The 144,179-nt window shown below is 44.3% G+C and overlaps 2 protein-coding genes, 1 long non-coding RNA gene and 1 pseudogene across 3 annotated transcripts; all 4 read right to left on the bottom strand.

The window, feature by feature from the left end:
- Positions 1-6,420: 6,420 nt before the first annotated feature.
- LOC125533677 (uncharacterized) lies at positions 6,421-9,455 on the bottom strand. The gene is made up of 3 exons (XR_015615174.1): positions 9,113-9,455; positions 8,765-9,019; positions 6,421-8,614 (listed from the first exon to the last, which is right to left on the bottom strand). It is a non-coding gene; the product is annotated as an uncharacterized LOC125533677 (long non-coding RNA).
- A 3,035-nt stretch (positions 9,456-12,490) lies between these two features.
- On the bottom strand, positions 12,491-91,230 carry LOC125537347 (triphosphate tunnel metalloenzyme 3-like; annotated as a pseudogene).
- Positions 91,231-91,662: 432 nt separating this feature from the next.
- Positions 91,663-94,186, bottom strand: LOC125533678 (E3 ubiquitin-protein ligase WAV3). Its single transcript, XM_048697048.2, has 2 exons — positions 93,988-94,186; positions 91,663-93,870 (listed from the first exon to the last, which is right to left on the bottom strand). The coding sequence occupies exons 1-2, from the start codon at positions 94,003-94,005 to the stop codon at positions 91,927-91,929; spliced, it is 1,962 nt and encodes a 653-aa protein (XP_048553005.2). The 5' UTR covers positions 94,006-94,186; the 3' UTR covers positions 91,663-91,926.
- Positions 94,187-96,451: 2,265 nt separating this feature from the next.
- Positions 96,452-96,946, bottom strand: LOC147986050 (uncharacterized; the record flags this gene model as incomplete). The annotated part of the gene is made up of 1 exon (XM_087541850.1): positions 96,452-96,946. A coding segment is annotated over one exon (495 nt), but the record flags the coding sequence as incomplete, so codon positions are not given.
- Positions 96,947-144,179: the final 47,233 nt, after the last annotated feature.

The following is a 144,179-nucleotide window of genomic DNA, read 5'->3' on the forward strand; positions in this document are numbered from 1 at the left end:
CTCAAGTGGGAGTTCGACGAGGACTCATGCCGTTACTATGTGTCTTTCCCTGATGATCAGTAGTGGTGCCCAGTTGGGGCGATCGGGACCGTGTCGCATGTTGGGTTGATCTTTTATTTTGGCGCCGTAGTCGGGCCATGAGTGTTTGAATGTTGTAATGCTATTTATGTACTTTGATTGACATGGCGAGTGTAAGCCAACTATGTACCTTCCCCTTTTATTATCTATTTACATGGGATGTTGTGAAGATTTCCTTACTTGCGACATTGCTTTCAATGCGGTTATGCCTCTAAGTCGTGCTTCAACACGTAGGAGATATAGCCGCATCGAGGGCGTGACAGATGTGAGGAGACAAAAACTTAGGAGGAGATATGCTGAATTATTGGAGAAGCAGGTTGCCGAAGATGATGTTCGCTTGATAATATATAAGACCCTTTGCTCTTAGAAAAACGACGATGTTGAAGTATTCAACTACTCAAAAATGGTGAACAAGCAAAAATAATTTAGCGAAAGCCATGGTGCGTGATACGTCTCCAACGTATCTATAATTTTTGATTGCTCCATGCTATATTATCTACTGTTTTGGACATTATTGGGCTTTAATTTCTACTTTTATATTATTTTTGGGACTAACCTATTAACCGGAGGCCCAACCCAGAATTGCTGTTTTTTGCCTATTTTAAGGTTTCGAAGAAAAGGAATATCAAACGGAGTCCATGAAAAAAAATAAAAAATGAGAGAAAAAGAGAAAAGGGGCAATGCTACTATCCTTTTACCACACTTGTGCTTCAAAGTAGCACCATGATACTCAATATAGAGAGTCTTCTATGTTATCACTTTCATATACTAGTGGGAATTTTTCATTATAGAACTTGGCTTGTATATTCCAATGATGGGCTTCCTCAAAATGCCCTAGGTCTTCATGAGCAAGCAAGTTGGATGCACACCCACTTAGTTTCGTTTTGAGCTTTCATATACTTATAGCTCTAGTGCATCCGTTGCATGGCAATCCCTACTCACTCACATTGATATCTATTGATGGGCATCTTCATAGCCCGTTTATACGCCTAGTGGATGTGAGACTATCTTCTCCCTTTTTGTCTTCTCCACAACCACCATTCTATTCCACCTATAAGTGCTATGTCCATGGCTCACGCTCATGTATTGCGTGAAGATTAAAAAAGTTAGAGAACACCAAAAGTATGAAACAATTGCTTGGCTTGTCATCGGGGTTGTGCATGATTTAAATATTTGTGTGGTGAAGATGGAGCATAGCCAGACTATATGATTTTGTAGGGATAACTTTCTTTGGCCATGCTATTTTGAGAAGACATAATTGCTTTGTTAGTATGCTTGAAGTATTATTATTTTTATGTCAATATTAAACTTTTGTCTTGAATCTTTCGGATCTGAATATTCATACCACAATTAAGAAGAATTACATTAAAATTATGCCATGTAGCACTCGGCATCAAAAATTCTGTTTTTATCATTTACCTACTCGAGGACGAGCAGGAATTAAGCTTGGCGATGCTTGATACGACTCCAACGTATCTATAATTTTTGATTGCTCCATGCTATATTACCTACTGTTTTGGACATTATTGGGCTTTATTTTCTACTTTTATATTATTTTTGGGACTAACCTATTAACCGGAGGCCCAACCCAGAATTGCTGTTTTTTTTGCCTATTTTAGGGTTTCGAAGAAAAGGAATATCAAACGAAGTCCAAACAGAATGAAACCTTCAGGAACGTGATTTTCTCAATGAACAAGACCCGGGAGACTTGGACCCTACGTCAAGAAAGAAAAGAGGAGGCCACGAGGTAGGGGGCGCGCCTACACCCCAGACGCGCCCTCCACCCTCGTGGGCCCCCTGTTGCTCCACCGACGTACTCCTTCCTCCTATATATACCTACGTACCCCCAAACGATCAGATACTGAGCCAAAACCCTAATTTCACCGCCGTAACTTTCTGTATCCACAAGATCCCATCTTGGGGCCTGTAACGAAGCTCCGCCGGAGGGGGCATCGATCACAGAGGGCTTCTACATCAACACCATAGCCCCTCTGATGAAGTGTGAGTAGTTTACCTCAGACCTACGGGTCCATAGTTAGTAGCTAGATGGCTTCTTCTCTCTTTTTGGATCTCAATACAATGTTCTCCCCCTCTCTTATGGAGAACTATTCGATGTAATCTTCTTTTTGCGGTGTGTTTGTTGAGATCGATGAATTGTGGGTTTATGATCAAGTCTATCTATGAATAATATTTGAATCTTCTCTGAATTCTTTTATGTATGATTGGTTATCTTTGCAAGTCTCTTCGAATTATCAGTTTGGTTTTGCCTACTAGATTGATCTTTCTTGCAATGGGAGAAGTGCTTAGCTTTGGGTTCAATCTTGCGGTGTCCTTTCCCAGTGACAGTAGGGGCAGCAAGGCACGTATTATATTATTGCCATCGAGGATAACAAGATGGGGTTTTCTTCATATTGCATGAGTCTATCCCTCTACATCATGTCATCTTGCTTAAGGCGTTACTCTGTTTTTAACTTAATACTCTAGATGCATGCTGGATAGCGGTCGATGAGTGGAGTAATAGTAGTAGATGCAGGCAGGAGTTGGTCTACTTGTCTCGGATGTGATGCCTATATACATGATCATACCTAGATATTCTCATAACTATGCTCAATTATGTCAATTCAATTGCTCAATAGTAATTTGGTCACCCACCGTAGAATACTTATGCTCTCGAGAGAAGCCACTCGTGAAACCTATGGCCCCCGGGTCTATCTTCATCATATTAATCTCCTACTACTTAGTTATTTCCTTTGCTATTTCCTTTGCCTTTATTTTACTTTGCATCTTTATCATAAAAATACCAAAAATATTATCTTATCATATCTATCAGATCTCACTCTCGTAAGTGGCCTTATAGGGATTGACAACCCCTATTTGCGTTGGTTGCAAGGATTTATTTGTTTTATGCAGGTACGAGGGACTCGCGTGTAGCCTCCTACTGGATTGATACCTTGATTCTCAAAAACTGAGGAAATACTTACGCTACTTTGGGGAATACCAACGCAGTGCTCAAGAGGTAGCAAGAAGGATTTTTGGCGCCGTTGCCGGGGAGGTCTACGCAATAGTCAACATACCAAGTACCCATCACATACCCTTATCTCCCGCATTACATTATTTGCCATTTGCCTCTCGTTTTCCTCTCCCTCCACTTCACCCTTGCCGTTTTATTCACCCTCTCTCTCTCTATCCTCCCTCTCTTTCTCTATTTGCCTCTTTCTGCTCGCTTGCTTTTTGTTTGCTTGTGTGTTAGTTTGCTTGCTTGTCACGATGGCTCAGATAATACTAAATTGTGTGACTTCACCAATACCAACAACAATGATTTTATTAGCACTCCGATTGCTCCTCTTACCGATGCTGAATCTTGTGAAATTAATACTGCTTTGCTGAATCTTGTCATGAAAGATCTATTCTCCGGCCTTCCTAGTGAAGATGCCGCTACCCATCTAAATAGCTTCGTTGATTTGTGTGACATGCAAAAGAAGAAAGATGTGGATAATGATATTGTTAAATTAAAGCTATTTCTTTTTTCACTTAGGGATCGTGCTGAAGCTTGGTTTTAGTCTTTGCCTAAAAATAGTATTGATTCATGGAATAAGTGCAAAGATGCTTTTATCTCTAAGTATTTTCCTCCCGCTAAGATCATCTCTCTTAGAAACGATATTATGAATTTTAAGCAACTTGATCATGAACATGTTGCACAAGCTTGGGAGAGAATGAAATTAATGATACGTAATTGCCCTACTCATGGTTTAAATTTGTGGATGATTATACAAATTTTTTATGCCGGATTGAATTTTGCTTCTAGAAATCTTTTAGATTCGGCCGCGGGAGGCACTTTTATGGAAATCACTTTAGGAGAAGGTACTAAAATCCTAGATAATATTATGGTTAATTATTCTCAATGGCATACTGAAAGATCTACTAATAAAAAGGTGCATGCGATAGAATAAATTAATGTTTTGAGTGGAAAGATGGATGAACTTATGAAATTATTTGCTAATAAGAGTGTTTCTTCTGATCCTAATGATATGCCCTTGTCTATTTTGATTGAGAATAATAATGAATCTATGGATGTGAATTTTGTTGGTAGGAACAATTTTGGTAACAACGCGTATAGAGGAAATTTCAACCCTAGGCCTTATCCTAGTAATTCCTCTAATAATTATGGTAATTCCTACAACAATTCTTATGGAAATTATAATAAGATGCCCTATGATTTTGAATCTAATATTAAATAATTTATTACTTCGCAAAAGAATTTTAATGCTATGATTGAAGAAAAATTGCTTACGATTGATGATTTGGCTAGGAACGTTGATAGAATTTTTCTTGATGTCGATTATTTGAAACTTAGATCTATTCCACCTAAGCATGATATCAAATGTGTCTCTCAAAGCCATGAGAATTTCCATTAATGAGTGCAAATAAAGAACCGCTAGGGTGCGTGCTAAGAAAGATGCCTTTATAAGAGCGTGTTCTTCTAGTTCCTATAAAAATAAAGATGAAGATCTAAAAGTTATTGATGTGTCCCCTATTAAATCTTTGTTTTGCAATATGAACTTGATAATGATGGGACTGAATATGATCCACCTTTACCTAGAAGGCGTTCCAAGAATTCGGAATTTGTTGATCTTGATGCTAAAATTGATAAAAGTGGGATTGAAGAAATTAAAACCCTAGATGTTGCTAAACCCACTATTATGGATTTCAAGGAATTTAACTATGAAAATTGCTTTTTGATTGATTGTATTTTCTTGTTGCAATCCGTGATAAATTCTCCTCACGCTTATAGTCAAAATAAAGCGTTTACTAAACATATTGTTGATGCCTTGATGCAATCTTATGAAGAAAAACTTGAATTGGAAGTTTCTATCTCTAGAAAACTTTATGATGAGTGGGAACCAACTATTAAAATTAAAATTAAAGATCATGAATGCTTTGGGTGCTAGTGCTTCCACGATTCCAAAGACTTTGTGTGATTTGTTAGGTTTTCGTGATTTTGATGATTGCTCTTTAAACTTGCACCTTGCGGATTCAACTATTAAGAAACCTATGGGAAGAATTAATGATGTTCTTATTTTTGCAAATAGGAATTATGTGCCCGTAGATTTTATTGTTCTTGATATATATTGCAATCCTTCATGTCCTATTATTCTTGGTAGACCTTTCCTTAAAACGATTGGTGCAATTATTGATATGAAGGAAGGAAATATTAGATTCCAATTTCCATTAAGGAAAGGCATGAAACACTTTCCTAGAAATAAAATTAAATTACCTTATGAATCTATTATGAGAGCCACTTATGGATTGCCTACCAAAGATGGCAATACCTAGATCTACTAGTAGAATGCCCGTGCGTTGCTACGGGCTATGATGCATATAAATGAATTGAACACATGATTAGGGTCGTCTCCAAGTCCGATGCTCATTTCTCCTTCGTACACCCGACAATGTTCGGATGTGAAATGGTTGCCTAGAGGGCTTCTCAAAATTCAACCGTTTAGACAGGCCATGCTATCCCAAATTCAGATCATGTGTGAGAGAAATATGATTGTCCGTCATGCTATGTTCAACACACTGGACCAACACAAATACATCATTTTATTTTGCTTCCATAAAAAATACAAATTTCAATGGTTGAAACTAGTGTTCCATGAGGTAGTTTTTTGTCTTTTTTGCACACGAAAAAAATCCTTCATAACTTTTGGCGCACACATAGAATGTGAAGCTGTACATGTGCAACAATTTTTAGATTTTTTTTAAAAACTTAAAAAGGTGTCTTTCGAAGTGGGTGCAGATGTACTTGGGTTCATTCATGTATTTCCCCGTCCACAGCTATCAGCATACAACCCATTTTGACCGTTCCCAGGAAAAAAATAGATAAGGTACCAGCCACACACAAAATCAGGCCACCAACGATGCTGTAAGGACCAGGCCACCTGAAGTCTCCCACAAACTACAGTTCTTTCCAGGCGCGGCGGAGCGCGCCACCATGTCTAGTTGTAATTAAACGTCCACAGTTGCATCTAATCAAGCTATAAAAAGGAAGACACCATCTATCATATATCGTGAGCGCATCACATATAACACAAGTATGCATAGTCAAGGCATCCAAGAAATGTGTTTCATTTTGAGACCAACATAATTGATCTCTGTGTACTAATCAATATTTAAAAAATAGCTAGAAATTATTTAGTCTAGCGGATAACTGGAAGTCCAGTCTACCAGGAAGCTAATCACAAAAACATGATAAAAATCAAAACCATAGTCTTTCTATTCCTTGAAATTGATCATCCTATACAGGAAGATATAGTTCATATACCATTAGTAAATAATCTAGGCATATAGGTACAGAAGAGCCACAAGACTGATCCGAGTTTCAGCTTAACATCAACCAATTGCTTAGAGTCCAAAATAGAGTCGCAAAATTGCATCAAGAATAGGATCTGACACTTGCATTGTCGTGTTTTCCCACTGTATATCTGACACACACACTACATGCACTCTGCAGATATGTATCCAACCGGCTATACTCTACGCTGACTTCTTGGCCATGTTAGGTAAAGAAGCTCCGTAAGTGTCATTTTGTAGCAAGATTGCAGCCACTCCTGCCTCCTCCTATATGTAGTACTTGAAACCTTCACATGAAGACTGTCATTAAGAAAATAGCTGTATCAAAGTGAATCTTGTGAAGATATTCAATTCAGCTCTAGTGTTCAATGTTCTGATCAAACCAAGCAATAATAATTCAGTTATATGATCAAGCCCTCAACCGGAACCCGCGACATGCCCCGACGCTCGGTCCCCGTCGCGCACTGTTGTGGACATCCCCGAGTTGCCCCCAAGCCGACGCACGATCTGGCTCCAGCGACCAGGCACGCCCATCGATCGGGATCTTGGCCAGCGCCAGCGGGTCCCTTCAACACCGCCGCCCTCCGGAAATTTCTCACTCAAGAGAAATGGAAACTTCTCACTCAAGAGAAAATTTCTTTTGAAACTAAATAATATAGACTAAATTACTAACAGGATCAATGTTCTGACCATGACATAGTTACAGTGCCCTCCATAGAGAAAAAGAACCTGAATCAGAGATCGGTATAAGTTATAGCTCTTTCACCGTCGTTGAAGAAAAATATAACTGTTGCACCATGCTAGGCACTAAGATAAACCCCAAACATATTGTATATTTATTTGGAAGAAACATCAACAATATAAGAAAATCTAGGGATCAAATGGTAAACTGTTTTAGGATCTTGCACAAGAAATCAGTAAAACTTGCAAAGTGCAATTGCAGATCCTGTCCTACTATTCTTAAAATTCAGAGATGTCAGAAACTGAAGCCGCTTCTGTTTAGGCTAAAACAGAGTGTCGTGATGTTTGTTTTGGGCGAATTTCTTTTGGCAAACTCAGTGACGCTGTAAAAAACCATAAACCAAAGCAAATGCATGCTGTGTGTTCACTTCACCTTTTATGTAGGATCTGCTGAACTGATGAGTTCAATAATTGTATTTGGAATATGATATCATATATAGTAACTAATTGCTTGCTACCAATACAAGAAACCTCACATGAAGCATATGACAAGGTTTATCAAACAAGCAAGTAGGATTAACCTCCAGAAAATTACATCAAGATGGAAGCTTTCTATTTAATAGACAGGTAGTTGATGGGATGTTACCTACAAGACCTTGGTCTTTTCTCCTCCGAGATGAGCTGTGCCGCCATGACGGACAGTCCTTCCAGTTCCACACGCTTGGACGGCCAGTGCCATCCAACAGTAGGTGGCGTAGTGGAGGCATGGGTGATCTGCACACGCACACACATCTGCTAGGTCAAGCGCTAAGGGAGGTGGAGCTGACCGACAAAGAACTCGCCAGAGACGCTTAAATCTGCAGTTCACCAAAAGATTTCTACCTAATATCTTGCTCCCAAATACAAAGAAATTGTTTTTTGAAAATAAGAGTTATATTAGCACGGGCACCAAGAGGAATGATATTGTATCATCTTCAGGGCATGCCTCATGGAAAGCAATTTCTACATCAGACAGGAACAGACGCATTGGACGACATCACTTTGATATGGAATAATGAAGAACAAACATGAGGCAGTTAAACAATTTAACAAGAACTTGTGGAAATTTGGCAAGCAAGACTTGAAATGTACATGATAAAATGAAAACTCAGTAAAGATTTATCCATGACCAGCAATACATATACTTTACACCATTGATGTTCACAACCATGAGATCAATAAAAATATCAAAGTCCATGAATACAAAATCGGTCCACTTTGGTGCATCATCTAAGCAATTCATGGTGATAGACGTCTCACAATTGCCCAAACTGCAATATAATCTTGAACACCCATGGTCCACAATATAAATGTCTGTGCGAGAGGTGCTTCCTCTGGATCATGGAAGATGGTCCAGTCATCTGGCCAAAGAGATACCACCGTTTTGGCCATCAATTTCTTCAAACATCTTTAGTCATATTCAGATATCCCAACGTGTATCTGAAGACAAATGCAGCTGACACAACTGCAGGTAAATGGTTTCAGATACACGTTGGGTCAGCTGCATTTTGCATCAATTATATATCATATGACATATGAAGATGACAACCATATGATCTACAACAAGGATAGCTACCAAAATCGAACAGAGGCAATGGAGGGGGATTTCTATTACCAAGGGCCTGTTTGTATGATGGCCACAAGAGCCCTACCAAAACAGTGGCGTGCCAATTTTTTGGCCATCGAATTTGCCGCCAAGTTCTCGCCACCACGCGTGCGCCAGAATCACTACATGTTGCAGCAGGTGACCAAAATATTGGTTGGGATTCTAAAATTTGGCTGCAATCCAAACGCCAGCCCACCCCATCGGTCAACGCCAAATAATTGGCAGGGCAGCCGTAGGCACTGAACCAAAAAAGCTCCAAATTTCCTGATTAAATATGCACCAACTTACGTGAATCATTGTACAATTAGTATGAACTCGCACCCAAAATAGAAAATCTTTAAACATGAGCAGTTGAACCTTGAAGATGAAGAACATTGGGATTGGAGTTGAACCCGTCCATGGCAACGAGGAGCTGCGCAGCCGGTGGGAGTAGGCGATGCGGCAGAGGTCAGCTAGGTGGGAGAGGAGGAGGAAGACCGACGTGGAGAGGCATCAGGGAGCTTGCAGCAGGGACGTGGCGAGGGAGGCGGCCGGTGGTGCGTTGACGGTGTTGGAGATGGGCCAAGGACAGCGACGGCTGGAGGCGGCGAGGTGGCAGCTGCGCACGAGAGCACATGGGTGTCCGGCGAGGAGCCGAGCGGTGGGTGTGGCTGGTGGTGGCGCTAACCCTAGCGCGCCGCTAGTTCGTGGTAGGGATGGGAGCAGGCAAGTGACGTGCATTGCTGTGACGACATGGGCTTTCGGTCATGGGCTTGTTAGGTTGGGCCCATGTGGGGCTTGGTGGAGTGGGGATCGACGGGGGTGGGGAAGTCGATCGATGGGAGGATGAACAAACGACTTACGAACTCGTCTATTAGGAGTAAACTAGCTAAGTGTCCGTGCGTTGCCACGGAAGAGAAAATCCATGTGACATGAGAGTCAAAGGCCATTTTTATGGGATGATATCTCATGGTCATGATTTAGTAGGTACATACATCTCGTCATTGTCTTTCTTTCACATTCCATGTCCGAGCTACCACGCGACACTCGACTTCCTTCTCCCACTATGCATGCTTTTATCTCCTATTTCTCCTACCTCTACCTTGCACGACAGTACCAAGTTTCTTGTCCAACTATCATAATCTTCTCCGGTAGGGCACCCCCTTAGATTATTACTGACTTGTACATGTTGCAAATAAGATCAACGAAAATGGATACTAAATTTCTGATGAGAAATGAGAATTCAGGGCAATATCTTCCCAAGAAAATAATAATTCCAAGACAATCTTTTTATACCTTCTGTCAACATTGGGACACACATTCCACACAATAAGCATGCAATGATGTTGATACTTGATTAATTGTCAATATATGTCTACAGTAAAGATAACTTTACTCAAAACATGTTTTTCTAAGAAGGAAGGATAATTCATATTAGAAAAATAAAATAAAGGTTTGGGTTCATCCCACCAATGTTTCTCTTGTGCAACTCATCTCCGCACCTGCTCACGAGATTGGCCTGTCTCAAGCACACCACTCCCACACACCCTCACAAAAGCGGCACAACCAATCTCTGAGTGCCACTGACACACATGCATGGAGCGCTCACTCCAAGCCTGACTATACACATTCCCACAGTAGCCGAATTCAAAGAGAATCAGCGAGGCATCATCCACTGCTTTCTCAGGGTCCTATTCATCATGAAATCATAGACCAAGATATTCCTCCCATCCATTTTTTAGGGAAAGGATTTTTCTCGATGTTCCTCTCATCTTCATGGTAGTAATAACCTAAAAACACCACCAGTCAACTCCGAAGAACATGCAACATTGTGAGAGTCAAAGTCATGGTCAGTCAACTCCGTCAAGAATTTCAAATTATGTGCTATCCAATACGTACTTGTTGCCGATGGAACGACCACATGGATAGCTCCTACAATCTTCATGCAGGTTGCACAAAATTACGCCATAGGAGGTTTCAAACCTTCAATGGGCCACCCTTGGCCATCCAGCCGGTGGTTTTCCATCCTTCCTTACGCCTGACGTCTTGTGGAACCAGGCGCATCCCAGATCCACCGCCTTCCATTCAGGTCGCCACACAGAGGGGAAAAATAGAGTAGGCGGTGGCGCGGAGGAGGAGGCGGTGGTTTTCTATGTCACTGGTGTTTGTGTAGTTGTGCGTTGGAACTTCACAACGTGGGGAGGACGAGGAAATGGGAGAGCAGATTGTCGATGGTGGCATGGGAAAAAGAACGCGGTCTGGGGAGGGGGTCGGTGGCTAGAACTTTGGAAAGGAAGGAAACCTGATTGTGTTTCCCTTTATTTTGTATATGGAAGTTATCGTATGGTTCATGTATGGCAACATGTCCTATAAAAGAGAACCAAGGATTGATTGATGATTGTGTTTTATTTCATATGGAAACCGATCTGTCGGGGCTACATGTAAGTGCATTGTGACTAAGGAAGGATCAATAGATTGAATTAGATTAGAAAAAAACCAGCAGGAGGGTGGAGTTATTAATTAAGAAAAAAGTCAGTAGTGGGAGGTGGGATGAAATAAAACCGGACGAAAAAAAGTCAGTAGTGGGAGGTGGTAGTCTCCGCCGGTCAATTTTCGTCCCACCTCCACTGGTTTTTTTTCATCCTAAAAAAATCTATGAAATTTCGTAGGTTAACCAGGGACAACTCCCACCTCCCAGGTTTTTTTTCGTCCCACCTTCCATGATATTTTTTTGTACCTCGCCCCACCTCACACTGAGCCGCCAGGAACCGCAAAAACCGCCTACCTTAGCCAAATCAACAAATCTCTCTCATTAATGCAATTTTCTTTAGGAAACAAATAATAGATTCTTTCCTACCTTAGCCAAATCAACAGATCTCTTTCATTAATGCAATTTGCTTTAGCAAACAAATAATAGATTCTTTCCTACCTTAGCCAAATCAACGGATCTCTCCCATTAATGCAATTTGTTTTAGGAAACAAATAATAGATTCTTTCCTACCTTAGCCAAATCAACGGATCTCTCTCATTAATGCAATTTTCTTTAGGAAACAAATAATAGATTCTTTCCTACCTTAGCCAAATCAACGGATCTCTTTCATTAATGCAATTTGCTTTAGCAAACAAATAATAGATTCTTTCCTACCTTAGCCAAATCAACGGATCTCTCCCATTAATGCAATTTGCTTTAGGAAACAAATAATAGATTCTTTCCTACCTTAGCCAAATCAACGGATCTCTCTCATTAATGCAATTTTTCTTTAGGAAACAAAGAATAGATTCTTTCCTACCTTAGCCAAATCAACGGATCTCTTCCATTAATGCAATTTTCTTTAGCAAACAAATAATAGATTCTTTCCTACCTTAGCCAAATCAACGGATCTCTCCCCGGTTCGCTGGGCGCGTTTCGGTGGGTGGGCGTGGGGGTGGGGGTAATTTGATGGAAAAAACCGATTGAAAATAAACCGGTTGAAAATAAACCGGTTGAAAGTGGGGGGGACTATTCAACCAAGTCGTCCATTAGGAGTAGAGATAGATCGCATGGCTGTGTTGTAAATGAACAGGAACCGGTGCGCTCAACATCTGTAAAACCAGGCCTGGTCGTGAGAGCTTAACGATAATACATCAAATCTACCCGGTACCAATATGTAAGATGACATCAATATTAATCAAAAAAAATTCACGGCTACGTGTTCCAGACTGAAAATTAAGACAACCCAATAATGCACAAGGAACCAGAGGAGGAGACATGGAGCATCTACCAGTGGGGCCCAACAAATCTAACCAGGTCTCTTCACGCACCTCTCTAGGGTCTTCGGCAGCGACAAGCTTGAACTGCCGCCACTTCCATCTTCGTCGCGCCCCCTGCCTGCTCTGCAGTCTCACCATCCAGCTCGTAGTTGGTTCCGAGATCGAATTGCGTCTCGTCGAGCTCGAGCACGAGCCCCTCGCCATGGTCAAGCTTAGCAGCCTCATACACGTCGCGGGGTGTTCTGGAACCTGCCAAGCATACGAACGACGCGGCGTACCCACCGACGCCATACTCGTCGGAGGTGAGTCGGGCGATGGGGGAATCGACCCCGCCAAGATGGGCGGGGTCGTTGACGTAGGCGAGGGCGAGGGCCGGCTCGAGGGGCTCCTCAACCTCCTCGGCATGGCTGACGCAGGCGTGGATGCGCCGGCGGCGCTTGAGCGCGAGGACGTCACGAAAGCGGGTGCAATCATCGAGGCCGTAGAGGCGAACGCGCAGGGCGTCGGTGGCGGCAGCGAGGGGTGCGCGGGGGCATCAAAGAAGAGGGTGCGTTGGGCGTCGTTGCAGAGCAGGCGGTGCGTGGCGGATGAGTCCCAGCCCACGGTCGAGGCTGGGCCTATATTTTTGTGCGTGCAGGAGAGGACGCGAGAAAATCGATCGTGATGGTAGAAAACGGCAGGTGGGATTGGTGGAGCGAGGTGGTCATAGGAAAAAGTTAATTATGCGATGTAGATTATGATTGTGATTGATTTCGGAGTAATTATTTATGCGATGGAGATTATTAATGCGATTGATTCTGGAGTAAATGGTATGCGATGGAGATTACCATCCTTATGTATAGGAACATTCCCCCACCCTTCCTTTTGAATTTATTCTGTTACCAAATCTCTTGGCAGGTTTGAGATTAACTGCCGACCGTGATATGATTTATTCCCGTATGACTTTTATTGCATTACCAAAAATTGATAACCGGCTTAAACCAGTGGGAGGGGAGATTTGTAGATAGATAAAAAACCAGTAGTACGGAGTGGTGGGAGGTGGGACGAAATAAAACCGGACGAAAATAAAACTGGAGTACCAGGCTACCAACTGCTCCATTAGGAGTAGAGATTCTTGCTAGGGGTGTTAAACGATAGCGCTTGTTGGAAGGCAACTTAATTTTATTTCTATTCCTTACTTTTTGCTCCTGTTTAATAATAAATAATTTATCTAGCCTCTGTTTTGGTTGTGTTTTTTGTGTTTAATTAGTGTTTGTGCCAAGTAGAACCATTGGCAAGACTTGGGGAAAGTCTTGTTGAACTTGCTGTAAAAAACAGAAACTTTAGCGCTCACGAGAACTGCTGTCATTTTTATTTGGAAAGTGCTATTTAGTTAATTCTTTTTTCAGATGATTAATAGATAAATTCCTCACGTCCAGAAATTTATTTTAGAATTTTTGCGGTTCCAGATCTTGAGCTAGCTACAGATTACTACAGACTGTTCTGTTTTTGACAGATTCTGTTTTTCGTGTATTGTTTGCTTATTTTGACGAATCTATGGATAGTAAAATAGTTTATAAACCATAGAGAAGTTGGAATACAGTAGTTATAACACCAATATAAATAAAGAATGAGTTAATTACAGTACCTTGAAGTGGTCTTTTATTTTCTTTCGCTAACGGAGCTCACGAGATTTTCTACTTTAAGTTTTGTGTTGTGAAGTTTTCAAGTTTTGGGTAAAGATTTGATGGATTATGGAACAAGGAGTGGCAAGAGCCTAAGCTTGGGGATGCCCATGGCACCCCCCAGATAATCTAAGGACACCTAAAAGCCAAAGCTTGGGGATGCCCCGGAAGGCATCCCCTCTTTCGTCTACTTCTATCGGTAACTTTACTTGGAGCTATATTTTTATTCGCCACATGATATGTGTTTTGCTTGGAGCGTCTTGTATTATTTGAGTCTTTGCTTTTAGTTTACCACACCTTTTGAGAGAGCCATACATGATTTGGAATTTGTTAGAATACTCTATGTGCTTTGCTTATATCTTTTGAGTTATGTAGTTTTGCTCTAGTACTTCACTTATATCTTTTAGAGCACGGTGGTGGATTTGTTTTATAGAAACTATTGATCTCTCATGCTTCACTTAGATTATTTTGAGAGTCTTAATAGCATGGTAATTTGCTTAAAATCCTAATATGCTTGGTATATAAGATTAGTAATAAAACTTTCTTATGAGTGTGTTGAATACTATGAGAAGTTTGATGCTTGATAATTGTTTTGAGATATGAAAATGGTGATATTAAAGTTGTGCTAGTTGAGTAGTTGTGAATTTGAAGAATAATTGTGTTAAAGTTTGTGATTCCCGTAGCATGCACGTGTGGTGAACCGTTATGTGATGAAGTCGGAGCATGATTTATTTTTTTGATTGTCTTCCTTATGAGTGGCGGTCGGGGACGAGCGATGGTCTTTTCCTACCAATCTACCCCCCTAGGAGCATGCGTGTAATACTTTGCTTTGATAACTTGTAGATTTTTGCAATAAGTATATGAGTTCTTTATAACTAATGTTGAGTCCATGAATTATACGCACTCTCACCCTTCCACCTTTGCTGGTCTCTCTAATACCGCACACCTGATGTCTACTACACAACCTTCTTCTTGTAGACATTGTTGGGCCTCCAAGTGCAGAGGTTTGTAGGACAGTAGCAAATTTCCCTCAAATGGATGACCTAAGGTTTATCAATCCGTAGGATGCGTAGGATTAAGATGGTCTCTCTCAAGCAACCCTGCAACCAAATAGCAAAGAGTCTCTTGTGTCCCCAACACACCCAATACAATGGTAAATTGTATAGGTGCACTAGTTCGGCGAAGAGATGATGATACAGGTGGTATATGGATAGTAGATAATAATTTTTGTAATCTGAAAATATAAAAACAGCAAGGTAACTAATGGAAAAAGTGAGCATAAACGGTATTGCAATGATAGGAAACAAGGCCTAGGGTTCATACTTTCACTAGTGCAAATCCTCTCAACAATAATATCATAATTGGATCACATAACTATCCCTCAACATGCAACAAAGAGTCACTCCAAAACCACCAATAGCGGAGAACGAACGAAGAGATTATGGTAGGGTACGAAACCACCTCAAAGTTATTCTTTCCAATCAATCCGTTGGGCTATTTCTATAAGTGTCACAAACAACCCTAGAGTTCGTACTAGAATAACACCTTAAGACACAAATCAACCAAAACCCTAATGTCACCTAGATACTCCAATATCACCTCAAGTATCCGTGGGTATGATTATACGATATGCATCACACAATCTCAGATTCATCTATTCAACCAACACATAGAACCTCAAAGAGTGCCCCAAAGTTTCTACCGGAGAATCACGACGAAAACGTGTGCCAACCCCTATGCATAGGTTCATGGGCGGAACCCGCAAGTTGATCACCAAAACATACATCAAGTGAATCACATGATATCCCATTGTCACCACAGATACGCACGGCAAGACATACATCAATTGTTCTCAAATCTTTAAAGACTCAATCCGATAAGATTACTTCAAGGGTAAAACTCAATCCATTACAAGAGAGTAGAGGGGGGAGAAAACATCATAGGATCCAAATATAACACCTCAAGAACACGAGAGAGAGAGAGAGATCAAACACATAGCTACTGGTACATACCCTCAGCCCCGAGGGAGAACTACTCTCTCCTCATCATGGAGAGCACCGGGATGATCAAGATGGCCACCGGAGAGGGATTGCCCCCTCCGGCAGGGTGCCGGAACGGGTCTAGATTGGCTTTCGGTGGCTACGGAGGCTTCTGGCGACGGAACTCCCGATCTATTGTGCTCCCCGATAGTTTTAGAGTACGTGGGTATATATGGGTGAAAGAGATACGTTAGGGGAGCCATGAGGGGCCCACGAGGGTGGAGGGCATGCCCAGGGGGGTGGGCGCGCCCTCCTACCTCGTGGCCTCCTCGAAGCTTCCCTTACGTGCACTTCAAGTCTTCTGGGCTTTCTTCCTTCCAAAAATGGGTTCCGCGAAGTTTCAGGTCAATTGGACTCCGTTTGGTTTTCCTTTTCTTCGAAACCCTAAAACAAGGTAAAAACAGCAAGTGGCACTGGGCTCTGGGTTAATAGGTTAGTCCCAAAAATGATATAAAAGTGTATAATAAAGCCCATAAACATCCAAAACAGTTGATAATATAGCATGGAGCAATAAAAAATTATAGATGCATTGGAGACGTATCAGCATCCCCAAGTTTAATTCCTGCTCGTCCTCGAGTAGGTAAATGATAAAAATAGAATTTTTGATGCAGAGTGCTACTTGGCATAATTTCAATATAATTCTTCTTAATTTTGGCATGAATATTCAGATCCGAAAGATTCAAGATAAGAGTTTAATATTGACATAAAAATAATAATACTTCAAGCATACTAACCTAGTAATCATGTCTTCTCAAAATAACATGGCCAAAGAAAGCTATCCCTACAAAATCATATAGTCTGGCTATGCTCTATCTTCACCACACAAAATATTTAAATCATGGACAACCCCGATGACAAGCCAAGCAATTGTTTCATACTTTTGACGTTCTCAAACTTTTTCAATCTTCACGCAATACATGAGCGTGAGCCATGGACATAGCACTATAGGTGGAATAGAATGGTGATTGTGGAGAAGACAAAAAGGAGAAGATAGTCTCACATCAACTAGGCGTATCAAAGGGCTATGGAGATGCCCATCAATAGATATCAATGTGAGTGAGTAGGGATTTCCATGCAACGGATGCACTAGAGCTATAAGTATATGAAAGCTCAAAAAGAAACTAAGTGGGTGTGCATCCAACTTGCTTGCTCATGAAGACCTAGGGCATTTTGAGGAAGCCCGTCATTGGAATATACAAGCCAAGTTCTATAATGAAAAATTCCCACTAGCATATGAAAGTGATAACACGAGAGACTCTCTACTATGAAGATCATGGTGCTACTTTGAAGCACAAGTGTGGTAAAAGGATAGTAACATTGTCCCTTCTCTCTTTTTCTCTCATTTTTTTATTTGGGCCTTTTCTCCCTTTTTTATGGCCTCTTTTCTTTCTCTCCCTTTTTTTATTTGGGCTTCTTTGGCCTCTTTTATTTATTTTTCGTCCGGAGTCTCATCCCGACCTGTGGGGGAATCATAGTCTCCATCATACTTTCCTCACTGGGACAATGCTCTAATAATGATGATCATCACACTTTTATTTTTCTTACAACTCAACAATTAGAACTCGATACTTAGAACAAAATATGACTCTATGTGAATGCCTCCGGCGATGTACCGGGATATGCAATGATGCTTGAGTGACAAGTATGAAAGAATTATGAACGGTGGCTTTGCCACAAATACTATGTCAACCACATGATCATGCTAAGCAATATGACAATGATGGAGTGTGTCATAAACGGAACGGTGGAAAGTTGCATGGCAATATATCTCGGAATGGCTATGGAGATGCCATAATAGGTAGGTATGGTGGCTGTTTTGAGGAAGGTATATGGTAGGTGTAAGATACCGACGAAAGGTGCGTGGTATTAGAGAAGCTAGCAAAGGTGGAAGGGTGAGAGTGCGTATAATCCATGGACTCAACATTAGTCATAAAGAACTCATATACTTATTGCAAAAACCTACAAGTTATCAAAGCAAAGTATTACGCGCATGCTCCTAGGGGATAGATTGGTAGGAAAAGACCATCGCTCGTCCCCGACCGCCACTCATAAGGAAGACAATCAATAAATAAATCATGCTCCGACTTCATCATATAACGGTTCACCATACGTGCATGCTACAGGAATCACAACCTTCAACACAAGTATTTCTCAGATTCGTAACCACTCAACTAGCATGACTCTAATATCACCATCTCCATATCTCAAAACAATTATCAAGTATCAAACTTCTCATAGTATTCAACACACTCATAAGAGAATTTTATTATTCTTGAATACCTAGCATATTATTATTTTAAGAAAATTACCATGCTATTTAAGACTCTCAAAATAATCTAAGTGAAGCATGATAGTTCATCTATTTCTTCAAAATAAAACTACCATCATGCTCTAAAAGATATAAGTGAAGCACTAGAGCAAATGACAAACTACTCCGAAAAATTTAAGTGAAGATCAATGAGTAGTCGAATAATTATGCAACTATGTGAAGACTCTCTAACATTTAATAATTTCAGATCTTGGTATTTTATTCAAACAAGCAAGCAAAACTAAAATAAAATAAAATGACTCTCCAAGCAAAACACATATCATGTGGCGAATAAAAATATAGCTCCAAGTAAAGTTACCGATGAACGAAGACGAAAGAGGGGATGCCTTCCGGGGCATCCTCAAGTTTAGGATCTTGGTTGTCATTGAATATTCCCTTGGGATGACTTGGGCATCCCCAAGCTTAGGCTCTTGCCACTCCTTATTCCATAGTCCATCGAATCCTTACCCAAAACTTCACACCACAAAACTTAACAGAAAACTCGTAAGCTCCGTTAGTATAAGAAATTAAATCACCACTTCAAGGTACTGTAATGAACTCCTTATTTATTTATATTTGTGTTAAACCTACTGTATTCTAACTTCTCTATGGTTTATAAACTATTTTACTAGCCATAGATTCATCAAAATAAGTAAACAACACATGAAAAACAGAATCTGTCAAAAACAGAACAGTCTGTAGTAATCTAAATCATACGTATACTTCTGGAACTCATAAAATTCTCAAATAAATTTCGGGACCTGAGTAATTTATCTATTAATCACATGCAAAAAGAATTAACTGAATAGCACTATCCAAATAAAAATGGCAGCAATTCTCGTGAGCGCTAAAGTTTCTGTTTTTTACAGCATGATCAACAAGACTTCTCCCAAGTCTTCCCCATAGTTCTACTTGGCACAAACACTAATTAAAATTATAAAACCACATCTAAACAGAGGATATATGAATTATTTATTACTAAACAGGAATAAAAAGCAAGGAACAAAAATAAAATTAGGTTGCCACCCAACAAGCGCTATCGTTTAACGCCCCTAGCTAGGCATGATGATTTCAATGATGCTCACATAAAAGATAAGAATTGAAATATAAAGAGAGCATTATGAAGAATATGACTAGCACATTTAAGTCTAACCCACTTCCTATGCATAGGGATTTTGTGAGCAAACAATTTATGGTAACAAGAATCAACTTGCATAGGAAGGTAAAACAAGCATAACTTCAAGATTTTAAGCACATAGAGGGGAAACTTGATATTATTGCAATTCCTACAAGCATATATTCCTCCCTCATAATAATTTTCAGTAGAATCATGAATGAATTCAACAATATAACCAGAACTTAAAGCATTCTTTTCATGATCTACAAGCATAGAAAATTTATTACTCTCCACATAAGCAAAATTCTTCTCATTCGGAATAGTGGGAGTATCATAGGAAACTCGAATACTATAAATTGTTTCCACATTAAAATAGTAATGTTCAGAGAAGGGATAATCATAATCATGACAAGTTTTATAAATATAATCACTATGTTTATAGCATAAGTATCATCAGAATAATCATCATAAGTAGGAGGCATGCTATCATCATTATAAACTTGCATATCAAAACTTGGTAGACTAAAAATATCATCTTCATTAATAATAGCTTCCCCAAGCTTGGGACAAACATTAATTGCAGCAAATATATTCTCAAAAACATCATCTTCATCAAACATAGCATCCCCAAGCTTGGGACTTTTCATATCATAAGCATAATCACTCTCATCATTAATAGTATGGATAGCACCAATAGTATAGCAATTATCATATTCTTCGAAGCAAGTGCCAAAAAGATTTTCAAGATCATAAGAAGTATCATTATCTTCCACAATTATATTTTAATTATGCACAATAGTAATAAGAGAAGCATTATTTGGGAGAGATATCTTCTTACCTCTCTTCCTTTTTCTTTTCTTTTTCTTCACCACATCATGTGTGGGTTCGATCCTCTTTTTGGAGCTCCTTATTAATGAGATTGGTTGAATAGGAGGCTCCTCCTCGTTACCTGATTCATCATAAGAAATAATAGGAGGGTATTGGGAAGCCTCTTCCCTTTCATTATTATTCTCTTCATCTTCTATTTGTTTTTTTTTCTTTATGTAGTTGGCAATATAAGGATTTTCAATACAATTCACCGTACAATACATATAAATTTCCTCTAGATCAAAATGAAGAACTCTATCAAGGGCAAATTTTGGAATATCCTTAGTTATACGTTTCATTTCTTCATAACCCAAAAGCAAACTAAGTTCATTATGATGTGCAAGGGAAATCAAGTCATCACAATTTTTGGACACGATACGATCATGAAACAATTTGCATTGGGTATTGAAATGATCATGTTCATTGCAAAGCTCACAAGTATGGCCAATATAATTTAAATTTTCAGCACATTCATCTAGCCTTTCTTGAAACAATTTAGTTTCTAAGTACTTATGCCTCTTGCAATATCTATCTTCCCTATTTGGTGTGTTCGTACAAACCCAATGTACTCCACAAAAATTGACATGTTTATAGGAGACATCATAACTAGTGCAATCATCATTAGTATCATGGATATTCAAAGAATTCGTACTAATAACATTGCAATCATGCTCATCATTCAAAGATTTAGTGCCAAACATTTTATAGATTTCTTCTTCTAGCACTTGAGCACAATTATCCTTTCCATCATACTTATGAAAGATATTAAAAAGGTGAAGCGTATGAGACAAACTCAATTCCATTTTTATAGTTTTCTTTTATAAACTAAACTAGTGATAAAACAAGAAACTAAAAGACTCGATTGCAAGATCTAAATATATACCTTAAAGCACTCACCTCCCCGGCAACGGCGCCAGAAAAGAGCTTGATGTCTACTACACAACCTTCTTCTTTTAGACGTTGTTGGGCCTCCAAGTGCAGAGGTTTGTAGGATAGTAGCAAATTTCCCTCAAGTGGATGACCTAAGGTTTATCAATCCGTAGGAGGCGTAGGATTAAGATGGTCTCTCTCAAGCAACCCTGCAACCAAATAGCAAAGAGTCTCTTGTGTCCCCAACACACCCAATACTATGGTAAATTGTATAGGTGCACTAGTTCGGCGAAGAGATGGTGATACAAGTGGTATATGGATAGTAGATAATAGTTTTTGTAATCTGAAAATATAAAAACAGCAAGGTAACTAATGGTAAAAGTGAGCATAAATGGTATTGCAATGATAGGAAACAAGGCCTAGGGTTCATACTTTCACTAGTGCAAGTCCGTGATGTCTACTACACAACCTTCTTCTTGTAGACGTTGTTGGTCCTCCAAGTGCAGAGGTTTGTAGGACAGTAGCAAATTTCCCTCAAGTGGATGACCTAAGGTTTATCAATCCGTAGGAGGCGTAGGATGAAGATGGTCTCTCTCAAGCAACCCTGCAACCAAATAACAAAGAGTCTCTTGTGTCCCCAACACACCCAATACAATGGTAAATTGTATAGGTGCACTAGTTCGGCGAAGAGATGTTGATACAAGTGGTATATGGATAGTAGATAAAGGTATTTGTAATATGGAATTATAAAAACAACAAGGTAACTAATGATAAAAGTGAGCGTAAACGGTATTGCAATGCATTGAAACAAGGCCTAGGGTTCATACTTTCACTAGTGCAAGTCCTCTCAACAATAATAACATAATTGGATCACATAACTATCCCTCAACATGCAACAAAGAGTCACTCCAAAGTCACTAATATAGGAGAACGAACGAAGAGATTATGGTAGGGTACGAAACCACCTCAAAGTTATTCTTTCCAATCAATCCGTTGGGCTATTCCTATAAGTGTCACAAACAGCCCTAGAGTTCATACTAGAATAACACCTTAAGACTCAAATCAACCAAAACCCTAATGTCACCTAGATACTCCAATGTCACCTCAAGTATCCGTGGGCATGATTATACAATATGCATCACACAATCTCAGATTCATCTATTCAACCAACACATAGAACCTCAAAGAGTGCCCCAAAGTTTCCACCGGAGAATCACGACGAAAACGTGTGCCAACCCCTATGCATAGGTTCATGGGCGGAACCCGCAAGTTGATCACCAAAACATACATCAAGTGAATCACGTGGTATCCCATTGTCACCACAGATACACATGGCAAGACATACATCAAGTGTTCTCAAATCTTTAAAGACTCAATCCGAATAAGATTACTTCAAAGGGGAAACTCAATTCATTACAAGAGTGTAGAGGGGGGGGGAATAAACATCATAGGATCCAAATATAATAGCAAAGCTCACGATACATCAAGATCGTATCATCTCAAGAACACGAGAGAGAGAGAGATCAAACACATAGCTACTGGTACATACCCTCAGCCCCGAGGGATAACTACTCCCTCATCGTCATGGAGAGCACCGGGATGATGAAGATGGCCACCGGAGAGAGATTGCCCCCTCCGGCAGGGTGCCGGAACGGGTCTAGATTGGTTTTTGGTGGCTACGGAGGCTTTTGGCGGCGGAACTCCCAATCTATTGTGCTCCCGGATGTTTTTAGGGTATATGGAGATATATAGGCGGAAGAAGTACGTCAGGGGGGCCATGAGGGGCCCACGAGGGTGGAGGGTGCGCCCAAGGGGGGTGGGCACGCCCCTTGCCTCGTGGCCTCCTCGCAGGTCCCCCGACGTGCACTCCAAGTCTTCTGGGCTTCTTTCCTTCCAAAAATGAGTTCCGTGAAGTTTCAGGTCAATTGGACTCCGTTTGATTTTCCTTTTCTTCGAAACCCTAAAACAGGATAAAAACAAAAACTGGCACTGGGCTCTGGGTTAATAGGTTAGTCCCAAAAATGATATAAAAGTGTATAACAAAGCCCATAAACATTCAAAACAGTAGATAATATAGCATGGAGCAATCAAAAATTATAGATACGTTGGAGACGTATCAACATCCCCAAGCTTAATTCCTGATCGTCCTTGATGACCCACAAGTATAGGGGATCTATCGTAGTCCTTTTGATAAGTAAGAGTGTCGAACCCAACGAGGAGCAGAAGGAAATGATAAGCGGTTTTTAGCATGGTATTCTCTGCAAGTACTGAAATAAGTGGTAACAGATAGTTTTGTGATAGGATAAATTGTGACGAGCAACAAGTAACAAAAGTAAATAAAGTGCAGCAAGGTGGCCCAATCCTTTCTGTAGCAAAGGACAAGCCGGAACAAACTCTTATATAAGGAAAAGCGCTCCCGAGGACACATGGGAATATCGTCAAGCTAATTTTCATCACGTTCATATGATTCGCGTTCGATACTTTGATAATTTGATATGTGGGTGGACCTGTGCTTGGGTGCTGTTCTTACTTGAACAAGCATCCCACTTATGATTAACCTCTATTGCAAGCATCCGCAACTACAACAAAACTATTAAGGTAAACCTAACCGTAGCATGAAACATGTGGATCCAAATCAGCCCCTTACGAAGCAACACATAAACTAGGGTTTAAGCTTCTGTCACTCTAGCAACCCATCATCTACTTATTACTTCCCAATGCCTTCCTCTAGGCCCAAATAATGGTGAAGTGTTATGTAGTCGACGTTCACATAACACCACTAGAGGCTAGACAACATACATCTTATCAAAATATCAAACGAATACCAAATTCACATGACTACTAATAGCAAGACTTCTCCCTTGTCCTTACGAACAAACGTAATTACTCACAAAGCATATTCATGTTCATAATCAGAGGGGTAATAATATGCATATAGGATCTGAACATATGATCTTCCACAAAATAAACCAACTAGCATCAACTACAAGGAGTAATCAACACTACTAGCAACCTATTAGCACCAATCCCGGACTTTGAGACAAGAATTGGATATAAGAGATGAACTAGGGTTTGGAGATGAGATGGTGCTGGTGAAGATGTTGATGGAGATTGCCCTCTCCCGATGAGAGGAGCGTTGGTGATGACGATGGTGATGATTTCCCCCTCCCGGAGGGAAGTATCCCTGGCAGAACAGCTCTGCCGGAGCTCTAGATTGGTTCCGCCAAGGTTCCGCCTCGTGGCGGCGGAGTCTCTCCCGAAAAGTTCCTTCTCATTTTTTTCTCATCGAAAGACTTCATATAGGAGAAGATTGTAACACCCTCAATGCGACTATATCTCCCAGGTGTCGAGGCACGACTTAGAGGCATAATCGCATTGAAGGCATATGTCGCAAGTCAGGCAATCATCACAAACATCCCATGTAATATAGATAATGAAAAGGGATAACATAGTTGGCTTACACTCGCCACGTCAATCAAGGTATATAAATAACATTACATCATCCAAACACTCATGGCCCGACTACGGCGCCAAAATAAAAGATAACCCAACATGCGACACGGTCCCGATCACCCCCAACTAGCCACCACTACTGACCATCAGGAAAAGAAACATAGTATCGCTGAGAGTCCTCGTTGAACTCCCACTTGAGCTCAAGCGCGTCACCTGGAGCGGAATCATTTGGACCTGCATCTGGTGTAATAGTAATCTGTGAGCCACAGGGACTCAACAATCTCGCACCCTCGCGATCAAGACTATTTAAGCTTAATAGGTAAGGTAAGGTAAAAATATATGTGGAGCTACAGCAAGCGACTAGCATATATGGTGGCTATCCTATTCACAAAAGAGAGCGAGAAGAGGAGGCAAAGCGCGAGCGAGAAACTAGAGGACAACCTGCGCAAACATTACTCCAACATCGTGTCCACTTCCCGGACTCCGCCGAGAAGAGGCCATCACGGTAACACACTCGGTTGATTCATTTTAATTTAAGTTAAGGTTCAAGTTATCTACAACCGGACATTAACAAATTCCCATCTGCCCATAACCGCGGGCACGGCTTTCAAAAGTTCAAATCCCTACAGGGGAGTCCCAACTTAGCCCATGACAAGCTCTCACGGTCAACGAAGGAATAGACCTCCTCCCGAGACGTTCCGATCAGACTCGGTACCTCGGTTCTTCAAGACAACTCCGACAATGGTAAAACAAGTCCAGCAACACCACCCGCTGTGCCGACAAATCCCGATAGGAGCTGCACATATCTCGTTCTCAGGGCACACCGGATAAGCTAAGCGTACGGGAGCCAACGTAACCCAAGTTGCCAAGGGGCGGCCCCGCACGGTGCTCTAGGTTGGACCAACACTCAGAGGAGCACTGGCCCGGGGGGGGGGGGGGGTGTTAAAATAAGATGACCCTTGAGTCCGCGAAACCCAAGGGAAAAGGCTAGGTGGCAAATGGTAAAACCAAGGTTGGTCATTGCTGGAGGAGTTTTATTCAAGGTGGACTGTCAAGGGGTTCCCATTATAACCCAACCACGTAAGGAACGCAAAATCCGGGAACATAACACCGATATGGCGGAAACTAGGGCGGCAAGAGTGGAACAAAACACTAGGCGAGAGGCCGAGCCTTCCACCCTTTACCAAGTATATAGATGCATTAAGATAACATGGCAATATAATGATATCCCAACAAGTAAATAAATGTTCCAACAAGGAACAGCCTCCAAACTTCACCTGCAACTAGCAACGCTATAAGAGGGGCTGAGCAAAGCGGTAACATAGCCAATCAACGGTTTGCTAGGACATGGTGGGTTAGAGGTTTGACATGGCAATTTGGGAGGCTTGAAAGCAAATGGTAGGCATCGTAGCATTGGCATAGCAAAAGTGCGAGCAAACTAGCATAGCAAAGATAGTAGTGATTTCGAGGGTATGATCATCTTGCCTGCAAAGCTGTCAGAGTTGACTGGATCCTCGAAAGCAAACTCAACGGTCTCCTCGTTAGCGAACTCGTCTCCCGGCTCTACCCAAACAAGACAAACAAGCAACAAGGATACAATCAACCACGTGCAAGGATCAACCAATATGATGCAATGATGATATGCTATGCGGGATGCGATGCGGGATGCATATGCAAGATTTGACAAGGAAAGCATGAACCTGGCCTCAACTTGGGAATCCAAGTGTGCCACTGGAAATATGAGACGAAATCGATATAAAGAACGCTGGAATCGGAGTTACGGTTTGGAAATGGCAAGCGATTCAAATATGACACCGGTCTGCGATTTACAGCAAGTAGCCATCTAAATGCAATGAGATGAACATGCTACAGCACCCAAACACGACAACAAAATACATGGCAGGGATGCATACAAGATGCTTAACAAAAGTCTAGCACTGAGCTACGGCCAAATCATCCATTAACAGGTTCAAACAAGCATGGCAAAAATGCATATGGTAAACAGATCTCAGACTTAGTGAAATTAACACTTGTCTGGAATTTCAGACCAAGTAGCACTCTTCGGAGCAACAAAACAACATGCTACAGGACCTGAACATGGCAAAGTAAAACATGGCATGGAGCTACTCAAATATCTTAACAAAAGTCCCTTAGTGACCTTGAGCCAAAAGGGATCAGAAAATCTACTAACAAGCACGTGAACATAGCAAAAGCATAATCAGTTTTTAGACTTAGTGAAAACTGGCACATGCTGAAACATAACTCAAGTAGGCATGTTTACGAGCTCGATGCACTCACTACGGAACAAGTCATGATAAGCTAAGCATACATCTATCAAGAACACACAAAATGCAAGCTAGACATGGCAAGAACAATAGCATAGCATGCACGGATCAACTACAACATCATCGGCAAAATTGCAAACAAGTTGACAATCTGCCCAGATTCACAAAGTAGCAAAAGTAGAGCTCGATTGACTCAATCTAGGGTGCTCCATAATTGCAAACAAAGACATGGATGGATAGAGCACTACAAAATTAATAAAACACCCTTACTGATCATCCTCAAAAGAGGCACGGATCACTAGGAAACAACATGAACATATGACAACATGAGATAAACAGCTCAAGGACTTAGTGGAAATGCTAAGTCCCTGAAAACAGAATTACCAAGTGCACCACTTTGCAAGCTTGCACTAGGCACCACACACATCATAAAAATACATGGGTTGCACCTCTGGAAAGATGACAAAACCCTTAACAGCATCAGGGCATATCATGCACACAATAATCATGGCAAAAATGACAAAAAGCTAAATGGAGCAGCAGGTCTGACAAATATCTCAAGTAGCCTCCTTCTAACAGCATATCGGGCATCAAGATGAACTCAAATGAAAATGATGCAATGGAATGAAATGATGTACTCTCTGAGATGAACATTTTGATATGCTATATGCATGAATCGGAGCTACGGATGCAAAGTTACGAGGCTATGAACAGGAGCACTTGGATCTGCAAATCCGAGGACTTAGTGGGAAAAAATCAACCTAGGGTTACTGTTCACGGCCAGATCTGAATCGGTGAAAAACACTGTAGCAGCGGCACGGAAGTCGAGGATGGCCGGACTTGGCGGGCTCGCCGGCCGAAGGAGGCCGATGGGGATCGCCGGCGTGCTCTCGCCGGAGCACGAGACGGCGGGTGCGGCGTCGGGGTGGCAAGGGCGGCGCGACCGCGGGCGATGGCGGCGGCCGGTCGGCGACCGAGGCGGAGGCGGCGGTGTGCGGCGATGGCGGGCGGCGGCGTGGTGCCGGCGCGGTGGCGGCGGGATCCGGCGAGCGGCGCGGGAGGAAGGAGGAGGTCGGGCGGCGGCGGAGAAGACCCGGGCCCCGGGGGCTCTCCTCGGGCCCGGCGGGCCGCGGGCGGCGGTGGAGGCGATCTGCCACGTGGCAGGCGGCGGTTGGCGGAGGCGGAGTGTCCGGTGCGGTGCGGACAATGTCCGGCCGCGTGGAGGCGATTTTTAGGGTTTCGGGGAAGAGGAAGATCCGGATTCGGAGGGGTTCTTTAAATAGGCATAGAGGGAGCTAGGAGAGTCCAAATGAGGTGCGGTTTTCGGCCACGCGATCGTGATCGAACGCTCTAGATGATGGAGCAGAGTTAGGTGGGTTTTTGGCCAAATTGGAGGGGTGTTGGGCTGCAACACGCACGAGGCCTTTTCGGTTCCTCGGTTAACCGTTGGAGTATCAAACGAAGTCCAAATGATACGAAACTTGATAGGCGGTCTACCGGTAGTAAACCAAGGCAGCTTGGAAAGTCTCGGTCCAATCTGGAAATGTTTAATCCCCACACACGAAAGAAAGCTAGAAATGACCACCAGAGGAGAACGAAGCGCCGAAATGCAAAACGGACAACGGGGAAAATGCTCGAATGCATAAGATGAACACGTATGCAAATGCAATGCACATGATGACATGATATGAGATGCATGACAATGATAACAACACACGGAGACAAAAACCCGAACCCGAGAAAATAAAATAACTTAACGCCGGAAACAACAAGAGTTGGAGTACAAATTGGGAAAGTTACATCCGGGGTGTTACAAAGATGGACGTCGGAGAGCCACCAGGGGGCCCACGAGGTAGGGGGGCGCGCCCCCCACCCTCGTGAGCAGGGTGTGGGCCCTCTGGCCTTCATCTTTGGCGAGGATTTTTCTTTATTTATTTTAAGATGTTCCGTGGAGTTTCAGGACTTTTGGAGTTGCGCAGAATAGGTCTCTAATATTTGCTCCTTTTCCAGCCCAGAATTCCAGTTGCCGGCATTCTCCCTCCTTATGTAAACCTTGTAAAATAAGAGAGAATAGCCATACTTATTGTGACATAAAGTGAAATAATAGTCCATAATGCAATAAATATCGATATAAAAGCTTGATGCAAAATGGACGTATCAACTCCCCCAAGCTTAGACCTCGCTTGTCCTTAAGCCAAAAGCCGATAACAATAAATATGCCCTCATGTTTAGAGGTAGAGGCGTCGATAAAAAATAAAATACGGACATGAAGGCATCATGATTATTCTCATAACAGCAACATATATAGCTTTTGTCATATGATTACTTATGTTCAAGTGATGATCTATTCACAATGCAAAAGTATAAATCATAAACCTTATTGGGCTCCGACAAACTATAATCTCAGTCATTGAAGCAATTGCAATTTATCATAACATCGAAAAGAGTCTATGTCAGAGCTAAAAAGCAAGTCCACATACTCAACTATCATTTAGTCCTCCATAATTGCTAACACTCACGCAATACTTGTGGTTACGGAGTTTAATCGGACAGAGAGAAAGATAGGGGCTTATAGTTTTGCCCCACAACCTTTTACCTCAAGGGTAATGTCAACAATAATGGTTCATGCTCCCCTACATCCAATTAGATATATATATATATATATCATGTTCTTTCCAACATGCTGAGCTTGCCAAAGGATAAAATGAAAAAGAAAAGGTGAAGATCACCATGACTCTTGCATAAGGTAGAAGATAATAATAAAGGATAGGCCCTTCGCAGAGGGAAGCAGAGGTTGCCATGCACTTTTATGGTTGGATGCATAAAATCTCAATGCGAAAGAACGTCACTTTATATTGCCCCTTGTGATATGAAACTTTATTATGCAGTCCTTCGCTTTTATTACTTCCACATCACAAGATCGTATAAAGCTTATTTCTCCCACACCAATCAATCATACATATTTAGAGCAATTTTTATTGCTTTGCACCGATGACAACTTACTTGAAGGATCTTACTCAATCCATAGGTAGATATGGTGGACTCTCATGGCAAAACTGGTTTAAGGGTATTTGGAAGCACAAGTAGTATTTCTACTTGGTGCTGAGAATTTGGCTAGCATGAGGGGGAAAGGCAAGCTCAACAAGTTAGAGGATCCATGACAACATACTTTATCTTAGATATAAGAAAGACATAACTCATTACGTTGTCTTCCTTGTCCAACATCAACCCTTTAGCATGTCATATTTTAATGAGTGCTCCCAATCATAAAAGATGTCAATGATAATATATCTATATGTGAAAACCTCTCTTTACTGATTACTTCCTATTAATTGCAACAATGACCAAAGCTATGTCTACCAACTCCCAACAACTTTTAATCATCACACTCTTTCTATGTGAAGTCATTACTCTCAATAAGATCAATATGAACTCTTTGTTTCTTTTTATTCTTTTTCTCTTTTCTTTTATTCACCCAAGATCATGGCAAAATAATCAAGCCCTTGACTCAACACTAATCTTTATTATATATAGCTCACGGACTTGATTACAAAGAGAGATCATAAAGCAAACTCAAAACTAGATCATGCCATAAACTTTATTCTACTAGATCAAGATACTACTAATAGGATCGAACTAAGAAAAACGGTAAAGATAGGAGTTGTGATTGTGATACGATACCGGGGCACCTCCCCCAAGCTTGGCAGTTGCCAAGGGGAGTGCCCATACCCATGTGATTATGTCTCCTTCTTTGTTGTCGGTGTAATATTCTTGACGATGATTCCCCTCAGGATGCGATTCTCCTCCTCGAGCTTATTGACTTGCTGTTTGAGGTCCATTATTTCCTTATGAAGCTTTCCTGTGACAGCTAAAGCTCCTTGCACCCAAGGGTGTTGCATAGCTGCGGGAGAACAAGTGACACTCCTCTTCATATTTTCATAAGAAATAAATCTAACATTAGAAGGGATAACCGAGTTTGGAATAGCTGAGCTCTGTAGTTCCCCCATCGTGAACCCAGCTCGGAGGCGAGAGGTGACTTCTTGATCCTCCATGGCATCTACTCTCATCAAGTCAGCCTCCATCTCTTCCTCCGTTCCTGGCCCAAAGTGGTCAGCGTCGCTATTTGCCCTTGGTTCCGGTGCCGGATTAGATACCCGGCTCTCCCCGATTGACTCTTGAGAAGACATCTTGCTCTAATCTGCAGCAGCAACAGCTCGAAAACAAAAACAAAGGAGATTTGCGTGATACGGGAGTCAAAACCTTCGGGAGAATATATAATGAATTTTTACCGACTAAAATACGTATCATGCAAGAAAACGAAGTCCGGAAGGCACACGAGGTGCTCACGAGGTAGGGGCACGCCCAGAGGGGTAGGGCGCGCCCACCACCCTCGTGGGGCCCTCGTGTCCTTCCCGGACTGCTACTTATTTTTCTATTTTTCTAAATATTCCAAAACGAAGAAATATTGCCTTAAAAATTGTTTCAGAGTCAGTTTACTTACCGTACCACATACCTATTCCTTTTCAGAGTCTAAAACGTTCCGGAAAGTGTCCCTTATGTATTCCTCCGGGGTTACGGTTTCAATAATATTGGTTTCAACATTTATGGGATTACCTGAGATATAATGTTTAATTCTTTGACTGTTTACCACCTTCGGATTTGTGCCTTCAAAGTTGTTGATCTTTATGGCCCCGGAACGATAGACCTCTTCGATAACATAGGGGCCTTCCCATTTAGAGAGAAGTTTTCCTGCAAAAAATCTTAAACGAGAGTTGTATAGCAATACATAATCACCTACATTAAACTCACGCTTTTCTATCCTTTTGTCATGTCATCTTTTAACTTTTTCTTTAAACAACTTGGCATTTTCATAAGCTTGGGTTCTCCATTCATCAAGTGAGCTAATATCAAATAACCTCTTCTCACCGGCAAGTTTAAAATCATAGTTAAGCTCTTTAATAGCCCAATATGCCTTATGTTCTAGTTCGAGAGGTAAGTGACATGCTTTTCCATAAACCATTTTATACGGAGACATACCCATAGGATTTTTGTATGCAGTTCTATAAGTCCATAATGCATCATCAAGTTTCTTGGACCAATTCTTTCTAGACCTATTAACAGTCTTTTGCAAAATTAATTTGAGCTCTCTATTGCTCTACTCTACTTGACCACTAGACCGTGGGTGATAAGGAGATGCAATTCTATGATTAACATCATATTTAGCAAGCATTTTGCGGAAAGCACCATGAATAAAGTGTGAACCACCATCAGTCATTAAATATCTAGGTACTCCAAACCTCGGGAAAATAACTTCCTTAAGCATTTTAATAGAAGTGTTATGGTTAGCACTACTAGTTGGAATAGCTTCTACCCACTTAGTAACGTAATCAACAACAACTAAAATATGTGTGTATCCATTAGAGGCAGGAAAAGGTCCCATATAATCAAAGCCCCAAACATCAAACTGTTCAATAACAAGAGAATAATTCATAGGCATTTCTTGACGTCTACTAATATTACCAATTCTTTGTCATTCATCACAAGACAAGACAAACTTACGGGCATCCTTGAAGAGAGTAGGCCAATAAAAACTAGATTGCAATACCTTATGTGCAGCTCTGTCTCCAACGTGGTGTCCTCCATAAGCCTCGGAATGACACTTGCGTAGGATCTGTTCCTGTTCATGCTCAGGTACACAACGTCTAATAATACCATCTACTCCTTCTTTATAAAGATGTGGGTCATCCCAAAAGTAATGTCTTAAATCATAGAAAAACTTTTTCTTTTGCTGGTATGTGAAGCTAGGTGGTATAAACTTAGCAACAATATAATTAGCATAATTAGCATACCATGGAGTACTACGAGAAGTACTTATAACATTTAATTTTTCATCAGGAAAGCTATCATTAATAGGTAGTGGGTCATCAAGAACATTCTCTAACCTAGACAAGTTGTCTGCAACAGGGTTCTCAGCTCCCTTTCTATCAACAATATGCAAATCAAATTCTTGTAGCAAGAGAACCCATCTAATAAGTCTAGGTTTAGCATCTTTCTTTTCCATAAGGTATTTAATAGCAGCATGATCAGTGTGAATAGTTACTTTAGAATCAACAATATAAGATCTGAACTTATCACAAGCAAATACAACTGCTAAAAGCTCTTTTTCAGTAGTATCATAATTTCTTTGAGCATTGTCTAGAGTCTTACTAGCATAATGAATAACATTTAATTTCTTATCAACTCTTTGCCCTAGAACAGCACCTACAGCATAATCACTAGCATCACACATAATTTCAAAGGGTAAATTCCAATCAGGTGGCTGAATAACAGGTGCAGAGACTAATGCTTTCTTAAGTATTTCAAATGCTTCTACACAATCATCATCAAAGACGAATGGTATATCTTTTTGCAATAAATTAGTCAGAGGCCAGGAAATTTTTGAGAAGTCCTTAATGAACCTCCTGTAAAATCCAGCGTGACCAAGGAAACTTCTTATACCTTTGATGTCCTTGGGACATGGCATCTTTTCAATAGCATCGAACTTGGCTTTATCAACTTCAATACCTCTTTCAGAAACTCTATGCCCCAAGACAATACCTTCATTAACCATAAAGTGGCACTTTTCCCAATTCAAGACAAGATTAGTTTCTTCACATCTCTGCAAAACTCGATCAAGATTTCTCAAGCAATCATCAAAAGAGGAACCATAGACGGAAAAATCGTCCATGAAAACCTCACAAATCTTTTCACAAAAGTCAGAGAATATAGCCATCATGCATCTTTGAAAGGTACTAGGTGCATTACATAAACCAAAAGGCATATGTCTATAAGCAAAAGTACCAAAAGGGCATGTAAAAGTAGTCTTTGATTGATCTCTAGCTGACACAGGTATTTGAGAGAAACCAGAGTAACCATCTAGAAAGCAATAGTGTGTATGTTTGCATAATCTTTCTAGCATTTGATCAATAAAAGGTAAGGGGGTAATGATCTTTCTTAGTAGCTTTATTTAATTTGCGGAAATCAATTACCATCCTATAACCTGTGATAATTCTTTGTGGAATCAATTCATCTTTATCATTAGGAACAATAGTAATACCTCCCTTCTTAGGGACACAATGGACAGGACTTACCCACTCACTATCAGCAACGGGATAGATTATACCTGCCTCTAGAAGCTTTAGTATTTCTTTTCTTACCACTTCTTTCATTTTAGGATTCAAACGTCGTTGAGGATCACGAACTGGTTTGGCATCTGCTTCCAAATTTATTTTATGTTGACATAGAGTGGGACTAATGCCCTTAAGATCATCGAGAGTATATCCAATAGCAGCATGATGCTTCTTCAGAGTTTTCAATAATCTTTCTTCTTCATGCTCTGAAAGGTTAGCACTAATAATAACAGGATATATCTTCTTTTCATCAAGATAAGCATATTTAAAATTATCAGGCAACAGTTTAAGCTCAAACACGGGATCACCCTTGGGTGGAGGAGGATCCCCTAAAATTTCAACAGGCAAATTGTGATGCAGAATAGGTTCCTGTTTAAAGAATACTTCATCTATTTCCCTTCTTTCATTCATGAACATATCATTTTCATGGTCTAGCAAATAGTGTTCTAAAGGATCACTAGGAGGTACCGCAATAGAAGCAAGACCAATAATTTCATCCTTACTAGGTAATTCTTCCTCACGATGTTGTTTACTAAATTTAGAGAAATTAAACTCATGAACCATATCATCCAAGCCAATAGTAACAATATTCTTTTTGCAATCTATCCTAGCATTAACAGTGTTCAAGAAGGGTCTACCAAATATAATGGGACAAAAGCTATCCTGCGGAGAAGTAAGAACAAGAAAATCAGCAGGATATCTAGTTTTCCCATACAAGACTTCAACATCTCTAACAATTCCCATCGCTGAAATAGTATCTCTATTGGGGAGTTTAATTGTGACATCAATATCTTCTAACTCAGCAGGTGCAATTTCATGCTTGATTTCTTTATACAAGTCATAAGGTATAACACTAGCACTAGCACCCATATCACATAAGCCATGCTAACAATGATCTCCTATTTTAACAAAAATAGCAGGCACGCCTACCATAGGTCTATGTTTATCTTTATCACAAGGCTTAGCAATTCTAGCAGTTTCACCTTCGAACTGAATAACATGCCCATCAATATTATCAGACAAGAGATCTTTAACAATAGCAATATTAGGTTCTACTTTAACTTGCTCAGGAGGTGTATAAGTTCTAATATTGCTTTTACGAACAACAGTTGAAGCTTTAGCATGATCCTTTATTCTAACAGGGAAAGGTGGTTTCTCAACATAAGAAGTAGGAACAATAGGATCATTATAAGTGACAGTCTTTTCTTCAACTTTAATAGGTGCAGCTACTTTTACTTCTATGGGAGGATGTTATTTAAACCACTTCTCCTTAGGGAGATCAGCATAAGTAGCAAAAGATTCACAGAAAGAAGCTACTATCTCAGAGTCAAGTCCATATTTAGTGCTAAACTTACGGAAAATATCGGTGTCCATAAAAGATTTAACACAATCAAACTTAGGTGTCATACCTGACTCCTTACCTTTGTCGAGGTCCCAATCTTCAGAGTTGCGTTTAATTCTATCCAATAAATTCCATCTGAATTCAATAGTCTTCATCATAAAAGAGCCAACACAAGAAGTATCGAGCATGGTGCGATTGTTTTCAGAAAGCCGAGCATAAAAACTTTGCATAATTATTTCTCTCGAGAGCTCATGATTGGGGCATGAATATAACATTGATTTAAGCCTCCCCCAAGCTTGAGCGATGCTTTCTCCTTCGCGAGGCCAGAAATTATATATATAATTGCGATCACGATGAACAAGATGCATAGGGTAATACTTTTGATGAGATTCCAACTTCAATCTTTTATAGTCCCATGATTTCATATCATCACATAGCCTATACCATATCAATGTGTCTCCCTTCAAAGATAAAGGGAAAACCTTCTTCTTAGCAACATCATCGGGTATACCTGCAAGCTTAAATAATCCACAAACTTCATCCACATATATTAAGTGCTCATCAGGATGCTTTGTTCCATCTCCTGTAAAAGGGTTAGCTAGTAGTTTTTCCATCATACCCGAAGGAAATTCAAAAGGAGTTTCATTTTCAATAGGTTCAGTAGGTTGAGGAGTAACTCTTTGCTCTACTAGACGGGGTGAAGATACCCCGAACAAGCCCCTCAGAGAATTACTTTCCATAGTAGCAAGTGACAGTAAATTTCAGCACACTATATAAATTTTTCCGTACCAAATTCCACCTACCAAAGGCGCTACACTCCCCGGCAACGGCGCCAGAAAAGAGTCTTGATGACCCACAAGTATAGGGGATCTATCGTAGTCCTTTCGATAAGTAAGAGTGTCGAACCCAACGAGGAGCAGAAGGAAATGATAAGCGGTTTTCAGCAAGGTATTCTCTGCAAGTACTGAAATAAGTGGTAACAGATAGTTTTGTGATAGGATAAATTGTAACGAGCAACAAGTAACAAAAGTAAATAAAGTGCAGCAAGGTGGCCCGATCCTTTTTGTAGCAAAGGACAAGCCGGAACAAACTCTTATATAAGGAAAAGCACTCCCGAGGACACATGGGAATATCGTCAAGCTAGTTTTCATCACGTTCATATGATTCACGTTCGATACTTTGATAATTCGATATGTGGGTGGACCTGTGCTTGGGTGCTGTTCTTACTTGAACAAGCATCCCACTTATGATTAACCTCTATTGCAAGCATCTGCAACTACGACAAAAGTATTAAGGTAAACCTAACCATAGCATGAAACATGTGGATCCAAATCAGCCCCTTACAAAGCAACGCATAAACTAGGGTTTAAGCTTCTGTCACTCTAGCAACCCATCATCTACTTATTACTTCCCAATTCCTTCCTCTAGGCCCAAATAATGGTGAAGTGTTATGTAGTCGACATTCACATAACACCACTAGAGGCTAGACAACATACATCTTATCAAAATATCAAACGAATACCAAATTCACATGACTACTAATAGCAAGACTTCTCCCTTGTCCTCAGGAACAAACGTAATTACTCGCAAAGCATATTCATGTTCATAATCAGAGGGGTAATAATATGCACATAGGATCTGAACATATGATCTTCCACCAAATAAACCAACTAGCATCAACTACAAGGAGTAATCAACACTACTAGCAACCTACTAGCACCAATCCCAGACTTTGAGACAAGAATTGGATACAAGAGGTGAACTAGGGTTTGGAGATGAGATGGTGCTAATGAAGATGTTGATGGAGATTGCCCTCTCCCGATGAGAGGAGCGTTGGTGATGACGATGGTGATGATTTCCCCCTCCCGGAGGGAAGTATCCCCGGCAGAACAGCTCTGCCGGAGCTCTAGATTGGTTCCGCCAAGGTTCCGCCTCGTGGCGGCGGAGTCTCGCCCGAAAAGTTCCTTCTCATTTTTTTCTCATCAAAAGGCTTCATATAGGAGAAGATGGACGTCGGAGAGCCACCAGGGGGCCCATGAGGTAGGGGGGCGCGCCCTAGGGGGGCGCCCCCACCCTCGTGAGCAGGGTGTGGGCCCCCTGGCCTTCATCTTTGGCGAGAATTTTTCTTTATTTATTTTAAGATGTTACATGGAGTTTCAGGACTTTTGGAGTTGCGCAGAATAGGTCTCTAATATTTGCTCCTTTTCCAGCCCAGAATTCCAGCTGCCGGCATTCTCCCTCCTTATGTAAACCTTGTAAAATAAGAGAGAATAGCCATAAGTATTGTGACATAAAGTGAAATAACAGTCCATACTGCAATAAATATCAATATAAAAGCATGATGCAAAATGGACGTATCAGTCCTCGAGTAGGTAAATGATAAAAACGGAATTTTTGATGCGGAGTGCTACTTGGCATAATTTCAATGTAATTCTTCTTAATTGTGGCATGAATATTCAGATCTGAAAGATTGAAGATAAAAGTTCATATTGACATAAAAATGATAATACTTCAAGCATACTAACTAAGCAATTATGTCCTCTCGAAATAACATGGCCAAAGAAAGTTCATCCCTACAAAATCATATAGTTTAGTCATGCTCCATTTTCGTCACACAAGAATGCTCTCATCATGCACAACCCCGTTGAAAAGCCCAGCAATTGTTTCATACTTTAGTAATCTCAAACCTATAAACTTTCACGCAATATATGAGCGCGAGCCATGGACATAGCACTATGGGTGGAATAGAATAATCAGGGGGTTATGTGGAGAAGACAAAAAGGAGAAAGTCTCACATCAACGAGGCTAATCAATGGGCTATGGAGATGCCCACCGACTGATGTTAGTGCAAGGAGTAGGGATTGCCATGCAACGGATGCACTAGAGCTATAAATGTATGAAATCTCAACAAAAGAAACTAGTGGGTGTGCATCCAACTTGCTTGCTCATGAAGACCTAGGGCACTTGAGGAGGCCCATTGTTGGAATATACAAGCCAAGTTCTATAATGAAAAATTCCCACTAGTATATGCAAGTGATAACACGAGAGACTCTCTACTATGAAGATCATGGTGCTACTTTGAAGCACAAGTATGGTAAAAGGATAGTAACATTGTCCCTTCTCTCTTTTTCTCTCATTTTTGGGCCTTTTCTCTTTTTTATGGCCTTTCTCTCCATTTTTGGGGCCTTCTCTTTTTTATGGCCTTTTTTTATATTCCTCACTTGGGACAATGCTCAAATAATGATGATCATCACACTTCTATTTATTTACAACTCAATGATTACAACTCGATACTAGAACAAAGATGACTCTATATGAATGCCTCTGGCGGTGTACCGGGATATGCAATGATCCAAGAGTGACATGTATGAAAGAATTATGAACGGTGGCTTTGCCACAAATACTATGTCAACTACATGATCATGCTAAGCAATATGACAATGATGAATGTCTCATGATGAATGGAATGGTGGAAAGTTGCATGGCAATATATCTCGGAATGGCTATGGAAATGCCATAATAGGTAGGTATGGTGGCTGTTTTCAGGAAGATATAAGGAGGTTTATGTGTGAAAGAGCGTATCATATCATGGGGTTTGGATGCACCGGCGAAGTTTGCACCAACTCTCAATGTGAGAAAGGGCAATGCATGGTACCGAAGAGGCTAGCAATGATGGAAAGGTGAGAGTGCGTATAATCCATGGACTCAACATCAGTCATAAAGAACTCACATACTTATTGCAAAAATCTACAAGTCATCAAAAACCTTGGTACTACGCGCATGCTCCTAGGGGGATAGATTGGTAGGAAAAGACCATCGCTCGTCCCCGACCGCCACTCATAAGGAGGACAATCAAATAACACCTCATGTTTCAAATTTGTTGCATAACGTTTACCATACGTGCATGCTACGGGACTTGCAAACCTCAACACAAGTATTTCTCAATTTCACAACTACTCAACTAGCACGACTTTGATATTATTACCTCCATATCTCAAAACAATCATCAATCATCAAACTTCTCTTAGTATTCAATACTCTATATGAAAGTTTTTACTAATCTTGTATACCTAGCATATTAGGATTTTAAGCAAATTACCATGATATTTAAGACTCTCAAAATAATCTAAGTGAAGCATGCGAGTTCATCTATTTCTATAAAATAAAACCACCACCGTGCTCTAAAAGGATATAAGTGAAGCACTAGAGCAAATGACAAACTACTCCGAAAGATATAAGTGAAGATCAATGAGTAGTCGAATAATTATGCAACTATGTGAAGACTCTCTAACATTTAATAATTTCAGATCTTTGTACTTTATTCAAACAGCAAGCAAAACTAAATAAAATAAAATGACGCTCCAAGCAAAACACATATCATGTGGCGAATAAAAATATAGCTCCAAGTAAAGTTACCGATGAATGAAGACGAAAGAGGGGATGCCTTCCGGGGCATCCCCAAGCTTAGGATTTTGGTTGTCCTTGAATATTACCTTGGGTTGCCTTGGGCACCCCAAAGCTTAGGCTCTTGCCACTCCTTATTCCATAGTCCATCGAATCTTTACCCAAAACTTGAAAACTTCACAACAGAAAACTCGCAAGCTCTGTTAGTATAAGAAAATAAATCACCACTTCAAGGTACTGTAATGAACTCATTCTTTATTTATATTGGTGTTAAACCTACTGTATTCCACTTCTATATGGTTTATAAACTATTTTACTAGCCATAGATCCATCAAAATAAGCAAACAACACACGAAAAACATAATCTGTCAAAAACAGAACAGTCTATAGTAATCTGAATCAAATGTATACTTCTGGAACTCATAAAATTCTCAAATAAATTGCTGGACCTGAGTAATTTATCTATTAATAATCTGAAAAAATAATTAACTAAATAGAACTCTCCAAATAAAAATGGCAGCAATTCTCGTGAGCGCTAAAGTTTCTGTTTTTGACAGCATGATCAACAAGACTTTCCCCAAGTCTTCCCAACGGTTCTACTTGGCACGAACACTAACTAACATAAAAACTCAATCATAATAGAGGCTAGATAAATTATTTATTTATTACTAAAAATTAGCAAAAATCAAGGAACAAAAATAAAGTTGGGTTGCCTCCCAACAAGCGCTATCGTTTAACGCCCCTAGCTAGGCATGATGATTTCAATGATGCTCACATAAAGGATAGGAACTGAAACATAAAGAGAGCACCATGAAGAATATGACTAGCACATTTAAGTCTAACCCATTTCCTATGCATAGGGATTTTTTGAGCAAACAACTTATGGGAGCAAGAATCAACTTGCATAGGAAGGTAAAACAAGCATAGCTTCAAAACTTTAAGCACATAGAGAGGAAACTTGATATTATTGCAATTCCTACAAGCATATATTCCTCCATCATAATAATTTTCAGTAGAATAATGAATGAATTCAACAATATAACCAACACCTAAAGCATTCTTTTCATGATCTACAAGCATAGAAATTTTATTACTCTCCACATAAGCAAAATTCTTCTTATTCGGAATAATGGGAATATCATAAGAGACTCGAATACTATAATTTGTTTCCATATTAAAAGAGTGATGTTTAGAGAAAGGGTACTCATAATCATGACAAGTTTTATAAATATAATCACTACTTTTTGTAGCATAAGTATCATCACAATAATCATCATAAGTAGCAACTTTGTTCTCATCATAACAACTTTGCATATCAAAACTTGGAAGACTAAAAATATCATCATTAATAAACATAGCATCCCCAAGCTTGGGACAAACATTAATTGCAGCAAATATATTCTCAAAAACATCATTTTCATCAAACATAGCTTCCCCAATCTTGGGCCTTTTGATATCATAAGCATAATCACTCTCATGATTAATAGTATGGATAGCGCCAATAGTATAGCAAACATTATTATAATATTCTTCCAAGCAAATGCCAAAAAGATTTTCAAGATCATAAGAAGTATCATTATCTTCCCAATCATAATCATCACAACAAGCAATAGGCATAACGAGATCATCATCAAGTGTATCATCTTCATTTTCATGAGGCACAACAATAATAGGAGCAACCTTATTTGGGAGACATACCTTTTTACCTCTCTTACTTTTTCTTTTCTTCTTATTCACCTCATGTGTGGGTTCAATCCTCTTTTTGGAGCTCCTTATTAATGAGATTGGTTGAATAGAAGGCTCCTCCTCGTTACCTGATTCATCATAAGAAATAATAGGAGGATGTTGGGAAGTCTCTTCCCTTTCGTTAGTATTCTCTTCATCCTCTATTTATTTTCTTTTCTTTATGTAATTGGCAATATAAGGATTTTCAATGCAATTCACCGCACAATACATATAAATTTTCTCTAGATCAAAATGAAGAACTTTATCCAGGGCAAATTTTGGAATATCCTTAGTTATATGTTTAATTTATTCATAACCCAAGAGCAAACTAAGTTCATTATGATGTGCAAGGGAAATCAAGTCATCACAATTTTTGGACACGATACGATTATGAAACAATTTGCATTGGGTACTAAAATGATCACGTTCATTGCAAAGTTCACAAGTAGGGCTAAGAAAAATTAAATTTTCAGCACATTCATCTAGCTCTTCTTGCAACAATTTAGTTTCTAAGTACTTATGCCTTTTGCAATATCTATCTTCCCTATTTGGTGTGTACTTACAAACCCAATGCACTCCACAAAAATTAACATGTTTATCGGAGGCATTTTTATCATAACTAGTGCAATCATCATTAGTACTATGGATATTCAAGGAGTTCATACTAACAACATTGCAATCATGCTCATCATTCAAATATTTAGTGCCAAACATTTTATAGATTTCTTCTTCTAGCACTTGAGCACAATTATCCTTTCCATCATACTCACGAAAGGTATTAAAAAGGTGAAGCGTATGAGACAAACTCAATTCCATTTTTTATAGTTTTCTTTTATAAACTAAACTAGTGCTAAAACAAGAAACAAAAAGATTCGATTGCAAGATCTAAAGATATACCTTCAAGCACTCACCTCCCCGGCAACGGCGCCAGAAAAGAGCTTGATGTCTACTACACAACCTTCTTCTTGTAGACGTTGTTGGGCCTCCAAGTGCAGAGGTTTGTAGGACAGTAGCAAATTTCCCTCAAGTGGATGACCTAGGGTTTATCAATCCGTAGGAGGCGTAGGATGAAGATGGTCTCTCTCAAGCAACCCTGCAAACCAAATAACAAAGAGTCTCTTGTGTCCCCAACACACCCAATACAATGGTAAATTGTATAGGTGCACTAGTTCGGCGAAGAGATGGTGATACAAGTGGTATATGGATAGTAGATAAAGGTATTTGTAATCTGGAATTATAAAAACAGCAAGGTAACTAATGATAAAGTGAGCGTAAACGGTATTGCAATGCGTTGAAATAAGGCCTAGGGTTCATACTTTCACTAGTGCAAGTCCTCTCAACAATAATAACATAATTGGATCACATAACTATCCCTCAACATGCAACAAAGAGTCACTCCAAAGTCACTAATAGCGGAGAACGAACGAAGGGATTACGGTAGGGTACGAAACCACCTCAAAGTTATTCTTTCCAATCAATCCGTTGGGCTATTCCTATAAGTGTCACAAACAGCCCTAGAGTTCGTACTAGAATAACACCTTAAGACACAAATCAACCAAAACCCTAATGTCACCTAGATACTCCAATGTCACCTCAAGTATACGTTGGCATGATTATACGATATGCATCACACAATCTCAGATTCATCTATTCAACCAACACATAGGACCTCAAAGAGTGCCCCAAAGTTTCTACCGGAGAATCACGTCGAAAACGTGTGCCAACCCCTATGCATAGGTTCATGGGCGGAACCCGCAAGTTGATCACCAAAACATACATCAAGTGAATCACGTGGTATCCCATTGTCACCACAAATACGCACGGTAAGACATACATCATGTGTTCTCAAATCTTTAAAGACTCAATCCGATAAGATTACTTCAAAGGGGAAACTCAATTCATTACAAGAGAGTAGAGGGGGGAAGAAACATCATAGGATCCAAATATAATAGCGAAGCTCACGATACATCAAGATCGTATCATCTCAAGAACACGAGAGAGAGAGAGAGAGAGATCAAACACATAGCTACTGGTACATACCCTCAGCCCCGAGGGAGAACTACTCCCTCCTCGTCATGGAGAGCACCAGGATGATGAAGATGGCCACCGAAGAGAGATTGCCCCTCCGGCAGGGTGCCGGAACGGGTCTAGATTTGTTTTTGGTGGCTACGGAGGCTTCAGGCGGCGAAACTCCCAATATATTGTGCTCCCGGATGTTTTTAGGGTATATGGAGATATATAGGCGGAAGAAGTACGTCAGGGGGGCCACGAGGGGCCCACGAGGGTGGAGGGCGCGCCCGGGGGGTGGGGGGGGGGTGGGCGCACCCCCCTGCCTCGTGGCCTCCTCGCAGGTCCCCCGACGTGCACTCCAAGTCTTCTGGGCTTCTTTCCTTCCAAAAATGAGTTCCATGAAGTTTCAGGTCAATTGGACTCCGTTTGATTTTCCTTTTCTTCGAAACCCTAAAACAGGGTAAAAACAGAAATTGGCACTGGGCTCTGGGTTAATAGGTTAGTCCCAAAAATGATATAAAAGTGTATAATAAAGCCCATAAACATTCAAAACAGTAGATAATATAGCATGGAGCAATCAAAAATTATAGATACGTTGGAGACGTATCAGTCCTCTCAACAATAATATCATAATTGGATCACTTAACTATCCCTCAACATGCAATAAAGAGTCACTCCAAAGTCACTAATAGCGGAGAACGAACGAAGAGATTATGGTAGGGTACGAAACCACCTCAAAGTTATTCTTTCCAATCAATCCGTTGGGCTATTCCTATAAGTGTCACAAACAACCCTAGAGTTTGTACTAGAATAACACCTTAAGACACAAATCAACCAAAACCCTAATGTCACCTAGATACTCCAATGTCACCTCAAGTATCCGTGGGTATGATTATACGATATGCATCACACAATCTCAGATTCATCTATTCAACCAACACATAGAACCTCAAAGAGTGCCCCAAAGTTTCTATCGAAGAATCACGACGAAAACATGTGCCAACCCCTATGCATAGGTTCATGGGCGGAACCCGCAAGTTGATCACCAAAACATACATCAAGTGAATCACGTGATATCCCATTGTCACCACAGATACGCACGGCAAGACATACATCAAGTGTTCTCAAATCTTTAAAGACTCAATCCGATAAGATTACTTCAAGGGGAAAACTCAATCCATTACAAGAGTGTAGAGGGGGGATAAAACATCATAGGATCCAAATATAATAGCAAAGCTCGCGATACATCAAGATCGTAACACCTCAAGAACACGAGAGAGAGAGAGAGAGAGATCAAACACATAGCTACTGGTACATACCCTCAGACCCGAGGGAGAACTACTCCCTCCTCGTCATGGAGAGCACCGGGATGATGAAGATGGCCACCGGAGACGGATTGCCCCCTCTGGCAGGGTGCCAGAACGGGTCTAGATTGGCTTTCGGTGGCTACGGAGGCTTCTAGCGGCGGAACTCCTGATCTATTGTGTGCCCCGATAGTTTTAGGGTACGTGGGTATATATGGGTGAAAGAGATACGTCATGGGAGCCACAAGGGACCCACGAGGGTGGAGGGCGCGCCCCCCTACCTCGTGGCCTCCTTGAAGCTTCCCTTACGTGCACTTCAAGTCTTCTGGGCTTCTTTCCTTCCAAAAATGGGTTCTGTGAAATTTCAGGTCAATTGGACTCCGTTTGGTTTTCCTTTTCTTCGAAACCTTAAAACAAGGTAAAAACAGAAACTAGCACTTGGCTCTGGGTTAATAGGTTAGTCCCAAAAATGATATAAAAGTGTATAATAAAGCCCATAAACATCCAAAACAGTAGATAATATAGCATGGAGCAATCAAAAATTATAGATACGTTGGAGACGTATCAGCACCTTTCATCGGTATCATACACCCACCATATACCTTCCTCAAAACAGCCACCATACCTACCTACTATGCCATTTCCATAGCCACTCCGAGATATATTGCCATGCAACTTTCCACTGTTCCGTTTATTATGACACACTCCATCATTGTCATATTGCTTAGCATGATCATGTAGTCGACATCGTATTTGTGGCAAAGCTACCGTTCATAATTCTTTCATACATGTCACTCATGAGTCATTGCATATCCCGGTACACCGCCGGAGGCATTCATATAGTCATATTATGTTCTAAGTATCGAGCTGTAATTGTTGAGTTGTAAGAAAATAAAAGTGTGTGATCATCATTATTAGAGCATTGTCCCAGTGAGGAAAGGATGATGGAGACTATGATTCCCCCACAAGTCGGGATGAGACTCCGGACGAAAAACAGAAAAAAAAACAAGGCCATAAAAAAAGAAGAAGAGAAAAGGCCCAAATAAAAAAAATAAAAAAAGAGAGAAAAAGAGAGAAGGGGCAATGCTACTATCCTTTTACCACACTTGTGCTTCAAAGTAGCACCATGATATTCATGATAGAGAGTCTCCTATGTTATCACTTTCATATACTAGTGGGAATTTTTCATTATATAACTTGGCTTGTATATTCCAATGATGGGCTTCCTCAAAATGCCCTAGGTCTTCATGAGCAAGCAAGTTGGATGCACACCCACTTAGTTTCTTTTTGAGCTTTCATATACTTATAGCTCTAGTGCATCAGTTGCATGGCAATCCCTACTCACTCACATTGATATCTATTGATGGGCATCTCCATAGCCCGTTGATACGCCTAGTTGATGTGAGACTATCTTCTCCCTTTTTGTCTTCTCCACAACCACCATCCTATTCCACCTATAAGTGCTATGTCCATGGCTCATGCTCATGTATTGCGTGAAGATTGAAAAATTTAGAGAACACCAAAAGTATGAAATAATTGCTTGGCTTGTCATCGGGGTTGTGCATGATTTAAATATTTGTGTGGTGAAGATGGAGCATAGCCACACTATATGATTTTGTAGGGATAACTTTCTTTGGCCATGCTATTTTGAGAAGACATAATTGCTTTGTTAGTATGCTTGAAGTATTATTATTTTTATGTCAATATTAAACTTTTGTCTTGAATCTTTCGGATCTGAATATTCATACCACAATTAAGAAGAATTACATTAAAATTATGCCAAGTAGCACTCGGCATCAAAAATTCTGTTTTTATCATTTACCTACTCGAGGACGAGCAGGAATTAAGCTTGGGGATGCTTGATACGTCTCCAACGTATCTATAATTTTTGATTGCTCCATGCTATATTATCTACTGTTTTGGAAATTATTGGGCTTTATTTTCTACTTTTATATTATTTTTGGGACTAACCTATTAACCGGAGGCCCAGCCTAGAATTGCTGTTTTTTTTGCCTATTTTAGGGTTTCGAAGAAAAGGAATATCAAACGGAGTCCAAACGGAATGAAACCTTCGGGAACGTGATTTTCTCAATGAAAAAGACCCGGGAGACTTGGACCCTATGTCAAGAAAGAAAAGAGGAGGCCACGAGGTAGGGGGCGCGCCCTCCACCCTCATGGGCCCCCTGTTGCTCCACTGACGTACTCCTTCCTCCTATATATATATATACCTACGTACCCCAAACGATCAGATACGGAGCCAAAACCCTAATTCCACCGCCGTAACTTTCTGTATCCATGAGATCCCATCTTGGGGCCTGTAACGGAGCTCCGCCGGAGGGGGCATCAATCACGGAGGGCTTCTACATCAACACCATAGCCCCTCCGATGAAGTGTGAGTAGTTTACCTCAGACCTACGGGTCCATAGTTAGTAGCTAGATGGCTTCTTCTCTCTTTTTGGATCTCAATACAATGTTCTCCCCCTCTCTTATGGAGGACTATTCGATGTAATCTTCTTTTTGCGGTGTGTTTGTTGAGACCGAGGAATTGTGGGTTTATGATCAAGTCTATCTATGAATAATATTTGAATCTTCTCTGAATTCTTTTATGTATGATTGGTTATCTTTGCAAGTCTCTTCGAATTATCAGTTTGGTTTGGCCTACTAGATTGATCTTTCTTGCAATGGGAGAAGTGCTTAGCTTTGGGTTCAATCTTGCGGTGTCCTTTCCCAGTGACAGTAGGGGCAACAAGGCACGTATTGTATTGATGCCATCGAGGATAACAAGATGGGATTTTCTTCATATTGCATGAGTCTATCCCTCTACATCATGTCATCTTGCTTAAGGCATTACTCTGTTTTTAACTTAATACTCTAGATGCATGCTGGATAGCGGTCGATGAGTGGAGTAATAGTAGTAGATGCAGGCAGGAGCCGGTCTACTTGTCTCGGACGTGATGCCTATATACATGATCATACCTAGATATTCTCATAACTATGCTCAATTCTGTCAATTGCTCAACAGTAATTTGTTCACCCACCATAGAATACTTATGCTCTCGAGAGAAGCCACTAGTGAAACCTATGGCCCTGGGTCTATGTTCATCATATTAATCTCCTACTACTTAGTTATTTCCTTTGCTATTTACTTTGCCTTTATTTTACTTTGCATCTTTCTCATAAAAATACCAAAAATATTATCTTATCATATCTATCAGATCTCATTCTCGTAAGTGGCCTTATAGGGATTGACAACCCCTATTTGCGTTGGTTGCGAGGATTTATTTGTTTTGTGCAGGTACGAGGGACTCGCGCGTAGCCTCCTACTGGATTGATACCTTGGTTCTCAAAAACTTAGGGAAATACTTACGCTACTTTGCTGCATCATCCGTTCCTCTTCGGGAAAACCAACGCAATGCTCAAGAGGTAGCAGTGTGGTATGTGGTTTGCTGATGCTATGTTGGTGTTTTATGGCCACATGTATTATACTTATCATTCATGTGTTAACGTGAGGACTGGCAAAAACAATGCACCGCCCATTTACCACGCTGATCAATCCCGCAATCCCACAAAATTGTTGTCTCCTTCACTCCTTACCACAACATACTACCACCACCTTGCACACTTCCTAAACGCTAATTAGTGTCCCTTTAATCTCCATTCCATAGCAGACTGCCACCCACCTCTTTTCTAGCTTCCGCAGTACACCACCCATTCGCCAGTAGTCAATCCCATGCTGACGCCACCACCTAGTAATGAAGCTTTCCACAGCTTTATTTCCCTCTAGCATTCTCAAGGAGCAATTTCACCATAGTCGATGAGGTCTCGAGGCCGCCACTTGCTCCTCCTCAGACCAATGTAACCCCATTATGTTCCTCGTCTTCCCAAATAGCACAACATAGTGCATAGAGGAGACAAACACAAAGTCATGTGTGGCCTATAGCCTTGTCCCACAAAATAGATACAAATATCGGAGGGTTGCCACATGTAGGCCACGAAGTCAGAGAGATGGTCTGCGCATGCGCTCGAAGGCCTCACAGATAGCCCCCACATAAACTTGGAGGATATTTTACCAAGCCGACAGAAAACCTATATACGTTGAGGAGATGAATGACGGAAGAAGTAAATCAGAGTGAGGACATGCCAAGATTAACCTTGCATTTGAATATTTTGACAATAACGCACTACTTATATGAGAGAAATATTGCTCTCTTCTTGATCCACCTTGCCCTTCCTCCTCCATCATCGTCATCAAAGGGCATGAAAGCACAAGTGCTCCCTGGGTGATTTTGGTAATTAATGTCAACATATCTCTTGTTGGACTAATACTTCTATCTAGTATATTTCAGATGAGTTCAACAGTGGAGCGGCGTGGACAAGAGGATGTGGAACCCCTTCAAGATGCTAAGGACAAAGATTGGCTCAAGCTCAAGACTCTACATTTCTATTTTAGTGATCCAAGATCACATTGAGTCCATAGAAAAAGCCAATACTATTGAAAGAGGATGAGGTGTTGCTTAATGGCTTGCTTGCTCAAAGTGCTTAGTGATATGCTCCAAATCCCTCAACCACTTTCTCATTTCCACCTATGTCCCAAACCAAAAGTCAAACTCGGCCCCACCGATTTGATCTATCTAGCGCCACCGAGTTCATTTGACATAGCCACTGCCAGAAACCCTAATCAGTTTGGTCTCACCAATGGGATCTTGGTCTCATGGAGATGGGTTTGCAAACTCTCTGTTACCTGTTGCAATAATTTCGGTCACCGAGATATGCAATCGGTCTCACCAAGTTTGCTTGATCAACTCTCTGTTTTGCTTATTACCAAAATCGGTCCCACCGAATTTGTGTAATCGGTCAAACCGAGTTGAGGTTTTACCCTAACCCTAGCACATCGGTCCCACCGAGTTGACATATCGGTCCCACCGAAATTCCTAACGTTCACATTGTTGGGGAACGTAGCAGAATTTTGAAATTTTCTATGCATCACCAAGATCTATCTATGGAGTCATATAGCAACAAGGGAGAGAGGAGTGCATCTACATACCCTTGTAGATCACGAGCGGAAGCGTTCAAGAGAACGGGGGTGATGGAGTCGTACTCGTCGTGATCCAAATCACCGAAGATCCTAGCGCCGAACGGACGGCACCTCCGCGTTCAACACACGTATGGAGCGAGGACGTCTCCCGCGCCTTGATCCAGCAAGGAGGAGGGAGAGGTTGAGGAATAGGGCTCCAACAGCAGCACGGCGGCGTGGTGGTGGTGAAGCTGCAGTACTCCGGCAGGGCTTCGCCAAGCTCTTACGGAGGAGGAGAGGTGTTGGGGAGGGGAGGGGCTGCGCCTTGGATGTTCTTTGCAGCCCTCCCCGTGCCCCTCTATTTATAGGGGAAGGAGGAAGGGGGCCGGCCCCCTCTAGATGAGATCTAGAGGGGGACGGCGGCCAAGGGGAGGGGGCTTGCCCCCCAAGCAAGGGGGCACCCCCTTTAGGGTTTCCCCCCAACCCTAGGCGCATGGGCCCAAGGGGGGGGATGCGTCCAGCCCATGTAGGTCTGGTTCCCTTTCCTCTATAGCCCAATAGGCCCTCCGAGAGAGGTGGCCCCTCCCGGTGGACCCCCGGAACCCCTCCGGTGGCCCCGGTACAATACCGATATGCCCCCGAACCTTTCCGGTGACCGTATGACAACTTCCTATATATAAATCTTCACCTCCGGACCATTCCGGAACTCCTCGTGATGTCCGGGATCTCATCCGAGAGTCCGAACAACATTCGGTAATCACATACAAGTCTTCGTAACAACCCTAGCGTCACCGAACCTTAAGTGTGTAGACCCTACGGGTTCGGGAGACATGCAGACATGACCGAGACGACTCTTCAGTCAATAACCAAAAGCGGGATCTGGATACCCATGTTGGCTCCCACATGCTCCTTGATGATCTCATCGGATGAACCACAATGTTGAGGATTCAATCAATCCGTATACAATTCCCTTTGTCAATCGGTACGTTACTTGCCCGAGACTCGATCGTCGGTATCCCAATACCTTGTTCAGTCTCGTTACCGGCAAGTCACTTTACTTGTACCGTAATGCATCATCCCGTGATCAACCACTTGATAACATTGAGCTCATTATGATGATGCATTACCGAGTGGGCCTAGAGATACCTCTCCGTCATACAGAGTGACAAATCCCAGTCTTGATTCGTGCCAACCCAACAGACACTTTCGGAGATACCTGTAATGTACCTTTATAGTCACCCAGTTACGTTGTGACGTTTGGCACACCCAAGGCACTCCTACGGTGTCCGGAAGTTGCACAATCTCATGGTCTAAGGAAATGATACTTGACATTCAGAAAAGCTACAGCAAATGAACTACACGATCTTTGAGCTATGCTTAGGATTGGGTCTTGTCCATCACATCATTCTCCTAATGATGTGATCCCGTTATCAATGACATCCAATGTCCATAGTCAGGAAACCATGACTATCTTTTGATCAACGAGCTAGTCAACTAGAGGCTCACTAGGGACGTGTTGTGGTCTATGTATTCACACATGTATTACGATTTCCGGATAACACAATTATAGCATGAACAATAGACAATTATCATGAACAAAGAAATATAATAATAACCATTTTATTATTGCCTCTAGGGCATATTTCCAACAGTCTCCCACTTGCACTAGAGTCAATATTCTAGTTACATTGTGATGAATCGAACACCCATGCAGTTCTGGTGTTGATCATGTTTTGCTCTAGGGAGAGGTTTAGTCAATGGATCTGCTACATTCAGGTCCGTATGTACTTTACAAATCTCTATGTCTCCATTTTGAACACTTTCACAAATGGAGTTGAAGCGACGCTTGATATGCCTGGTCTTCCTGTGAAACCTGGGCTCCTTGGCAAGGGCAATAGCTCCAGTGTTGTCACAGAAGAGAGTCATCGGGCCCGACGCATTGGGTATGACTCCTAGGTCGGTAATGAACTCCTTCACCCAGACTGCTTCTTGTGTTGCCTCCGAGGCTGCCATGTACTCCGCTTCACATGTAGATCCCGCCACCACGCTTTGCTTGCAACTACACCAGCTTACTGCCCCACCATTCATTATATACACGTATCCGGTTTGTGACTTAGAGTCATCCAGATCTGTGTCGAAGCTAGCATCGACGTAACCCTTTACGACGAGCTCTTCGTCACCTCCATAAACGCGAAACATTTCCTTAGTCCTTTTCAGGTACTTCAGGATATTCTTGACCGCTGTCTAGTGTTCCATGCCGGGATTACTTTGGTACCTTCCTACCGAACTTACGGCAAGGTTTACATCAGGTCTGGTACACAGCATAGCATACATGATAGACCCTATGGCCGAGGCATAGGGGACGACACTCATCTTTTCTCTATCTTCTGCAGTGGTCGGGCATTGAGCCGTGCTCAATCTCGTACCTTGCAATACAGGCAAGAACCCCTTCTTTGACTGATCCATTTTGAACTTCTTCAATATCTTGTCAAGGTACGTACTCTGTGAAAGACCAATGAGGCGTCTCGATCTATCTCTATAGATCTTGATGCCTAATATATAAGCAGCTTCTCCAAGGTCCTTCATTGAAAAACACTTGTTCAAGTAGGCCTTTATGCTTTCCAAGAATTCTATATCATTTCCCATCAACAGTATGTCATCCACATACAATATGAGAAATGCTACAGAGCTCCCACTCACTTTCTTGTAAATGCAGGCTTCTCCATAAGTCTGCATAAACCCAAACGCTTTGATCATCTCATCAAAACGAATGTTCCAACTCTGAGATGCTTGCACCAGCCCATAAATCGAGCGTTGGAGCTTGCACACCTTGTCAGCATTCTTAGGATCGAGAAAACCTTCTGGCTGCATCATATACAATTCTTCCTTAAGGAAACCATTAAGGAATGGCGTTTTGACGTCCATTTGCCATATCTCATAATCATAGAATGCGGCAATTGCTAACATGATTCGGACGGACTTCAGCTTCGCTACGGGTGAGAAAGTCTCATCGTAGTCAACCCCTTGAACTTGTCGATAACACTTAGCGACAAGCCGAGCTTTATAGATGGTCACATTACCATCCGCGTCTGTCTTCTTCTTAAAGATCCATTTATTTTCTATGGCTCGCTGATCAATGGGCAAGTCAGTCAAAGTCCATACTTCGTTTTCATACATGGATCCTATCTCGGATTTCATGGCTTCCAGCCATTTGTCGGAATCCGGGCCCGCCATCGCTTCTTCATAGTTCGAAGGTTCACCATTGTCTAACAACATGATTTCCAAGACAGGGTTGTCGTACCACTCTGGTGCGGAACGTGTCCTTGTGGACCTACGAAGTTCAGTAGGAACTTGGTCTGAAGTTTCATGATCATCAACTTTCTCTCTAGTCGGTGCAGGCACCTCAGGAACATTTTCTTGAGCTGCGCCACTTACCGGTTCAAGAGGTAATACTTCATCAAGTTCTACCTTCCTCCCACTTATTTCTTTTGAGAGAAACTCTTTCTCTAGAAAGGACCCATTCTTGGCAACAAAGATCTTGCCTTCGGATCTGAGGTAGAAGGTATACCCAACTGTTTCTTTAGGGTATCCTATGAAGACGCATTTTTCCGACTTGGGTTCGAGCTTTTCAGGTTGAAGTCTCTTGACATAAGCATCGCATCCCCAAACTTTTAGAAACGATAGCTTAGGTTTCTTCCCAAACCATAATTCATACGGTGTCGTCTCAACGGATTTTGACGGAGCCCTATTTAAAGTGAATGCGGCAGTCTCTAAAGCATAGCCCCAAAATGATAGCGGTAAATCGGTAAGAGACATCATAGATCGCACTATCTAATAGAGTGCGGTTACGATGTTCGGACACACCATTACGCTGAGGTGTTCCAGGCGGCGTGAGTTGTGAAACTATTCCACATTTTCTTAAGTGTGTGCCAAATTCGTGACTCAAGTATTCTCCCCCACGATCTAATCGCAAGAACTTGATTTTCCTGTCACGTTGATTCTCAACCTCACTCTGAAATTCCTTGCACTTTTCAAAGGTCTCAGACTTGTGTTTCATTAAGTAGACATACCCATATCTACTCAAGTCATCAGTGAGGATGAGAACATAACGATAGCCACCGCGAGCCTCAACACTCATTGGACCGCACACATCAGTAATTTCCAATAAGTTAGTTGCTCGCTCCATTGTTCCTGAGAATGTAGTCTTGGTCATTTTACCCATGAGGCATGGTTCGCACGTGTCAAATGATTCGTAATCAAGAGACTCTAAAAGTCCATCTGCATGGAGCTTCTTCATGCGTTTGACACCTATGTGACCAAGGCGACAGTGCCACAAGTATGTGGGACTATCATTATCAACCTTACATCTTTTGGTATTCACACTTTGAATATGTGTAGCATTACGCTCGAGATTCATTAAGAATAAACCATTCACCATCGGAGCATGACCATAAAACATATCTCTCATATAAATAGAACAACCATTATTCTCGGATTTAAATGAGTAGCCATCTCGAATTAAACGAGATCCTGATTCAATGTTCATGCTCAAAGCTGGCACTAAATCACAATTATTGAGGTTTAAAACTAATCCCATAGGTAAATGTAGAGGTAGCGTGCCGACGGCGATCACATCGACCTTGAAACCATTCCCGACGCGCATCGTCACCTCGTCCTTCGCCAGTCTCCGCTTATTCCGCAGCTCCTACTTTGAGTTACAAATGTGAGCAACCACACCAGTATCAAATACCCAGGAGCTACTACGAGTACTGGTAAGGTACACATCAATTACATGTATATCACATATACCTTTCGTGTTGCCGGCCTTCTTGTCCGCTAAGTATTTGGGGCAGTTCCGCTTCCAGTGACCACTTCCCTTGCAATAAAAACACTCAGTCTCGGGCTTGGGTCCATTCTTTGGCTTCTTCCCGGCAGCTTACTTACCGGGCGCGGCAACTCCCTTGCCGTCCTTCTTGAAGTTCTTCTTACCCTTGCCTTTCTTGAACTTAGTGGTTTTATTCACCATCAACACTTGATGTTCCTTTTTGACTTCTACCTCTGCTGATTTCAGCATTGAATATACCTCAGGAATGGTCTTTTCCATCCCCTGCATATTGAAGTTCATCACAAAGCTCTTGTAGCTCAGTGGAAGCGACTGAAGGATTCTGTCAATGACCGCGTCATCCGGGAGATTAACTCCCAGCTGAGTCAAGCGGTTATGCAACCCAGACATTTTGAGTATGTGCTCACTAACAGAACTATTTTCCTCCATCTTACAGCTGAAGAACTTGTCGGAGACTTCATATCTCTCGACCCGGGCATGAGCTTGAAAAACCATTTTCAGCTCTTCGAACATCTCATATGCTCCGTGTCTCTCAAAATGATTTTGGAGCCCCGGTTCTAAGCTGTAAAGCATGCCGCACTGAACGAGGGAGTAATCATCAGCACGTGACTGCCAAGCGTTCATAACGTCTTGGTTCCGTGGGACGGGTGCGTCACCTAGCGGTGCTTCTAGGACATAATCTTTCTTGGCAGCTATGAGGATGATCCACAGGTTCCGGACCCAGTCCGTATAGTTGCTGCCATCGTCTTCCAGCTTGGTTTTCTCTAGGAACGCGTTGAAGTTGAGGACAACGTGGGCCATTTTATCTACAAGACATATTGTAAAGATTTTAGACTAAGTTCATGATAATTAAGTTCATCTAATCAAATTACTCAATGAACTCCCACTCAGATAGACATCCCTCTAGTCATCTAAGTGAAACATGATCCGAGTTAACTAGGCCGTGTCTGATCATCACGTGAGACGGACTAGCCAACATCGGTGAACATCTTCATGTTGATCGTATCTTCTATACGACTCATGCTCGACCTTTCGATCTTCCGTGTTCTGAGGCCATGTCTGTACATGCTAGGCTCGTCAAGTCAACCTAAGTGTATTGCATGTGTAAATCTGGCTTACACCCGTTGTATTCGAACGTTAGAATCGATCACACCCGATCATCACGTGGTGCTTCGAAACAACGAACCTTCGCAATGGTGCACAGTTAGGGGGAACACTTTCTTGAAATTATTACTAAGGATCATCTTATTTAAGCTACCGTCGTTCTAAGCAAATAAGATGTAAAACATGATAAACATCACATGCAATCAAACAGTGACATGATATGGCCAATATCATTTGCTCCTTTTGATCTCCATCTTCGGGGCTCCATGATCATCGTTGTCACCGGCATGATACCATGATCTCCATCATCGTGTCTTCTTGAAGTTGTCTCGTCATCTATTACTTCTACTACTATGGCTAACACTTTAGCAATAAAGTAAAGTAATTACATGACGTTTATGTTGACACGCAGGTCATAAATAAATAAAGACAACTCCTATGACTCCTACCGGTTGTCATACTCATCGACATGCAAGTCATGATTCCTATTACAAGAACATGATCATCTCATACATCACATATATCATTCATCACATCCTTTGGCCATATCACATCACAAAACACTTGCTGCAAAAACAAGTTAGACGTCCTCTAATTGTTGTTGCAAGTTTTTACGTGGCTGCTATAGGTTTCTAGCAAGAACGTTTCTTACCTATGCCAAAACCACAACGTGAATTGCCAATTTCTATTTACCCTTCATAAGGACCCTGTTCATCGAATCTGATCCGACTAAAGTGGGAGAGACGGACACCCGCCAGCCACCTTATGCAACTAGTGCATGTTAGTCGGTGGAACCGGTCTCACGTAAGCGTACGTGTAAGGTTGGTCCGGGCCGCTTCATCCCACAATGCCGCCGAATCAAGATAAGACTAGTAACAGCAAGATAATTGACAATATCGACACCCACAACTGCTTTGTGTTATACTCGTGCATAGTAACTATGCATAGACCTAGCTCATGATGCCACTGTTGGGGAACGTAGAAGAATTTTGAAATTTTCTACGCATCACCAAGATCTATCTATGGAGTCATCTAGCAACGAGGGAGATAGGAGTGCATCTACATACCCTTGTAGATCACGAGCGGAAGCGTTCAAGAGAACGGGGTTGATGGAGTCGTACTCGTCGTGATCCAAATCACCGAAGATCCTAGCGCCGAACGGACGGCACCTCCGCGTTCAACACACGTACGGAGCGAGGACATCTCCCGCGCCTTGATCCAGCAAGGAGGAGGGAGAGATTGAGGAAGAGGGCTCCAACAGCAGCACGACGGCGTGGTGGTGGTGAAGCTGCAGTACTCCGGCAGGGCTTCGCCAAGCTCTTACAGAGGAAGAGAGGTGTTGGGGAGGGGAGGGGCTGCGCCTTGGATGTTCTTTGCAGCCCTCCCTGTCGTGGCTTTGTCACGGCAGATGTCCTAGGGAAAGGACTTAGTTGTGGAGCCATCGCGACGGGTTAGCTTGAAGGGGTTAAAGCGGACACAGGGACGCAAGAGAGTTTATACTAGTTTGGCCCCTTAGATGAAGGTAAAAGCCTACGTCTAGTTGTGATGGAATTGATGGGGTTTCGAAGACTAGGGAGCAAACAAGCTTTGCCTATGTCTCGAGTTGTTGTCTATCTCTGAACCGCCGCCGGGTCGTCCGCTTATATACACGGGTGACACCTGTCGGTTCACAGAGTCCCAACACCGGTCGATATTCGTATTCCGGGTTGGTCTCTCCTTATTCCTAACTTACAATACAAGTTTATATACAAATCCTGGTTTATAGCTACAAGTCTTGAACCGGCTACGGGCCTTAGGCCCTCATCTGCCTTCTTGGGCTTTATCACTCTGGAACTACTGATGAAGTTGACCCGGCCCAGATAGGCCGGTTTACGCCCAGCAGTAATATCCCCAACATTAGGCCCCAGATTGATTTGAACGGGTTCATGTCAATCCTTTAACAAAAGCTTCATCTTCAACATCTTCTCATAAATTGGTAAACCGCCATGATGTCATCTTCTCTGATTGCTGTAAACCGGAGTGACGTCACTTGTCATAACGAAGCTATCCATTATGCTTCTTTGTTTAATAGATCTACGGAAATCGAGGCGACAGCTCCGTTTCGTGGCCCCTTGATTGTCGCGCCTGACACATGTTCTTTCGCCTTATAAATAGGACCGAAGGGTCATTTGTTTCCTCCCCTTGGTGCCTTTCTTCTTCGTCTTCCTCGCGTCGCCAGCCTCGGAGCTCCGCCGCCGGCGTCGACCTCTGCCTCAACCTTGGCCGCTGCATCAACCTGGGCGCACCAGAGTATCGCGGCAACCTTCCGCGTCTCCCTCAGCTCCGGTAAATCTTCTATCCTTTCCCCCGCAGATCTGACCTAGGGTTTCACAGTTCTTCAGTGTTCATCGTCTGCCTCTTGCTCATACGATAGATCTTTAGATGACTCCGCAAATCTTTATTCTGTGAAATGCTAGCTGTTTACCCTTCGCCTTCACTTACACATCTCAAAACCATAGATCTGTATGTACGTCTTTCTCATTGATTCGGTACTGCTCCTTTTGGACCTGTGAATATTTATCTTTTTTTCCGAACTTGCTTCAGATCCATCGCTGTAGAGAAATCTTACGAAATCTGTTTCTATAAACTTACTCATCTGCTTCAATGTTTAATCCATGCGGTTTAACCTTGTAGAAAAAAATTGCCAAACCGGTATATACCATTAGTCCCCTTGTTGAACCGCCAGATGTTGTTTCTTCATAAAACTTCGGTTCAGATAGATCTGTCTCCAGTTTAACATTGCACATACCAATGTACCTTGATCAAATGCATTTTTGAACCAGGATCTTCTACCTTGTAGATTCCATAATGGCCAAGCAAGTATATGAGTGCAATTGGGTTCCTTCTTGCGTCACAGAGGCTCAGCTGGACGATCTAGTCCTGATTGGCGCTTTAGGCAGCAAAGATACCATCCATTGGAGGGCTCCTGGCAAAGAATGCCCTCCCACTCCTCAAGAAGGAGAGGTTGTTGTTTTCGTAGATCACTTAGCTCGGGGCTTTAAGCCGCCCGGTTCTAAATTTTACCGGGATGTTTTGGCCGATTTCCAACTCCATCCACAAGACACTGGCCCCAATTCTGTTACAAATATGTGTCACTTCCAAGTGCTCTGTGAGGCGTTCTTTCAAGAGGAGCCCACAGTGGAATTGTTCAGAGACCTTTTCCATCTAAACCGCCGCACTGAGTTTACTGACGGCTCCAATACGGAGTTGGGTGGCGTGGCGATCCAGAAAAGGAAAGAGGTCACATACCCTCACGCCAAACTGCACAGCCACCCCAAAGAGTGGAATCAGACATGGTTCTATTGCAAAGACACCTCCCCTGCTGGTGAGAATCCCTTGCCTGGCTTTCGTCCGGAGCGGCTCAACAATACACACCCTTTTCCGCAAAGATTGACTGCCCAGGAGAGAATTAAATATGCTCCTCAACTGTTGAAGCTTAGAGCCTTTATGGCCAACGGTTTAACAGGGGTTAATCTCGCTCGCTGTTGGATATCATGGAGCATACTGCCCCTTAATCAACGCTCCGGTTTGATGTGCGAGTATACCGGCAGTGTTGATGACCCACTGCGACATTCCAAAATCCAGCTCACCGATGAAGAAATCACAGAGGCTGTGAATAAGATGCTGAATGAACCGGAACATATCTGTGCTAAAAATGGCCTGCTTCCCTTCTGTGCCACCAACAAACCGCTAGCTGTAAGACCTTGATTTTTCCTTTTGCTGAATCTGTTATTGATATATCTGGCCATTGTTTAATATCAGTGTCTGTGTAATCAGGGCAATGATCCGTTTTGGAGCAAGAAATTGCCGTAGGAGAAACCAGAAAAACCATACAAACTGGAAAGAGCAACCCGGCAAAAGACTAAAGCTGTAAAGAAGACTGCCCACAGGAAAAGAACTACTGCATCTTCTAATCCGGCCCCTGATGATGATGTGGATAATCCGGACCTTGAGGTAGAGCTTGACTCACCTGGCTTATTTTTCATGCGTTCTTATTGACGATGATATTTGTCAGGATGATGCCGAAGCCAGCCACGCTGATGCTGCAGAGGTAATTATTCTCTCTTCCGATTCAGAACCTTTGCCTTCGCTAAAAATCCGTCAGGTAAACCGGAAAGTTAAATTTTCTCATCCTCCTGCTTATTTGGATCCCAAATTTCTTATGAAGACCCAACAGCACGAAGCTCGTCGCACAACCCGACACAGCGGCCAGGTAGTTACCTCCGCTGGTTTACCGAACAGTCCGGTTTGGAAACGCCGTTCAGAGGTCTGTAATTTGCTTGTCAGTGATTGTCCTAAAGCGGGATGCTTTCGTCAACCTCTTAATCCATCTGACTCTGATTACCAGGTTACTTCCCACTCATCTTCTGGTGAGTCATCGGCTACTCAGCTGCCACCGCTCAAAATGGTGCTTGGGTAAGCTATACTTATTATGATATTTACAACACATCGCTTTAAAACATATGTTGTATTTGATTTTGTTATTCTTTTCAGGGCCAAACCTAGGCCAAGCAAGAAGGCCCGCCTAGACAAAGAGGCCGAAGAAGATGCCGTTCTTGAGCCAGACAAAACACCCGATCTTGAAGCAGCTATTCCTGAGGATATACCCAACGATCCACCGCAGCAAGATGACGATCTTATTGCTGAAGAGAGACCTACTGATGCCTCAGGTCCTGTCAATCAGCCCACAGGCTCCATCCGGATTGAGAGATCCACCGGTCCAGCAAAACGTACTGACAAGCCAACAGCCCCAGTGCAAACTGGTGATACTCAGGAGGATAAGGTTGTCATTACTGGCATTGGCCATACCGAGCCAAGCAATCCTGTTGCTTTGTCCAAACATTCTGCCAAGGAAGAATTTGCTGCCTTTGGTAAAGGCAAGTGGAATGCTGATCTGGCAACTTAAGCTGCTCTGAACGCCCAAGATATCCATTCCGGCTACCTGAACCGGCTGTATACCAGCCGTGACTATGAAGCCAGTCTGGTTAATATGATGAAGGATAAATACGAGGTAACTTCCATATGCTCTTTCCTGCTTGTATTCTTCAATACTTGCTGACTCTCCTAGCCCCCAAGGGCTGGTTTGTAATCTTCTTTCAAACCGGGACTTACTAATATAAATCTTAATACTTTGAAATTCGCCGATGTAGCCCCCAAGGGCCGGTTCAACTTAGCGTAGTTAAACCGGTACTTTAAGTAATTGAGATTGCCGCATCAGAATATATATACGAGCAAATAGCCATTAGCCCCCAAGTGCCAAGTTGAATACTTGTATTGATCTTGGGATTTTGTAAGCAATTGAAAGATGAAGATCGAATATGCATTAGCCCCCAAGTGCTAAGTGCATAACTTGTTATGTGGTTGGTACTTCAATCCTTGTACCATTTTGTTGAAGCATATAACTGTCTGCATGCAGGCAGAGCTGAAGATGAAAGAAAGCCAAGTCGCCGATCTCCAAGAAAATCTAAAAACCCAACAAGCTGAAACCTCCAAAGCAAAAGAGGAATTAGCCAATGCTTTAAGCGCCATGGAACAGCTTAAGGAGAGCTTCAAGAAGAAGCGGGCGGATTGGGCCACTGAAAAGTCCGCTTTAATCAAACAAGCAGAGGATGCCGAGGCTGCACTAAAACCAGTGGCAGATGAACTGACCAGCATAAAGCGGCACGTGCATGCCATGACTACTGCTATCTTTGGTAAGCAAGTTTGACTTCTGAATTGGCCCTGCCTTCTTACAGAGTTGCCGGTTTATTAACCCTTTATGGTATTTCAGGGACACGCATTGGTCACTTGGGGTAAGATGTGCGGAAGAAACTGAAAGCCGCCTATACATTGGTTGAACAATTGTATACTGGTGCCCAGCGGATCATCTGTACCACATCCCATAACAAACCGGCGCCCACTTTGATTCAAGACACTCTGATAAAACTGTCGGTGCTTCCTGCCCGGGTTGAAGAGCTGAAGAAATCTGCTACTCAAACCGGTGCGATCAATGCCTTAATCCGGGCAAAAGCCTGGGTGCCGGATTTTGATCCTATTGAAGCGGCCCAGGGCTATCCCAGCTTGAAGGAAGACGGGTCAGAGTTTGGTGAAGCGGATCTGCGAGCAATAAACCGGGAGGTACGTCCGCTAGCTTGTCAATTGGCTGAAGAAGCAGACTTGTCTCATTATCAAGCCCAATATGACAATCAAAACAAGCGAATAGCTGCACCAATCCATGAATCGGAAAATCTGATCCCTCCAATCCGTAAGCATACTTACGCTCTTGATATTGACCCGTCATTGCTGATCCATGATGAAGCTGTTTTCAAGCATTAATGGGAATCGACTGGACAACTGTTGATTTCCAGCCACTGGGTAGAGAAACGGAGGCTGAAGCGGCGCAGGATGACCCACAACCATCAGGCCAGGCTGGTGACCAAGCTTGAACCAGAAGCCGGTTTTAAAACTGCCTCTCCTTTGCGAAAAACAATGATATTATTATGGGCACCGTGTTGCCTTGTAATAGGCTAGCTGATACTTTTGATGTTGATATGCCTTCGTGCATAATTTGTTCTTCCTGTGGTGATGAACTTTCCAAAGCACTTTCTGCAATAAGAAACTCTTCAAGTGCCACCGCGGTTGTACCATCAGGCAGAATATGATGTCTGCATATATGAAGTCAAAACATCCAAATTTTTTTAAGTATATGACCAAATTTTTGAGATACATAATACCTGCCATCGTTGAGCGTGAAGTTCGCTTGGCCAATCTTGAAGCGGAGTTTTGCAAACCCACACTGTCGGAGGAGATAACAGCTCCTGTATATATATGACGCTGGTTTACCATGTAAACCGTGCCGGGTTATAATAAACACCGTGTTACTCCATAAGAGGATGTTAACAACAAGGATCAAACCGGGCAAATAGTCTCCGGATTGACGTGAACTGTGTTCCGTCAATTGATTGGTTGAAAACTTTGTCGGTTTAAAAAAATGCAATAAAAGAAAAAAGTATCTTGCAAAGAAAAGTGCGAAGCAAAAGCAATGACAAAACCGTTTGCAAAAAAGGTTTATTTGAGCTGATCAAATGGCGTTACCATGGCCGAACACGACCAAGCTCCCGTTAGGTGTAACTATGGTTCTAGTCAGCCAGGTCCCCAAATGAAACCGTGGCATTTATGCCGATCAAGTGGCATGGCAATGGTTCGGGTTCGACCAAGCCCCCAAGTGATTCTGTGGCCTTAGGCCGATCAAGAGGCATGACTGGTTCAGACGTGACCAAGTCCCCAAGTGATCTGGTGGCTCTCGCCTATCAAGAGGTATGGTATTGGTTCGGACACGACCAAACCTCCAAGTGATATAACATGATGCTTTTAAAAAGCGAACTCAAGGGGTAAACCGGAGGCCGCTTTAGAACAACTCCGTGTAACCACACATGATGTAAAATAACAGATACCCCGCTTTCGCTGAGGTTCCGGTTTATTATATTTAATCATAATATATACATCGTTGTAATATGTACATAAGTAGAACCAATGGCCTAGGTATAATAAGGCCGAAGATGAGCTATGTTCCACGGCCTGTTGGTCTCCTCCTCTGATGTACGTGAGTCCTTATGCTCTCGAATATCGATCAAATAGTATGACCCGTTGTGCAGATTCTTGCTGACCATGAAAGGCCCCTCCCAAGGTGGGGATAACTTATGCATATCAGTCTGATCATGGATGCCGAAGCACCAAATCTCCTTCCTGGAAGGTTCTGGTTCTGACTCGGCGACTGTGATAACGACGAAGATCCTGTTGGTAAATCGCCAATCGGGCGGCTGCTATGTCACGCTCTTCATCCAGCCGGTCCAAAGCATCTTGCCGTGTTGTCTCGTTGTCCGCTTCAATATAAGCCGTCACACGAGGTGAATCATGACGGATATCACTGGGGAGAACCGCCTCCGCTCCATAAACCATGAAGAACGGTGTGTATCCTGTTGACCTGTTGGGTGTTGTATTGATGCTCCATAACACAGATGGTAATTCTTCTACCCAACAACCCGGCGTTCTCTGCAAAGGAACCATGAGCCGGGGCTTGATGCCTCTCAAGATCTCTTGATTAGCTCTTTCTGCTTGACCATTGGACTGTGGGTGTGCCACTGATGAAACATCGAGCCGGATGTTCTCCCGTTCGCAGAACTCCTTCATGGCACCTTTGGACAAATTGGTACCATTATCTGTGATGATACTGTGTGGAAAGCCAAACCGGAAAATCACTTTTTTAAAGAACTGAACCGCCGTGGCCGCATCACACTTGCTAACAGGTTCTGCCTCCACCCACTTTGTAAACTTGTCAACCCCCACCAGGAGGTGGGTCTTCTTATCTTTGGACCTTTTAAAAGGCCCAACCATATCCAGCCCCCAAGTCGCAAACGGCCAAGTAATTAGAATCATTCTCAATTCTTGAGCTGGTACATGAGCACATCTTGAGAACTTTTGGCAACCATCACGTCGTCTGACCAGATCCTCTGCATCAGCATGAGCAGTTAACTAATAGAAGCCATGGCGAAACGCTTTAGCCACCAGAGATTTTGAACCGGTGTGGTGACCACAATCTCCTGCGTGGATCTCACGCAAAATTTCACGGCCTTCTTCAGGAGACACACAGCGTTGAAATGCTCCTGACACACTGCAATGATGCAACTCACCGTTGATAATAGTCATGGACTTGGATCGCCGGATTATCTATCTGGCCAGAGTCTCATCCTCTGGTAACTCGCCCCGGTTCTTGTACGCCAGGTAGAGAAGCGTCCAATCCGGAATAACATGAAGAGCTTCCACCAATTGAGCTTCCGGATCAGGAATAGCCAAATCCGCTTCACCAGGGATCTTGACCGACGGGTTGTGCAGCACATCCAGAAAAACATTGGGCGGAACCGATTTGCGCTGAGAGCCCAGCCGGCTTAAAGCATCCGCCGCTTCATTTTTCCACCGGTCCACGTGGTCCACCTGATAGCCTTTGAAATGACCTACAACAATATCCACCTCACGACGATATGCTGCCATGAGTGGATCCTTGGAGTCCCAAGTGCCAGACACTTGCTGAGCCACGAGGTCCGAGTCACCGAAGCACTTAACTCGACCTAGATTCATCTCCTTAGCCATCCAAAGACCATGGAGCAAGGCTTCATACTCAGCTGCATTGTTAGTACAAGGGAACATTAAGCGGAGAACATAACAAAACTTATCACCTCGTGGGGAAGTTAATACGACTCCAGCCCCCGAACCTCCCAATTGCCTGGATCCGTCAAAATGGATGGTCCAATATGTGTGATCCAGCTTTTCTTCAGGTGCTTGCATTTCCTTCCAATCATTGATAAAATCAACCAGTGCTTGAGACTTGATCTCCGTCCGAGGCACATACATCAAATCGTGCGGCCCAAGCTCTATAGCCCACTTGGCAATCCGGCCAGTTGCTTTCCGGTTCTGGATGATATCCCCCAAAGGAGCAGAACTGACCACCGTAATTGGATGCCCTTGGAAGTATTGTTTAAGCTTCCGGCTTGCCATAAAAACTCCATACACCAGCTTCTGCCAATGCGGATACCTTTGCTTGGACTCAATGAGCACCTCACTGATATAATAGACCGGACGTTGAACCGGATGCTCCTTACCTGCCTCCTTTCGCTCCACCACAATAGCCACGCTGACCGCCCGAGAATTAGCAGCAACATATAGCAGTAACGGCTCCTTGTCAATGGGAGCGGCGAGCACAGGTAGATTGGCCAATTGCCGCTTTAAGTCCTCAAATGCTTCATCAGTAGCAGAACTCCAGACAAACTGATCCGTCTTCTTCAACATCTGATACAAAGGGATTGCCTTCTCACCAAGACGACTAATAAACCGGCTTAACGCGGCAATCCGGCCTGCCAGGCATTGAACATCATTGATACACTTCGGTTTAGCCAGGGAGGTGATGGCTGTGATCTTCTCCGGATTAGCCTCAATTCCCCTATTAGACACCAGGAAGCCTAATAACTTGCCCGCCGGTACACCAAAGACGCATTTGTCCAGATTAAGCATCATCTTGTATGTCCTCAGGTTATCAAAAGTTTCCTTTAAATCACCAATCAGAGTCTCCTTCTCCCTGGATTTAACCACGATATCATCCACGTAGGCGTGTACATTACGGCCAATCTGTTTGTGTAGACAATTTTGCACACAACGTTGATAAGTTGCCTGGGCACTCTTGAGCCCAAAGGGCATAGACACATAGCAGAAGGCTCCAAAGGGAGTTATGAATGCCGTTTTCTCCTGGTCCTTAACTGCCATTTTGATCTGATGATAGCCAGAATATGCATCCAAAAAACTTAAACGCTCACAACCCGCCGTAGCATCAATAATTTGATCAATACGGGGGAGGGCAAAAGGATCTGCTGGACAAGCTTTATTAAGATCTGTGTAATCCACACACATGCGCCAGGTGCTGTTTTTCTTAAGGACCAGCACCGGATTGGCAAGCCACTCAGGGTGAAAAACTTCAACAATAAAACCAGCTGCTAAGAGCCTGGCTACCTCTTCTCCAATTGCCTTGCGTCTTTCTTCGTTAAACCGGTGGAGGAACTGTTTCACCGGTTTGTATTTAGGATCCACATTAAGGGTGTGCTCAGCGAGTTGCCTCAGTACACCTGGCATGTCAGAGGGCTTCCATGCAAAAATGTCCCGATTCTCACGGATGAACTCGATGAGCGCGCTTTCCTATTTCGGATCCAAATTAGCACTGATGCTGAACTGCTTGGACGAATCGCCAGGTACAAAGTCAACAAGCTTAGTTTCTGCTGCTGATTTGAACTTCAGGGTCGGATCATGCTCCGTAGTTGGCTTCTTTAATGGAGTCATGTCCGCCGGATCAACATTGTCCTTATAATACTTCAGCTCCTCGGTGGCACAAACCGACTCTGCATAGGCCGCATCACCTTCCTCGCACTCCAAAGCGATTTTGCGGCTTCCGTGAACCGTTATTGTCCCCTTGTGACCCGGCATCTTGAGCTGCAAATACACATAACAGGGCCGTGCCATAAACTTGGCGTAGGCCGGTCGCCCAAATAGGGCGTGATATGGACCTTGGATTTTCACCACTTCAAACATCAATGTCTCCAACCTAGAATCATGATCATCCCCAAAGGCCACTTCCAGAGCTATCTTACCAACAGGATATGCTGATCTGCCAGGTACTACACCGTGGAACACCGTATTAGACGGTTTAAGATTTTTATCTGTCAGTCCCATGCGACGGAAAGTCTCATAGTACAAGATATTAATGCTGCTACCTCCATCCATGAGCACCTTGGTGAACTTGTAACCTCCCACCTGAGGCGCCACCACCAGAGCCAACTGACCCGGATTATCGACCTGGGGAGGGTGATCCTCTCTGCTCCATATGATTGGATGTTCAGACCAACGCAGATAACGGGGTATGGCTGGTTCAACAGAGTTGACCGCCCGCCTCTGAACCTTCCAGTCTTGCTTGTCCAAGCTAGTGGTGAAGACATGGTACTTCCCACTACTCAACTGCTTTGGGTTGCTCTGGTAACCTGACTGTTGCTGCTGTTGGTTGTAACCACCCTGGTTGTTCTGACTATTTTGACCATTATGTCCGCCCGGATTACCATTAAATCCTGAACCAGAACATCCTCCACCGTAACCCGTCCCGGATCCTGAGCCACCGCCAAATTCGTGATCATACCGGAAATTATTAGAATTCTTGAACTCCTGCATAATAAAGCAATCCTTCCAAAGGTGGTTTGCTGGCGCCTCCTTCGTCCCATGTCTTGGACAGGGATGGCTTAGCAGATAGTTTAGGCGGTCTGGGTTAGGGTTGGGTGCCCCATTACGATTTTTCGGTTTACCCTTGCATCACTGGCCATTGTCCTGTGCATTGGTATTAGCCACAAAGTCCATGTTACCATCCGCTTTACGCTTGCCTCCACCACCATTGCCTGCCCAGTGATGCTGCTGACCTTTGGAGTTGTTGTTCCTCTTTCCCTTCCCTGTCTTGTCATCATCAGATTCGGGATCCTTGGTACTATCAGAATTAGCATATTTCACCAAAGCGGCCATGAGGGTCCCCATGTCAGTGCAATGGCGCTTCATCCATCCCAACTTCAGCTTCAGGGGCCCAAACCGGCAGTTGCCTTCTAGGGTTAATACTGCGGTGTCAGCGTTGATGCGGTCTGATGAGTGCAACACTTGTGAAACCCGGTTCACCCAATGAGTCGTTGATTCTCCTTCCTCCTGGACGCATGCAGCTAAGTCCACTATCGACATAGGCTGTTTACATGTATCCTTGAAATTGCTGATAAATCAGGCTCGTAATTGGGCCCATGAACTGATAGAATTAGCCGGCAAGCTTTTTAACCAAGTACGGGCCGTTCCTTCAAGCATCATGGTGAAGTATTTCGCACACGCCGCGTCATCCACATCAAGCATCTCCATGGCCATCTCATAGCTCTCCACCCATGTCTCTGGAGGCTAATCCGCCGTGTAATTTGGTACCTTGCGCGGGCCCTTGAAATCCTTGGGCAGGCACACATTGCATAAAGCGGGGATAAGGCAAGGCACCGCCAAAGAACTAGAAGTAACACCAGGTTCGATCGAGATGGTTGGACGAACCGGCATGGGCTGCCGAGCCTGATGCTGTGTGGCTAACTCGGCCTCCCTGCGCGCTCGGGCCCGGTTCACCACTTCCTGAGCGTTATCAGCACCACCCGTCGGGTTGTTGCCACGGGGTGCTCCACGTCGTTCGTTACTCGACACCGCCGGTTCATCCATATGTCTGCTATAGCTCCGGCTTGGACGGGGGGTCGAGTGGATCCGGTCGCGGCTGTACGAGTATGCTTCCTGTTGGACCAAAGCTGTCCTCAGAAGCTCCTTGACCCGTCGCGTCTCTACTGCCTGCGGCGAATCACCTTCTATTGGAATGGCCTCCAGCCGTGCAGCAGCGGCAACGAGATTGTCCATTGGGTTGGAGTAGTGACCCGAAGGTGTTAAAACAGCCTGAGGTATAACGGTGTTTTGACGAGGCGGGTCCATCTGACGAGGCTGAACCGGTGCACCGGTCCCGGGAGCTTCTGCCCGGTTTCCCTCCAGCGGATCGCTGGTTCCTACTCCTGTAGTGTTGAAAAGGTCTCTGGCCTCAAAAACCAGAGGCAAACGGGATCGGTACTTCCTCCTCATGACTTCCTGCGACGCACTCTGGTTTAACATGAGCCTGTAGGCTTGTGCGTCTAAAGCGGCCCGCTCCGTGGCCATCCTGGTGTCCTCAGCTGCCAGATCTGCCTTGGCCTAGGTGATCTGTTCCTTCACTTTTGCAATCTCTGCGTTGTGAACGCCCTGGTCCGCCGGATTAGCCTCCGCCATAAGCACAGCCAATGCATCAAATAGTTCTGATAGAACTTGAGCCGGCGGGCGCACAGGGCCTCTTGCCCCGGCAGCCGTCGCCGCTGCTGAACCAGAGGTTGTTGCCGCAGCGGTCGAAGAATGAAGCGCTGCTTGTGTGCCAGTCATGAATATTACAACCCGGTTGGGCAGATCAGAGGGGTCCGGAATACTGTCGCCATCGGAACAGCCCCCAATCCGGCCGTCTTGTAGCTGATAAAGAGATTCGGTTTCTCCGGTCGATGACTCGTCATCGGAACAAACGACGGTATCGCCGCGAGATTCCAATCCATCCTCATAACTTCCTCCATGGATGACTCCCACGAAGGCACGCTTCATGGCCGGTTTAACCCAGGCAGATCGCGCACGCTGAGCCGTCTCGACGAGGTCGGTGCAGATGTCCGGCTTAGGGCCCGGTTCACCGATCTTGCCAATGAAAACGTGAATGCCACCAAAGGGGACCCGGTACCCATACTCAATTGAGCCGGCCTCGGGGCCCTAGCCTGCGTCGTTGATGTAGAACTTGCCGCGACGACTCTTAGTCATCCGGCCTACAGTGTAGCCCTCGATTCCTTCAAAGCGGCCCTCCAAGAACCGGAAACCATCGTTAGATGGCCCCACAGTGGGCACCAACTGTCGTGGCTTTGTCACGGCAGATGTCCTAGAGAAAGGACTTAGTTGTGGAGCCATCGCGACGGGTTAGTTTGAAGGGGTTAAAGCGGACACAGGGACGCAAGAGAGTTTATACTAGTTCGGCCCTTCGATAAAGGTAAAAGCCTACGTCTAGTTGTGATGGAATTGATGGGGTTTCGAAGACTAGGGAGCAAACAAGCTTCGCCTATGTCTCGAGTTGTTGTCTATCTCTGAACCGCCGCCGAGTCGTCCCCTTATATACACGGGTGACACCCATCGGTTCACAGAGTCCCAACACCGGTCGATATTCGTATTCCGGGTTGGTCTCTCCTTATTCCTAACTTACAATACAAGTTTATATACAAATACCGGTTTATAGCTACAAGGCTTGAACAGGCTACGGGCCTTAGGCCCTCATCTGCCTTCTTGGGCTTTATCACTCTGGAACTACTGATGAAGTTGACCCGGCCCAGATAGGCCGGTTTACGCCCAGCAGTAATATCCCCAACACTCCCCTTGCCCCTCTATTTATAGGGGAAGGAGGAAGGGGCCTGGCCCCCTCTAGATGAGATCTAGAGGGGGTGGGGGCGGCGGCCAAGGGGAGGGGGCTTGTCCCCCAAGCAAGGGGGGCACCCCCTTTAGGGTTTCCCCCCCCAACGCTAGGCGCATGGGCCCAAGGGGGGATGCGGCCAGCCCATGTAGGGCTGGTTGCCTTTCCTCTACAGCCCAATAGGCCCTAAGAGAGGTGGCCCCTCCCGGTGGACCCCCGGAACCCCTCCGGTGGCCCCGGTACAATACCGATATGCCCCCGAACCTTTCCGGTGACCGTATGACAACTTCCTATATATAAATCTTCACCTCTGGACCATTCCGGAACTCCTCGTGGCGTCCGGGATCTCATCTGGGACTCCGAATAACATTCGGTAATCACATACAAGTCTTCCTAACAACCCTAGCATCGCCGAACCTTAAGTGTGTAGACCCTACGGGTTCGGGAGACATGCAGACATGACCGAGACGACTCTCCGGTCAATAACCAACAACGGGATCTGGATACCCATGTTGGCTCCCACATGCTCCTCGATGATCTCATCGGATGAACCACGATGTCGAGGATTCAATCAATCCGTATACAATTCCCTTTGTCAATCGGTACGTTACTTGCCCGAGACTTGATCGTTGGTATCCCAATACCTTGTTCAGTCTCGTTACCGGCAAGTCACTTTACTCGTACCGAATGCATGATCCCGTGATCAACCACTTGATCACATTGAGCTCATTATGATGATGCATTATCGAGTGGGCCCAGAGATACCTCTCCGTCATACGGAGTGACAAATCCCAGTCTCGATTCGTGCCAATCCAACAGACACTTTCGGAGATACCTGTAATGTACCTTTATAGTCACCCAGTTATGTTGTGACGTTTGGCACACCCAAGGCACTCCTACGGTGTCCGGGAGTTGCACAATCTGATGGTCTAAGGAAATGATACTTGACATTCAGAAAAGTTACAGCAAACGAACTACACGATCTTTGAGCTATGCTTAGGATTGCGTCTTGTCCATCACATCATTCTCCTAATGATGTGATCCCGTTATCAATGACATCCAATGTCCATAGTCAGGAAACCATGACTATCTTTTGATCAACGAGCTAGTCAACTAGAGGCTCACTAGGAACGGGTTGTGGTCTATGTATTCACACATGTATTACGATTTCCGGATAACACAATTATAGCATGAACAATAGACAATTATCATGAACAAAGAAATACAATAATAACCATTTTATTATTGCCTCTAGGGCATATTTCCAACACACATTTTGAACCATATCGGCCTGACCGAGTTTCTCGATCGGTCCCACCGAGTTTGGTGAAATGTGTGTAATGGCTAGATTTTGTGTGGGGGCTATATATACCCCTTGATACGTCTCCGTCGTATATATAATTTTTGATTGTTCCATGCCAATATTCTACAACTTTCATATACTTTTGGCAAATTTTTATACTATTTTTGGGACTAACATATTGATCCAATGCCCAGTGCCAGTTCCTGTTTGTTGCATGTTTTTGTTTCGCAGAATATCCATATCAAACGGAGTCCAAACGGGATAAAAACTGACGGAGATTTTTTTTGGAATATACATGATTTTTTGGAAGAAAAATCCACGCGAGACGGTGCCCGAGGTGGCCACGAGGCAGGGGGACGCGCCCCTGACCCTCGTGGGCCACCCATAAGGCGGTTGGTGCCCTTCTTTCACCGGAAGAAAGCTAATTTCCGGATAGAGATCGTGTTAAAATTTCAGCCCAATCGGAGTTAAGGATCTCTGGGAATATAAGAAATGGTGAAAGGGAAGAATTTGATAATGCAGAAACAGAGAGAGACAGAGAGACAGATCCAATCTCGGAGGGGCTCCCGCCCCTCCCATGCCATGGAGGCCAAGGACCAGAGGGGAAACCCTTCTCCCATCCAGGGAGGAGGTCAAGGAAGAAGAAGATGAAGGGGCCCCCTCTCCCCTTCTCTTCCGGTGGCGCCGGAACGCTGCCGTGGTCATCATCATCATCATCACCGCGATCTACACCAACACCTCCGCCATCTTCACCAACATCTCCATCACCTTCCCCCCTCTATCTATAGCGGTCCACTCTCCCGCAACCCATTGTACCCTCTACTTGAACATGGTGCTTTATGCTTCGTATTATTATCCAATGATGTGTTGCCATCCTATGATGTCTAAGTAGATTTTCGTTGTCCTATCGGTGGTTGATGAATTGATATGATTGATTTAATTTGCTTGTGGTTATGTTGCTGTCCTTTGGTGCCCATCATATGATTGCGTGCGTGGATCACACCCTAGGGTTAGTTGTATGTTGATAGGACTATGTATTGGAGGGCAAGAGTGACAGAAGCTTCAACCTAGTATAGAAATTGATGCATACGGGATTGAAGGGGGGCAATATATCTTAATGCTATGATTGGGTTTTACCTTAATGAACGTTAGTAGTTGCGGATGCTTGCTAATAGTTCCAATCATAAGTGCATAGAAATCCAAGTCAGGGATGACATGCTAGCAGTGGCCTCTCCCACATAATACTTGCTACCGGTCTAGTAAGGTAGTCAATTGCTTAGGGGCAATTTCGCAACTCCTACCACCACTTTTCCACACTCGCTATATTTACTTTATTGTTTCTTTATCTAAACAGCCCCTACTTTTTATTTACATACTCTTTATTATCTTGCAAACCTATCCAACAACACCTAAAAATTACTTCTAGTTTCATACTTGTTCTAGGTAAAGCGAACGTCAAGCGTGCGTAGAGTTGTATCGGTGGTCGATAGAACTTGAGGGAATATTTGTTCTACCTTTAGCTCCTCGTTGGGTTCGACACTCTTACTTATCAAAAAACTGTTGCGATCCCCTATACTTGTGGGTTATCAAGACCTTTTTCTGGTGCCGTTGCCGGGGAGCAATAGCGTGGGGTGAATATTCTCGTGTGTGCTTGTTTGCTTTATCACTAAGTAGTTTTTATTTGCTGTTCTTAGTTGTTTTCTATCTTTAGTTATTGGTAGAAAACGCAAAATACCAAAAAAATTAGTTGTACCTACTAAACCACTGGTTGAAGAACCGCTCAAAATCTATCACACTGTTGAAGCTTATTACTTGGATCATCTTTGATCCCTATGTGCTCGTGCTGAAACCCCAACTAGCTTAGTTGAGGACAAATATTTAGATGAGCATGCTTGTTATGTGCGACACCGAATATCTGAAAAAGGGAAAATTTTACTGGGTCAAATTCATCGTTTGCAATGCTATGCTTGGAATTTATGCGAAATATATGATATTACTTGTTATTCTGAAAACCATAAGAAACATCTTCCCTATCAATGTGAGTTTAGTGATAATGGAATCGTATCTTTGTATGCTAAGGGTGTTTATAGTTACTATGATGTTCAACAAATTGAAGAATTTGTTGCTTTTAAGGGTGCTTATGAAATTGCTTCTTTGATTGAAACATATGATGCTACTCTTTACAAATCTGAAAATTTTGACATACTTAAATATTTCTATGATAATTATGCTTCTAATGCCTATGTTAAACTATATATTGAGGACTACCCCGCTGTCCAAGAAGAGACTAATATTTTGCAGGAGTCTATGGAGGAATAAATTGATGAAACTGTGAGCTTATTGGATGAAAAAGATGATGAGCAGAGCGAAGAACAAAAGGAGGAAGAGCGGATTAGCTACCCGTGCCCACCTTCTAATGAGAGTAACTCTTCAACTCATACATTGTTTAATTTCCCTTCGTTCTTACCGGAGGATGATTGCTATGATGATTGTTATGATCCCGTTGATTCTCTTGAAATATCCCTTTTTGATGATGCTTGCTATGCTTGTGGCCAAGATGCCAATATGAATTATTCTTATGGAGATGAACTTGCTATAGTTCCTTATGTTAAACATGAAATTGTTGCTATTGCACCCATGGATGATAGTACTATTATCTTTTTGAATTCTCCCGACTACACTATATCGGAGAAGTTTGCCCTTATTAAGGATTATATTGATGGGTTGCCTTTTACTGTTGCACATGATGATTTTGATGAATATAATATGCATGTGCTTGCTTCTCCTACTTGCAATTATTATGAGAGAGGAACTATATCTCCACCTCTCTATGTTTCCAATATGATAAAATTGCAAGAAACTGCTTATGCTATGCATTGGCCTTTACTATGTGTGCATGAATTGTTCTTTTATGACATGCCGATGCATAGGAAGAGAGTTAGACTTCGTCATTACATGATATATTTTACCTTGTGCTCAACACTAAATTACAAATCATTGTTAATTAAAATTGGCTTTGATATACCTTGGGATCCGGGTGGATCCATTACTTGAGCACTATATGCCTAGCTTAATGGCTTTAAAGAAAGCTCTGCCAGGGAGACAACCCGAAAGTTTTAGAGAGTCATTTATTTCTGTTGAGTGCTTTTATATAGTTTAAAAACAACAAAAATAAAGAGGGGAACCCAAAACTTTTTCAAAAAGGAAAGCGAAAGTGAGAAAGACAAGCATTGTTGAAGTGGGAGCTAGCCTTGAACTTTGTTCATGCTCACGGAAACTTTGTGAATCTTGATTACAGAAATTTTTCAATAAAAATAATTATCCCCTTGTACAATTCCATTGTATTATAAAAATAATGTGCCAAGGTTTGCCTTTAGGATGTTTACATTTGCTTGATGGTTTGTACGGTGCAGGACAGAAACTTTGGCTGTAGTGCGCTATTTTAAATTTTTTGCTGGAATGTCAAATGGTTCTGATTCTTTTTGCACTGTCTTCCTATAATTTTTTTTTATTTTCCATAATTTTGGTAGAATTTTTCAAGTATCAGAAGTATGGTGAATGTTCAGATTATTACAGACTGTTCTGTTTTAGACAGATTCTGTTTTTGATGCATAGTTTGCTTGTTTTGATGAAACTATCGATTCATATCAGTGGATTTAGCCATGAAAAAGTTATATTACAGTAGACACAATGCAAAAACAAAATATGAATTGGTTTGCAACAGTACTTAGAATAGTGATTTGCTTTATTATACTAACGGATCTTACCGAGTTTTCTGTTGAAGTTTTGTGTGGATGAAGTGTTCGATGATCGAGAAGGTCTCGATGTGAGAAGAAGGAAGAGAGGCAAGAGATCAATCTTGGGGATTCCCGAGGCACCCCAAGTAAATATTCAAGGAGACTCAAGTGTCTAAGCTTGGGGATGCCCCGGAAGGCATCCCCTCTTTCTTCAACAAGTATCGGTATGTTTTTGGATTCGTTTCGTTCATGCGATATGTGCAATCTTGGAGCGTCTTTTGCATTTAGTTTTCATTTTTCCTTTATGCACCATGCTGGTATGAGAGAGTCCTTGGTTTATTTATAGAATGCTCTATGCACTTCACTTATATCTTTTGAGTATGGCTTTATAGAATGCTTCATGTGCTTCACTTATATCATTTGAAGCTTGGATTGCCTGTTTCTCTTTACATAGACAACCGCCATTTGTAGAATGCTCTTTTGCTTCACTTATATTTGTTAGAGCGTGGGCATATCTTTTTAGAAAGAATTAAACTCTCTTGCTTCACTTATATCTATTTAGAGAGATGACAGGAATTGGTCATTCACATGGTTAGTCATAAAATCCTACATAAAACTTGTAGATCACTGAATATGATATGTTTGATTCCTTGCAATAGTTTTGCGATATAAAGATGGTGATATTAGAGTCATGCTAGTGGGTAGTTGTGGATTAGTAGAAATACTTGTGTTGAGGTTTGTGATTCCCGTAGCATGCACGTATGGTGAACCGTTATGTGATGAAGTCGGAGCATGAATTATTTGTTGATTGTCTTCCTTATGAGTGGCGGTCGGGGACGAGCGATGGTCTTTTCCTACCAATCTATCCCCCTATGAGCATGCGCGTAGTACTTTGTTTCTATAGCTAATAGACTTTTGCAATAAGTATGTGAGTTCTTTATGACTAATGTTGAGTCCATGGATTATACGCACTCTCACCCTTCCACCATTGCTAGCCTCTCTAGTGCCTCGCAACTTTCGCCGGTACCATAAACCCACCATATACCTTCCTCAAAACAGCCACCATACCTACCTATCATGTCATTTCCATAGCCATTCCGAGATATATTGCCATGCAACTTCCATCATCATCATATACATGACTTGAGCATTCATTGTCATATTACTTTGCATGATCGTAAGATAGCTAGCATGATGTTTTCATGGCTTGTCCATTTTTTGATGTCATTGCTACGCTAGATCATTGCACATCCCGGTACACCACCGGAGGCATTCATATAGAGTCATATCTTTGTTCTAGTATCAATTTGTAATATTGAGTTGTAAGTAAATAAAAGTGTGATGATCATCATTATTAGAGCATTGCCCCAGTGAGGAAAGGATGATGGAGACTATGATTCCCCCATAAGTCGGGATGAGACTCCGGACTTTACAAAAAAATAAAAGAGGCCAAAGAAGCCCAAATAAAAAAAAGGCCAAAGAAGCCCACCAAAAAAATAAAAAATAAAAACAAAAAAATGTGAGAAAAAGAGAGAAGGGGTAGTGCTACTATCCTTTTTCCACACTTGTGCTTCAAAGTAGCACCATGTTCTTCATATAGAGAGTCTCTTGGGTTATCACTTTCATATACTAGTGCGAATTTTCATTATAGAACTTGGCTTGTATATTCCGATGATGGGCTTCCTCAAATGCCCGAGGTCTTCATGATCAAGCAAGTTGGATGCACACCCACTTAGTTTCAGTTGGAGCTTTCATACACTTATAGCTCTAGTGCATCCGTTGCATGGCAATCCCTACTCACACACATTGATATCTATTGATGGGCATCTCCATAGCCCGTTGATACGCCTAGTTGATGTGAGACTATCTTCTCCTTTTTATCTTCTCCACAACCACCATTCTATTTCACCCATAGTGCTATATCCATGGCTCACACTCATGTATTGCGTGAAAGTTGAAATGGTTTGAGAACATCAAAAGTATGAAACAATTGCTTGGCTTGTCATCGGGGTTGTGCATGATGTGAATATTTTGTGTGGTGAAGATGGAGCATAGCCAGACTATATGATTTTGTAGGGATAACTTTCTTTGGCCATGTTATTTTGAAAAGACATGATTGCTTTATTAGTAGGCTTGAAGTATTATTGTTTTTATGTCAAATGATAGACTATTGCTTTGAATCACTCGTATCTTAATATTCATGCCATGATTAGACTACATGATCAAGATTATGCTAGGTAGCATTCCACATCAAAAATTATCTTTTTTATCATTTACCTACTCGAGGACGAGCATGAATTAAGCTTGGGGATGCTGATACGTCTCCGTCGTATCTATAATTTTTGATTGTTCCATGCCAATATTCTACAACTTTCATATACTTTTGGCAACTTTTTATACTATTTTTGGGACTAACATATTGATCCAGTGCCCAGTGCCAGTTCCTGTTTGTTGCATGTTTTTTGTTTCGCAGAATATCCATATCAAACGGAGTCCAAACGGGATAAAAACTGACGGAGATTTTTTTTGGAATATATATGATTTTTGGGAATAAAAATCCACGCGAGACGGTGCCCGAGGTGGCCACGAGGCAGGGGGCGTGCCTGCCCCCTTGGGCGTGCCCCTGACCCTCGTGGGCCACCCGTAAGGCGGTTGGTGCCCTTCTTTCGCCGTAAGAAAGCTAATTTCCGGATAGAGATCGTGTTAAAATTTCAGCCCAATCAGAGTTACGGATCTCCGGGAATATAAGAAACGGTGAAAGGGAAGAATCTGAGAACGCAGAAATAGAGAGAGACAGAGAGACAGATCCAATCTCGGAGGGGCTCTCGCCCCTCCCATGCCATGGAGGCCAAGGACCAGAGGGGAAACCCTCCTCCCATCTAGGGAGGAGGTCAAGGAAGAAGAAGACGAAGGGCCCCCCTCTCCCCTTATCTTCCGGTGGCGCCGGAACGCTGCCGTGGCCATCATCATCATCACCGCGATCTACACCAACACCTCCGCCATCTTCACTGTAGCGACCAGACCTCAAACGGTCCAATCTCTGTGTACGGTGTCATCCCTAGATCAGTAATGCTGACACCACACAGTACTTGAAGGATTTATAACAGAGTAGCAATCACACACTTATTACATCGAGTGTCTTAATAGAGAACTTATTACAATAAATATGGCTTAAGGCCATCTAATAACGATTACAACGGAAGGCTTGGAAGATAAGTGAGTCCATCAACTCCAACGGCATCACTGAGTATAGAACCACGACCTAAAACTCCTTAATCATCGTTTGAAAAGTCTGCAACATTAACGTTGCAGCCCGAAAACGGGTCAGCACATGGAATATGCTGGCAAGGTAACACATAGAGAGTAATGGAATGAAACAAATATACTATATGCATATTTGGCTGGTGGAAAGCTCTATGGTTACAGTTTTGCAAAAAGCCAATTTTTCCTTACTGCAAAGGAATAAATTTATTTAACTATCATGGTGGTTGTTAAACATTGAGAATGGTTGACAGCATTCTCAATCCCAATTAAACATCATTAAACAAACCCGTCAAACTTAATTTTATAGTAACATGTTGGGATTCACATGATAATCCAAGTACTAGATACTCAAGATGTCCATAACCAGGGACACGGCTAACCATGATTAGTTTATACACTCTGCAGAGGTTTGCGCACTTTTCCCCACAAGACTCGATCTCCTCCGTTGGATTTCTCGCACTACAGGATGTTTGAGAAACGGATGACCGAGACATAGTCTTTCAGAAGCGCTAGCACCTTACGATCGGGTAGACCGTACCACCTACATCCCATACATTTGCTAGTCTACCACTGTAAGAGTTCGCACGACTTAGTCAACTATGCTAGAGCCCATAATAGCTTGTGGCTGCACACGGAAGTTTCTAGCATGAATAATCTCATGATCTCTTTGAGCCTGGGTGGCGGTCCAAAAGAAAATAGGCAATCCTGGAATACCCAGGTGCCTCAATCCACCCAGATGTGTGTTTAAGTTGCCACCTTATATAAACCATTAATTAACAATCTCACATCTGTCATGGATTTCACTCACCCAATCCACGTCTACTAGCATAGCATAGCAATAGTAAGCAAACGTAGAAGTAACTCCCAAGGTTTGATAATAAACAGGTAATAGGTACTACCTCAACTACTTCCCAAACCCACAATTTAATTAGATCCTAATCATGCAATGTGTAGAGATTGATCTAATGCAATAAAACTGGGTGGTAGAAGGTATGATCAAAGTGTTACATGCCTTGCTGATGATCCGGGAAACCTAGTGATTTGAAGTAACAAGCGGCGCACTCTGGGTACTCTATCGCAAACAAACAAGCATACAATAAGTACTCAACCAGAAAGTTCAACTTAAGAACTCCGGTTGGCAAAAAAAATCAAATCGAACGAAGCAACGAAAGACAAACGGTAAAAGAAAAAGGCTTCGATTACTATTATGGATCTAGAGCAATTTTTACAGAAACAAAAACTTGTTTAAGTTGGTTAAACGGAAAGAGGGTTTCTAGACGAAACTCCAGGCGCTTGAATCGCCTGATTCCGATAAACGAGCGAAAAGTTATACTAAAATGAAAATCGGATCAGAAATCGCGATCAGAAATAATCGCGGAAAATCCGAGAAAAAGAAAAACGACGAACAGATTAACGAACGAACGTTCGTTAAAACGAACAAACGAGCGAACGCTCACTAAATAGACTAAACCAAAAATAAAACCGATCTAATAAAAAACAAAATCTAAAAAAAGAAACCGCGACTTTTTTATAAAAAAACGGGCGGTTTTCTAAAGAAAACCGCCGGCGACGGTGGCTACCTCGGGCGACGGGGTGGCTCCGGCGAGCGGGCGAGGCGGCGGCGGCGGCTCCGACGAGCAGCGCGAGTGGCGAGGCAGCGGCGAGGCGGCGGGGCGGCGCGGGCGGCGGCGACGGCGGCTAGGGTTAGGGTTAGGGCGCGGGTGGGCTGGTGGGCTGCGGCGGGGCTCGGGCGGCGCTATTTAAAGGCTTCCCCGGGCGGAGTCCCGCTCGGGTACGGCCCGAAGTCGTTTCGGATTTTTTTAAATTAATTCCACGCAGAAAAACAAATAAAATAAATACTAAACGGACTCCAAAAATGCCGAAATAAATTTTCCCCGGCTTCTAAAATCAAGCCGCACAAGATGAACATTTATTTGGAGCCTAAATACAATTTTTAAAAATGCGCATTTTTCCTAAATTCAGAAAAAATAGCAAATAAAACCAAATAAAATCTTATTTGATTTTTTTATTAAATCCTCAATATTTCTTTATTTTGGGAAAGTCATTTTATTCCCTCTCTCATATTTTTGTAATAGAAATTATTGAAGATAAAATAAATAAAATCAAATGATCCTATTTTCAAAATTTGAGACAACTCAAATATGAAAATAACGAAATCCCCAACTCTCTCCGAGGGTCCTTGAGTTGCGAAAAATTTCTAGGATCAACCAAAATGCAATAAATATGATATGCAATGATGATCTAGTGTATAACATTCCATGTTGAAATTTTGGGATGTTAGATTCACCAACATCTCCACCACCTTCCCCCTCTATCTACAGCGGTCCGCTCTCCCGCAACCCGCTGTACCCTCTACTTTAACATGGTGCTTTATGCTTCTTATTATTATCCAATGATGTGTTGCCATCCTATGATGTCTGAGTAGATTTTCGTTGTCCTATCGGTGGTTGATGAATTGCTATGATTGATTTAATTTGCTTGTGGTTATGTTGCTGTCCTTTGGTGCCCACCATATGATTGCGCGCGTGGATCACACCCTAGGGTTAGTTGTATGTTGATAGGGCTATGTATTGGAGGGCAAGAGTGATAGAAACTTCAACCTAGTATAGAAATTGATGCATACGGGATTGAAGGGGGGGCAATATATCTTAATGCGGGTTTTACCTTAATGAACGTTAGTAGTTGCGGATGCTTGCTAATAGTTCCAATCATAAGTGCATAGAATTCCAAGTCAGGGATGACATGCTAGCAGTGGCCTCTCCCACATAATACTTGCTATCGGTCTAGTAAGGTAGTCAATTGCTTAGGGGCAATTTCGCAACTCCTACCATCACTTTTCCACACTCGCTATATTTACTTTATTGTTTCTTTATCTAAACAGCCCCTACTTTTTATTTATGTACTCTTTATTATCTTGCAAACCTATCCAACAACACCTACAGAGTACTTCTAGTTTCATACTTGTTCTAGGTAAAGCGAACGTCAAGCTTGCGTAGAGTTGTATCGGTGGTCGATAGAATTTGAGGGAATATTTGTTCTACCTTTAGCTCCTCGTTGGGTTCGACACTCTTACTTATCGAAAACAGTTGCGATCCCCTATACTTGTGGGTTATCACCCCTCCACCCACTCTTCATTCGTGGAGAAAGCCATTAGAACGTGCCTACACTTCTACCATTCATTTTCTGAGAGAGAACCACCTACTCATGTGTTGAGACCTAGATATTCCATTCCAACTACAAGAATCTTGATCTCTAGCCTTCCCCAAATTGCTTTCCACTCAAATTATATTTCCACCAAATCCAACTCTGTGAGAGAGAGTTGAGTGTTGGGGAGACTATCATTTGAAGCACAAGAGCAAGGAGTTCATCATCAACACACCATCTATTACCTTTTGGAGAGTGGTGTCTCCTAGATTGGTTAGGTGTCACTTGGGAGCCTCTGTCAAGATTGTGGAGTTGAACCAAGGAGTTTGTACGGGTAAGGAGATCGCCTACTTCGTGAAGATCTACCCAAGTGAGGCAAGTCCTTCGTGGGTGATGTCCATGGTGGGATAGACAAGGTTGCTTCTTCGTGGATCCTTCATGGGTGGAGCCCTCCGTGGACTCGCGCAACCGTTACCCTTCGTGGGTTGAAGTCTCCATCAACGTGGATGTACGATAGCACCACTTATCGGAAGCATGCCAAAAATCTCCGTGTCTCCAATTGCGTTTGCACACTCCAATCCCATCCCTTTACTTTCTTGCAAGTTACATGCTTTACTTTCCACTGCTCATATACTCTTGTCATGCTTGCTTGAAATGTATTGTGAATGTTTAAACTTGTGCTAAAAAACTCCACCTTAACTTAAAGAAATTAAAAACTGCTACTTTCCTTTGTTGAGGGTCTAATCATCCCCTCTAGACACCTCTTCTCGATCCTACAATTGGTATCAGAGCATTGGTCTCCATTGATTTGGTTTAATCACCATTGGAGGAAGATGGATGAGTCTACATTGGGGAGTCTTAGACGTAGAGTGCCTATACTTGATGGAGAGTTTTTTCATGAGTGGAAAATTGAGATGTTTGAGATTTTCAATGAATATCTCTTGAGCAAGTACATTACTACTCCTTGTGTGCGCCTTGTTGACCCCTTGCATCCTACCCTTGATGGGTCTATTGACATGATTCGCAACCTTAGAACCATCGATCTTATTACTAGAGGTTTGCCTAGAAATTTGTTCGGTTGCTTGCCTACTCTTGATTGTGCCTACGCTATATGGAGATTTCTTGAGAAACCATTTCCTAACTATTCCTTGCAAGTCTTAGATGAGATTCTTCATAAGTCTATTGCCTTGAGTAAGATAAATCCCAATGATCCTAAGTTTGGTGATTGTCTATTTGAGCTTACTAACCTCATGCGTGCCAAAGGAGATGTTGGAATCATTAGCAATATCCACTCCGAAGCCATTAGAATTCATAAAGATGAACATTGTGATGATCGCCTATCTAATGAATCACTCTCTCTAGGAATTGATCAATCACAAGACGATGTTGAACATGGATACTATGACGACGATGATGATAGTGACTTTGATCTCGATGAGTCTATGAGACACTTTGGTCTTATGGCTAATCTTCGCAGCTACATGGCTGGAGGAAAGGAATGTGTTCTTGATAGTGGATGTACCGATCACATGACCGGAGACAAGGACATGTTTCGTGAGCTTGCTGAAAACAACGGCCCTCGAAAGTATATTACCTTTGGTGACAACTCAAAGGGTAAGGTGGTTGGCCTTGGTAAGGGGCCATCTCACATGATAGCTCCATACAAAATGTTATGCTCGTTGAATCCCTTGGCTATAATTTACTTTCCGTATCTAGACTTGCTGACTTTGGCTTCAATGTCCTATTTACTGAAGTAGATTGCCAAGTGTTTCGTAGAGATAATCATAATATGGTCTTTACCGGTATTCATAGAGGTGATTTATACATTGTTGATTTCACTAAAAAGGCTCAACCTAGAACTTGCTTAATTGCTAAATCTTCTAAAGGTTGTTTATGACATCGAAGGTTAGGTCATGTGGGCATGCGAAATCTTGATAAGCTTATTAAAGGTGATCATATCCTTGGAGTGAAAGATGTTATGTTTGATAAGGATAGATTGTGCAGTGCTTGTCAAGCAGGAAAACAAGTTGGGGGAAGTCACCCCATGAAGAACATCATGACCACGAGAAGACCACTCAATCTACTTCATATGGATCTCTTTGGTCCCAATGTCTATAAAAGTCTCGGTGGAAACTCATTTGGTCTGGTCATAGTAGATGATTTTTCAAGATTTACGTGGGTGTTCTTTCTTGATGATAAATTGCAGGTCCAAAAGATCTTCAAGAACTTCGCTAGGAAGGCCCAAAATCAATTTGAAGTGAAGATCAAGAAGGTTCGCAGCAACAACGGAACGGAGTTCAAGAACACAAATGTGGATACCTTTCTTGACGAAGAAGGGATTTCACACGAGTTCTTGGCTACATACACACCTCAACAAAATGGAGTTGTTGAGAGGAAGAACCGGACTCTTATTGAGATGGCAAGAACGATGCTTGATGAGTACAAGAAGCCAAAACACTTTTGGGTGGAAGCGGTTGAGACAACTTGTCATGCAACAAATCGCTTGTATCTTCACAAGCTACTCGGCAAGACGGCATACGAGCTTCTCACCGGTAACAAACCCCAAGTTGGATACTTTTGAGTATTCGGCTCAAAGTGTTATATTCTTGATAAGCATCATCGTTCTAAATTTGCTCCTAAATCTCATGAGAGTTTCCTACTCGGTTATGGCTCAAACTCTCACACCTATCGTGTCTACAACAATTTCACCCAAAAGGTTGAAGAGACGGTAGATGTGAAGTTTGATGAATCTAACGACTCACAAGTAGAGCAATTGCCAATTGATGTAGAAGACAAAGTTCCTTCGGAAGCAATCCAAGACCTTCTGTTGGCAAGATTCGTCCAACAGAGGTGAAGGAGAGTACCTCGTCTATCCAAGTGGAAGCTTCTACCTCACGACAAGGTGAACCAAGAGTTGACACGGAGGCATCCACAAGTGGGACACGCCAAGATGAAGAAAACGAGGAAGTACACCAAGATGAACCTCATCAACCTCCTTCTCCACCTCGACAAGAGAATGACAACGTCAACAATGAAGAAGGCCAAGAAGAAGAACAAGGTGATGAAGAAGATGTTCCACCTCGACCCAAACAAAAGCTCTCACGAGTTCGAGCAAGAGTCTCAAGAGACCACCCCATCGAGCAAATCTTCAATGATATCCAAACCGGGAGAATCCCTTGCTCTAAAACTTGTTTGGCAAATTTTTGTGAACATTATTCATTCATCTCTAGCATTGAACCTATGAAGGTTGAAGAAGCATTGGAAGATCCGGATTGTATAAATGCCATGCATGAAGAGCTACACAACTTTCAGAGGAACCAAGTGTGGACATTGGTCGAGAAGCCCGACAACAACCACAACATCATCGGTACCAAATGGGTGTTTCACAACAAGCAAGACGAAGATGGACAAGTCGTTCGCAAAAAAGCACGTCTCGTCGCCCAAGGCTACACACAAGTCGAAGGTATGGACTATGGTAAGACATATGCCCCCGTTGCTAAACTTGAGTCCATCCGCATCTTACTTGCCTATGCAAATCACCATGATAGTACCCTGTACCAAATGGACATTAAAAGTGAATTTTTAAATGGTGAAATTGAGGAGGAATTTTATGTTAAACAACCTCCCGGCTTTGTTAATCCTAAGAAACCCGACCATGTTTACAAACTTCACAAAGCTCTTTATGGTCTTAAACAAGCTCCTAGAGTGTTGTATAAATGTTTGACCAAGTTCCTTATTGAAAAAGGCTTTGAGATTGGAAAAATTGATTCTACTCTTTTTACTAAAAGGGTTAATGGTGAATTATTTGTGTGCCAAATTTATTTATGTTGATGATATCATATTTGGTTCGACTAACCCTCATTTTAGTGAAAAGTTTGGAAAGCTAATGTGGGAGAAATTTGAGATGTCTATGATGAGTGAACTCAAGTTCTTTCTTGGTTTGAAAATCAAGCAAACTAAGGAGGGTACCTTTGTTTCCCAAACAAAGTATACCAAGGACTTACTCAAGAAGTTCAACATGCAATAATGAAAAGGTATGAATACACCCATGCCTACTAGTGGACATCTTGACTTGACCAAGGATGGCGAGCCAGTTGACCAAAAGGTTTATCGCTCTATGATTGGTTCATTGTTATATCTATGTGCCTCCCGTCCCATATAATGCTAAGTGTGTGCATGTGTGCATGATATCAAGCGCCCCAAAGAATGTCATCTTAAGGCTGTGAAAAGGATAGTGAGATACTTAATTCATACACCAAATTTTGGCATTTGGTATCCCAAGAGGTCTTCTTTTGATCTTGTTGGCTATTCCGACTCAGACTATGCCGGAGACAAGGTTGATAGAAAGTCCACATCGGGTACTTGTTAATTTCTTGGTAGATCTCTTGTATCTTGGTCCTCCAAGAAACAAAACTCGGTATCCTTATCTACCGTCGAAGCGAAATACATTGCTGCCGGTTCATGTTGTGCTCAATTACTTTGGATGACCCAAACTCTTAAAGATTATGGGATCTATGTGAAACATGTTCCATTGCATTGTGACACTGAAAGTGCTATTAAGATTGCTCACAATCCCGTGCAACATTCTCGAACTAATTATATTGAAGTTCGTCATCATTTCATTCGAGATCATGTTGCAGAAGAGGACACTAATCTTAAGCATGTTCGTACCGATAAGCAATTGGCAGATATATTCACCAAACCGCTTGATGAGAAAGTATTTTTTCCGTTTGAGAGGTGAATTGAACATCATTGGTGCTTTGAACTTGGAGTAGAAACTCCATTTGGATACATGCAAGGCATGAGCCTTTGGCTAATCCTTGATATTTCTCTTATGATGATGATTATATGTCTTGGATATATTTGCACCCTTGCACGCTATCTAACCCTTGTAGGTACTTGGATGAATCAAATCTATGAGATTGCAAATCACTCACATCTTGAGCAATCTCTACATCACCAAGTCTCTACAACATGGTGGTTGAAGACAAGGAAGCATGAAACCTTTCAACATATCCTTTGACAATTTTTCTATATCAAATTTCATTTGGTATCAAATTTCATGATTATTATTTTGGATACACAAGTGCTCTTCCTTGCAAGACTAACCCATGTAGGTAGATGAACTCAAACTACAAGCGGTGCTCCCAACTCACTGATGAGCTACATCAACCTTGAGCATCCAACACAAGTTCAACTACATGATCAAGTTCAACACCACCACCCAAGGTATGTTATTCCATCTTAGAGAAGCTTTACCCCAAGTCATGGGTCAAAGCAGCTCAAAAAGATGTGAATACATCAAAATGCTTAAATGAAAAATGGCAACCCCATTTTGAGCTTAAACGATGAGTATGACCTATGATCAAGTGTTCTCACTTGACTCCTCAGTCAATATACTCTAACATAGGTGACTTCATCACCGACCAATTCTAGATGAAGTTCTCTAGTGTTTCTCTGTGTTCTTGCATTTATCTCTTGCATATTTGTTCCCCTTCTTTAATAAAAAAACTTCATCTAGATTTCTTTATTCTCTCTGTTATGTTCTGCATTTCCTGCATCCAATTCATTGCAAATCCTTTAGTTAATTCCTTGCAAATCTTTGCGAGATCCTTTTTTCCTAGTGAGCTGAGATGACAATTGTTCTCTCTCTGTGTTGAATTCGGACACACCGGTTTGTCTTCTTCGGTCAAAAAGAATCATTTCGGTGCCACCGAAGAAGACAACTCGGTATTACCGATTTCAATGCCGAGCAGAGACTTTGCCATTTGCATCCTGCATATTTGTTCCAGCTCCACTCAATGATTCTTGTCCTCTACCTGCATCATATTCAACTTGCTGCTTTGTCATGTGACTCAAGGACCAAACCTATTCGACTAACATTCCAGAAGACCCTTCTTGGGAATCAATATCAAAGGGGAGAGAGATCACATCAAAGCTTAATCACTTCAAAGGGGGAGAATGCTTAATCATATCAAAGAGAGAGAGAGACCCAGATGCTTGGTATTCCACAACTTTATTTCCCTCTAGCATTCTTAAGGAGAAATTTCACCATCGTCGATGAGGTCTCGAGGCCGCCACTTGCTCCTCCTCATACCAATGTAACCCCATTATGTTCCTCGTCTTCCCAAATAGCACAACATAGTGCATAGAGGAGACAAACACAAAGTCATGTGTGGCCTGTAGCCTTGTCCCACAAAATAGACACAAATATCGGAGGGTTGCCACATGTAGGCCACGAAGTCAGAGAGATGGTCCGCACATGCCCTCGATGGCCTCACATATAGCCCCCACATAAACTTGGAGGATATTTTACCAAGCCAACAAAAAACCTATATACGTTGAGGAGACGAACGACGGAAGAAGTAAATCAGAGTGAGGGCATGCCAAGATCAACCTTGCATTTGAATTTTTTGACAATAACGCACTACTTATATGAGAGAAATATTGCTCTCTTATTGATCCACCTCGCCCTTCCTCCTCCATCATCATCATCAGAGGGCGTGAAAGCACAAGCGCTCCCTGGGTGATTTTGGTAATTAATGTCAACATATCTTTTGTTGGACTAATACTTCTATCTAGTATACTTTAGATGAGTTCAAAAGTGGGGTGGCATGGACAAGAGAATGTGAAACCCCTTCAAGATGCTAAGGACAAAGATTGGCTCAAGCTCAAGACTCTATATTTTTATTTTAGTGATCCAAGATCACATTGAGTCCATAGGAAAAGCCAATACTATTAAAAGGGGATGAGGTGTTGCTTAATGGCTTGCTTGCTCAAAGTTCTTAGTGATATGCTCCAAATCCCTCAACCAGTTTCTCATTTCCACATATGTCCCAAACCAAAAGTCAAACTCGGCCCCACCGATTTGATCTATCCAGCGCCACCGAGTTCATTTGACATAGCCACTCCCAGAAACCCTAATCAGTTCGATCTCACCGATGGGATCTCGGTCTCACCGAGATGGGCTTGCAAACTCTCTGTTACCTATTGCAATAATTTCAGTCTTACCGAGATATGCAATCGGTACCACCGAGTTTGCTTGACCAACTCTCTGTTTTGCTTATTACCAAAATCGGTCTCACCGAGTTTGTGTAATCGGTAAAACCGAGTTGAGGTTTTACCCTAACCCTAGCACATCGGTTCCACCGAGTTGATCATATCGGTCCCATCGAAATTCCTAACGTTCACATTTTGAACCATATCGGTCTGACCGAGTTTCTCGATTCGGTTCCACCGAGTTTGGTGAAATGTGTGTAACAGCTAGATTTTGTGTGGAGATTATATATACCCATCCACCCACTCTTCATTCGTGGAGAAAGCCATCAGAATGTGCCTACACTTCTACCATTCATTTTTTTAGAGAGAACCACCTACTCATGTGTTGAGACCAAGATACTCCATTCCAACCACAAGAATCTTGATCTCTAGCCTTCCCCAAATTGCTTTCCACTCAAATCATCTTTCCACCAAATCCAAATCTGTGTGAGAGAGTTGAGTGTTGGGGAGACTATCATTTGAAGCACAAGAGTAAGGAGTTCATCATCAACACACCATCTATTACCTTTTGGTGAGTGGTGTCTCCTAGATTGGTTAGGTGTCACTTGGGAGTCTCCGTCAAGATTGTGGAGTTGAACCAAGGAGTTTGTATGGGCAACGAGATAGCCTACTTCGTGAAGATCTACCCAAGTGAGGCAAGTCCTTAGTGGGCGATGGCCATGATGGGATAGACAAGGTTGCTTCTTCGTGGACCCTTCGTGGGTGGAGCCCTCCGTGGACTCGCGCAACCGTTACCCTTCGTGGGTTGAAGTCTCCATCAACGTGGATGTATGATAGCACCACTTATCGGAACCACACCAAAAATCTCCGTGTCTCCAATCGCGTTTGCACACTCCAATCCCATCCCTTTACTTTCTTGCAAGTTACATGCTTTACTTTTCGCTGCTCATATACTCTTGCCATGCTTGCTTGAAATGTATTGTGAATGTTTTAAACTTGTGCTAAAACTCCACCTTAACTTAAAGAAATTAAAAACTGCTACTTTCCTTTGTTGAGGGTCTAATCACCCCCCTCTAGACACCTCTTCTCGATCCTATAGGGCGCGACCGGGCGAAGCCCAGTCGGCGTCGACAACGACATGGCTTCTCGCCTCCTCGCCCGTGGGATCTGGTTCAAACTGGCTACGATGGGTTGGGACATGACACCATGATTTGTAGGGTCACGATGTCATGACAGGCAATCCTCCCAAAGGCAATGTTGTTAGCTTCGGCGACATTGGCTTCTAGTTGGTGCGACATGTGCGTGGTGTCCGTGACGTCGAGCTGGGCTCTGCCCAAATCTGGTGTCCATTGGCGACTGGCGGCGGGGGACGACAACTTTTGTTGTGCCTTGTCTGGTAGCGGCTGGTGGCGACGATGGCCTGGCGATGCACTTCCGTGGTGGCGTGGTTGTCGAGGCTGTTGGAACTCCGCCTATCGCTGTGGGCACATGGGTAGTGGGAAGTTGACGAAATGGTGGCCCTCAGTGGGTTACAGCGGGGGCTGGTGCCAATGTGAGAGCTGGGTGGAAGGTGCGACCAGTGCTGCCAAGGTTGCATGGCCACAAGAAGTGCCGGTTTCTAGACGGTTCCCCATGTAGATCTGCAGGAGAAAAATATGATACTAGCTATCGCTTCCTCTGGAGGTGCTCCCGGTAGGTGGCTGGCGGCGCAAGCCCGGGTTTGGGGGTCGGGCATTTCCCCCTTCCCTAGGACGGACTTGTACCCACATGCAGACAGTCGTGGCACTGATGTTGCCGTTTTTATGCCCCCTACGACTGGCCTTGTGGTAGGACGTTGGGGTAGGTGGGGTGATGTCAGCCTCCCCTCTAGTCTGTGGCATCCACATGTTTTGACGCCATTGAGAGGTTCGGGGAGGGATGTTGGGGAGGCGCTCGGGTGGCGCGCTACTCGGTAGGCTCGAGGCAGGTCTCCTGGCGGCAGTGATGGTGTGCTTCTCGGTCGTGTGGCTGGCGAGAGGTGTTGAGGTGGGTGGCCCTCGCAAGGGAGGTGCCCAAATTGGGTTCTGGATGTTTTAGCTTTCTCACCATGGCTGACTTTGCCCCGTGGTGACTCGTGGAAGCAACCAGATGAAGGCTCCATGCTTCAGCGCCGACGGCAACGGCACCCACAGGTGTCGCTCTCCTCTTGAGGACGTTGTCACAGCTTCGCTTTCCCTCTCAAGTTCCAGGTGAAAACATTGTACGTTCCTTCGAATGTGAGGATGGCGACGCTTTGTGTGTTTCCTTCTTGAGAGCGTTGTCGTAGAACTAAGGTGATGTTGGTCGTGGCATTGTGTAGTCTCTAGGAACTCCTGTATTCTTGCTCGGTATCGTTGTCGTGGCATTTGTCCGTGTGTATGTTATCTCGTTTTTCTATGTTCTGCTTTGTTTGAGGGCTTCTTCAATATCTTTTATATATAAAGCCGGATGGAAACGGTAAAGCACGAAAAAAGCAAGAGGAACTCTATCTCAAAAAATTTAATTTTGACAAGTAGCATCACAGATAGTGCAGAACATGAGATTATTTTTATCATTTCGATTGTTAATTACACTGTTCAATATTCAGAAAGATAGCAATACAGTTTACACAGTTGTTCAGAGCAGAAAGCCAGTTCAGAGAACTCTTCAGAGCAGAAACAAAGCAAATTCCTACATCGAAAACATTATCAAGAATAAAATTAATCTTTTGTAAATCAAACTCCAGATCGAAACTTCATCGATATTGTAAGCTTTGTAAGTATATATATCTACTGGTTTCCCAAATGATTAATCTGCGGTGAACAATCTCAGGAAGCTACTAGTTCAGCTCCTTTGGGACCGTCGGTTCGGAGCCTTGAGCTCCCTCTGGCGCGCCAGGCTGCCGTTGCCCGCTCGCGGCAGACGCCTCGCGCGCCCTCCGCGACCGCAACAGCATGGCGAGCATGGCCGGCGTCGCGTACGGCAGCGTCGCGGCTTGTTGCGACACCTGGTGCGTGGCCGCCGTTGTCGTCACCGCTCCATCGTGGAATGCAATCACCGACGGCAGCTGCAGCTGCGATGAACTGCCCCGTTGCTGCATGTGCGCGCTCATGCCGGCGAGCATGGACGCCCGCCCCGACCGCGCGTAGTTCTGCCGGGTCGACACGCGCCTGCGCATGTCCCGCAGCTCGATCTCCAGCGCCACGATCATGGGGTCGCCGCCTCGCGCCGCGTCTGACTGCGCCACCGCTCCCCGCCGGTTCTCGAGGATCTCCACCGCCTCCCGGTGCCCGCCCCGCTCCGCGGCTGCCCTCGCCGCCGCCATGTCCTCGGTGGCCTCAACCCGGACGCGCTCCCGCTCTACCTCGACGGAGCGTTCTGCGTCCACCTCGTGTTCTGGCCTCGCCACCACCGTGTCCTCTCCCGTCACGTTGACGTCCGCGCCGGCGGCCGCGTCTCGGTAGAGGCAGTTAACTCTGATTAGAGCAGTGACATCACCGTCCGTTGCTTCAGCTCTTGGTACGACCAAGAACAGCAAGAAACGTCTCTCCTCGTCGGCGTAGAGTTCGCCGATTACAATCGACGCAGCGCGGCCGTCCTCGTCGACGCGGCTCTCGTAAAGCCCAGACTTGACCGAGCCAATGCGAACTCCGGGATGCAAGCACTGGATGGCGAGGCGCGCCTCTTGGACCACGACGGAGAGCAGCCCGCCGACGCACTGCGCGAACGCGTCCTGGATTACGGCCTCATTCTCGATGAACGAGAACGTGCCGCCCGTCGCCTCGGAAACGGCGTGCATCGCGGCCGCGTCGTGGTCGTTCCCGAAGCCGAACGTGTGGACCGGCGTCGCCCGGTCGCCAGCACCGGTGCCCGTTCGCGCAAAGGATGGCGGAACGAGCGCTGCGTAGTTGGGTAATCCCCTCCCGAACGCCTGCCTCATCGGGGTGTAGTTGTCCTGGCCGTCGGAGAGGAGCACGACGCTCGAGACGCCGTTCCTGTACCGGCGCTCGTCGAGCACCCTGGCGGCCGTACGGAGCCCCTCGGCGATGTTGGTGCCTGTGCGCGCCGTGAGGGACTCGACGGCGCGCACGCACAGCGCCTTCCCGGCGTCGGACATGCGCGTGAGCCTGGTTACCCGGCGCGCCCTGGACGAGAAGGACACGACGGAGAGGCGGTCGTCGGGGCCGAGGATGTCGATGACGAACCGCATCGCCTGCTTCAGCAGCGCGAGCTTGCTCCCGTGCATGCTGCTGCTGACATCGAGCACCGTGACGAGGTCGACAGGCGCGCGCTGTGCCGGAGCGTCGCCTGCCGCTTCGGTGCCGGAGCCCGTTATCCCGGGAGCCTTAAGGTGCACGAGTACGGCGAAGTTGTCGTCAGACGAGTCTCTGGCGATGGCCGAGTAGTGGATGTGCGCCTTGACGACCACTGCTTCGTCGGATGCAGCGCCTGCTTGTCGCCGGCCATCAGGCGGCGTCACCTGTTCGTCGTCGTCGAACACGACCGGATCGACGGAATGGGTGCGTACTCGCCGAGGATGCGCTGGCTGCACGACATCCACGGACGGCGGCGGTGGCGGCGGTTGGGTAGGCGGCATTGACGCGGGCGGTCGCACGAGCGGCAGCTCGCGCCATTGCGCTTTGCAGAGCGGGCAGAGGAGGTTGCCGTGCTCGACGCTGGCGGAGATGCAGTGGAAGTGGAACGTGTGGGAGCACTCGGCCGTGAAGATGGCCTGCCCGCCGCCGGCGCCCATGCCGCCGAGGCAGATGGCGCAAGGATTCATCTGCGTGCAAAACAGATAGTAATACAGAACGCATTAGGGTTTCAGAAGAAATAATGAAATGCTTCATCGACATATGAGCAGAGCCACAAAACAAAACAAGGCGGACAATTCATTCACCTGCTTAGTTCCTTCCATCTCTCGGGAAGCTGCTCGGAAAATGATGCGAACAAGTAAGCGGGATAGTGATTGAGGCAGATGATCCGCCCGCGAAGAAGCTGCAAGGAAAGTGATACGAACAAGGAAGCAGGATGCTTCGTCCGCGAAGAAGCTGCTCGGAAATTGATGCGAACAAGGAGGACAATCTCGTAGTGGTTGCCACGTATGGTGACCTCGATCCTAGTCCTAGTGCCTAAACAATGGTTTTCCCCTTCATTTTTTATATAAGCAGCGTGGAGATGTTTGGAAGAAGAAGACAGCTCAACGGCTAGCAAATCAAAGATGCTTGAGCAAAAACTACAACTTTTTATTTCAAAGGATTGTTACTGTGAGAACTCTATTTTATTGTAGATGCATGTACGCTTTTTGACAGAGTTGTATATGCTTCGTTCATCTCATCTCCCATACTTCTTCATCTCGTCTCTAAATTTGAATCCATTGCATCTTTTGAAGAGAAAGTCATAACTAAGTTTCGTTTGCATATTTGTATTTGTTGTGACGAGAACTATTGAACAAGACCACACTTGAAAACATTTTGATAATTTTAACATTTTAGTATGTCTCTGTTGAGGACTTGCTTGCTTGGGGTGCTCTTACTGTTTCATGTCTGTGTGCACGCGTGTGTTGTGGTTGTGTCTTTTCTCTCTTGTATTTATTATGTGCTCTGGTTTTATAGACAAAATGAATAAAAATATTCAGGTAGAACTCATTACCCCCGTTGACCATTATATAAAAAAATAGCTCTGCAACATGCTTCGAAAATAGATACACTAGTTTTTCTTTTCTTTTTTTGCAGGGAAAAAATAGATACACTAGTTAGCAGGGTAGGTGTGACGTAAAATGAGCATATGCTTCCTCTGCAAGGAAAGAAGAACACTATTGAGATATCGTAGTGGTTGCTACCTATTCTGACCCTAACTCTTGTGTAAACAAATACCAATTGAATTTTGGAGAACTGTTGCCTACTGTCTATTGAATTGGTCGTTCCATGCTTTGAAGAGAATTGGTCCTTGCATATGTCAACCGGGAATAAACCATTGACTGTACATTCTCCAGAGAAACGAAGTAAACCACCCTACATGCACACACTCATACACTCATTCTGTTACAACCTCCGATTCGACTAAGATTGATCCTGGCCAGCAAAAGACATGACATAGTATATATCTTTGATATTGTTTGCTTTGAGATTGCTCATCACATACGCCATGTGGTATATATGACACATATCTTCTATATCTAAATAGCTAGCCCCACTAACATATTTTTCTCAACATGCAAGCATGCCACATCATCATTCAACATGTATAGAAAGAGGTCCACCTCAACATGCAACTATGCATATTAAAAATCCACTTCAACATGCAACCATGCATGCATATGAAATTTCATTCTATTATGCTATTTGCATTTAATTCTTATATACTTTCAAAAGCTACTATTTGAAATATTGATCTTTCGTATAACCAAAAACCTCATTGACATATTGCAAAATATTCCCGCAACAACGTGTTTGCTAGTCAAATCGATAGGGCCCCCGAGCACAAGAAGCTGCCACCCCCTATCCCCTACCAATGAGCCTCCATGGTTGAGCCCGTAGAGCTGACGACCACTACAACCGTCATAGAGCTGACGACCACCACAACCGCCACGTGCGAAACGGCCATTTGCCGCTGCAAGTAGCAAAAGACAGGCTTGTCGTCATTGTAAGGGCATTGGCCCACGGCCTCCTCTGACAGCGGCAAGGAGGGGAAGAAGGGTGACAACGGCTAGAGTTTAACCGCCAAGCTTTAACACCGGTGTACTTTTCTTTGTAGCACCATGTTTTGGTGTCCGTTTAACGGATTTGCTAATTGTCAAGAAGATAATAGGAACACCGATTTGTTTTGAGGGGGAGCTAACACATATGCTGGTGTTTCTTTTTGGGTGTGATATTTTTCAGTTGACCGAATAATAATTAGTTAAATATCAGTAGACACTAAGTACCATCCATCTGATGTTAAGAACTTAAGATAGGTGGAAGATTTACTTTTTCCGAGCTTTGAAACAAACACATCAATTTTTTCACTAGATGGACAAATTTTTATAGCACAATGACCTATTCTTAGTGCGTTCTAATTGTAAAATTGGTGTATTCTTAGCCGACTAAGCGCTAATTGTTCCTTATTTTCACCCATACTTAAATGTACTCTGTTTTACCAGCGAGAGGATAGAGATCATTGGAAATTTAAAAGGAGTAGTTGATAATTTAAAGACTCAATATAACTAGATAAGATGACAGTCAATCGAGTAAGACAATTGTTTCTAAAAACAAAAGATTGTATAGCACCTACTGAACTACATGAACATGTCATAAAAGCCAAGCCGATTAACAAATCGAAAGCCTACAAAATATATGTTAAAGGGAAAGCTATCGTCTCTAGCACTACTTCAGCGAAGGGAACTCGTTGGTGTCATCCAGGCTCGGCGGCGGCGGCGGAGGAGCCTGCGGGCGAGCCGGCGGCGCCTCCACGCCTTCTGCAGGGCCCGCCTCGTTCAGGGACATGTTGGCTTGCTGCCTCTTTGGCCCTCCGAATCTGCCCGACATGCCGAATTGCTGATTCCTCGATGATCCGTTGTAGTTGTTGTTATTGTAATATCTACCTTGCTTTGCTGCGTCCTGCACCTTGCTGCTATCCGCCGAAGCCCCTCCGCCCTTATCATCACGGGAAACTCCATTGTTCGCCTTCGCCTCCGCTTCCGCCCTTGCATTGGCCCTGGCCTGTCTCTCCAGCTGGTTTTTCCTGATCACGTAATCCCGTGCAGAAGGGTAGGCCTGGCCGAGTAGATCCTTGGTCTGATCGGCGGCCGGCGTCGGCTTCTTGTTGTGCTTGGCCGTCGTCACCTCCTGTTTGGCATCGGCGTCGTCGAAGGTCACGTGCAACAAGTGTCAGTAGAAAGGTCATTATGCCAACAAATGCTTTAATCAGAGACGTCTTCCTCCCCCTCCTCTTGTGAGGTCTGCTAGCACTGCAGTGATCAAGCATAATCCCAAGCACGCCAAGATCAACTTGTTGAACGCAGCTCAGGCAGAGGACTCGTCAGATGTGATTATGGATAACTTTCCAGTTAACTCCACTCCTGCAAAAGTCCTTTTTGATACTGGTGCATCGCATTGTTTCATGTCAAGATCATTTGTTTCAAAGCATGACTTCGTTTTCGAAATGTTGGGTAAACCTATGGGAGTGGTTTCTCCGGGCAAGTCTATGAGGGCTACCTCGATAGTCCCGAATGTTTCTATCATAATGGGCGACTTCAAGTTTCTGGCTTCTCCAATGGTTCTTGGTAGCTCGGATATTGATCTTATTCTCGGAATGGATTGGCTTTCTAAGCACAAGTCTCAGCTTGATTGTGCTGCCAGGCAGATTCAATTGACACATTCGTCTGAGGATGTAAGTGGAACGTGATGATACCATTCGACTGTTTTCACTCAATGAGAAGGGCGAGTTGGATGCCATCTCTCAGATTCCAGTCGTTTGCGAATATCAAGACGTCTTTCCAGAAGAGCTTCCAGGAATGCCTCCGCACCGGCCAGTTGAATTCGTCATCGATCTTGAGCCTGACACGGAACCTGTTTGCAAACGTCTTTACAAGCTTGGACCTGAAGAGTTGAAGGAGCTGAAGAAGCAACTCGATATTCAAGAGTGTATGGGTCTTATTCGACCAAGTTCTTCTCCATGGGGTTGTGGTGTTCTTTTCGTCAAGAAGAAGGATGGAATGGACCGACTTTGTGTCGACTACCGTCCATTGAACAAGAAGACCATAAAGAACAAGTACCCACTTCCCAACATCAATGAGATTTTCGAACAACTCAAAGGTGCTCAAGTTTTCTCCAAGCTTGATCTCCGTATGGGCTATCATCAGATTCGCATTCGTGAAGAAGATATCCCCAAGACAGCATTCAGAACAAGCTATGGTTCATACGAATACACTGTCATGTCTTTCGGCCTCGTCAATGCTCCTCCAACATTCTCTCGTATGATGAACTTCATCTTCAACGGCTACACAAATGACTTCGTCTTGGTCTACATCGATGACATTTTGGTCTTTTCCAAGAACAAGGAGGATCATGCCAAGCATTTGAGATTGGTGCTGGATAAACTCAGAGAACATCAGTTCTATGCGAAGTTTTCAAAGTGCGAGTTTTGGCTCGATGAGGTTCTCTACCTTGGACATATCATCTCCGCCAAGGGCATAGCTGTTAATCCTGAGAAGGTGTCTGCAATTGTGAATTGGGAACCACCTCAGAATGTGAAGCAACTCCGTAGCTTCCTTGGGCTCGCAAGCTATTGTCGAAGGTTCATCGAGAACTTCTCTAAGATCTTGAAGCCTCTTTCCAACCTTCTCCAGAAGCATGTGAAGTACGTCAGGTCGCCTGAATGTGACATCGCTTTCAACACCCTGAAAGAGAAGTTAGTCACTGCTCTATTTCTGACTCCTCCTGATGAATCCAAACCGTTTGAGGTTTTCTGTGATGCTTCCCTTCAAGGTCTTGGTGCAGTGTTGATGCAAGAGAAGAAAGTTGTGGCCTATACCTCTCACCAGTTGAAGCCCAATGAAAAGAACTACCCCACTCATAACCTCGAGTTGGCGGCAGTTGTCCATGCTCTTTTAACTTGGAGACATTTCTTGTTGGGAAGGAAAGTGGACATCTTCACTGATCATAAGAGTCTCAAGTACATCTTCACTCAGCCAAACCTCAACCTCAGGCAGACTCGTTGGGTCGAGATGATTCAAGAGTATAATCCGAGTATCAAATATACTCCAGGCAAGGCCAATGTAATTGCTGACGCATTGAGCAGGAAGGCTTACTACAACAGTTTGATTCTCAAGCCTTACCAACCGGAGCTTTGTGAAGCTTTCCGCAAAATCAATCTGCAAGTTGTTCCTCAAGGATTTCTGGCCAACCTCCAAGTCTCTCCTACTTTGGAATATCAGATTCGCGAGGCTCAACTTCTTGATGCTATGGTGAAGAAGGTGAAGATTGGGATTGCCAAGAGTCAACCCAAGTACAAGTGCTATCGCCTTGATGACAAGGATACTCTATTCTTCGAGGATCGCATTGTTGTGCCTAAAGGTGACCTTCATAAAGTCATTATGAACGAGGCTCATAGTTCACTCCTCTCTATCCACCCTGGAAGTACAAAGATGTACCATGACCTCAAGCAGTTGTATTGGTGGACTCGAATGAAGCGCGAGATTGCTCAGTTCGTGAATGAATGTGATGTCTGCAGAAGAGTGAAAGCAGAACACCAACGGCCAGCTGGTCTCCTCCAACCTCTTGCCATTCCAGAATGGAAGTTTGACCATATTGAGATGGACTTCGTGACTGGATTTCCAAAGTCCAAGCGTGGCAATGATGCTATCTTCGTTGTCATCGACAAGCTCACCAAAGTGGCTCATTTTCTTCCTATCAAAGAATCTATCACAACAGGTCAGTTGGCAGAGCTATATACCTCCAGGATTGTCTCTCTGCGCGGCATTCCGTAGTTGATATCTTTAGATCATGGCAGCATCTTCACCTCCAAGTTTTGGGATTCTTTTTTTCAGAAGGCCATGGGCACCAACATTCGCTTCAGCACAACCTTTCATTCTCAAACCATTGGCCAAGTCGAGCGAGTAAATCAAATTCTTGAAGATATGCTCAAGGCTTGCGTCATCTCTTTCGGTATGAAGTGGGAAGATTGTCTTCCATATGCCGAGTTCTCCTACAACAACAGCTTCCAAGCGAGTTCGGGCAAGGCCCCATTCGAGATTCTCTATGGCAGGAAGTGCCGTACTCCTCTTAACTGGTCAGAGACTGGTGAACGTCAACTTCTTGGAAATGACTTGATCACAGAGGCAGAAGAAATGTGCAAAGTCATTCGTGAAAATCTCAAAGCCGCGCAATCGCGTTAGAAGAGTTACTATGATAGCAAGCATCCTGACTTGGCTTTCGAGATAGGAGACCATGTCTACCTCCGCGTCTCTCCAATGAAAGGTACTCGTCGCTTCGGTATCAAAGGGAAGCTTGCCCCTAGATACGTGGGCCCTTTCAAGATCATCAGCAAAAGAGGTGATCTAGCCTATCAACTTGAGCTTCCGTCCAACTTTGCAAACGTGCACGACGTGTTTCACGTGTCTCAACTCCGCAAGTGTTTCAAGACTCCTGACCGCACCATCAACTTCGAAGAGATTAATCTCCAAGAAGACATGTCTTATCATGAGCACCCAGTTGCTATTCTTGAAGAAACTGAGCGCAAGACTCGCAACAAGTCTATCAAATTCCTGAAAGTCAAGTGGTCACATCATTCCGACCGTGAAGCCACCCGGGAACGCGAGGATCACCTCTGTTCTGAGTACCCTAAGTTTTTCCAGTCCTAGATCTCGGGACGAGATCCTTTCGTAGTGGTGGAGTGTTGTAACACCCCAGATGTAAAACTTCCCATTTTGGCAATATATCCATCTTGTTCTTCATCAATTTCAAGTGGTTTTCCTCTTTGTGGGTTTCATTTTGGGTTTGTATTGTTTGCCCTTGCATTATCTTGTCATCACTTGTCATATTTCTTTTGCCATCCATTGTTGCAGTATGGCCTCATCATGTGTTTGCTTTGTGCTTGGTGTCACTGTGCATATCCCCATCATCATGTGCATCTTCATGTTGTGAGCATATTGCACTGAGGCATGTTCCTTGGGATCCAAGCATCATCCTTCCCCTCCACTCGTCACCACCTCTTCGCCTCTTTTCTTTCTTTGGCAAGTGCAGCTCTACCACCCCTCCTTTAATGCCCATCTTTTTCCCAAAATTCAAGCACCATGCCTTGAACCCCCTGCCAAATTTCACGTCTTTTAGAATTGTTTTGGTTGGGTTCAAAATTGCATCAAGTTTGAATTATAATTCAAACTTGGAATATTTTTCTACCTTTAAAAATTACCAAAGCAATTTTATTAAACACTACACAAATTCAGGGCATGAGGATATTTTTATATTGCTCAAACTCCTCTCCTTTTACCCTGTGCTTTTCCTTTTGTTTTTCTGTCTGAAGAAAATAAGAAAAGAAGAAGCGCAGCAGAGCAGTTGCAGCAGCACCAACTGGGCCTTGGCCTCCTAGGCAGGCCCAGCTAGCCCCGCGCCAGTGAGCTCAGCGCGCCAGCCAGCCCGCTCGGCCCCCTCTCCCTCTTTTTCTCACCCGCGCGCGCCCGCACCCCCGCTAGCCTCTTGCCACGTGGTTGCCTCAGCCCCACCTGTCGTTGCCTCCCTGTAGATCGAACCCACCTTTTCCCTTTCCTCTCGCCGTCGCCATGGGGACCCCGAGCCCGAGAGCGCGTGAGCTCGCGCCGCTCACCCTAGCCCCTCTTAAGCCACCACTCCTTGTCCCCTGCCTCTCCTATGGTTTCCCTCCTCCGCCGCCGCCGTCGATTGGTAGGTTTAGCCACCAGATCCGTTGTTTTGGCCATCTCCCGAGCGCATCTGGGAGCGTGAGCTCGTCGCCAGCGTGATCTTTAACCACCTCCACCCCGGTGATCGTGTCCGTCTTCCTCCCGTACGTCGACTACGTCCCCGGCGTCCACTACTTCCCCTCGGGACGCCAAGACGGAGCCGTCTCCTTCCTCTTCTTCCCCACGGCACCCGTAGGTGTTCGGTCGCCGTTGTGCTCGTCTCCGTCCATCTCCCGGCCAACCGAGCACATGATCGTGCTCGTGGTAAGGCCCTGTGCAGTCCCGTGCCTATCGCCCCCTCTTTTGCATGCCTTAGCTGCTCCCGCGCCGTCCGCCCGAGTCACCGCCGTCGGACCTCGTCTCCGGCGAGTGCTCCGTCCCCTGTTACCCGTGTGCGTGTGTCCGTCGTGTTCTCCACTTAGAATAGGTTCGATCAACGCCCTTAGATGCTCGCGTAGTTGTCCGCTTAGCCGCATGCGTCCGTGCCATCGCCGCCTCTGTAGCTCATCGCCGGCGTCGACTCCGTCGTCGCTTGGTGCACCTAGCAGCACTCGCAGACGCGGGATCCCCTAGGCTACCGGAGCAACTCCGGCAAGGCCTCCACCGCGCTCGGTTGCCGCCGACCCTCCTCTGTTTTCCCCTGCTCCCCCGCGCTTGCATCACCGCCTCGTGGGCCCCAAGCCGGACCCACATGCCAGCCTCACGTCTCGCCAGGCGCACCGGCCAGCCGCACACTCGCACACGCTTTCTCTCACATGACACGTGGGACCCACGGGCCCACATGTCATCTGCACACCCCTGATTTAAACCCAAACGGGCATTTGTCCATTTTGGGGTCTTTCTGATTCGGGCCTTTCCTTATCTGGTAAGTCCAGATCGGGACATTTCCGTTTTAGGCATTTTCCTTTTCTGTCTATTTTCCTTTTTAGACAGTTTGCATCTTAGAGCATTTGTGGGGATTTATCTACAGCAACCCCAACATATTATATATGTTTTTGGGGTAGAAAAATCCCACCAACCCAGTGGTGGCATTAGTTTCTGCTTTTGAGCAAGTTCATAAACATGTCATTTTACATCATGATGTTGTCTTGTCATTTTTGTGTGGTTTAATTCAAGCATGCTATGAGGTTGTTTTGCACAAGGATAGCTTCATTTTCATGCCTACTCCATGCTAGATTTATTTCATGCCATGTTATGCTATGTAGTGAGTTAATCAAGCTTGTTAACATGCCAACATGTATCTGTTTTGCCATGTCCTGAAATTTCATCAAGTCTGAATCTGTTAACGATAATTGTAATGTTCACATGGTTGCCATTGTATTTTCTGATCCCTTTTGGCTTATGGTCAGTAAGGGACTTTTGTTGTATGCTTTGAGTAGATTCATGCCATGCCTTGCTTTGCCATGATATGTTTCTATAGCATGAAGTTATCGTGCTCAAAACATTTCTTCCTGATGTTAAATTCCTGACATGTTGTTTATTTCACTAAGTCTGTAACCTGTTAGCTTTTGCACTTTTGCCATGCTTGTTTGAACCTGTTATTGAGTGAATTATCCGTAACTCGGTGTTCATCTTTTGTCAAGCATCATGAGTGGATCCCTGCCATGTATTTTGTTGCCATGTTAGAGTGCTGTAGCATGTTGTTCTTGATGCATTTAGAGGGCCTCGTGCTGTTAATCGCATACCGGTGTCATATTTGTTTTGCTTGTCATTTCCAAACCGTGCATCCGATTCCGGTGATCTTTATATCGATTTTGACCGAAATCAACTCACCTTTCCAGTGGCACTCTTGGTTTTCCAAGTTTAGGCAAGGTTCAATCATTCCTTTCCAAATCATGCATATGCATCGCATATCGCATCCCGCATATCATGACATGTTTTGCATCATGTTGCTTGTGCATTGCACGTGGTTGATTGTGTCTCCCTTTGCTTGTTGTTGTTGCTTGGGTAGAGCTGGGAGACGAGTACGTGATCGAGGAGCCCGTTGAGTACGCTTACGAGGATCAAGTCAACTCGGAGAACTTTGCAGGCAAGATGGCCATACCCTCGAAATCACTTCTATCTTTGCTTGCTAGATGCTCGCTCTTTTGCTATGCCTATGCTACGATACCTACCACTTGCTTATCATGCCTCCCATATTGCCATGTCAAACCTCTAACCCACCTTGTCCTAGCAAACCGTTGTTTGGCTATGTTACCGCTTGCTCAGCCCCTCTTATAGCGTTGCTAGTTGCAGGTGAAGATTGGAGTTGTTCCTTGTTGGAACATGTTTATTGTTGGGATATCATTATATATCTTGTCTATTTTAATGCACCTATATACTTGGTAAAGGGTGGAAGGCTCGGCCTTATGCCTGGTGTTTTTGTTCCACTCTTGCCGCCCTAGTTTCCGTCATACCGGTGTTATGTTCCTTGATTTTGCGTTCCTTACACGGTTGGGTTATAATGGGAACCCCTTGACAGTTCGCCTTGAATAAAACTCCTCCAGCAAGGCCCAACCTTGGTTTTACCATTCACCACCTAGCCTTTTTCCCTTGGGTTTCGCGGACTCAAGGGTCATCTTTATTTTAAACCCCCGGGCCAGTGCTTCTCTAAGTGTTGGTCCAATCCAGAGCACCGTGCGGGGCCGTCCCTTGGCAACTTGGGTTACGTTGGCTTCTGTACGCTTAGCTTATCCGGTGTGCCCTAAGAACGAGATATGTGCAGCTCCTATCGGGATTTGTCGGCACATCGGGTGGTCTTGCTGGACTTGTTTTACCATTGTCGAGATGTCTTGTAACCGAGATTCCGAGTCTGATCGGATTGTCTTGTGACAAGGAATATCCTTCGTTGGCCGTGAGAGCTTGTGATGGGCTAAGTTGGGACACCCCTGTAGGGATTTGAACTTTCGAAAGCTGTGCCCGCGGTTATGGGCAGATGGGAATTTGTTAATGTCCGGTTGTAGAGAACCTAAAGATTACCTTAATTAAAATGAATCAACCGAGTGTGTGACCGTGATGGTCTCTTTTCGGCGGAGTCCGGGAAGAGAACACAGTCTCGAGTTATGCTTGAACGTAGGTTGTTCTAGGATCACTTCTTGATCATAGTTCATCGACCATGCCTTTGCCTCCTCTTCTTGCTCTCATTTGTGTATGTTTGCCACCATTTATGCTAGTCACTTGCTGCAGCTCCACATCATACCTTTTACCCTTCCTATAAGCTTAAATAGTCTTGATCGCGAGGGTGTGAGATTGCTAAGTCCCCGTGACTCACAGATTCCTTCCAAAACCAGATGCAGGGACCGATGATACCGCTCCAGGCACTACAAAAAAAATACACTTCTGTGACGATACGTGTTTGTCACAATAGGTCGCTTTTTTGTCATGCATGTACATCCATGACAAATTTATGACAGAATCAAGATAGTCATACCTATGCTGTCGTAGAAGTGTTCCATGACATTACCAAAATTAGCATCACGGAAGTGTCCACTTCCATGACGATAAATCGCGAGTCACATAAGTGCTTTCGTCAAGGGTGACCAACACGTGGCATCCACCGTAACGGAACGTCGTTAAGCTATCGGGTCGGGTTTTGGATCCGATAACCCGTTAACAGCCCCGACCAATGGGGATTTTCCACGTGTAAAATCATCATTGGCTGGAGGAAACACGTGTCGGCTCATCGTTGGGACAGATGTCAACCACGCATTGGACGGAAGGCGCCTATGATACGTTGACACGTGGCACGGCCCAACAGAGGCCCATTCCTATGAAAAGGCCGGCCCGTTTGACTTGGTCAAAAGCTGGCAGGCCGGCCCTTGAAGCCTGTTAACGGCCTGTTCGAATATAGCCCATTTACAGCCTGCTAACCCAAGGCCCGTTACGCCCTATCCGAATTAGGCCCAGTAGCGTCACCTGGGCCATCCAATATGATTCCAGCCCGTTTTCACTTCTGGCCCATGTATGTCCCATGACGTCTTTCGGCCCATATGAGGCCCTAGTAACTCTTGGCCTACTAACGGTCCGTGGTGAAACTGGCCCGTAATGAACAGTGTATCACTTTACACCCATTAACGGCCCGTGGTGAAACTGGCCCATAATGAACAGTGTATCACTTTATACCCATTAACGGCCCGTTATTCCATTGGGCCGTTTCCAGCCCATGTTATCTTTCGGCCTTCTTAGAGCCCATTTATTCTTGGGCTCATTTCCAGCATTCGTTTACTTACGGTCCGTTACTGTCATTTTCTGCTTGTGGGCCAAATTCAGCCTGTGGTTACAGTCGGCCCATTTGTGGTCCGTTAATATGTTGGGACGTTTTCATAGTGTCATAAAATACAGCCTATTAACGATGGCCCTTTATGGTCGGCCCATGAACGGACGATTCCAACTCTAGCCCATTTACGGCCATAATGCGGCCTGTTATTGGCCCATGTTTGGCCATCGATCATACTGCCCGTATAAGGCCCATTGATGATACGGCCTGTAGAAGGCCCATTGTTTCTACGGCCCGTAGAAGGCCCACTGTTTCTACGGCCCGTAGGAGGCCCAGTGTTACTACAGTAAATATTAGCCCATGGTTATTGTGGCCTAGTTTTAAAAAATAGGTTATTGCAGCCACTAGCAAACCGCGGAAAAAGAACTGCAATGACTAGAAGCAAACAAATAAACAAGACAACAAGGAAATAAATAAGCAAGCAACTTATGCTAGGCTATCACGACTTTCACACATATTACATCCACTGGGCATCAAAGTTCGCCACCAGTGCAAATAAACACGCCGACAAAAGAATATACAAAACTGAGAGCACTTTAGAAGGCACTAGGCCTGGCCAGGTCGGGCCCCCCCCAAACAGCTGAAGAAGCTGAGTAGACCTTAGTTGTGTCAACGATAGATGCATCAACACTAGATTTAAGGCATGATGGTGCGCACGGCAGTCCTCTGACATCTTCGTTGCATCTTTGACTTCAAGTCAGAGCTGAGTTGAAGCAAGCCTTTCCGCTTTAATTCGAGACTGAAGAAGTCGAACTGATTGAGGCAGCGACTGCACGGAGGTTGTCTCACACCTGCTGGTGAGTAGCTTCAACTCACTGTCTTCATCAAGACAGGACCTTGGGGTCATCTCGCTGTCCTCAAGATGGTTTGGCTCACTATCTTCCCTAAAGTTCTGCCTGGCGTAAGAGATACGAGTCTGAAAGAGAAACAAGGAGACACGTAACATGTTTCACAATTATATAAGCAAATAAATGGATCTGCTCTGCATAAGGAACATGTTTTTACAACTAAAATTTGAAACTGGTAGTTGTTGTAAACATCCAATCAGATGTAAACAGCAAAGCAAACAACAGTGGAGGAAATGATGCCTATCCAAATCTATACTAGAACTAAGTTTGAAGGCTTGAGAAGGATGAACTTACATTACATGTTAACACGGGCTGGACAAAGCCCTTCTCCATGTTGATGGAAGGATAATTCAATAAATTCCCCAAAGAAAATTCTTTATAAGCGTTGCCATTATTCTACATTTTGTAAAGAGTAAATATAGATCAAATAATATTGGAAGAAACAGAGGATAATGAAGCTCAGGTGCAGACTGATGATACATAATCAAATAGCAATTAATTAAGTACAGCGTTACAAGGCAAAAGGGAGAGAGGTACTGACAAGAGCAATGCAGAGCCCATTATTGTTTTGAGATCGTATGATCCTTTGAGCAAGGAGATTCATCTGAAATTAGTTTTCATACAAGAGAGAAGGTAAGGCATAAGCAGAAATTTAGGAGTTCAAATTTTGAATTGATATCATAGACAGTACATGACGTTGGGCTCCCAGCAGTTCTAATAGGGGTTTGGCCACAGGAGTAGGGGTAAAGTGTGGTACAGTTGGGCCTGTGTTTTCTGTGGATGCTGATCTATCTGATTTAATAGGTATCACTACCTTTTCCAAATGCCTAGTTTGTACTCCTTGACGACCTGCACTCACCCTCTTCCTTTTGGACACCTATTACGAAAGAACAACATTTGATTGGAAAAACATAGTGTGACGACACATGGAATAGGTACAGAAAATGGATAGGTATGGCATATACTCATATATGATGCTTAAACTAAGCAGATGGTGTAACAAAGTAGAAGTAATGCAAGAGGTCAGAAGCAAAATATGTGCGACCAATACAACTTTGCGAAGTTAGAGCAAGCACCTTGATGGGTGAATAAGATAGGCCATCCTCCACCATGCCAAGTTTGTTAGGCAGTGGATCATTCCGCAATATTCCTCTCGTGCGCCCATTCTCATATTCATTTTGATAATGTTCAATATCTGACATGCATGAAAACATAAAAACAAGTGAGATTTTCTTTGTAATGCAGAAGTGATTCTAATCCAATACTGCTTCCCTGTAAACCCCTTTGTGCTATCTCTGCAATTCTTTTAAAAGATGCCATGCATGCTGTAATTTGTTGTGTGCATTAATATAATGTGGCCTACTACTCAAAATATGAGAGCTCCAGAAGTGATGACACTTCGCAGATGATAGCTTCAACATATAGTAAAGAAGAACAAGTCGACCTGACTTGACAGATTCAAAATATACTAAGGGAGAACAACTCGACCTGACTAGTCGACCGCAAGAGAAGAGTATCATCTTAAAGAAGAGCAGAAGAGCAAGCAGATTGAAGATATTACACGTCTTTTAATACAATGTCGGTTGGCCACCCATGATGAACCAGAGCGCATAGAGAAATACTATTCTTTCCGGTCTCTCCATATGTGGCTCACATGCATTTCGAAACTAAAGTAGGAACATTTAGCTAACCAATTAAACACCTCTCAGTTTTACTAATATCAGCAATAATATCAGATATGAATTTGTACAACTAAGCTTGTTTAGCTGGATGGGTGGAGCAGTGCTATTACGACACGAACCACGTAGGCTGATTGTGGTCATCATAAAATGGGGGAAAACATAAGCATGATGAGTACGGTGTTGACCGTGGCAGTGGGATGGCAGATCTGAAGCTGCAAACCGCGCAAAGGGTAGTTAGCAACCGGTGTTTGCTTTGAAATAACAACTAAGATTTGGTATGGACAAGAAAGTACGGTCAACAAGTGACAAAGAAATGCAATTATGCTGTCTCTCTATATGTCGTGACATGCATTTGGAAACTCAAGTGGGACCTTTAGCTAACCAATTAAATGTGTCGGTTAACTAATATCAGTATCATATCACAATCATATTTGAACAACTAAGCTTTCGAATTCTGAGTGTTGTGTTGTTTAGCTTGAAGGGTGGAGTAATGCTAGTACGACAGAAAGCACCTACGCAGATCATAGTAGAGTAGATAAAAGGGGAAAACCCTAGGCATCAAGAGAGAAATCAGGAAAGTGGAACTAGCTGGACCAGTGGGTGGCGCACATGCTTTTCGAAACGAATATAGGAACATTAGGTGACCAATTAAATGTTCTCTGTTTTAGTGATATGAGCATCATATCAGATTCGTATTTCAACACGTAAGCTTTGGGTTGAGGTCTTGAGGAGCAGTGCTAGCATGACACGTAGCACCTACGATGATGGTAGTGAATATAAAGGGGGGAAACCATAAGCTTTACGAGTATAGTGCTACTTCGCAACCAATGTTTGCTTTCAACTAGCCACTACGATTTGGTACGGACAAGAAAAGTACAGTAAACAAATTATGATCTATTTTCCAGGTGAGATCAATAACTTAAGCACATATGGAAGAGTACCACCTCTCTTGTGACGCCGTGTAGGCCTATGCTGATACGTTGAGGGTGCTGCGGGTGTGATGGTTGTCGGCGGCGGGGAAGAAGACTTTAGACGGCAGACGGCCCGGTCGGGGGATATATCATGTTGCCATGGACGAGGCGGTCGTAGGAGCGACAACGGCAAGGTGGACGACGGCGCCGATGAAGCGAGAGGAGGCGATGAAAGGATGCTGGTCCAGCGCCGTGGATGAGAGACGTCCATCTCTTGCAGTTGACGACGGGGTAGGGGTAGCGGCTCCGGCAAGGTGGAGGATGGGGTGGAGGACGGAGGAGGCTGGCCGCAGTGCGGAGGTTGTCATGCCGCCGACGGTGTATGAATGGGGAAATGGAGGGGAGGGGGGGATCTCAAACTTTGGGACGCACTTCTCTGAAATGGGGGAAAGTTACGAACTTATCCCCCGTTTAAAATTTCGGACATCACGTCGGTTGGGGATAGGACGGTAATCTCGCATCTCCCAAATATCGGTAACTATTTTGGGCGAGGAGAGGGTGTTTTGCCGCCCACGGTTGGCGCCCATGGTGTATGAACGGGGCTGACAGGTAGGGCAGTTGTGTCACGTCTGATGGAAGTTACACATCTGCCCCTATTTAAAATATAAGCCTACATCGATTTCGGACGAGGACAGTTTTTTTTGCCGCCCACCGTGTATGAATGGGGAAATGGAGGAAGAGACACATGTCTTTCGGACGAGCTTGAATCAAATGTGTTTTGCCGCCCACGTTTGGTGCCCACCATGTCTGAATGGGCTCAGAGGCCGTCGTGTCACGTCTGATTGAAGTTACTACTCTACCCCTATCGACACAGTGTAAATCCTGTCGATAAGGATGTCAAGTGTCATGGGTAGACAGTAATTTCCATCTCGCAAACACTTGCTTCGAGCAGCCCACAAATTATAGTGGGTGTTTAGCCGCTTCATTCAAAACTTGGGAGAATTAGCATTCACGTTTGCCCTGGGACCTGGCAAACTAAATTCAAATCCAATTTGTATTCGATTACGAATATCCACAAATAATTATACGTTTTGTTATTTATTTCTTCAAAACCACAACAAAGATTTATTCCACCTTTATATATGATTATGATTTAGAAATGCCGTGATCTTCGAATTCAGTAGGTTGGATACACTCTGAGTCAAACAGTTATTTCATCCAATACAATATGCTCACACGACAAACAGTTCACCTTATGTCAATCATACAAGTTCTGAGGATTACCTCGCCTAAAAAATTCGGATCATTACAACACATGGACAACATAGGGGGTCTTGCAACATAATCCATTAAGAGACATGACACAACATGCAAGTACAATAATCTAATGAAAATTTGAACTGGTATCTAAAGAAGAACCGGGATTATCTTGGGCTTCAGATAGCAGAAACAGCAGGACCTCCTCCGTCTTCAAATGCAACATTCTTACTTCCTCCAATTCTTGGGCTGCTTGCATAATGCGTGCCGCTAATTCCGTAATTTCCAACCTCAAGATAAATATTACCTCATTCATGGCAGCCACACCATCTCTTTCTTCCTCTAGTAGAGCCTCAAGCACTATAATATCTGTGCTCAGACTGCTCTCCGGCGGTGTTGCCTCTGAACTGCTACCATCTGGTAACATGGATGGCGCACTGCTTCCACAAATAGATTCTGGGGTTGTACATTGTGTCCTAGTGTGAACGGCATCCTGAAAGGTTTCCGCTGGACATCAGTAAGAGATAGTTATCGTATGATCCAGGCAGTAAGCTTACATGGTAAACGATGGACGAATTATTGCCGAGCATGGCAAACTATATTTAAATGGTTCAAAGTAGCATCAGCCAAAAAGAAATTAAAATGGTAAGATGAAACTAGGGATGTAAGTGGCAAATAAACGAAATCGGCCAGTCCCATCTAGTTAGTTTTTGCTACCTCCCTAGTTCATTTTCCTCAAAAAAAAACTCTTTTGAACTATCATGCCACTAGTGGACTTTAATCGGGATTAAACCGGACCCAGTTGACATCCCTAGTTTAAAGGGAGTGTACAACCTCTATATTTAAGTTGCCAAGGCATCTAAGCAGTTGAAATAATCTGAGAAAGCACTTAACAGTGTGGCCTCATATAAACTACGAAGACAGTCTTGTGATGAAGTTGAGAGGAAAAGTTAAGTAATCAAATGAAATATGCATGCATTTCTTTACGATAGTACAGCAGGCACTGCTGACATATTGGCCAACTCAGGTATAGCGTAACAACAAATAAGCATTCAAATCAAGCAATACAGCAAAGCAGACAACTGAACTATTTGTAATTCAGTAGGATTACACGTTGAGGGCACAAGCCAAGAAAGCAGCCCACTCGCATTAAATTTCACATGTACTAAAACACACTGGCTTATCATATGTTGTTGTGAAGCCTAGCTGCTGTTGCAATGTTCTTTGAAGATATCATCAGCATCCCGTGGTTGCAAATCTAGTTGTTGTAGTTTATTCTGCACCATCTATTTAGGTAAAATTAATTTTAATCGCATGCACTGGTCCGAATTGATCATCAATGGTTCATCTAAACTAATGAAAGAAGGGTGTGTGCATACACGACAATACTCCCTCCGATTCTTTTTACTTTGCGTATAACTTTTTCTCAGTTTTCTTGTATTAGTCTGCGCGTTGCCGATTCCTAGCGCTGGTTTCCTTTTGTGCCCCGCCCAATCCGCCTCTGCCCTAATTAATTGGCAAATTAGTCCAGAAAAATTAAACCAGTGCCCTCCTTGGTATGCGGGTCAAGAGTTATGGGCAGAGTAAATAGAATCGGAGGGAGTATATCTGCTTCCCTCTATTTTTATGCTTGTTTGAGGTGCCAGCCCCAAAAGAACAAATATTTTGCTTGATGGGGTTGGCAGCTCCATAATTAATAGAAGCATCAAATTAGTCATGCAACTTGGGAAGATCAAGAACACACAAACAAGTAATGAATAGAGGCTTGGAGCAGTGATGTAATAGCTAGCATCAGAAAATGTAGGGTAAAACGGACAAAAAGCAGCGGAACCACATGCTAGTTTTCTGATGTGTAATTAATCATAGAGAACATTAAGCAGTCTGATGGAACCAACAGGTGGCATCAGAACAAAACTAAAGCATATTAACTATATGTGCACTGGTATGTAATTTAGCACATGTAACATGTTCACAGCCAGAAGTATGGCCCTACAGGTGCAAGCGGAATAATGTGTCTCATGAAAAACTGAATGATGCCCTGAAGAAATTCGAAGGTGCGGTGCTTATGCTAGGAAAGTGAACGTAGGCGCAGGCCGTTGGATAATAGTACCTGATTCTCGGCGGCGTATGGGTATCATTGTCATACTTGATAGCTAAGTATCGTCGATGGTGCTCGTGTTGCGGTTGAGTTTGGGCCGGCTGTCGCCGTCGCTGAAGCGGCTCCGGTGCTACGGTTGCGGCGCCTGCCGACATACAGGAAAGCTCATCTGTGGTAAGTGAACAGTTGCACGATAAAGAGAAAAACCGAAGGAGTACAAATCGAAATAACCTGATGAGGCTGCGGCGTCGGTAAAGCAGGGCCGGTGGAGTTGAATATGGCGTCCGTGGAGCGGGTCCGGTGCAGTGGACGAAGGCTTCGGCGGGCACATTGTATAGTGCTTTCCGTGAGGCAGATCTGTTGCGGCGGACGAGGGCTTGTATGAAGGGCCAACGAAGGGGCGGACGAGGGAGTCAGCAAAGGGCCTACGTTGTGGTGGACGAGGGCGCCGGTTAAGCAGATCCGGTGCGGTGGACCATGATGGCGGTCAAGGAGATCTGGAGTGGTGGACAAGCCAGTCGCTGAAGCGGCTCCGGTGAAGTGGTGAGTTGGCAGTTGGGGGTTCCAAGTGTTGGGGAACGTAGCAGAAATTCAAAATTTTCTACGCATCACCAAGATCAATCTATGGAGTAATCTAGCAACGAGGGGAAGGAGAGTGCATCTACATACCCTTGTAGATCGCTAAGCGGAAGCGTTCAAGTGAACGGGGTTGATGGAGTCGTACTCGTCGTGATCCAAATCACCGATGATCCTAGTGCCGAACGGACGGCACCTCCGTGTTCAACACACGTACAGCCCGGTGACGTCTCCTACGCCTTGATCCAGCAAGGGGAGAAGGAGAGGTTGGGGAAGACTCCATCCAGCAGCAGCACGACGGCGTGGTGGTGGTGGAGGAGCGCGGGACTCCAGCAGGGCTTCGCCAAGCACTACGAGAGACGAGGAGGGAGAGGGGTAGGGCTGCGCCAACAGGGAGAGCAAATCACATGTGTTGGGCAGCCCCAAACCTCAAGTATATATAGGGGGAGGGGAGAGGCTGCGCCCCCACCTAGGGTTCCCTCCCTAGGGGTGGAGGCCAGCCCTAGATCCCATCTAGGGGGCGGCCAAGGGGGGAGAGAGGGGGGCGCACCACTAGGTGGGCCTTAGGCCCATCTGAGCCTGGGTTTGCCCCTTCCCCTCTTGGAGGCGCCTTTGGCCTTGGTGGGAGGCGCCCCAGCCCACCTAGGGGCTGGTCCCTTCCCACTATTGGCCCATGTAGGCCTCCGGGGCTGGTGGCCCCACCTGGTGGACCCCGGACCCCTCCGGTGGTCCCGGTACACTACCAGTGATGCCCGGAACACTTCCTGTGGCCAAAACCATACTTCCTATATATCAATTTTTACCTCCGGACCATTCCGGAACTCCTCGTGACATCCGGGATCTCATCCGGGACTCCGAACAACATTCGGTAACCGCATACATACTTTCCCTATAACCCTAGCGTCATCGAACCTTAAGTGTGTAGACCCTACGGGTTCGGGAAACATGCATACATGACCGAGACACCTCTCCGGTCAATAACCAACAGCGGGATCTGGATACCCATGTTGGCTCCCACATGCTCCACGATGATCTCATCGGATGAACCACGATGTCAAGGACTTAATCAATCCCGTATACAATTCCCTTTGTCTATCGGTATGATACTTGCCCGAGATTTGATCGTCGGTATCCCGATACCTTGTTCAATCTCGTTACCGGCAAGTCTCTTTACTCGTTCCGTAACACATCATCCCATGATCAACTCCTTGATCACATTGTGCACATTATGATGATGTCCTACTGAGTGGGCCCAGAGATACCTCTCTGTTTAGACGGAGTGACAAATCCCAGTCTCGATTCGTGCCAACCCAACAGACACTTTCGGAGATACCTGTAGTGTACCTTTATAGCCACCCAGTTACGTTGTGACATTTGGCACACCCAAAGCACTCCTACGGTATCCGGGAGTTGCACAATCTCATGGTCTAAGGAAATGATACTTGACATTAGAAAAGCTTTAGCATACGAACTACATGATCTTGTGCTAGGCTTAGGATTGGGTCTTGTCCATCACATCATTCTCCTAATGATGTGATCCCGTTATCAACGACATCCAATGTCCATGGTCAGGAAACCGTAACCATCTATTGATCAACGAGCTAGTCAACTAGAGGCTTACTAGGGACATGGTGTTTTCTATGTATCCACACATGTATCCGAGTTTCCTATCAATACAATTCTAGCATGGATAATAAATGATTATCATGAACAAGGAAATATAATAATAACCAATTTATTATTGCCTCTAGGGCATATTTCCAACAGTCTCCCACTTGCACTAGAGTCAATAATCCAGTTCACATCGATATGTGATTAACACTCAAGGTCACATCCCCATGTGACTAACACCCAAAGAGTTCTGGGTTTGATCATGTTATCCTTGTGAGGGAGGTTTCAGTCAACGGGTCTGCAACATTCAGATCCGTATGTACTTCGCAAATTTCTATGTCATCTTGTAGATGCAACTACTACGCTACATTTGGAGCCATTTCAAATAACTGTTCTACTTGGAGCTATTCTAAATTGTTGCTCCATTATACGTATCCGGTATCTCTACTCAGAGCTATCCGGATAGGTGTTAAGCTTGCATCGACATAACTCTTTACGTCGAACTCTTTATCACCTCCATAACCGAGAAACATATCCTTATTCCTCTAAGGATAATTTAGACCGCTATCTGGTGATCTACTCCTAGATCACCTTTGTACCCTCTTGCCAAATATGTGGCAAGGCACACATCAGGTGTGGTACTCAGCATGGCATACCGTATGGAGCTTATGACAAAAGCATAGGGGACGACCTTCGTCCTTCCTCTTTCTTCTGCCATGGTCGAGCTTTAAGTCTTAACTTCATACCTTACAACTCAGGCAAGAACTCCTTCTTTGACTGATCCATCTTGAACACATTCAATATCATGTCAAGGTATGTGCTCATTTGAAAGTACCATTAAGCATTTGATCTATCCTTATAGATCTTGATGCTCAATGTTCAAGTAGCTTAATCCAGGCTTTCCATTGAAAAACACTTTCCAAATAACCCTATATGCTTTCCAGAAATTCTACGTCATTTCCGATCAACAATATGTCAACAACATATACTCATCAGAAATTCTATAGTGCCCCCACTCACTTCTTTGGAAATACAAGTTTCTCATAAACTTTGTATACACCCAAAATCTTTGATCATCTCATCAAAGCATACATTCCAACTCCGAGATGCTTACTCCAGTCCTTAGAAGGATTGCTGGAGCTTTGCATACTTATTAGCATCTTTCAGGATTGACAAAACCTTCCGGTTGTATCACATACAACCTTTCCTCAAGAAAATCGTCGAGGAAACAATGTTTTGACATCCTATTTGCAAGATTTCATAAATAATGCAGTAATCGCTAATATAATTCCAACAGACTCTTAGCATCGCTACGAGTGAGAAAGTCTCATCGTAGTCAACTCCTTGAACTTGTCGGAAAACATCTTAACAACAAGTCGAGCTTTCTTAATGGTGATACTTACCATCATTGTCCGTCTTCCTTTTAAAATCCATATGTACCTAACAGCCTTACGACCATCAAGTAGTTCTTCCAAAGTCTACACTTTGTTTTCATATATGGATCCTCTCTCGGATTATATGGCCTCGAGCCATTTTGGAATCCAGGCCCACCGTCACTTCTCCATAGCTCGTAGGTTCATTGTTGTCTAGCAACATGACTTCCAAGACAGGATTACGTACCACTCTGAAGTAGTACGCATCCTTGTCATCCCACGAGGTTTGGTAGTGACTTGATCTGAAGTTTCATGATCACTATCATAAGCTTCCACTTCAATTGGTGTAGGTGCCACAGGAACAACTCCCTATGCCCTCCCACACAGTAGTTGAAGAGACGGTTCAATAACCTCATCAAGTCTCCACCATCCACCCACTCAATTCTTTTGAGAGAAACTTTTCCTCGAGAAAGGACCTGATTCTAGAAACAATCCCTTATTGCTTTCGGATCTGAGACAGGAGGTATACCCAACTGTTTTGGGTGTCCTATGAAGATGCATTTATCCGCTTTGGGTTCGAGCTTATCAGCCTGAAATTTTTTCACATAAGCATCGCAGCCCCAAACTTTTAAGAAATGACAGCTTAGGTTTCCCTAAACCATAGTTCATACAGTGTCATCTCATCAGAATTACGTGGTGCCCTATTTAAAGTGAATGTGGTTGTCTCTAATGCCTAACCCATAAACTATCGTGGTAATTCGATAAGAGACATCATGGTATGCATCATATCCCATAGGGTGCAATTATGATGTTCGGACACACCATCACACTATGGTGTTCCAGGCTATATTAGTTGTGAAACAATTTCCACAATGTCTTAATTCTGTGCCAAACTCGTAATTCAGATATTCATCTCTATGATCATATCATAGATATTTTATCCTCTTGTCACGACGATCTTTCAACTTCACCCTGAAATTACTTGAACCTTCCAATAATTCAGACTCGTGATTCATCAAGTAAATATACTCAACATCTACTCAAATCATGTGTGAAGTAAGAACATAACGATATCCACTACACGCCTCAGCACTCATTGGACTGCACACATCAAAATGTATTACTTCCAACAAGTTGCTTTCTAGTTCCATTTTACTGAAAACGAGGCTTTCAATCATCTTGCCCATATGGTATGATTTGCATGTCTCAAGTGATTCAAAATCAAGTGAGTCCAAACGGTCCATTTGCATGGAGTTTCTTCATGCATATACACCAATAGACATGGTTCACATGTCTCAAACTTTTCAAAAACGAGTGAGCCCAAAGATCCATCAACATGGAGCTTCTTCATGCGTTTTATTCCGATATGACTTACGTGGCAGTGCCACAAGTAGGTGGTACTATCATTACTATCTTATATCTTTTGGCATGAACATGTGTATCACTACGATCGAGATTCAATAAACCATTCATTTTAGGTGCAAGACCATTGAAGGTATTATTCAAATAAATAGAGTAACCATTATTCTCCTTAAATGAATAACCGTATTGCGATAGACATAATCCAATCATGTCTATGCTCAATGCAAACACCAATCTCGATGGTAGAGGGAGCGTGCGATGCTTGATCACATTAAGCTTGGAAAAACTTCCAACACATATTGCCAGCTCACCTTTAGCTAGTCTCCGTTTACTCCACAGCCTTTTATTTTGAGTTTACTAACATTTAGCAACCGAACCGGTATCTAATACCATGGTGCTACTAGGAGTACTAGTAAAGTACACATTAACACAATGTATATCCAATATACTTCTATCGACCTTGCCAGCCTTCTCATCTACCGAGTATCTAGGGTAATTCTGCTCCAGTGGCTGTTCCCCTTATTACAGAAGCACTTAGTCTCGGGTTTGGGTTCAACCTTGGGTTTCTTCACTAGAGCAGCAGCTGATTTGCCGTTTCATGAAGTATCCCTTTTTGCCCTTGCCCTTCTTGAAACTAGTGGTTTCACCAACCATCAGCAATTGATGCTCCTTCTTGATTTCTACTTTTGTGGTGTCAAACATTGCGAATATCTCAAGGATCATCATATATGTCCCTGATATATTATAGCTCATCACGAAGCTCTAGCAGCTTGGTGGTAATGACTTCGGAGAAACATCACTATCTCATCTGGAAGATCAACTCCCACTCGATTCAAATGATTGTTGTACTCAGACAATCTGAGCACAAGCTCAACAATTGAGCTTTTCTCCCTTAGTTTGCAGGCTAAGAAAATCGTCGGAGGTCTTATACCTCTTGACGTGGGCACGAGCCTGAAATCCCAATTTCAACCCTCGAAACATCTCATATGTTTCGCGACGTTTCAAAACGTCTTCGGTACCTCAACTCTAAACCGTTTAACTGAACTATCACGTAGTTATCAAAATGTGTATGTCAGATGTTCGCAACATCCACAGACGACATTCGAGGCTCAGCACACTGAGCGGTGCATTAAGGACATAAGCCTTCTATGAAGCAATGAGGACAATCCTCAGTTTATGGACCTAGTCCGCATAATTGCTACTATCATCTTTCAACTAAATTTTCTCTAGGAACATATCTAAAAAGTAGAACTGAAGAGCGAGCTACGACATAATTTGCGAAGACCTTTTGACTATGTTCAGGATAATTAAGTTCATCTTATGAACTCCCACTCATATAGACATCCCTCTAGTCATCTAAGTGATTGCATGATCCGAGTCAACTAGGCCGTGTCCGATCATCACGTGAGACGGACTAGTCATCATCGGTGAACATCTTCATGTTGATCGTATCTACCATACGACTCATGCTCGACCTTTCGGTCTCTTGTGTTCCGAGGCCATGTCTGTACATGCAAGGCTCGTCAAGTCAACCTAAGTGTTTCGCGTGTGTAAATCTGTCTTACACCCGTTGTATGTGAACGTTAGAATCTATCACACCCGATCATCACGTGGTGCTTCGAAACGACGAACTTTCGCAACGGTGCACAGTTAGCGGGAACAATTTCTTGAAACTTTAATGAGGGATAATCTTATTTACTACCGTCGTTCTAAGCAAATAAGATGCAAAAACATCATAAACATCACATGCAATCAAATAATAGTGACATGATATGGCCAATATCATATAGCTCCTTTGATCTCCATCTTGGGGCTCCATGATCATCTTGTCACCAGCATGACACCATGATCTCCATCATCGTGTCTCCATGAAGTTGCTCGCCAACTATTACTTCTACTACTATGGCTAACACGTTTAGCAATAAAGTAAAGTAATTTACATGGCGTTTCGCAATGACACGCAGGTCATACAAAAAATAAAGACAACTCCTATGGCTCCTGCCGGTTGTCATACTCATCGACATGCAAGTCGTGATTCCTATTACAAGAACATGATCTCATACATCACATATATATCATTCATCACATCCTTTGGCCATATCACATCACAAAACACTTGCTGCAAAAACAAGCTAGACGTCCTCTAATTGTTGTTGCAAGTTTTTACGTGGCTGCTATAGGTTTCTAGCAAGAACGTTTCTTACCTACGCCAAAACCACAACGTGAATTGCCAATTTCTATTTACCCTTCATAAGGACCCTGTTCATCGAATCCGATCCGACTAAAGTGGGAGAGACAGACACCCGCCAGCCACCTTATGCAACTAGTGCATGTCATTCGGTGGAACCGGTCTCACGTAAGCGTACATGTAAGGTTGGTCCGGGCCGCTTCATCCCACGATGCCGCCGAATCAAGATAAGACTAGTAACGGCAAGATAATTGACAATATCGACGCCCACAACTACTTTGTGTTCTACTCGTGCATAGTAACAACGCATAGACCTAGCTCATGATGCCACTTTTGGGGAACGTAGCAGAAATTCAAAATTTTCTAAGCATCAGCAAGATCAATCTATGGAGTAATCTAGCAACGAGGGGAAGGAGAGTGCATCTACATACCCTTGTAGATCGCTAAGCGGAAGCGTTCAAGTGAACGGGGTTGATGGAGTCGTACTCGTCGTGATCCAAATCACCGATGATCCTAGTGCCGAACGGATGGCACCTCCATGTTCAACACACGTACAGCCCGGTGACGTCTCCTACGCCTTGATCCAGCAAGGGGAGAAGGAGAGGTTGGGGAAGACTCCATCCAGCAGCAGCACGATGGCGTGGTGGTGGTGGAGGAGCGCGAGACTCCAGCAGGGCTTCGCCAAGCACTACGAGAGACGAGGAGGGAGAGGGGTAGGGCTGCGGTAACAGGGAGAGCAAATCACATGTGTTGGGCAGCCCCAAACCTCAAGTATATATAGGGGGAGGGGAGAGGCTGCGCCCCCACCTAGGGTTCCCTTCCTAGGGGTGGCGGCCAGCCCTAGATCCCATCTAGGGGGCGGCCAAGGGGGGAGAGAGGGGGCGCACCACTAGGTGGGCCTTAGGCCCATCTGAGCCTAGGGTTTGCCCCTTCCCCTCTTGGAGGCGCCTTGGGCCTTGGTGGGAGGCGCCCCAGCCCACCTAGGGGCTGGTCCCTTCCCACTATTGTCCCATGTAGGCCTCCGGGGCTGGTGGCCCCACCTGGTGGACCCCGGACCCCTCCGGTGGTCCCGGTACACTACCGGTGATGCCCGGAACACTTCCGGTGGCCAAAACCATACTTCCTATATATCAATTTTTACCTCCGGACCATTCCGGAACTCCTCGTGACGTCCGGGATCTCATCCGGGACTCCAAACAACATTCGGTAACCGCGTACATACTTTCCCTATAACCCTAGCGTCATCGAACCTTAAGTGTGTAGACCCTACGGGTTCGGGAAACATGCAGACATGACCGAGACACCTCTCCGGTCAATAACCAACAGCGGGATCTGGATACCCATGTTGGCTCCCACATGCTCCACGATGATCTCATCGGATGAACCACGATGTCAAGGACTTAATCAATCCCGTATACAATTCCCTTTGTCTATCGGTATGATACTTGCCCGAGATTTGATCGTCGGTATCCCGATACCTTGTTCAATCTCGTTACCGGCAAGTCTCTTTACTCGTTCCGTAACACATCATCCCATGATCAACTCCTTGATCACATTGTGCACATTATGATGATGTCCTACCGAGTGGGCCCAGAGATACCTCTCCGTTTACACGGAGTGACAAATCCCAGTCTCGATTCGTGCCAACCCAACAGACACTTTCGGAGATACCTGTAGTGTACCTTTATAGCCACCCAGTTACGTTGTGACGTTTGGCACACCCAAAGCACTCCTACGGTATCCGGGATTTGCACAATCTCATGGTCTAAGGAAATGATACTTGACATTAGAAAAGCTTTAGCATACGAACTACATGATCTTGTGCTAGGCTTAGGATTGGGTCTTGTCCATCACATCATTCTCCTAATGATGTGATCCCATTATCAACGACATCCAATGTCCATGGTCAGGAAACCGTAACCATCTATTGATCAACGAGCTAGTCAACTAGAGGCTTACTAGGGACATGGTGTTTTCTATGTATCCACACATGTATCCGAGTTTCCTATCAATACAATTCTAGCATGGATAATAAACGATTATCATGAACAAGGAAATATAATAATAACCAATTTATTATTGCCTCTAGGGCATATTTCCAACACCAAGGTGCGGAAGGTAGATCCGGCGGGGTGTGAGGTCCACCGCTGCGGCGGAGGACTAGATTCGGCGGCTTGGCGTGGTTGGGGGGGGGGTCGGGGAGGGGAAGGGGAGGGGCTCTGGGGAAGAATGTTGGGGCAAAGAGGGGAAACAATGGAGTTACCAAAGCAGCCCTTTTCCGTTCATGTGGCAGGGGTAAAACAGGAATATCGCAGGGCTAAACTTTCGGGCGCGTGATATTTCGATGTGAGCGGGAAGTTTGAAAGATTTTGGCGCCTAAAATTATAAGTATTCTACTCTTGTACTGCCGACTATGATATCATGGCCGACAATTTGTTTGTTTTGCACGCAAAAAAATGTGCAAGTTCTGAAAATCAATGTCTCCAACTCGAAACTTAGATTGTCCATTCAATTCAAATATGGATCATTGAGCTACTACAAGCAAATACCATCATACGGTCCAATTCAAATGAAATTCCAAATGTGTTTATCCTAAATATGATGACAAAAGCAAAAATGTGTATGTGTATGAATAAAGTGGATGATTATAAAGTTTGAACATGCCCGTATGTGTATATCTCTAGGTTTGAATATGAATTTGAAATCACGAAATCCCGGCTTAAAAAATGTACCTCCGTTTAAATGAATTACAAAAGCTAATGATGGAGTCGAATTCCAAAATTCCAATCTTAGGTTTGTAATTCTGGTACATCAAGGTATATCACGCATGTTCAAAAGTATCGTTATCTCATAGTAAAAACTGTGAAAGAAATTGATCGACCATGAGTGCACAATATCTCAATTACGCTAAAGTCCCTCAAATATAGACACCTCACTCTTTATCTGAAGTCAACCCCCCACCACACACACACACATAGAAGTCGTTCTCTCCCCCAAACACCAACACATGAGCACATTAACACGCCTCTCTCTTGTAAAGTTTGGACCCCAACATAGGTCTCTATCACTTTGTCTCTCGGGCATGCACACATCTCTTCCCTCACTCTCTAGATCTCCCGCTATCTCTCTTACCCAAGCACACGCACTATGTAGAGTGTATATTTCCCATACACACAAAACGTCGCCCCCAAACATCTATCTCCCTAGTTATGTGGTTCTCGCGCACTCACCTCACACACCACCTGTCGTGGTTTTGTCACAGCAGATGTCCTAGAGAAAGGACTTAGTCGTGGAGCCACCGCGACGGGTTAGCTTGAAGGGGTTAAAGCGGACACAAGGACGCAAGAGAGTTTATACTAGTTCGGCCCCTTCGATGAAGGAAAAAGCCTACGTCTAGTTATTATGGAATTGATGGGGGTTTCGATGACAAGGGAGCAAACAAGCTTCGCCTATGTCTCGAGTTCTTTTTCTGTTGTCCTTGAACCGCCGCCGGGTCGTCCCCTTATATACACGGGTGACTCCCGTCGGCTTACGGAGTCCCAATACCGGCTCATAGATGTGTCCGGTTTGGTCTCTGCTTATTCCTAACTTACAATACAGGTTAACTACTAACGCCGGTTTACGGCTACAGGCCTTGAACCGACCATGGGCCTTGAGCCCTCCTCTGTCTTCTTGGGCTTTAACATACTTAACTACCGACGAAGTTAATCCGGCCCAGATAGGCCGGTTTATGCCCAGTAGTAATATCCCCAACATTAGGCCCCAGATTGATTTGAACGGGTTCATGTCAATCCTTTAATAAAAGCTTCATCTTCAACATCTTTTTATAAATTGGTAAACCGCCATGATGTCATCTTCTCTGATTGCTGTAAACCAGAGTGACGTCACCTGTCATAACGAAGCTATCCATTATGCTTCTTTGTTTAATAGATCGGCGGAAATCGAGGCGACAGCTCCGTTTTGTGGCCCCTTGATTGTCGCGCCTGACTCATGTTCTTTCGCCATATAAATAGGACCAAAGGGTCATTTCTTTTCTCCTTTCGTCCCTTCTTCATCTTCCTCGCGTCACCAGCCTCGGAGCTCCGCCGCCGCCGTCGACCTCTGCCTCATCCTTGGCCGCTGCATCAACCTGAGCGCACCAGAACATCACGGCAGCCTTCCGCATCTTTCTCAGCTCCGGTAAATCTTCTATCCTTTCCCCCGTAGATCTGGCCTAGGGTTTCGTAGTTCTTCAGTGTTCATCGTCTGCATCTTGCTCATACGATAGATCTTTAGATGAATCCGCAAATCTTTACTCTGTGCAACGATAGTTGTTTGACCTTCGCCTTCACTTATGCATCTCAAACCATAGATCTATATGAACGTTTTGCTCATTGGTTCGGTACTGCTCCTTTGAACCTCTAAGCGTTTATCTCTTTTCTGAACTTGCTTTAGATCCAATGCTGTAAAGAAATCTTCTGAAACCTGTTTCTGCGTACTTGTCCATCTGCAATCTCAGCTTTTCAATGCTTAGATCAGGCGGTTTAACCTTATAGAAAATTTTCCAAACCGGTATATGCCATTAGTCCCCTTGTTAAACTGCCAGATGTTGGTTGCTTCATGAAACTCCGGTTCAGATAGTTCTGTCTCCGGTTTAATAGTGCACATACCAACGTACCTTGATCAAATGCATTTTTGAACCGGGATCTTCTACCTTGCAGATTCCATCATGGCCAAGCAAGTATATGAGTGCAATTGGGTTCCTTCTCGTGTCACAGAGGATCAACTGGATGATTTAGTCCTGATTGGCGCTTTAGGCAGCAAAGATACCATCCATTGGAGGGCTCCTGGCAAAGAATGCCCTCCCACACCTCGAGAAGGAGAGGTTGTTGTTTTCGTAGATCACTTAGCCCGGGGCTTTAAGCTGCCCGGTTCTAAATTTTACCGGGATGTTTTAGCCGATTTCCAACTCCATCCGCAAGACACTGGCCCCAACTCTGTTACAAATATGTGTCACTTCCAAGTGCTCTGTGAGGTGTTCTTTCAAGAGGAGCCCACAGTGGAATTGTTCAGAGACCTTTTCCATATAAACCGCCGTACTGAGTTTACTGATGGCTCTAATACAAAGTTGGGCGGCGTGGCGATTCAGAAAAGGAAAGAGGTCACATACCCTCACGCCAAGCTGCACAGTCACCCCAAGGAGTGGAATCAGACATGGTTCTACTGCAAAGACACCTCCCCTGCTGGTGAGAATCCCTTGCCTGGCTTTCATCCGGAGCGGCTCAGCAATACACACCCTTTTCCTCAAAGATTGACTGCCCAGGAGAGAAGCAAATATGCTCCCCAACTATCAAAGCTCAGAGCCTTTATGGCCAACGGTTTAACAGGGGTTGATCTCGCTCGCTGTTGGATATCATGGAGCATACTGCCCCTTAGTCAGCGCTCCAGTTTGATGTGCGAGTATACTGACAGTGTTGATGACCCACTGCGACATTCAAAAATCCAGCTCTCCGATGAAGAAATCACAGAAGCTGTGAATAAGATGCTGAATGAACTGGAACACGTCTGCGCTAGAACCGGCCTGCTTCCCTTCTGTGCCACCAATAAACCGCCAGCTGTAAGACTTTGATTTTTCTCTGCTGAATCTGTTATTGATATGTCTGGTCATTGTTTAATATCAGTGTCTGCATAATCAGGGCAATGATCTGTTTTGGAGAAAAAAACTGCCGCAGGAGAAACCAGAAAAACCAGACAAACCGGAAAGACCAACCCGGCAAAAGACTAAAGCTGTGAAGAACACTGCCCACAGGAAAAGAACCACTGCATCTTCTAATCCGGCCCCTGATGATGATGTGGATAATCGGAGTTTGAGGTAGAGCTTGACTCACTTGGTTTATTTTTCATGCGTCTTATTGATGATGATATTTGTCAGGATGATGCCGAAGCCAGCCACGCGGATGTTGCAGAGGTAATTATTCTCTCTTCCGATTCAGAAACTTTTCCTTCACAAAAAATCCGCCAGGCAAACCAGAAAGTTAAATTTTCTCATCCTCTTGCTTATTTGGATCCTAAATTTCTTATGAAGACCCAACAACACGAAGCTCGTCGCACAACCTGGCACAGCGGCCAGGTAGTTACCTCCGCCGGTTTACCGAATAGTCCGGTTCGGAAACGCCATTCAGAGGTCTCTAATTTGCTTGTCAGTGCTTTTCCTAAAGCGGGCTGCTTTCATCAACCTCTTAATCCGTCTGACTCCGATTACCAGGTTACTTCCCACTCATCTTCTAGCGAGTCATCGGCTACTCAGCTCCCACCGCTTAAAACGGTGCTTGGGTAAGCTATACTTATTGTGATGTTTGCAGTACATCGCCTTAGAACATATGTTGTATTTGATTTTATTATTCTTCTCAGAGCCAAACCTAGGCCAAGCAAGAAGGCCCGCCTGGAAAAAACGGCCGAAGAAGATGTAGTTCTTGAAGCAGGCAAGACACCCAATGCTGAAGCGGCTATTCCTGAGGATATTCCCAACGATCCACCGCAGCAAGATGATGATCTTATTGCTGAAGAGAGACCTACTGATACCTCAGGTCCTATCCATCAGCCCACAGGTTCCATCCGGATTGAAAGCTCCACCGGTCCAGCAAAACCTACTGACAAGCCAACAGCTCCAGTGCAAACCGGCGGTACCAAGGATGATGAGGTTGTCATTACTGGCACTGGCCATACTGAGCCAAGCAATCCTGTCGCTTTATCCAAACATTCTGCCAAGGAAGAATTTGCTGCCTTTGGCAAAGCCAAGTGGAACACCGATCTGACGACTTATGCTGCTCTGAACGCCCAAGATATCCATTCCGGCTATCTGAACCGGCTGTATACCAGTCGTGACTATGAAGCCGGTCTGGTTAATATGATGAAAGATAAATATGAGGTAACTTCCATATGCTCCTTCCTGCTTGTACGCTTCCATTCTTGCTGACTCTCCTAGCCCCCAAGGGCTGGTTTGAAATATTCTTTCAAACCGGGACTTAATAATATAAATCCTGATGCTTTGAAATTCGCTGATGTAGCCCCCAAGGTCCGGTTCAACTTAGCGTAGTTAAACCGGTACTTTAAGTAATTGAAACTGCCGCATTAGAATATATATGACCAAATAGCCATTAGCCCCCAAGTGCCAAGCTGAATACTTGTATTGATCTTGGGACTTTGTAAACAATTGAAAGATGAAGATCGAATATGCATTAGCCCCCAAGTGCTAAGCGCATAACTTGTTATGTGGTTGGTACTTGAATCCTTATACCGATTTGTTGAAGCATATATCTGTACGTATGCAGGCGGAGCTGAAGACGAAAGAAAACCAAGTCATCGATCTTCAAGAAAACCTGAAAACCCAACAGGCTGAAACTTCCAAAGCAAAAGAGGAATTGCCCAGTGCTTTAAGAGCCATGGAACAACTTAAGGAGAACTTCAAGAAGAAACGGGACGATTGGGCCACTGAAAAGTCCGCTTTGATCAAAAGAGCAGAGGTTGCCGAGGCTGCACTAAAACCAGTGACGGATGAACTGACCAGCATAAAGCGGCACGTGCATGCCATGACCACTGCTATCTTTGGTAAGCCAGCTTGCCTTCTGAATTGGCTCTTCCTTCTTACAGAGTTACCGGTTTATTAACCCTTTATGGTATTTCAGGGACACGCATTGGTCACTTGGGGTCAGATGTGCGGAAGAAATTGAAAGCCGCCTATACATTGGTTGAACAATTGTATACTGGTGCCCAGCGGATCATCTGTACCGCGTCTCATAACAAACCGGCGCCCACTTTGATTCAAGATACTCTGATGAAACTGTCAGTGCTTCCTACCCGGGTTGAAGAGCTGAAGAAATCTGCTGCTCGAATCGGTGCAATCAATGCCTTAATCCGGGCAAAAGCCTGGGTGCCGGATTTTGACCCTATTGAAGCGGCTCAGGGCTATCCTAGCTTGAAGTAAGACGGGTCAGAATTTGGTGAAGCGGATCTGCGAGCAATAAACCGAGAGGTACGCCCGCTAGCTTGTCAGTTGGCTGAAGAAGCAGACTTGTCTCATTATCAAGCGCAATATGACAAGCAGAACAAGCGAATAGCTGCACCAATCCATGAATCGGAAAATCTGATCCCTCCAATCCGTAAGCATACTTACGCTCTTGATATTGACCCGTCATTGCTGATCCATGATGAAGCTGTTTTTCAAGTATTAATGGGAATCGACTGGACAACTATGGATTTCCAGCCACTGGGTAGAGAAACGGAGGCTGAAGCGGCGCGGGATGACCCACAACCATCAGGCCAGGCTAGTGACCAAGCTTGAACCGGAAGCTGGTTTTAAAACTGCCTCTCCTTTGTGAAAAACAATTATATTATTATGGGCACCATGTTGCCTTGTAATAGGCTAGCTGATACCTTTGATGTTGATATGCCTTCGTGCATAATTTGCTCTTCCTGTGGTAATGAACTTTCCAAAACACTTTCTGAAATGAGAAATTCATCAAGTGCCACCGCGGTTATACCGTCAGGCGGAATATGATGTCTGTATATATGAAATTAAAACATCCAAAACAAAATTTTAAGTATATGATCAAATTTTTGAGATACATAATACCTGCCATCGTTGAGTGTGAAGTTGGCTTGGCCAATCTTGAAGCGGAGTTTTGCAAACCCACACTGTTGGAGGAGATAACAGCTGCTGTATATATATATATATATATATATATATATATATATATATATATATATATATATATATATATATATGATGCTGGTTTACCATGTAAACCGTGCCGGGTTATAATAAACACCGTGTTACTCCATAAGAGGATGTTAACAACAAGGATCAAACCAGGCAGATAGTCTCCGGATTGAGGTGAGTGTTCCGTCAATTGATTGGTTAAAAAACTTTGTCGGTTTAAAAAAAACGCAATAAAAAGAAAAAAAAACCCCTTCAAAGAAAAGTGTGAAGCAAAAGCAATGACAAAACCGTTTGCCAAAAAAGGTTTATTTAAGATGATCAAATGGCGTTACCATGGCCAAACACGACCAAGCTCCCGTTAGGTGTAACTATGGTTCTAGTCAGCCAGGTCCCCAAATGAAACCGTGGCATTTATGCCGACCAAATGGCATGGTCATGGTTCGGGTTCGACCAAGCCCCCAAGTGATTCTGTGGCCTTAGGCCGATCAAGAGGCATGACTGGTTCAGACATGACCAAGTCCCCAAGTGATCTGGTGGCTTTCGCCTATCAAGAGGCATGGTATTGGTTCGGACACGACCAATCCTCCAAGTGATATAACACGATGCTTTTATCAAAGCAAACTCAAGGGGTAAACCGGAAGCCGCTTTAAAACAACTCCATGTAACCACACATGATGTAAAAGAACAGATACCCCGCTTTAGCTGAGGTTCCGGTTTATTATAGTTAATATATACATCACTGTAATATGTACATAAGTAGAACCAATGGCTCAGGTATAATAAGGCCGAAGATGAGCTATGTTCCACGACCTGTTGGTCTCCTCCTCTGATGTGCGTGAGTCCTTATGTTCTCGAATATCGATCAGATAGTATGACCCGTTGTGCAGATTCTTGCTGACCACGAAAGGCCCCTCCCAAGGTGGGGATAACTTATGCATACCAGTCCGATCTTGGATGAGCCGAAGCACCAAATCTCCCTCCTGAAAGGTTCTGGTTCTGACCCGGCGACTGTGATAACGACGAAGATCCTGCTGGTAAATCGCCGATCGGGCGGCTGCGATGTCATGCTCTTCATCCAACCGGTCCAAAGCATCTTGCCGTGCTGTCTCGTTGTCCGCTTCAATATAAGCCGTTACACAAGGTGAATCATGACGGATATCACTGGGGAGAACCGCCTCCGCTCCATTAACCATGAAGAACGGTGTGTATCCTGTTGATTTGTTGGGTGTTGTACTGATGCTCCATAGCACAGATGGTAATTCTTCTACCCAACAACCCGGCGTTCTCTGCAAAGGAACCATGAGCCGGGGCTTGATGCCTCTCAGGATCTCTTGATTAGCTCTTTCTGCTTGACCATTGGACTGTGGATGTGCCACTGATGAAACGTCGAGCCGGATGTGCTCGCGTTTGCAGAACTCCTTCATAGCACCTTTGGACAAATTGGTACCATTATCTGTGATAATACTGTGCGGAAAACAAAACCGGAAAATCACCTTTTTGATGAACTGAACCGTCGTGGCCGCATCACACTTGCTAACAGGTTCTGCCTCCACCCACTTTGTAAACTTGTCAACCGCCACCAGGAGGTGGGTCTTCTTATCTTTGGACCTTTTGAAAGGCCCAACCATATCCAGCCCCCAAGTCGCAAACGGCCAAGTAATTGGAATCATTCTCAATTCTTGAGCCGGTACATGAGCACGTCTTGAAAACCTTTGGCAACCATCACATCGTCTGACCAGATCCTCCGCATCAGCATGAGCAGTTAACCAATAGAAAGCCATGGTGAAACGCTTTAGCCACCAGAGACTTTGAACCGGCGTGGTGACCACAATCTCCTTCGTGGATCTCACGCAAAATTTCACGGCCTTCTTTAGGGGACATGCAACGTTGAAAAGCTCCTGATACACTGCAATGATGCAACTCGCCATTGATGATAGCCATGGACTTGGATCGCCGGATTATCTGCCGGGCCAGAATCTCATCCTCTGGCAACTCACCCCGGTTCTTGTACGCTAGGTAAGGAAGCGTCCAATCTGGAATAACATGAAGAGCTGCCACCAATTGAGCCTCCGGATCAGGAATAGCCAAATCCTCTTCACCAGGAATCTTCACCGACGGGTTGTGCAGCACATCCAGAAAAACATTGGGCGGGGCCGGTTTGCGCTGAGAGCCCAACCGGCTTAAAGCGTCCCCCGCTTCATTTTTCCGCCGGTCCACGTGGTCCACCTGATAGCCTCTGAAATAACCTGCAACAATGTCCACCTCACGACGATATGCTGCCATGAGTGGGTCCTTAGAGTCCCAAGTGCCAGACACCTGCTGAGCCACAAGGTCCGAGTCACCGAAGCACTTAACTCGACTTAGATTCATCTCCTTAGCAATCCGAAGACCATGGAGCAAGGCTTCATACTCAGCTGCATTGTTAGTACAAGGGAACATTAAGCGGAGAACATAACAAAACTTATCACCTCGTGGGGATGTTAATACTTATGTGTGATCCAGCTTTTCTTCAGGTGCTTGCATTTCCTTCCAATCATTGATAAAATCAACCAGTGCTTGAGACTTGATCTCCGTCCGAGGCACATACATCAAATCGTGCGGCCCAAGCTCTATAGCCCACTTGGCAATCCGGCCAGTTGCTTTCCGGTTCTGGATGATATCCCCCAAAGGAGCAGAACTGACCACCGTAATTGGATGCCCTTGGAAGTATTGTTTAAGCTTCCGGCTTGCCATAAAAACTCCATACACCAGCTTCTGCCAATGCGGATACCTTTGCTTGGACTCAATGAGCACCTCACTGATATAATAGACCGGACGTTGAACCGGATGCTCCTTACCTGCCTCCTTTCGCTCCACCACAATAGCCACGCTGACCGCCCGAGAATTAGCAGCAACATATAGCAGTAACGGCTCCTTGTCAATGGGAGCGGCGAGCACAGGTAGATTGGCCAATTGCCGCTTTAAGTCCTCAAATGCTTCATCAGTAGCAGAACTCCAGACAAACTGATCCGTCTTCTTCAACATCTGATACAAAGGGATTGCCTTCTCACCAAGACGACTGATAAACCGGCTTAACGCGGCAATCCGGCCTGCCAGGCATTGAACATCATTGATACACTTCGGTTTAGCCAGCGAGGTGATGGCTATGATCTTCTCCGGATTAGCCTCAATTCCCCTATTAGACACCAGGAAGCCTAATAACTTGCCCGCCGGTACACCAAAGACGCATTTGTCCGGATTAAGCATCATCTTGTATGTCCTCAGGTTATCAAAAGTTTCCTTTAAATCACCAATCAGAGTCTCCTTCTCCCTGGATTTAACCACGATATCATCCACGTAGGCGTGTACATTACGGCCAATCTGTTTGTGTAGACAATTTTGCACACAACGTTGATAAGTCGCTTGGGCACTCTTGAGCCCAAAGGGCATAGACACATAGCAGAAGGCTCCAAAGGGAGTTATAAATGCCGTCTTCTCCTGGTCCTTAACTGCCATTTTGATCTGATGATAGCCAGAATACGCATCCAAAAAACTTAAACGCTCACAGCCCGCCGTAGCATCAATAATTTGATCAATACGGGGGAGAGCAAAAGGATCTGCTAGACAAGCCTTATTAAGATCTGTGTAATCCACACACATGCGCCAGGTGCCGTTTTTCTTGAGGACCAGCACCGGATTGGCAAGCCACTCAGGGTGAAAAACTTCAACAATAAAGCCAGCGGCTAAGAGCCTGGCTACCTCTTCTCCAATTGCCTTGCGTCTTTCTTCGTTAAACCGGCGGAGGAACTGTTTCACCGGTTTATATTTAGGATCCACATTAAGTGTGTGCTCAGCGAGTTGCCTCGGTACACCTGGCATGTCAGAGGGCTTCCATGCAAAAATGTCCTGATTCTCACGGATGAACTCGATGAGCGCGCTTTCCTATTTCGGATCCAAGTTGGCACTGATGCTGAACTGCTTGGACGAATCACCAGGTACGAAGTCAACAAGCTTAGTTTCTACTGCCGATTTGAACTTCAGGGCTGGATCATGCTCCGTAGTTGGCTTCTTCAACGGAGTCATGTCCGCCGGATCAACATTGTCTTTATAGTACTTCAACTCCTCGGTGGCACAAACTGACTCTGCATAAGCCGCATCTCCTTCCTCGCATTCCAAAGCGATTTTGCGGCTTCCGTGAACCGTTATTGTCCCCTTGTGACCCGGCATCTTGAGCTGCAAATACACATAACAGGGCCGAGCCATAAACTTGGCATAGGCCGGTCGCCCAAACAGGGCATGATATGGACTTTGGATTTTCACCACTTCAAACGTCAATATCTCCGACCTAGAATCATGATCATCCCCAAAAGCCACTTCCAGAGCTATCTTACCAACGGGATATGCTGATCTGCCAGGCACTACACCGTGGAATACTGTATTAGACGGTTTGAGATTCTTATCTGTTAGTCCCATACGACGGAAGGTCTCATAGTACAGGATGTTAATGCTGCTCCCTCCATCCATGAGCACCTTGGTGAACTTGTAACCTCCCACCTGAGGCACCACCACCAAAGCCAACTGACCCGGATTATCGACCTGGGGAGGGTGATCTTCTCTGCTCCATATGATTGGCTGTTCAGACCAACGTAGATAACGGGGTATGACCGGTTCAACAGAGTTGACCTCCCGCCTCTGAACTTTCCGGTCTCACTTGTCCAAGCTAGTGGTGAAGACATGGTACTGCCCATTACTCAACTGCTTTGGGTTGCTCTGCTAACCTGACTGTTGCTGCTATTGGTTGTAACCACCCTGGTTGTTCTGACTATTTTGACCATTATGTCCGCCCGGATTACCATTGAATCCTGAACCGGAACTTCCTCCTCCGTAACCCGGCCCAGATCCTGAGCCACCGCCAGATTCGTGATCATACCGGAAATTATTAGAATTCTTGAACTCCTACATAATAAAGCAATCATTCCAAAGGTGGTTTGCCGGCGCCTCCTTCGTCCCATGTCTTGGACAGGGCTAGCTTAGCAGATAGTTCAGGCGGTTTGGGTTAGGGTTGGGCGCTCCATTACGATTTTTCGGCCTACCCTTGCGTCACTGGCCATTGTCCTGTGCGTTGGTATTAGCCACAAAGTTCATGTTACCATCCGCTTTACGCTTGCCTCCTCCACCATTGCCTGCCCAGTGATGTTGCTGACCTTTGGAGCTGCTGTTTTTCTTCCCCTTCCCTGTCTTGTCATCATCAGATTCGGGATCCTTGGTGCTATCAGAATCAGCATACTTCGCCAAAGCGGCCATGAGGGTCCCCATGTCGGTGCAATGACGCTTCATCCGTCCCAACTTCAGCTTCAGGGGTCCAAACCGGCAGTTGCCTTCTAGGGTTAATACTGCGGTGTCAGCGTTGATGTGGTCTGAGGAGTGCAACACTTGTGAAACCCGATGCACCCAATGAGTCGTTGACTCTCCTTCCTCCTGGACGCATGCAGCTAAGTCCACTATCGACATAGGCTGTTTACAGGTATCTTTGAAATTGCTGATAAACCGAGCTCGTAATTGGGCCCATGAACTGATAGAATTAGCCGGCAAGCTTTTTAACCAAGTACGGGCCGTTCCTTCGAGCATCATGGTGAAGTATTTCGCACACGCCGCGTCATCCACATCAAGCATCTCCATGGCCATCTCATAGCTCTCCACCCATGTCTCTGGAGGTTGATCCGCCGTGTAATTTGGTACCTTACGCGGGCCTTTGAAATCCTTGGGCAGGCGCATGTTGCATAAAGCGGGGATAAGGCAAGGCACCCCCAAAGAACTAGAAGTAACACCAGGTTCAGTCAAGGTGGTTGGACGAACCGGCGTGAGCTGCCAAGCCTGATGCTGTGTGGCTAACTCGGCCTCCCTACGCGCGCGGGCCCAATCCACCACTCCCTGAGCGTCATCAGCACCCCCCGCCGGGTTGTTGTCATGGGGTGCCCCACGTCGTTCATTACTCAACACTGCCGGTTCATCCATGTGTCTGCTATAGCTCCGGCTTGGACGGGGGGTCGAGTGGATCCGGTCGCGGCTGTACGAGTACGCTTCCTGTTGGGCCAAAGCTGTCCTTAGAAGTTCCTTGACCCGTTGTGTCTCCACTGCCTGTGGCGAGTCACCTTCAATTGGAATGGCCTCCAGCCATGCAGCAGCAGCAACAAGATTGTCCATTGGGTTGGAGTAGTGACCCGGAGGTGTTAAAGCAGCCTGAGGTATGATGGTGTTTTGACGAGGCGGGTCCATCTGACGAGGCTGAACCGGTGCACCGATCCGAGGGGCTTCTGCCCGGTTTCCCTCCAGCCGATTGCCGGCTCTTGGTCCTGGAGTGTTGAAAAGGTCTGTGGCCTCGAAAACCGGAGGTAAGCGGGATCGGTGCTTTCTCCTCATGACTTCATGCGACGCGCTATGGTCCAACATAAGCTTGTAGGCCTGCGCATCTAAAGCGGCCCGCTCTGAGGCCATCCTGGTGTCCTCAGCCGCCAGATCCGCCTTGGCCTGGGTGATCTGTTCCTTTACCTTTGCAATCTCCGCGTTGTGAACGTCCTGATCCAGCGGATTAACTTCCGCCATAAGCATAGCCAACACATCAAATAGTTCTAATAGAACCTGAGCCGGCGGGCGCACATGGCCTCCTGCCCCGGCAGCCGTCGCCGCTGTTGAACCGGAGATCGTTGCCGCAGCTGTCGAAGAATGAAGCGCTGCTTGTGTTCCGGCCATCAATATTCCAACCCGGTTGGGCAGATCAGAGGGGTCTGGAATACTATCGCCATCGGAACAACTCCCAATCCGGCCATCTTGTAGCTGATAAAGAGATTCGGTTTCTCTGGTCAAAGATTCGTCACCGGAACAAACGACGGTCGCGCCGCGAAATTCCGATCCGTCCTCATAACTTCCTCCATGGATGACTCCCACGAAGGCACGCTTCATGGCCGGTTTAACCCGGGCGGATCGCGCACGATGAGCCATCTCGACGAGGTCGGTGCAGATGTTCGGCTCAGGGCCCGGTTCACCGATCTTGCCAATGAAAACGTGAATGCTACCAAAGGGGACCCGGTACCCGTACTCAATTGAGCCGGCCTCGGGGCCCCAGCCTGCGTCGTCGATGTAGAGCTTACCGCGACGACTCTTAGTCATCCGGCCTACAGCGTAGCCCTCGAGTCCTTCAAAGCGGCCCTCCAAGAACCGGAAACCATCGTGCGATGGCCCCACGGTGGGCACCAACTGTCGTGGTTTTGTCACGGCAGATGTCCTAGAGAAAGGACTTAGTCATGGAGCCATCGCGACGGGTTAGCTTGAAGGGGTTAAAGCGGACACAAGGACGCAAGAGAGTTTATACTAGTTCGGCCCCTTCGATGAAGGAAAAAGCCTACGTCTAGTTATTATGGAATTGATGGGGTTTCGATGATTAGGGAGCAAACAAGCTTCGCCTATGTCTCGAGTTCTTTTTCTGTTGTCCTTGAACCGCCGCCGGGTCGTCCCCTTATATACACGGGTGACTCCCGTCGGCTTACGGAGTCCCAATACCGGCTCATAGATGTGTCCGGTTTTGTCTCTGCTTATTTCTAACTTACAATACAAGTTAACTACTAACGCCGGTTTACGGCTACAGGCCTTGAACCGACCATGGGCCTTGAGCCCTCCTCTGTCTTCTTGGGCTTTAACATACTTAACTACTGACGAAGTTAATCCGGCCCAGATAGGACGGTTTATGCCCAGTAGTAATATCCCCAACACCACCCCCACTGCAAACAAGCACACTTTGTCTCCTTGTGCACCACTCTCCTCTTTCTATCTCTCCCACATGCGGACCCGCCCCAGCTCCTTCCCTGTATACATATATGTCGTGACTCTTTGCATAGCTCCCTAATGTATAATCGTTCTCGATTTCGCACATTGTTCTCTACACCATCTATTCTAGCTCTCTGATGAAGTCCCTATCACACACACACGATGACTCGCTTCCCTTGCGTCTCCGTTCATAGGCCAATTTCGGACAACATCAACATTGTCTCCCTATCTATACGCCATTTATGGACACAAACGACCCCTCTCGCCCCCCCTCTCTCTCTCTCCCTCTCTCTCCGGCGCTAGCTCTCTCATTCTCTCGCTCTCACAGCCCTCTCCCCCACACAATCGATTTCTCTTCCAAATAGTCTGCTCCCCCCGCGCGCACCCGTGCTATCTCGCTACTACACATGTCAGACCATTCCCCCTTCCCTTATACTAGGTTTACATCATAAGTGGTCTCTCTACTCCACATACACTCTCTCCCTCTCACACACAAACGCGTGCACAAACACACACAGACACGCACAAACACCCATTTACCTAGATCCTCATCTCTCCTCATGTCTGCATGTGTATCTCACACACTCACTCTCTAATTATGTATATGTGTCTCCACGTTACACAACACAAAGCCCCATGTACATGTCTCTCTCTATCCTCCACACACATAGACACAAAGAATCAGTTATCATTGCCCCAGTCTCTAACATATCACACACGCACACTCTCTCTCTCTCTCTCTCTCTCTCTCTCTCGCAAACACGCTCAACAAGGGTTTCCCCATGAATAACTTACCGTCTATTCATGAACAGTCGTGGCAGTACGGCGAACACGAGACGTGAAAAAGAATAAATCTACACGTGCTTAGACCACCTAGTATGACTACTAGGACTAGAGTAAGCCAAAAAGCACGCCGCCATCACCCCCTCCTTGTCGGCGACGGGAAAATCTTCGTTTTACACAGTCAAGAAGTCATTGTGCTAAGGGCCCACATGCCGAGGCGTTGAATAGAATGTAGATGCTAGTTTACGGAAGCAAGTATCGATAATACGTTTGTATCTCCATACTTATATTTCTTCTCTTATAAAAAACCGAGTTGGTGATGATGGTACGTGTGCCATCTTGCAATATAGACTGTCCGATCAATATCTAACGGATGGAAATTAAACTAAAAGATACCCGCACCCCTCTCCACATTTGTAGAAAAGGCCTTCCCTCGTTCATCCTTATCTCCAACAAACCTCATTGTTGAGCAATTAAGAAAGGAAGCCTCTCGAACAAAATGGCCTGGTGGCCGCTGCCGGCGTCGTCAATCCCCATGCCTCCGCTCAGTTCGACCACCAACTACCACCACACCCCACTCCTCTTCACCTTATCTCATATTTCTCGAGATATCATTAGTTTTTACACATGGGATTACTCCCGCAAGGGTCAATCACAACAAGTGTTCTATAAAAATGCATCTTGATGTTCCGTGCAATGCACGGATCTTGCTAGTACTCCTACACAAGACTAAGTTGGTGATGCTGGTGTGTCTGCCATCCGTCGTTTCTGACCATTAGATCTACATCTAATGATTGTGAGGTAAGTTGTTGCCTTTCTCACCAACATCCCACTTGTCTACCAATTTGCAGAAAAACCCATAATTAGTATCTTAAAACCAACCACATCCCTCCCTGACCTCACCAAAATAGCCCAAGGAATATATTCTAATTGAAACATAATATATCTCTAGTGACATATGTATATCAAAATTAGAGTGTTTTGTACCAAGTTTGTGAATAAGTATTATTCTAATTATGATTCGTTGCAACGGACATGAACATTGCTAGTATTTCCAACCATGCATTTCTTTTCCTAGTATTCCATAGTTTCAAGTTTTCCATCAAGATATTAGTCACTCATGGTTGATATTTACTTTCAATCATGTACACATATGCACTATGTAACTAGCCTTGCTTATTGGCTTCCAAAGCTTAACTTTCACTCCTACTTACAATATGTAGAGTATTTAACAAAAAACTACCACTTTCAACCAGCCCTAGGAGGAATCTATTGTACAAAAAATAGCAAAAACATACCCAAAATTTCTTAATCCACGCCAAAAACTACCTAGTACTCCTACCGATTAGGTTCGTTTAAACCCATTTATGACAGGGTTAGCCCACATGTCCGTGCTGACGAGGCAGCTTAAACCAACACATTTTGTTTGACCGTTGACACGAGGGACCCACATCTGACCTTCTATCCTGTTATTCCCCCTCAAATCATTATTTTTTCCTGAACATTACTTCAAACAGTACTGATGCGTGTTCGTCGGTGGCGCCGGTGATGAGCGAGTTGGCCGCCACTCCGCCGGACGGGCCGGACACCGCGCTGGCCTCCGCACAGGTTGGCAGGCGGGCCCGAGCGTGACTCACGAGCGAGCAAGCCGCCGCGCTGGCCTTCGCTCAAGCCAGATGGCTGGCCTTAGCGCGGCGTGCGCGAGCAAGCCGCCGTGCTGCCTTGCCAATCTAGCTAGCAAACCTTGCAGACAAGCAGCTGGACGGAGCTATCTTGGCTAGCTAGCGGCCGCGAGCGCCAGACGGCGCTGGCATCCGGGCTGCCGTAACATGGGATCCGCACCGCCGACGGTTTTGACCTCGCCTTCTGCCGGGGGCGGTAGCTGCGTCCCATGGCTAAGGATGACTAGGTGGACAGGCCGGAGATAGGAGGTCACTCGAGGATTTTTGTTGGTAAGAGCATGTACAATGGTTCATAAGGTAGTCTTGTCTTAAGTCTGCCACATATGCAAGTGGTAGTAGTTTCTTGGCATTTTAGTGGTTTCTTGCATTATTAGAGCAAGTACAATAGAGCTGAGTCAGCGGGCTATAAGAAATAAACTACTACTACATGTTGGCTATAAGATGGGCTGTAGATGACATAGCACTGGCTTTTAGCCAGCAGCTGGCTATACTATTAACCATGCTCTTAGGGGTTTCTTGTAAGGAACAATGTACATACTATTAGCGACAAAAGGCGATTCTAGGTTGCGTTGTACTCCAACGAGTACTACTAGTGGTCGCGGGAGTGTATACCTCGTTTTGTGGGTTCGATCCCGGCGGAACGCACGGCGTCCTTTTAAAAAAATAGTACTACTACACTTCGCTGCGAGCCAATATTTTACATGGGTAGTTTGAGTTTTGAAGTCAAACGGACGTGCGGCCCCACAATCTGGGTGCACTGGACAGCCTAGCCACGTGAACGGGTTTTCCTTCCCAGCATCCCGTGGCTCGCGTGCTCGCCCTAGCCGCACCTCGCTTGCAGATTCCAGCTAGTAGCATATTTAAACTAGCGCCTCCCAATTAAGCCTGAGGAGCCGGAAAAGCCTGGCGTGGCATTGGGAACTGTGCAATATGGCTCTGTACGTAAAGTGCTCTACTACTACTCTGTAGCTTGTGGCCTTGCATGCATGGACTTCACTCCATTATCGGCTCTACTATAAAAGAAATTCCTCTTGCCGTGTTTTTTTTGAAATGGAGGCAAAAGCTTTGCTTCATCTCATTCATAAAGAAGGAACTACTAACAAAGTTCGACGAGATCCATTACACCTCCACAAATGGAAGCGAAAAGCCTAGTCTCGCTGTATCAAATAACTCAAATGTTCTGCCCCCGCAGTAACCGTCGCTGATAAACAGGATGCTAGTGTGTGCGTGAGAGGAGCGGTTGAGTAGGCCAGCTACGTGAGAGGAGCAGCTGTATAGAGCACCGAGAGTACCCACTAGGCCACTACGCAGGTGTACTTCCCCTGCATTGATAGTACAGCGATGGTTCTAGAGAACAGTAGTACCCTCCACTTCCAACTGTAGCTCCTTGGCCCTGAGATTCAAGAGTTAAAAACTAGTGCACTATACTAGACTAGACTAGAAGTACAGTACCTCACACTACTAGTTGAGAAAAGTTGTACTAGTACTGCTACAGTACAAGTACGTACTCCTCCGTCACATAATGTAAGACGTTTTTTCACACTAGTTGGCGTGTACAAAAATGGCAAAAACATACCAAAAATTTCTTAATCCACGCCAAAACTACTACCTAGTGCCAAAAATTTCTTACTAGTGCTATTATTTACAGTATAATGCAATCCCATAACGTTCCATAATCCCTTTCTTTCAAAAACATCACTTCTGGAGAGAAGATTGCTATCTCCACGCGAGCTTCTCATAGGCCAGCGCCACCGCATGCAGTCATGTGAGAGAGAGGGAGACATCCATGCAGCATGCAGAGAGAGAACACGGGCGGACAGCCAATGGGCTGCATGGGGCATTTATAGCTGCTAACTCCCCCCATCCATGTGCCAGGGGTATTTCCGTCCAGAAAGCATGCGCAGAGTAAAAAGAATCGGAGGGAGTACTAGTAGTAAATAATAGCCTCACCCCTTCGCTGAGGAACGATCTACAGTTGGAAGGGACGAGGCCCTGCAGTTACTATGCTCTTATCTCCTCCTCGCCAGTTCCCCTCCCCCCGAAGAGAAGGCAGTTCTTCGCTACTCCCATGGATTAACCAGGCGGTTCTCCTCCTCGTCGGGGCTGGGAGACCTTGGACGACGATCCTGTGGGAGAAATCGCACGCTGCTCCAACATCCTCACCGCCGTAAGACTCGGTGCTTCCTGCACCAACTTTTTCAAGACGCTGCTTAAACATGCCATGCTTGTTGGTCTTCCATGCATCCTCGAGGAGAAGGTTCTTCTATGGGACAATACTTCGAATAGTCCACCGCTCCCTGGACATGGTTGCACGTTGACTCCGCTAGAGTTGCCGATGTTGAGAGGTAGTCAGATTTTGTCCGATGAGCAGGTCAGTAATGGATTTTGATCATGTAGTACATAGTTATTCCATTTCCATCCCGTAATTTCTCCGCTGCCCACCGTCTTATATATAGGTATGGGTCGGTGCCAACGAAGATTGGCTTGCATACCTCCGGCCGGATACCACCATCATTTTGCACAACATCCACAACAGTGCGGCCGTTCCGATAGACGCCTTCTCCACCATTGGGATCGGCCTTCCGGACTGGCTGGTCAAGAATACGTATGATGATTCCTACATGAGATTGAAGAAGATAGCAATTGCGGACCCGCCGACGAAGCGACGCGGCTACGACGATTACTATCTCGTCGTGGTGTTTGACATAAGGATTTCCATCAATGCAGGAGGCGGTAACGGCAGAGGCTGACGCATGTTGGCGGCGGCAGATTTGTACCCCTACATGTTCGAAGATGTCGTGCACCATCTAGGCCCCATCTTCGCGGTGACAAGCCAGGGGACTTGTTTCATCTGGTTGACATCCTACGGTACAAGAGATTACAAACGGAATGCACAAACCATCATTTGCATCCCTAACGGTACTCCATTATTTTGCAGGGACCAGTCATCCCCCGATCAAAATAAGATCGCCGATCCTGGATGTGCATTTGCATCCGCGATTCGGTCTAACCTGGAACCTTGTAGCTGACTTTGGCATATTGGGATCAACTATCTTAGCAGTCGTTACCCATGGTACCACTGATGTGCAACATGGTCACATAATCTACCATGAACGGACCGTCACCATCTACCCAGGTATTCCATTTTTTAACCCTCTCACCTTCTCTTTCATTGTTGTACTAGTAGAATACTTTGTAGTACTAGTAGGAGTACTTTTTAGCTTGGAGGACGCGTATAGCTAGCTAGGCCCTTGAAGACTTGAACCCACTAGCTGCCACCATTTTTGTTTTTCCATGTCTTACTATCTCATCCATGTAGCCAAGACTGGCTATATATAATAAGCCGGTTATTTTACTTCCTCTATACCGAAGTAGTACTATTTGCTGCACAGTATTACTGACCGCCACATTTGAGCACAACATTATTATGCATGGACCTTGACTATGTACGTCACCATGTGTCCAGATGAACGGCGCCGAGTTCGACCCCCGTGATGCTACGTGGGTGCCGAGGAACACTCTTGGAGAGCACTCGCTTTTCATCGGGGACAGCTACCCCATTGTGAAGCGGATGCCACCTTCCGTGCACGACACGGAAGGCCTGCTGTTCATGAAGCATGGTTGTGTCTTCAGTGCGCACCGCCGGATGAACGACATGCTGGGACACGCTATCCCTGATTTATGCCGCTTCAGCTTGGATGAGTCTCCATCGTGTGGAACCGGACTAGAAAGCTGCGATAATGATTCCCATTGCCCACCGCTATGGATCGTGCCATCCATGAAGAACACCTGGGACTGGAACCTGGAGGAGGACATGTAAACCATCTATAACGTGTAAGTGGAGTACGGTAATTGTGAACGGTAGCGCTATGAATATATGTAGACTAGTCGTGCACAAATTTATCACATGAGTTGGAGATGAACTTGTGTGGCATACTGGCATTTGTCCTTTAGAATTTATTACTAGTAAATGTATTATGTGTACGTGCAACTTGTGTGGTTGTTGCATGGGCTCCAACACGCTCTTTGAGAAAAAAAGGTGGCACAGCTTTGGATATACGTGACGTGGCGGCATCATACAGTAGCATCGTTCGCTATAGTTGTACTAGTACACTCCTACTAGGACGACAACTCCTATAAAACCTTGTGCTTGGCTATTTGCCTCTTCGGGAGGTTCAACAGTTCGTACTCGTGTGAACCTTGCACTTGGCTCTTCGCCTCTTCGGAAGGTCCAACAATGATGATACTACAGTACAATATGCGTCTGGCAATCTGACACCGATTGAACTGCTGCACGTCCACCGCGAGGGTGAGAGCGAGGGAGAGGGAGAGGGAGAGGGCGCTGTAGTCAAAACCCTCTCCTCGTCTTGTGAACCACCGCGCGCGTGGGCGAGGGAGAGGCATAGTAAGCAAGATTCTCCTTGTTTGGCGAGTTGATGGGACACATCAAAGCAGTACTAGTACTAGTAGTAGTAGTAGTCCATACTACGTCCTTTCTGATTAATATGGCTTAATTTGAAACGAGAAAAACACACTGGCGGTCAACGTATGTAACAGTACGCTCTTTACGGTCACTATATATAGTTTTGCGGCGATTATGCGATCACTAGCTCATCGTAGAGCACCGTATTGCACTCTACTGACCGGCCACATAGTCGACGTGGCACCTTGTTGACTGGTTAAATTGTCACCTGGTTTCTGGGTCCCACCTGTCAGTCGGTAGAGCAAAGAAATCAGTTAAACAAAACTTTACGAAGGCGTGACACGAGTCCAACCCTTGCGCGAACCACCCTGGCTGTGTATGTGAGTGCATGCACGTGTCCTCCCTCGGTCTTCCAACAAAGAGTGTACTACATGATGTACATCTACACTTCCAATGTGTTTAGCGTTTAATCTAAATCGATATTGATTGACTAGTGCACCAACTTGTGCTGTAGGTATAGGCTACATGTCTATCCTTAATTACAGCATGCAACGACCTTCATTTAATCTTCTTATCTCAATGGTCGCATGCACACATAAGTCTGCTACTTTTGGGCGTTAATTATGCCCTGGTCAATGTGTAAATCTCTAAATGTACAGTATTTCATGGACGTAGGGAGTAGGTTGAGCACTTGAGCGTGAGCGTGTGTGTTGCGTCGTGTGCTGTGTGCCGCATGGGTGCGTGAGTGTTGCGTGCATCCATGTGTACGTGTGAGTGTTGCATGTTGCATGCATGCATACATGGGGCTTACTCCCTCCCATTGACATGTCCATTTGGCTATAGATTTCAACAAGTGACTAGGTACGGAGCAAAATGAGTGAAGTGAGCGTAGAGGCATAGGGATACTGTAGAAAGGAAGTCCTCGCGATCCATTTATTCCCCATCTCGGTCAGAGAGAACTATTCAACTAGTCTTCGCAGTGAAGTGACAATACACACTGCAGCAGATGGGACACGTAATTAATAAGCTGAACCAGCGTGTTGGTGTTACTAAATCAGTCGGTTATGTTTGGTAGTCTCAAGTCATTGAAAGCATGCACAGCCCACATATCTTATTGGTTGATATGCCACAAAACAAAAAACGAGAAG

The sequence above is a fragment of the Triticum urartu genome, chromosome 2A (assembly GCF_056163025.1).
Source record: "Triticum urartu cultivar PI428250 chromosome 2A, HENAU_Tu73, whole genome shotgun sequence".
NCBI lineage: Eukaryota > Viridiplantae > Streptophyta > Magnoliopsida > Poales > Poaceae > Triticum > Triticum urartu.